The 143,886-nt window shown below is 45.3% G+C and overlaps 3 protein-coding genes across 7 annotated transcripts; 2 read left to right on the top strand and 1 right to left on the bottom strand.

The window, feature by feature from the left end:
• Positions 1 to 29,862: 29,862 nt before the first annotated feature.
• Positions 29,863 to 95,667, bottom strand: PTDSS1 (phosphatidylserine synthase 1). Of its 2 annotated transcripts, XM_065902571.1 has the most exons (13): positions 95,365 to 95,667; positions 80,963 to 81,054; positions 69,014 to 69,058; positions 66,230 to 66,354; positions 60,310 to 60,468; positions 56,385 to 56,536; positions 54,207 to 54,348; positions 51,618 to 51,730; positions 48,941 to 49,006; positions 42,317 to 42,416; positions 33,953 to 34,021; positions 32,890 to 32,959; positions 29,863 to 30,949 (listed from the first exon to the last, which is right to left on the bottom strand). In XM_065902571.1, exons 1-13 carry the CDS (start codon positions 95,541 to 95,543, stop codon positions 30,840 to 30,842), a joined length of 1,422 nt encoding a protein of 473 aa, XP_065758643.1. In that variant the 5' UTR covers positions 95,544 to 95,667; the 3' UTR covers positions 29,863 to 30,839. The 2 variants fall into 2 exon arrangements, with proteins under 2 accessions (XP_065758643.1, XP_065758644.1); XM_065902572.1 differs by lacking the exon at positions 80,963 to 81,054 and having other exon boundaries at positions 95,365 to 95,480.
• A 121-nt stretch (positions 95,668 to 95,788) lies between these two features.
• MTERF3 (mitochondrial transcription termination factor 3) lies at positions 95,789 to 116,211 on the top strand. 4 transcript variants are annotated; one of them, XM_065902575.1, is made up of 9 exons: positions 95,789 to 96,057; positions 97,672 to 97,800; positions 98,790 to 99,138; positions 100,645 to 100,797; positions 105,227 to 105,416; positions 109,645 to 109,792; positions 110,175 to 110,246; positions 111,617 to 111,778; positions 115,943 to 116,211. In XM_065902575.1, the coding sequence occupies exons 3-9, from the start codon at positions 98,805 to 98,807 to the stop codon at positions 116,135 to 116,137; spliced, it is 1,254 nt and encodes a 417-aa protein (XP_065758647.1). In that variant the 5' UTR covers positions 95,789 to 96,057; positions 97,672 to 97,800; positions 98,790 to 98,804; the 3' UTR covers positions 116,138 to 116,211. The 4 variants fall into 4 exon arrangements, with proteins under 4 accessions (XP_065758647.1, XP_065758646.1, XP_065758648.1 ...); XM_065902574.1 differs by lacking the exon at positions 97,672 to 97,800; XM_065902576.1 differs by lacking the exons at positions 95,789 to 96,057; positions 97,672 to 97,800 and adding an exon at positions 96,109 to 96,212 and having other exon boundaries at positions 116,001 to 116,211.
• A 4,834-nt stretch (positions 116,212 to 121,045) lies between these two features.
• UQCRB (ubiquinol-cytochrome c reductase binding protein) lies at positions 121,046 to 125,972 on the top strand. The gene is made up of 4 exons (XM_065902977.1): positions 121,046 to 121,106; positions 123,918 to 123,989; positions 124,827 to 124,993; positions 125,761 to 125,972. Exons 1-4 carry the CDS (start codon positions 121,088 to 121,090, stop codon positions 125,836 to 125,838), a joined length of 336 nt encoding a protein of 111 aa, XP_065759049.1. The 5' UTR covers positions 121,046 to 121,087; the 3' UTR covers positions 125,839 to 125,972.
• The last annotated feature ends 17,914 nt before the right edge of the window (positions 125,973 to 143,886 follow it).

Here is a 143,886-nt window from a genome sequence, read left to right as displayed (position 1 = left end):
ATTTGAGGGGAAAGGCATGAGGGACATTTTATTGAAGAGGATACATTTACATTTACATTTAAAGTCACTCAGTCATGTCCAGTTCTGCGACTGCGTGGACTATACAGTCCATGGTAAATTCCAGGCCAGAATACTGGAGTGGATAGCCCTTCCCTTCTCCAACTGAAGAGGATATAGAAATAGTATATAAGCCTGTAAAAAGATGCTCAACATCCTAGCCATTAGGGAAATGTAATTTAAAAGTACAATGAGTTATCACCATACATATATCAGATAATCTAAAAAGTAGTGATGACAAACTTGATCACTCATACATTGCTAGTGGGAAGGCAAAATGGTATAGCCACTTTAGAAAAGTTTGGCTGTTCCTTAAATCAGGGGTTCCCAACCCACCATGGGCCACGGGAAGCGCAGTGGTCCAAAGCCTGTTAGGAACCAGGCCACACAGCTTCATCTACCACTCCACATCACTGGCATTACCGCTTGAACCATCCCCTTCACTCATTCTGGGGAAAAATTGTCTTCCAGGAAACTGGTCCCTGGTGCCAAAAAGGTTGGACAATAAAAATGCAGTAACTGTACAACCTGAGTTTCAATCCTAGGTATTTATCACAGAGAAATGGAAACATGTTCAAACAAAAAGCTGTACATGAATGCTCAAAGCAGGTTTTCTGGTAGCAGCCCCAAATTACAAGCCACCAAAATATTCTTTAACAGGTAAATGGCTAAACACACTGTGGTACATTCATGGAATACTTTGCAGTAAAAAGGAATGAAATTGGTACACACAACAGCTTGGATGAATCTCCAAGGAATGATGCTAAGTGAAAAAAATCCAATTCCAAAATGTTGCACATTGTATTACTACACTCATATAACATTCTTGAAATGGCAAAATTACAGAACTAGAGAATGGACTAGTGACTGCAGAGAGTTAAAGATAAACCAAAGAAGGAGTTGCAGGAGGCAAGGGAGCCTGGCTGTTGCAGGAGGCGTCTTTGTGGTGATGGTGTTGCTCTGTGTCTTGACTGTCTCATTGACAGTATGCTGGTGGTGATTTTGTACTATAAGTTTTCAAGATGTTACCCTTGGGAGAAACTGGGTAAAGAGTACACAGGATCTCTCTGTGTTTTTTCTTACAACATGAATTTATAATTATCTCAAAAGAAAAAATTTAATTAAAATAATAAAGCAAAAACCACACCCCTTTGTCATGTCCCAGGTCAGAAGTTCAAGCATAGCACAACTGGATCTTCTGCTCAGGTCTCACCAGGCTGAACACAAAGTGCCAGCCGGGGCTGTGGTCTCAGCTGAGGTTTCACTGCCTTCCTGCCAGTTCCATCAGGAGTTGGCGGAACTAGTTCCTTGTGACTCCAGGATGGCGCTCCCATTTCCTGGGCTGACCTGGGACCATTCTCAGCTTTCTAGGGCCTTCCTGCTGCTTCTTGCTAGGTAAGCCTTTCCCTTATTCCCTCTCATGCTTGGAATCCCACTTCAGGAAGGGCTCAGAGGCACTTAGGGCCTCACCTGACTAGGTCAGGCCCCATCCAGATACTCTTCCTTTATAATAACTCCTAGTCAACCGATTAGCAGCCTAACCATGGGTGTGACAGTCCACCATATTCAAGCCTTCTGCCTGTACTCAAGATAAAGGACTTGCCCAAGGCATGCATGCAGCGTGCTGTGTGCTGAGTCACTTCAGTCGTGTCCAGTCCTTTGCGTCCCCATGCACTATAGCCCTACAGGCTCCTCTGTCCATGGGATTCTCCAGGCAGGAAGAATCTGGGGTAGGTTGCCACTTCCTTCTCCAGGGATCTTCCCAACCCAGGGATCGAACCCATGTCTCTTGTGTCTCCTGCACTGGCTGGCAGGTTCTTTACCACTAGCACCACCTGGAAAGCCACATGTACACCGCAGGGCAGTAATCTTTGTACTATCCTAGATTTCTGCCCACCACAGACCGTCTCAGCCCCAGTGGTCCCAGGGGGATAGGCTGAGGTCTTTGTTGGTACTGCATTGCAGTGCAATTCTCCTCTCCGCTCAGTCCTTCAGCCTTCATTCCCCATAGTCGATGATCCCTAGAGCACTTGCCTATCAATTTTCTGCCTATGGGTTTTGCTTTTTTCCCCCAAGGAACCTGACCTAAGACGGCAGTGCTGCTTCATCACTGAACTAGAGGACATGGAAGAGAGATTGATAGCATTTTTAAAAACCCTGAGCCAGCTATACGTGAGATTCTACTTAAAAAGGATGTTGGCAGAGCTGCGGGGGGTTATCCCTAGGCTGTCAAGTCAGGACCATCACATGGGTAATCATTGACAATGACGACCAAGTCACTCCACGGTCTGCCTCCAGATTCTGCTTAGTTTGAAATCAACTCCCTTTTAACATCATCACTGTGACATCATAGCTATCCTACTCTGAGGGTTCACTCTATTTCAGAAACCGTGCAAAACATTTCACTGACCATCCAGTGAACCCTTAGAGCCGAGTGGTTGAGAGTAACAGGGGTTAGATGACTCAGCGTTCAATGCCAGCTTCACCATTTGAGAGCAATAAGGCTCCAGTTAGTCAAGCTTTCTGAGCTCACTTTCCTCGTCTATGAAACAAGGATGATATCTGTTTTATAGAATCACCCTTCATGTAGATCTCTTAACACATGCTTTGTACAGAGTAAGCATTTCATAAATGTAAGCAATTTGAAAGCCTCATTTTATTCTTATGACAGCCCTGCAAGAGGGTTTGTAGCTGAATAAGCTGAGGTTCACAGAAGCCTCCTAATATCCAACAAACAGCCGACGGGGGCCACAGGTTGGGTTTAAACCAGCCTCCTTCCCTGGTGGCTCAGATGGTAAAGAATCTGCCTGCAATGCGGGAGACCTGGGTTTGATCCCTGGGTGGGGAAGATTCGCCTGGAGGAGGGCATGGCAACCCACTCCAGTATTCTTTCCTGGAAAATCCCATGGACAGAGGAGCCTGGTGGGCTACCCTCTGTGGGGTTGCAAAGAGTCAGACACTACTGAGTGACTTTCAGAGCCAAGAACACAGACACACCAGATTTTATTCACAGAATGACCTGCATTAAAAGCCCTTGTATCCAAGTGCTCCTCAAAGAAGCCCTTGCTCCCCACAAGGAAGGATAACCAGCCCCAGGACACGCATCCCTGACCAGCCCTCCACATGAATGCTGGCCCGGCTTCCTCAGTGGCTGCTGCCCAATCTCCTTCCCAGAACAGCAGTTTTTCCACTCCATATTAGAACTGTCCTGCATCGTTTTCCTGCCCAGATTGCTGATCCTGGGGTGACTCTGTGGTGTCTCAGGAAAGGGGGTTGAGGTGGGGAGAATGTCAGAGCTGTGGATAGAGAAAGTACAAGAGAAACAGGAATCGCGCCGCTCCCCAGCCTCCAGTTCCTTTCCAGAAGCCTCTGGGGACAGCACTCATTTGCTCACAGTATTTTCCTTAACATCCAAGAGTGTAAACTTGACATATTTTGAATGCACAAATTCCACATCATCCTTTCTCCTTCTTCACTATTTAAATGAGACAAAATGTCCAATGAGATGCAGGCTTGGTCTTATTTAAATTACAAATCGATAGCTGCAAAGGGAAAGAGTCCTTGGGAATAAATGGCTGTATCTAAGTATTCTGCCGAGTCTATTTTCTACCGTCGAAAACCCCACTTAGCCACTTTGATGTGGGTTGAATAGGTGGGGCATCATTTCACCACCATTTGGGTAGCTGTACTTTGGCAAATGTCAAGTCCAAGTCTGTGTATTTGGATAAAATGGGGTCATCAATCTCCTGACAGGCTTTCTGTCTGGCAGAGAACACCTCACTGACCTTCTCTCCACTAGGAATTGCAGGACTTCTAGGAAAGCATTCAGTGAATAAGACTTCTGATTGCTTTCTCTCTTCAGGATAAATATCAGAGATCAACCAGCAGAAGCTCCATAGCCCACCTTAAGAGCAAACTCTGTGAAGACTTCGAGCATTTAAAGTAAAACAAACTAAAAACGGTTCTATGTTTGGTCACTTCCAAATTATTCTCATACTTATGGTCTATCCAGGACTTGTTTCATTTATTTCCTTCTCATCAGTTATGTTTCTTTGGCCAACAAATCATCACCCTTAATTTCTTTTCCAAATGCATGGATGGGAAGCAATGAAACAGAAGAAGAAAATTGGTTTCTTGTGTGAGTTAAGTTCAATTTTACAAATTGGGCCTGTGTTAATGGCCAGGTATTCTGCTTGGTACTAGGGATAAAAGGACTGTGGATTATCAAGTGATGGGGAAAGACCAGTTGATTCTCCATGATGAAAAGTTATCCTAGATGCTACGAGAGACATGAGACTCATTCAATTCTGCCTTGGTAGGGATAGGGAAGATCAGGGAGGGCTTTGTGGAGGAGGGGACAGCTATTCTAAATCTTGAAGACTGAATAAAAGTTACCCAGGCAAATCAGTGAGAAGGTGATGAAGACATTGTACACAGTGAATACTTCTGCAAAGGTTCTGAGATGAGTATACGGCATGATTTATATTCCATACAATTTAATTTCAAATACTTCAGCCTAGACAGAGAGATGTATGTGTTATCTTTAATCTACATTCTAGGAGCAATTTATTAACATCTGAAGTACCCTTCTCAGGACTATGCATTCCAGAGTTTTTATAAGTTTTGATAGATGCTAATTGGATGTCACATTCCAGAGGTACCTTCTACCAGAGCTTCAGCCATCTTTTTTTCCCTCCCAGCTTTATTGAGATATTTATATGTAAATATAAGGTGTATAGTGTGATGATTTGATACATGTATATATTATAAAATGATCACTACAATAAAGGTAGTTAACACTTTCATCACCTCATATAATTACCATTGTGTTTTTGTGGTGATAAAATTTTAAATCTCCTCTATTAACTTTCAAATATTTAATACAAGGTCATTAATTATAGTCACCCTACTGTGCATTGTATCCCCAGAATTTATTCATCTTATTGCTGAGAGTTTTGTACCTTTGACCAACATCTCTTACCTCCCTCATCCCCAGGCCCTGGAAACCACCATTCTATTCTCTACTTTTATGAGTTTGGCTTTTTTAGATTCCCAGTATAAGGGAGAACATAAAATACGTCTTTCTGTATCTGACTTACTTCACTTAGCATAATGTCCTCAAGATCTACTCATGTTGTTGCAAAGGCAGGATTTCCCTCCTTTTTAATGGGTAAATAATATTTGTGTGTGTGTATGTACATACATGTTTGTGTGTATATAATACAAATGCTATATAATACATATTACTATAATGTATTATATTACACTATTGTTCAGTCTCTTAGATGCGTCTGACTCCTTGTGACCTCATGGACTGCAGCACACCAGGTTTCCCTGTCCTTCGCTGTCTGCCAGAGCTCACTCAAACCCATGTCCATCGAGTCAGTGATGCCATCCAACCATCTCATCCTCTATCGCCCCTTCTCCTCCTGCCCTCAATCTTTCCCAGCATCAAGGTCTTTTCCAATGAGTCGGCTCTTCACGTCAGGTGGCCAAAGTATTGGAGTTTCAGCTTCAGCATCAGTCCTTCTGATGTATATCCAGGGTTGATTTTCTTTAGGACTGACAGGTTTGAGCTCATTGCTGTCCACAGGACTCTCAAGAGTCTTTTCCAACACCACAGTTTGAAAACATCAGTTCTTCAGTGTTCAGCCTTCTTCCTGGTCCAACTTTCACCCCCTACATGACCACTGGAAAAACCATAGCTTTGACTATATGGATCTTTGTTGGCAAAGTGATATCTCTGCTTTGTAATATGCTGTCTAGGCTTCATAGCTTTTCTTCCAAGGAGCAAGTGTCTTTTAATTTCATGATTGCAGTCACCATCCACAGTGATTTTGGAGCCCAAGAAAATAAAATCTGTCACTATTTCCTGATATTTTGTTGTGGTTTGATTTCCATTTCTCTGGTGATTAGTGATGTTGAGCATTTACCCATCTATTTGCCATGAAGTGATGGGGCCAGATGCTATGATCTTAGTTTTTTGAATGTTGAGCTTTAAGCCAGCTTTTCACTCTTCTATTTCACCTTCATCAAGAAGCTCTTTAGTTCCTCTTCACTTTCTGCCATTAGGGTGGTGTCATCTGTATATCCAAGGTTACTGATATTTCTCCCAGCAGTCTTGATTCCAGCTTGTGCTTCATCCAGCCCGGCATCTTGCATGGTGTTCTGGATATAAGTTAAATAAGCAGGGTGACGATATACAGCCTTGATGCACTCCTTTCCCAATTCTGAACCACTCTGCTGTTTCATGTCTGATTCTAACTGTTGCTTCTTGACCTGCTTACAGGTTTCTCAGGAGGCAGGTAAGGTGGTCTGGTAGTCCCATTTTTAAAGAATTTTCCTCAGTTTGTCATGATCCACACAGTCAAAGGCTTTAGTGTAGTCAATATAATAACCTATATTATATATACAACATTTTCTTTATATGGTGACTTCATAGGGACACTTAGGTTTTTTCCAAGTCTTGACTGTTGTGAATAATGTTGCAATAAACATGGGTGCACAAATATCTCTTAGAGATGATGTTTTCATTTCCTTTGGATTCACACTCAGAAAGGAGTTTGCTGGATCATATGGCAGTTGTCTTTTTAATTTTTTTGAGGTATCTCTGTACTGTTTCCCATAGTGGCTGTACAAATTTGCATTCCCACCAACAGTATACAAGGGTTCCCTTTTTTCCACACCCTTACCAAAAGTTATATATTGTCTTTTAATGACAGCCGTTCTAACAGCTGTGAGGTGATACCTTGTTGTGGTTCGGTTTCCATTTCTCTGGTGACTAGTGATGTTGAGCATTTTTTCATGGACCTGTTGACCATTTGTATATCTTCTTTGGAAAAATATTTATTCAAGTCCTTTCCCCATTTTTAAATTGGAGTGTTTGGGTTTTTTTGCTATTGAGTTGTATGAATTCCTTCTATATTTTGGATATTAACCCCTTATCAGAGAGATGGCTTGCAAATATTTTCTCCTGTTCCATATTAGGCTCGCAAATATTTTCTCCTGCTCTCCTTTTTATCTTGATTCTTTCCTTTTTGTGCAAGAAGTTTTTACTTTGATGTCGTCTCACTTGGTTGTTTTTGCTTTGGTTACTTGTGCTTTTAGTGTCGTAACCAAAAAAACCTTCGCCAAGACCAATGTTAGGGGCTTTCTCCTTGTGTTTTATTCTCAGTTTCATAGTTTCATGTCTTATATTCAAGTCTCTAATCCATTTTGAGTTCACTTCTGTGAGTGGTGTAAGATAGGGATTTAATTCTTTTCTTCTGCATGTGAAGATCCAGTTTTACCATCACTATTTATTGGAGCAACTCTCCTTTCTCCATGGAGTCTTTTTAGGTTCCTTGTCAAATACTAAATGGCCATATATGCATGGGTTTATTTTTGGGTAGAGTTTCAGCAATCTTTATATTTCATTCTCACTAGAGAGTTTGTTCATTTAGAAATAATTTTCATTCATTTCATGTATGTTGAAAAAGATATGGTGGATATTTAGAAATACAATATGGGCTCCTTATGCTTACATGAGCAGGGTGAAGAATTTTGTAAATTCAAGGGCTTACAACCTTCATACTGGCTCACCAAGCCTAAGACTCCACCTAATCTGTGAGCCACACTTAACAGATGAGACTGTCGCCTGATTCCGACTAGAAGCCCAGATGAATTCTACCACTAAAATATTGTCTCATTGTACAAGGTGTGTGGCAGACAGAGAGCAAAGATTTCATTGAATTTAAGAATAAAGATTGTGCACGTTTGCAATGCCTGTTTTATGAATGGTAAATATGTGTATGTAGAGAAGAACTTGGTCTGGGTCTTGCTTTCACTGCAACCTATCCAATGCAATCAACCCCTTAGCTGGGCAGTCCTTGTAGAGATCTATCAATGTGATCCTCAGTTCCCTTTAACTATGGTAGGCTATAGATACCCTACACACACACACACACACACACACACACACACATACACACACACACACACACACACACACACACACACACACCCCAAATAACTATAAGCAGTCAAATTGGCTGGAGTCAGTTTCCTACAGGAAGATTCATTTGTTTGTTTTTAAAGTGCTAGCCATCTTTCCCCACCACTCTAGGCAGGGAGTTATCCAAGGGGGCTCAATTCAACAGAGCAGCAAGTAGAACAGAATTACATGAAAAAAAGCCCAAGTTCTATGGAAGACAATACCAGCTCTCACAAGTCTGCAGGGTGATGTGAGGACAAAAATAGAACAACTTGATGACTGAGGACTGAGAGGCGGATGGAAAGGGGTGTGTTGCACAGGTCAGGATGGATGAGTCAGGACTGAGGCTGCGACCAGCAGGGGATTGCCAGAGCACACCTTTGTCTCGGTGCCAGAACATATCACGTAGCTTAACAGAGCCACAGGCAGCTGGACACCCGTCAACTCTCCACGGCCAAGCCTGTTACCTCTGATGTCACCACTCACCTCCCCCAAGCGCACTCTGCCTCCTGTGTTTCCCTTTCAGCTAATGGCATCACCATCCCTTTCAGGATCATCTTGGGCATCTCCAATATCATCTCCCCAATTTTAACCAACCATCAAATCTAAAAACTTCTCCCAGTTAAGTATCTCTTGACCACATCCCCAGTCACCTTGATTCTGCCTCTAGTCATCTCTCGGTTGGACCACTGCTGCCGGCGTTGCAAGAAGTTCCATGTGGCCCTCCTGCTTACCGTGTGGCCCTCCGTGCACCTGCCTCTCTACCAGGCCACAGCTGCCTCTCTGCTGCCCATGTGAAAACCCTTAAGAAGCTCCTGTTGTCCACAGTAGACCAAATTCCAGAGCATGGTGTCTTAGAAGTTTTATTACAAGTGATAGAAACTTCAGTGGAACTTTACTGATTTACAGAGCTGAATTGTAGGAAATACATGGGCTGTGTCCCCAGAATTTGAATCAGAGGCTTGAATATAACTGGAATTTTCTCTCTTTATGTGTTGTCAACATTGTCTTTGCCTTTTTACACAAGCCTGGACCATGACCCCTGGGCACTTGGCGTTCATATCTACCTAGTTGTTGGTGCCACTGGAGTGAAGAAAGCACCTCTTTTCTTCAATCCCAATTTGTAAATTTCCAGGGAAGACCTCCTGCAGGTCTGGCCTGGGTGAGAAGCCCACCATCCTTGGTCTAATATACTGAGATGGAGCAGGGAAACCATGATTACAGTGCTGGTCCCTGACCAGGGATGCACCATCAGTAGTGATGAAAATGGATGTCCTTAGATACTCTACCAAAGTTCTGACCATGAAAAACATGATCCAAATAATTTTCTCTCTGGCCAGCTAACACCAAGTGGTATGGTACCGGAATTAAGCCCTTCTGCTCTGGAGCCATAGAGATGTAGGTTCAAATCCTTGCTCTTGCAGTTCCAGTCGTTGTATGGCCTTGGGCAATGTGCATAACCCCAGTGAGCCTCAGTTTCCTGATCTGTAAAATGGGGAGAGATGTACGAACAGGCATCAGCAGCACTTAGGATGGAGCCTGGCTCACAGCCCGAGCGCAGGGAGCTCTTCCTGCTTCCGGTGGCTCTGGCGTGAGCGGGCAGCCTTTGGAGGCAGCAGGGCCTCGGCTGCTGCCTGCTGCCAACAGAATGAGATCAGGGTTCCTCAGAGGAACAGACTGGCCTGATTCAGAGCACTCATGGAAGGGGCCCATCTGACACCTCAGGGAAGACAGTGCCAGGAAGGGAGTTTCTTGGCACGTGATGTTCTCAAAAGCAGGCCTGAGGGGTGTTTTGAAAGCACCCCATCTCCCTGCCAGAGGAGGACAACGTCTGAGGGGAGGCCCTCCTCCAGCGAGATGGTTATCCTGCCGCCAGCCTCACGGGTCACAGCCTGGAATCATCTCTTTATTAAATAATAATTAAGAGGCCCCTGTAAAGGGAATCTGGGTATAATTACCTGACTCATTAAGCTGCTCAGTCAAAACTGGGAGGCTGTTTTACTCCAGTGGCTGCACTCTCGGGCAATTTTCCTGTTTCTGGAAGCAGCGAGTGGAGTCTCCCTTTTGAGGGGGGTGCAGGCTCAAGATCATGTGCTAAGTGTCCTCATCCCTCAAGAAGGCTCTAGCCAAGCTTCCGATTCAGAGGATGATTCCTCCCCTTTCCTGTTCCGCCAGATCTAAATTGGTCTTGGAACAGAGAACATAAGGAAGGGCGGAGGGACCAGCTGGGCAAGGAGTCAGCTCGTTAGTAGCCTCCATGGAGGTGTTGAAATGAAGCAAGTTAAAGGCTATTAGTTTAAAGGAGACTTTTCATCAATGAGGGGAGGTGTTTAGGTAGGAAGCAAATGTAATCATTTTGTGACAGGGCATAATTTGATAATTAATGGGGAAGTTGTCAGTATAATCTTGAGGGAGTCCCAGGAAATGAAGAAATCTGTCCTTATTAAGGAAAACCCAGGAGAAAAAGTTACTGGAATGCAGACAATTCACCAGCAAGGTCTTGGGAGCAAGTCTTTATTAGATGCATGAGTTGGGACAATCTTTCTGACCCATCTGTGCTTTGTCCAGACCCCATTTGCCCAGACCCGCTACTTTTTTTTTGGTTTTCTAAATTGAAGAATAGTTGATTTACAATGTTGTGTCAGTTTCTGGAGTACAGTTGGGCTGTCCAAACTGATTTAGTTTCACATAGATATATATTTTTCATATTCTTTTCCACTGTAATTTGTTACAAGATATTAAATATAGTTTCCTGTGCTATATAGTAGGATCTTTGTTGTTTATCTTTTGTTTTCTATTTTATATACAGCAGTGTGTGTCTGTTAATTCCAAACCCCTAATTTATCCCTTCCCTCCTCTCCCTTTGGTAGTTGTTTTCTAAGCCGTAAGTTGCCTGTGTGAGTCTATTTCTGTTTTGTAAATAAGTTCATTTGTATCATATTTGAGACTCCACGTTTAAGTGATATCATATGATATTTGTCTTTCTTTGCCAGACCCACCATTTCTCTTAATGGAAATCCAGATAAGAATGAGAAGGTTGCAGGGGTCGTGAAGCAATCACAGGTTTCTGTCTGCTTCTCAGGAGGGCTGGCCCATGCCTCTGCCATCCTCGTCAGGAGTGGCCAGGAAGATGAGCCTGTCTGGTGGGCCAGCCAGGTTCCGGCTGCCCCAAGGCTGCCAGGGCAGTGTAGATGCCCCCAGGTCAGAAAAGGAGTCTGAGGGGAAAGTCCTACAACGGTGCCCACAGCACTGGTTAAGGCAGAGCTCGGGAGCCAGAATGCCTGCATTCAGCTTTCTGCTTGGGGTCATAATGGTGTGTGACCTTGGGCCAGTGACTCAAAGCTTTCTGAGCTTCAGTTTGGTCACATGTAATGAGGACAGCCATTGTGTCTGTCTCACAGAGCCGTTATAAGGATTAAATGAGTCATTCCATCTGAAGCGTTCACAGCAGTACCTGGTACTTAGAGTCTGCTCAACAAGTGTTAGCTATTATCTAGGACTTCACTGTCCGGTCTGGTAACCACTAACCACATGCGGCCATTGAGTGCCAGAAGAGTGGTCAGTCTGACTTGATAGTTGCTGTAGGAATAAAATACATGCAGATCTCAAAGACTTGGTATAAGAAAGAGAATATAAAATATCTCGTTGATAGTTGTTCTATTGATTAATTTAAGTTGATATTTCAATTGTACATTGAAATGATAGCATTTGGGGATATACTGGATTAAATACTCAAGTGGGATACTATACTGGGATATACTCAACATTCAGAAAACTAAGATCATGGCATCCGGTCCCATCACTTCATGGCAAATAGATGGGGAAACAGTGGAAACAGTGACAGACTTCATTTTGGGGGCTCCAAAATCACTGCAGATGGTGATTGCAGCCATGAAATTAAAAGACACTTGCTCCTTGGAAGAAAAGCTATGACCAACCTAGACAGCATATTAAAAAGCAGAGACATTACTTTGCCAACAAAGGTCTGTCTAGTCAAAGCTATGATTTTTCCAGTAGTCATGTATGAATGTGAGAGTTGGACTATAAAGAAAGCTGAACACCAAAGAATTGATGCTTTTGAACTGTGGTGTTAGAGAAGACTCTTGAGAGGCCCTTGGACTGCAAGGAGATCCAACCAGTCCATCCTAAAGGAAATCAGTCCTGGGTGTTCAATGGAAGGACTCATGCTGAAGCTGAAGCTCTAATACTTTGGCCACCTGCTGTGAAGAACTGACTCATCTGAAAAGACCCTGATGCTGGGAAAGATTGAAGGTGGGAGGAGAAGGGGATGACAGAGGATGAGATGGTTGGATGGCATCACCGACTCAATGGACATGAGTTTGAGTAATCTCTAGGAGTTGGTGATGGACAGGGAGGCCTGGTGTGCTGCAGTCCATGGGGTTGAAAAGAGTTGGACATGACTGAGTGACTGAACTGAATTGGGTTAAATGCATAATATAAACACTTATTTCATGTTCTTTTTTTAAATTTTGGTAAAGAATCCATAAAACATAATACACATTTATCATCTTAACTGTTTTTACGCAGACACTTCCTATACTCTCCTGAAATGAAAGTTATAGATAATGCAACTTATCTATAGGCATAATTTTAAAAAAGCAATACAATGGCCTAACTCTAATGTGAAGGATAAGAGAAAAGAATCTATTTGGGGGAAAAAATGTATTTCAACTTATGGCTGGACATGAGTACTTGAAGACAAAGTAATCAGGTGCTTGACTACATATGCAGAATCACCTTTGATGGAGTTGCTATTAATGCAGAGAACTAACTCAAATTCTAGCAACTTATTGCCATCAGAGATGTGATTTTCTGAAATGCAACAACTGTTCAGTTCCAGTAAAACAAAGTACAATGTTTTATCCACATGATTTCATTTTTGTGAAACTGAGCATCAATTTAAATGGAGCAAAATGTATACGCATATATGGAAACTAAGTTAGATTCTAAGCTCAGAGACCAAAAAATTACTCTGGGCTCCTCTTGACTTCTAAATATCCCATTGGACATTCATTTAAGTGAAAAATCTACCTGCAAGTTCATACACGTTGAGCAGAGCTGTCTGCTGCATGGTAGGACATCTCGTATCCCTGTAACACCCTGAGTGCCTGCAGAAGGGGGGTGGCCTCCTCCAACCACTGGGATAGCCCAACGTGTCCCTTCTGTTTTCCCCTCACTCCACCTCAGAGGCTGCAGAGCCCCCGCTGAGATGCAGCCATATCGGATTGTGAGAAACGCAAGGCGGTGGTCCCAAAGGTCCAGCGTTTGGTGGGCTGCCCTGCTTCCTTGTCTGGAGGTCCATCCATAGGTGTCAGCTCCTCAACTTGCAGCTAGTCCTCTGATTCAGCACTGACCACTCTCCAGAGAGGACCAGGAGCCTAGATGGCGGTTCTTCCAGAACCTCAGACACAACAGACTCAGATCCTTCCCTTCAAAGCCATGCCCTGCCTTGACATCCAGGTTTCAGGGTCACCCATGCTTTCTCAGGACCAGGAGCTTCTTTTCGTCTCCCTCCAAGATTGCTCTTTGTCCTAAGAGAAGGGTTAAGTGGTGGTCCCGGTCTTGGTTTCATGGCACATTTTTCATCAAGAGCTTTGTTCTTTCAAACACATAGCTGGAATTTCAGCATACCTCTGTCTTCCTCTGGGCACATTCTGTCACAGATTGAGACAGAGATCAAATTAGATGCAGCCTTTTCTAACAAAAATGTCAAAGACCACCTCAGAGATACAGGTGGATTTTATCTAAGGGCACCTAAGAACAGCTGAAGAGGAAACTGGCATGAAATCCCAAGCATCCATTTGGAGGCTCTCCCCCACCCCCGCCCTTAAAAAATTTAAGAGAAAGCTCATTTCTCAAATTGTTTCTTCTGAACATAGAACCTACTTGAAACAAAGTTTAACCTTTCTGGGGTTCAAGTTCATTTATTCTTTGCATGCAGAAATGCAGCAACTTCTTTATTTCTAAGAACAAAGCCTTGTTGAAAAGAAAAATGTCTCTAAAGTCTCCTTGGACATCAAATAATTCTTCAGAGGAAATGCTTTGATGAGTTAAGTGTAAATGAGTAAGAAACATACGGATTAGATTTCTCATATAGTACACATGGATTTAAGAATTAAGAGGAAAAATATTTTTGGAAAATATGGTTTGGATTTGGATTCTGCCTACTCCGTAAACACTGCTGAAGTTAAAGAAGACGAATTTTGCCCTGTGTCTTACTCTCCACCTTCAGCCTCAGGCATTACCAATCATTCTTTTTAAAGAGTAACATCAGATTTAATAAAGGCCAAGAAGGACTTTCAAACAGGCCATTCACAGATCACTATTTAAGAACCAAATATTTGTAACGGATTCTCTTCCATCAGATGGGTTCTAAAGTGTTTCTCAGAAATACCTCTTTGTTGGACAATGCAGCCCACTAACCAGAAGTGACTCCGAGTCCTGTGTTTTGGTGACTGGAAGACACCGCCTTCTGTAAACCAGACTTTGTGGCTGGCAATCGCATTTCAAGGAGGCCCCTTCCTACCCTTGGGGAGATGATTTTTACCAGTGTTGGCCTTGACGTGACCTTGTGTATAAACCACAAGTTGAGTTCAGTGGAGAATGCTTTCTTTGAGTCAGCAGAAGCTCTTTCACAGTATAGATAAGGGATTAAGTGGCATTAGGGATGTGACAGCAGTGAACACTGCATGTGGCACATGGAAGCTGTGCATTACATGCCTAGTTCTGTCTGAAAAATCTGAGAAACGTCTCCTATGACCTCCGAGGATGGGAGCTACTCATCCCACATGGCCCTGCTAAGGGGCGGACCTGCCTGTAAGTACTGGGCAGCCCTGATTCTCTGCCACCGACCCACACTAGACAATGAGTCTCCATCCAGAGGATCTTATCTGGGGCTACAGAGATTTCTATTGTCTAGTCACTGGGCTGGGTGGAACACAGAGTAAGCCCTAGATCCGCCCCCTTTTCCTTGTGCACAATTCAGTTCAGCTCAGTCACAGTTGTGTCCGACTCTTTGCAACCCCATGGACTGCAGCACGCCAGGCCTCCCTGTCCATACAACTCCTGGAGTTTACTCAAACCCATGTCCATTGAGTCGGTGATGCCATCCAGCCATCTCATCCTCTGTCATCCCCTTCTCCTCCCGCCTTCAATCTTTCCCAGCATCAGGGTCTTTTCCAATGAGTCAGTTCTTCACAGCAGGTGGCCAAAGTATTGGAGTTTCAGCTTCAGCATCAGTTCTTCCAATGAATATTCAGGACTGATCTCCTTTAGGATGAACTGGTTGGATCTCCTTGCAGTCCAAGGGACTCTCAAGAGTCTTCTCCAACACCACAGTTCAAAAGCATCTGTTCTTCAGCACTCTGTGAAAAAAGGACACATTAGCCTTGCATGGCTTGTTTATTGAACTTCTGTTAATGCCCAGTGATTAATGTGTTCTTCAGAAAGTATGGACACAGCCATCTTTAATAACCTGCTCTAGAACTTTACTGTGCTTTAATACCAAGCTTGTGCATTGACAGTTTTCAAAAGCCTCTTTCCTCCTCTCTCTTAAATGACACTTTCTTTTTTCCCCCAGGTTTAACCCACAACAGCTCTGAAATTCAGCACTATGATATTTACATGACATTTACCTAGAGATGACATTTTTAACACAGTTAGGTGCCATCTCGGGCTTCCGCTCCCTCCTACTAATGCACACTCTGTCTTTTCCAGGCTGAATATCATTCTGTTGATGGAGACTATAAAAATGAAATATAAATCACTCAGCCTCTCAGTCAAGGCAGATTCCTAACTGACCCTGCCTCAGACTTTCATGTTTCTCATTGACTTCCTGGATCTCCTCTAACTCATATCATTTCCTTCTAAACCTAGCTGGAGCATCCCTTACTTCATTCAGTTCTTTCCTGGCTGACCACATCTCTCCCTCCCTTCATTTCTTTGTCATGCTTGTATTGACTTGTCCTGTTTTCTGTATCATCTATTCAATGAAGAAGCCTTTCATCTGAAACATATTTGCTGAGTACTGTTGTGGTAAGTGTTGGGTATCTGAGAGTGGACAAACCAAAAATAATCTGTAAGTTAATAACTTGAGCAGGGAAGACAGCTCTTGAACAGGAACTAAGAATTACAAAAGGAGATGGATGGTGCCATGGAGCAGATAACCTAGGCTGGGTGTCAACAAAGGTCTTCCTGCCCAGGTGATGTCTGAGAATGTAAGGATGTGGGTGAATTTGCTAGAGGAATAGTGGGGAATTGGATGTGATAGGGAAGACACTTGATGAATATTCAAGTAACGAAAATAGGTCAGAATGACTGAATATAGAGATGGGGTGGGGGTGTGTGCAGGAGGGTCTGAACTTGACTTAGATAAATTTGATTTGACATAGTAAAGACTTAATAGACATCACAAAAGGACCTGCAGCAGAGAAGAACATCATCAGATGGAATTCTTTGTCCAAACAGGGGACACCATTCTTTTCCTTTCCCTCTTTGTCTTATATACATGACTTTCAAAAGCTCTCCCCACCTTCATTTGAAAAGCTGTTCTCAGCACTTCCCAAGCTCCTCAGATCACCCCAGGCTTTGGCCACTCTGAATACTCTGATTTTATGGGGGTTTTGCCACCTTTTCATCAGCACCCTCAGTGCACCTATGTGCACTCTATTTTTGTACATATGCTTTAAAATTCTAAACCTGTTAGTCCGTGATAGAAGGCTTCAGAGAGTGGAGTCGGATTCTGAAGGTGAGAAAATCTGAAGGTGAGAAAAGTGATGGGGCGGGGGGAAAAGAAGTTTGGTAAAAAGGACAAGTCCCTGAATGCATGAGCCTGGGCAGCTGCGCAAGCCACACACGATTCATCTTCTTGGGTGACTGGTGGGAGGATGCGGTGTACTGGGCAGGAGAGTTGCAGCAGGCTTCTGGAGGCGGCCTGAGGCCTGGCCCTGGTGCAGCCAGCTGTGTGACCCTGGCAAGTGGCTTCACTACCCTGAGCCTACGTGTCTTTTTTTTTTTTTTAATCCAATTGTTTTTCTAAATTGTGGTAAAATATATATAAAACTTACCATCTTCATCATTAAGTGTACAGATTAGTGGTTTAAAATACACTCATAATGTTGTGTTAACGTCTCTGTCATTCATTCACCCCCACAAGCCTTCATCTTGTCAAACTGAAATTCTGCTCCCATTAAACAATGATTCTCCATCTTCCCCTCCCCCAAGCCCCTGGCAACCACCATTCTCCTCTCTGTCCCTATGGTTTTGTCTACCCTAACTACCTCGGGTAAGTGGACTTGTATAGAATAATCATCCTTTAGTGACTGCCTTATTGCATTCAGCATAATGTCCTCAAGATTCACCCATGTCACAGCATATTGCAGGATACCTTCCCTTTAAAAAAAAAATGTTTACTTATTTTTTTTATTTTTGGCTGCACTGGGTCTTCATTGCTGCACGCAGGCTTTCTCTAGTTGTGGCGAGCAGGGGCTACTATTTGTTGTGGTGCGAAAGTGTCTCATTGCAGTGACTTCTCTTGTTGCAAAGCGCAGACTCCAGGTATGCGGGCTTCAGTAATTGCAGCAGGCGGGCCCGATAGCTGTGACTCCTGTGCTCTAAAGTGGAATCTTCCTGGACCAGGGATTGAACCTTTGTCCCTTGCATTGGCAGGCAGATTTTTATCTACTGAGCCACCAGGGAGGTCCAGGATTCCTTCCTTTTAGCTAAGGCTATGGTTTTTCCAGTATCATGTATGGATGTGAGAGTTGGACTATAAAGAAAGCCGAGCGCTGAAGAATTGATGCTTTTGAACTGTGATGTTGGAGAAGACTCTTGAGAGTCCCTTGGACTGCAAGGAGATCCAACCAGTCCATCCTAAAGGAAATCAGTCCTGAATATTCATTGGAAGGACTGATGCTGAAGCTGAAACTCCAACCCTTTGGCCACCTGCTGTGAAGAACTGACTCACTGCAAAAGACCCTGATGCTGGGAAAGATTGAAGGTGGGAGAAGGGGATGACAGAGGATGAGATGGTTGGATGGCATCACCAACTCAATGGATACGAGTTTGAGTAAACCCCTGGAGTTGGTGACAGACAGGGAGCCCTGGCATGCTGCAGTCCATGGGGTTGCAAAGAGTTGGACACAACTGAGTGACTGAACTGTCACTGTATGTACATACCAAGATTTTGCTGACACATTCCTCTGTCAGTGGACTCGGGTTACCTCTGTGTCTTAGCCATTGTGAATAGTGCTTCTGTGAACATGAATGTACAAGTATCTCTATGAGTCTGCCTTCAATTTCTGGATATATACCCAGAAGTGTAATGAACTGGATCATGCGGTAATTCTATTTTCACTTTTTGGAGGATCCACCATACTGTTTTCCAGCAGTTACACCATCTTACATCCCCACCAACAGTGCCCAAAAATGGTTTCCACATTCCTCACCAACACTAATTTTGTTTTGCTTTGTTTTTTGGATAGTCAGCACCCTGATGGATATGAGGGGGACCTTGGTGCCTTGACATATGAACTATAGGGGTACAACCATTGGCTGACCCTGAGCCCCTCCTCCAAATGTCTGATTCCTTGGTCTGCACATGTGTGTGTTACAACATGAAACTTACATCCTGTGAGCTCTGGGCCATCCAGCCCACCACCTCCTTCTTGAACAGTTTGCAAGTCAGAAGCTGGACTGCAGAAACAGCATCTGGGAGCAGCTCTCTTTGGATAGGAAAAGAGGTGAAAATCTGTTCTTCTGGGTCATTTCCTCATCATCTTTTAATAAAACTTGTCTACTGGCTTCAACCAGCAGAAGGGCTTGGCTGGCTGGTTACAGGGATGGTAACCTTGCAGAATGGAGGTTGACCTCTCCCTGAAGCCAAATGAGTGATTCATTTTTGGCTCAGTTAACCCTGGAGGGAAGTCAGGTTCACCTAGACGCCTGCCCACAAAAGGCGGAAGCTCCACATGGGGGCAGTTTTCTTGAGAAAACGTATATTCGAAAAACACGTAACTGTTTTCTTCAGGGGATAAAACATTCTAAATCAATAGTCTGCCATTGCATGTTTGGAAAGCTTGTGGGGAGCAGATGCGAGGGGGATGAACATTTGCGTTCAAAAGCCAAAACAGTTCCCCAAACTAAACTGGTCCCAGCAGGCTAAAGTTAGCAGGATGAAAGATAATTATTTCAACTTGGGGGAGAGTCACCAACAGAAGTGCCTTTTCGCTGCAATTCCTTCCTCATTAAAGCGGGTACCAGGCATGTCAAGATACGGAAGGAGGGACGTCTTTACTAAACACACAGCAGACGCAGTTGCTGGCAGCCCAGACTCCGTGGCTCCGGAAAGAATCCCCACGAACACCGCGGTCACCATCTGAAAACCAGAGGTGCTGTGGCTCCATCAGGAAGAAAGCAGCTTACACGGGAGCAGGAACGCCTCTGTGTCAGATCCAGGCAGCTCCTTACGGGGAGAGGACCACAGGACTGGAAATCCGGGGGCTCGCTTCTGTGACCTGGCAAGGCACCCGCTTGCAACACTGTTGTTGCCAGCAGGAGGGGCCAGGGCTGCAGACTGGGCAGGAGAGGGGCCCCAAAAGCTCCACTCTTGGCTTTGGGGGAATCTCTGGATGGGTTAGGTTGCCCCTGGTGGCGATGGATGCTGAGGCCCCAGTGAGAGAACGGGGGGTGAGGTGGGGGGGCTGGTGAACCGGGCCCCCCAGGAACAAGAGATGGATCTGGGGGAAGGCTGGATCTGAGGCTTGAACGTCCAATGGACTCCCTGGCGCTGGCCCAGCCTCCTGCTCCGGGGAAGGTATGGTGGTGCCAACTGGCTGCCCACGTGGAGACTATGGGATGGGGACTGACAAGGGGTCCTGGCCCAGCGGACAGTCGCTCACTGCTCTGTGAGGTGGAGCATCTGAGTCAGAGTGCTCCAGGACCGATGGAATCGCTCAGTTCTGACTCACAGCACGGAGCAAATCTCCGAATGTTCTTAGAGTGCCTAAGTGGGGTGGGAAAAAGCCGCAGAGGGAAAGGCTACGCTTCCTGCTGATAACGGCAGTTTGAGCAGTTAACTGGAAGGATCCAAGATGTGGTTTATTTCCCCCAGCAGATGAAGCACAAGTCGTATTGGTTCCAGTGGAGGTAGGTTTACTGCAAAGTTGGTGATGCTTCAGCTCTCCAGCCCTCTTTCACCTGGCCTCTCCCAAGCCCCCTGCCCCAAGCTCTAGGAAGTAACATAGAGCTGGGGCCATATGGCATTTGCATTTTTAGAAATGAAATACTGGGAGTAAGAGCTTTATATATTATTTTTTTCTAAAGGAGCTCTACAATTCTGGAGCACCCTATAAAATTTTCTGAGTTATATGGATGAACGAGGATCCAAGGGAGAGAATCAGACCATTTTTCTGGAGTTTACAATATCAAAACAAGCCCTTAGCAGAAGAGTGGATGCCTTCGGTACCTGTACTCTGCACCCCTCACCTGCGTGTTGAGAATCAAGAATTGGTCCCTAGTCATCACCTTCAAAGGAAGGATGTTCTAAGAAATTTGAAAATGAGGTATTTTCTGATTAACACGCCAAAGGGGCTCTACCAATTTCCACTGTTGGTGGAAGTTTAAAGGGGGGGGGGGGAAGGAAGCAAGGCAGCCCTCCAAAATGCCAGGGTGTGGGCACAAAGATAAAAACACTAGCTGAAGAAGTGGAGGCAGGTTTATCATGTCTTGAAGAAAATGAAAATTTAAACAAGATGTCACTACATATCCCTACATCAGAATGGCCAAAATCCAGAACACAGACACCACCAAATGCTGGCAAGGATGCCAACAGGAACTCTCATTCATTTCTGGTGCAAATGCAAAATGGTACAGCCCTCTTGGGAGACAGTTTGGTGGCTTCTCATAACACTAAGTACATTCTTACCATATGATCTAGCAACCGCCCTGCTGGGATTTACCCACAGGAGCTGAAAATGTATGTCTGCACAAAAACCCGCACACAAATGTTTACAGCAGCTTTACTCATCATTGCCCAAATTGAAGCAACCTAGATGTCTTCAAGTAGGTGAGTGGATAAGCAAACTTTGGCCCATCCAGATGACAGAATGGTAGTCAGCCCTAAAAATAAATGAGCGATCAAGCCATGAAGGGATCTTCAGTGCAAGTGAAAGGAGTCAATCTGAGAAGGCTATATACTGAATGATTCCAACCATACAACATTCTGGAAAAGGCAAAAACTATGGAGACAATAAGAAAAGGTTCATTGTTGCCTGAAATCCTGGAGGGAGAAATGAATGGTCAGAGCACAGAGGACAGTTGTGTCCAACTCTTGCGACCCCATAGACTGCAGCCCACCAGGCTCCTCTGTCCATGGGATTCTCCAGGCAAAAATACTGGGATGGGTTGCCATTTCCTTCTCCAGAATACTATCACTGCTGAAACAAGCTGATGAACAATTCTTACCCCATTCACACACCTGCCTGTGAGGTTCTGGGATACTAATTACGGAACTACTTGCGTTTTGGCAGATCAGACAAGTCAAGTTTTTATTTCCCTTCTATTTAACAAAACTTTAAGAAAAAGAAAGAAGGTAATTGATGCTGGCCAGAGCCCTGCCTCTTATTCTTTTGCAAGAAAGAGAATAGCAAACAGCATCAGATATTGTTTTTGATGTCCACAATCTTGACCACAGCACTAGAGAATAGAATGGGTATGCAGGAAGACAAAAACAAGAAAAAGGTATGTTCCCAGGCTTTTTTTTGTAGCAACTACACTGGCTTCGTTTGAATCACAAATTGTCCTGGAATTCTTGGCGTTGAAGCAAACACGTCAGCTCCCTGGTTACACCTTCGTCACTGCTCAAAGTACCACACACTTTAACCTTTCTGCTCTTTCCATAGGCCTGGGTTTGTCCTGTATCCAGGAAACTTTATATGTTGTCTAAACTGAGCATCCCAGCAGGCTGCAAGGCAGACTCAGAATGCTGGCCAGTTTCTACCTGGATCCACACCTCCAGGGGCAGTGGAAATATTCTGTATGATACTAAAATGGTGGGAATCTGCCAATTACACGCCTGTCTAAACCCACACAGTGTACACCACCGAGAGTGAACGTACGGTAAGGTAACCCGGACTCTGGGTGATCTTGACATGTCAGTGCAGGTTATCAGCTGTAACAAATGTCCCACTCTGGTGGGGGACGCTGGTAACGGGAGCGGCTATGCATAAGGAGGGGTGGGGGGTACCTGGGAACGCTATCTTCTGCTCAATTTTTCAGTAAGCCAAAAATTCCTCTTGAAGAAAAATTAAAGCGTGGAGGCAGCAGAACTTAACTGCAGACCCAAAGGCAGGCTGAGATGCACCTGGGCCAGAGGACTCCATACAGGATTCCCCTGAAACCAGAAAAGGAACAGTCACACACTGCGGGTCCATCCTGGAAGGGGTGGTCTGTGGCCCCTGGCCCACAAACCCACTCACTCACAGGCTCATTCACAGCATTTACTAAGCACCTCCTGTGGGCCAGGTGTTGGCGATGAACCCTGTTGGGAGCCTGGACTGAGTCCAGGAGACCAGAGAGAGCCCCCAACTCCAAGATGGACACAGCACACGGGGAAGGAGCGTGGCCACGCACATTGGGGATCGGGGGAGTTGCACAGAGCATCATGAAACCGGTCAGGCAGAGCGCCAGAGGCAGGCGTCCCAGGTGCATCACAGACGCCGTACAGCCTGAAAGCAGTGTACTGGGTGGTCCATGGGAATGGCGGGGATCCTGCGGCGCTATCAGTGGGGGCATGGGGCACTCCGGGGTGCCGGGGGTGGGTAAGAGCTGATGCTGGACACATGGCTGGGTTGCCCCATTCCGATCCCTGAGATGCCAAGGAGTGTGGGCTCCATCCCCGACTCTTTGCTCATTGGGTATTGGCCCCACTGCTTCTTTCTGGAAGGCCTCTCCCGTCTCCCGTCCCATAAGCCTGGAGGGGTGGATGAGCCATGGCAAGCACCAAGCGTGGTGTTCAGCAAATAGTTAGCATTTGTTTGTACTGTTAATTATTTTGTCATGTAGGACAAAACCACTATCTGCCAGTCACATTAGCATCTCAACAGCAGAGCAGTTGGGTGATGCCAACACGCTAAATACGAAGAAATTTATTTGGAAAAACTGAACGTTCTTTCTCCCTCTCCCAGCCTGAGCAGCTGCTCAGTAGAGGATTTTCTCAAATGAGATACAACTGTTTGCAATGATTTTTCAGACATCAGGTGTGTTCATGGTGGTGTGGCCAAGATGTTTTAACAGTCAAGGACTGGATTAGGACAAGTGGGAAACGTTGAGGCAATGAGTCCAGTGTATGATGCCGACTTTTTGTTTTTTGTTCTTGGGCCAACTCTATTACTCCACTTTGGGGAAGTTTCACAACCCTGGCCATCTTCTCAGCAGCGTACAAGAAGTTGTGTGTGCACCACTAGTCTAAACTTGAAAGGCCATTCTGCTGTTCACAGCAATGCTATCTGGAAAATCAGTTGATAATACAAGTTGATTTACATGTCAGCATTCACATTTTGGAGCATTCTTTACAACTCCAACTATCTCATTTCTCTTTTTAACTTACAAATCTTAGCCCAAATATAGGCTGGCAGTATTAGTGAGGTTCTCCAGAAAAACAGAACCAATAGGATATATATATATATATGTCTCTACATATGAGGAGAGCTATTATAGGAACTGGCTATCACAGCTACAGAGGCCTACAAGTCCCACAACCTGCTGTCTGCAAGTTGGAGAACCAGAAAAGCTGGTGCTGTGTCAGTCTAAGTTGAAAGGCTTCACTGTGCATGGGGTGGGGGGGCATAAATTCTAGCCTGAGTTTGAAAGCTGAGAACCAGGAGCAGCAATATCCAAGGGAAGAAGAGGGAGGTCTCACATCAAGCAGAGAGCAAATTCAGCCTCCCTTTGTCTTTCTGTTCTATTCAGGCTCTCAACAGATCGGGTGAGGCCCACCCACCCACATCAGGGAGAGCAATCTGCTTTACTCTGTTTACTGATTCAAATGCGAGTCTCTTTCAGAGACACCCTCACTGATAACACATCCCCAAACACCATTTTACAAGCTGTCTGGGCATCCCTTAGCCCAGTCACATTGACACATAAAATTAACCATCAGTTGACATGTACGTGTTCTTTGGTCATCACTGCTGGGCTTATCTTTGATTTCTGTTGAAATTACTTAAGAGGTACATACACAGTACCTTCTGGCAGAGACACAATTTTGAGGAATAGAACTGCAACTGAGGTTATCCTCGTGGTCAAAATGTATACAACCTCCCCTTGGACATTTCTGAGAACTCCGGCCCTCTCCTCCACACCCTATGTGTGGTCTGGCAGGTCCCATGCTGGATTTGGGCCTGGCATTTTGTGGATCAAATACGATCCAAAGCAAATGAAGAGAAGGCATGAAGGCGAGTGTGGGAGTGAAAAGGTGCGTGTGAGCCTATATATTTCTGTGGGTAGACACTCCTGTGAGCTTGAGCATCACTTTCTCACGCACCCTCCTCTGCTGTTAGCACACTTCCTGACCAAAGGAAACACAATCCCATGGACTTTAGCAGATGCTCTGGTAGACTAGGGTTCTTCTAACAGTAGTTTGGGACCCTGAGTGTTTTCACAGCTTTCACCCGTCATTTTGTACTGGGGACATGGCTGGGTTTAAGGGCAGAAATGCTGAGGACCAGCACAGCCCTCTGAGGCACTGGATTCTGCAGTCAGAGGGCAGCAGGAATTTATGCAGTGACCAGCGGCTCCGTCCTGCCTCAGCAGAGCAAGGAGCTGTTTCTGCCCTGCGTGTGAAATTTAAGCCAGGAGCTGACCCACTGCTGGAACGAAAATTCAAACCCAGCCACCAACTGGTCTTCAGGCTGAGTTTGAAGCTGTCTTTGATGATGGTACCAGCAGTGGTGCAAGTGGAAATGAGAAGTCTGTTCCCAGTGAGTAAGCAGACCTTGACTGGTAAGAGGGACAGGGAGAGGATTTCAAAATCTTACAGGAAAACTCCTCCTAGAAAGTCAAAACTGGGGGTGGGGTTTGCTAAGTGACAACACTAGGGGCTGGTGTGGAGCAGAGCGACCAGACTGTGGTGATGTCACTGTGACCCAGGGTCCCATCCCTCTCAGAGAAGAGTGGCATGTCCACCTTGGACCAGTGAGTCATCACACCGGAAAGTGCTGCTTCTCATTGTGGAAAAAACACCCTATCCCAGTGGGACATTTCATGGTTATCTTTTCTCCCTAGAAAATATGGTGATGGTGGTGATGGAGGGGTGGTGGCGAACCTAGCCCCTTAGAAAGGAAAGCCATACAGATGCCGTATTTAAAGAAAAAAACACAAAACACAAGAAGCCAGGCCATTACATTATTGCTGACCATAGGAATTCAGTATTTATAATTTACATTCTTTCCCATACTTTGCCGTTTGTCAGAAGAGCTGAGGTTTATGGCCTGGCCAGGTTGTAAATCAGATTCCTGAGGGCAGAGGGAGCCACGACAGGCAGGAAGAATTGCCTTCCAATGGTTTGCAGAATGCATCAAAACATCAGCGAAAGGGCCCACGTGGAGCGAGGACCCTGCTTCAAGGAGCACATGACTCCAGTCATTCCTTCCACCACGCACCCAACTAGCTGAAACCACACTGAGGGTCAGCGTCCGCGGTGGCCTGGAGGTTTGACCACCGCTCCGCAGCGAGTCCCGGAGCAGGGGAGGCAAAGGCGTGGGTGCCACCAGGGGCTCCTCATCATCCTTTTGCTGAGGCCGGCTGGGAGGAAGGTGGGCGGGGGGCACGGGTGCAGGCTCAGGGCCGGTGATAGGGCTTAAGACACGCACACGAGACTAAGGAGCCTGGAGTGGGAGAGGCAGCTCTAGGCTCCGGGCTGGTCTGACGCCCCCGAGTGTGCTCTTGCTCAAGTCCTTAAGCCCCGTGACTCCAGAAAACAGGGAAAACAGCAAGCTCAGAGGATGGCAGAACACACACCACTGGGGCACGAGCAGGGGAGTGGGAGGGGCGGGCGTCTCCGGCGCCCCTTTTTCCTGGAACTGCAAGGGCCGCACTGGCACTCAGCTCTCTAGAAAGCCAGCTGAGTGCTGCGGTGGCCACTCGGGAGACAGGCGGGAGGGAGGGGCGTTCCAAGAGCCCCCGTCCGGAGGTCTTTGGAAGGATCCCAGTCCCCTGCATGCCTGTGTCTGGAAGATTTGTGAGCAGTGGCCCTAGTGAACTTACCGCCCCCTCCTCCCCAGCTCCTGGCCTGGATTTCACACAGACTAAGAGAAGGGAAAGAACTCTAAGCCTTCTGAAACCTGGGGAATCTTCATAAGATTTTCCCGGGTTGTAACCATAATATCTCTAATCACGTTGTGATGGATGTTGTTGGATTGAAGAGATTGAGGAGTCAGGCGGGTGGGAACAGCAAGGTTTACGGTCCAGATTTTCCAGGATGGACTATTACACAAACCCCGCCTGCCATTCAACAACTGTAGTTAAGGCTACTGTAGGTAGACTTCAGACATGAGGATGCAGTATTTTAGGTCTTGATCTCAGGTTCATCTACCGTTCCTCTTTGAAAGGCAAATAAACCTTATTTCCTGTGGTTGTAAAGCCACACATGAGGCCCCTTGACTCAGCATCCAGGAAAGTGTGTCCACACAGGGACACTGGTACCTGAGGGCCTGGGGAGACTGTGTGCAGGGCGGGGGGTGCGGGGGAAGGGCAGAAGGCCAGGCACACAGGAGACAACCTTCCTGTCATTTGGGGCATTATCGATGTCCACAACTTGCAGGCCCTCGAGAGCAGAATTTTCAGAGCATTTGGATAACAAAACAAACAAAATACCTGGGGCCCAAGAGGTTCAAGCCTGAGCCCAGAATGGCTAAGGAGGTTGGCTGGTGGGTTGCATCAGCTGGAAAAGCAAAACCCTGAGGCAAGTTCTATTTTCTGAATGATGTCCCTGTCCTCTCTTCCCCTTATGAGAAGGGGATGGAAGAAAGGGAATGTCAAGGTGGACGGAACTGCAGATGAATTTCTGAAAGGGATTAAAGGCAGTCTTTAGTAAATATAGGAGACAGGAAAAGTTTTACATTTCAGCATTCCCACACACTGAATAAACAAACACACATCCACCCAACGATTCCCCTCTTCTTTGGTAGACATTCATGAGTCCTTTAAAATCACAGAAGAGAGCAAAATAAAAAAGCTGTATTGACTGCATCAAAGATAATAGCAGAGTTCAATTAAAAAACCTGGTAACCTTCACCTGTGATAGTCCCAGCATCAGGTTTAGAATAAACTGATAAAGCGAAATGCTATAAAGACTTATTATGGCCAAGCAACAAGAGTCTGCAGCCCTTCAGCCTCAGCCATTACTAATGCTGAAACTCGCAAAGAACCCAATAATACGACCCTCAGAATGTACACGCACAATGAAGGCAAGAGATGCACTTGGAATAAAACACTAAAGAACAGAAGTTTCAACTCTCTTCACATGTTGATTTCAATCATAAAAGTGGGCACTATACTAAGGACTGCAATCACCTAGCTGGGGCATCCCTGGGTCTCACAGCAGCAAGAACTCTGTACATGAGGCCCACCTGGTGGACATGTGGTGGGCTGCCGAGGTCACTGAGTAGAATTCAAAGGGCACAGAGCACCAGAGTTAATGCCCCTGTTTACAGTGCTCAGTTCCTTTGGTTTCTAGTGGCTAAAAATTTTCTTTTCCACCCTGCATTTAGCTTTCTTCTCTAAGGGCCTGACCAAGTGCACTATTACCAACAAATAAGACAACCCAAGGGCCCAATTCCAAAGGGAGATCCATGACAAAGGGAGGTATCACTTAAAGATGATGCAGAGTGGCTTCAGAGGGGGACCAGGAGGGCTGAGCCTGATGTCTTTGGTAAAGAACTTTATTTCCCCGAGGTGAGTACTTTTCTCATGAACTCACTACAGAAGTGATCATAGTGAAAATAAGACTGGCATTTGTAAGATGTCTTTTATCATCAAAATGCGTAAAACGGGTCAATGAAGCGTCTTAGCATTGCTGTGGGAGCAGTTTGTCCAAGGCTTTTACAAATGGTGAAAACAGACACAGGCAAAGCAGGGACAGGCCACAGAAAGACCTTTAAGAATGACAAAGAGAAAAAAGTACTAAACACCTGGGGCTTCTCTGGTGGCTCAGCGGTTAAAGAATCTACCCGAGATGCAGGGAACACGCATTCAATCCCCGGGTCGGCAAGATCCCCTGGAGGAGGAAATGGCCACACATTCCAGTATTCTTGCCTGGAGAATCCCCATGGACAGAGGAGCCTGGCAGGCTACAGTCCATGGAGTCTCAAAGAGTCAGACGTGACTTAAGCGACTGAACAAGAACAGCAAAACATTGGATGCGATGCTACTTACAGAGAAATACACATACAGTATTCTATGAGGATCACCTCCAAAACAATGGCGTCTTATAACAGGGCATTTTGTAAATGACAAAGGTGAGATCACTTGTAACTGAATCGTTTCTGATATTGTATGACAACTTGGACCTCCTTCCATCAAGGTGAAGCCTAGTTTCCTAGAAATGAGCGGAAACAGCAGACCAAGTCCAAAGTCACGGCTTCTAGGAGGAGCGGCAGTTGTGGTTCTGGCTGGTCAAGGGAAGCACTGGTTTTGGAACCACTGAAGTCAAGAGCTCTTACTGACAGGGGAAACGGAAGTTTTATGGCAAAGAAAGTGCATGGAAAGCATCTGGGAACTTTCCTGGCCGTTCTGTACAAGGCCATGGAGGAACAATGTCTCACGTGCCCTCCGTGCTTCCGGGTCACCCCATGCTGGGCAGAGCCTTCTTGAGAGCAGCCTTGGAGAAGCAACCCCCTTTCTTAGCTGGACCAGCTACTGGTAAGAAAATGAACCTGGAGATGCTCAGGGACATGGCCCAGCACGAGGAAGTGGAATTGAACACTATGTCTGGGATACATATTCTGTACCTTCAAGCTCTCAGAGAAGCCAAACAAAACACACTCACCTAACTTTTGAAGTAAGACAAATGTTACACGGTGCCTCTGTTTAAGAAAGTGATGAAAAAGCAAATGGGTCTACAGAGCGGGCACCTCTTGGCTTCTCTTTGGGACTTTAATCGAAAGGATGGGGCCGCTGTTAGGAGAGTACATGCCCACTCAGAGCTGCGGCCGGCACAATAAGCCCCACAGCCCCCCGTGCCAGCCCAGCGGCTGGCGACACTTCTCTGCAGTAAGTCTGTGTGGGCTCTCAACTGAGTGGCTGCCAGAGGCCCAGGGCACAGGAAGTGACCTGAGCTTTGCATGATTCATGTAACCCCTCCACCCTGGAATTCTCTGCAGAAAAAGAAAAATATGACGGCTATGGTTAAAGATTTCCTTAAAGGGGGAAAGACATCGAAACCTTTGCGCTCTGTGAAAGCAGGGAACAAAGCGATTGGTTTTAGCAAGTTTATGAGAAAATCAACTGGGTACTGGTCACTTGCTAGAAAAATGAATCCAACTTGGCTGATGTAACCATTCTCATAGTGCGCACACACAAAAGACAACAATGACTATCTTGTTCATTTCCTATTGATCACTTGGGAAGTTTAGAAAAAGGAACATATGTGTCTACAAGCCATCTAAAATATATATATTTTTTCTCTTTTTTTCTCACTACATAAAATACAAACATATGCACAGTATCCTAAAGCCACTTGAAAAACACAGCGATCGATTACAAATAGTGAAAAGTACCAATAAGATGCAAAGAAATGAGCACTTAACAAGGCCAAATTTGACGGGTTTTAACGCGAATCATTTTATTTAAAACAGGGATCCATCAGAGGTGGTGAACTATCAGGGTCAACGGTCCAGAGCATGGCATGGATGAAAGGGATACTCACCAGCACCTCACATGGGACTAAAAGACAGTGTCAGCAACACACCACGAAAGAAAACAAACAAAATGGAAAAGGCACCTGGCTGGGGGAGGGGTCGCCGCGAGCACTGCCTTCGGGCAGCTTCCCGCCTGTGCGCTGTGGCTAAGTCTGGACACTGGAGAGGGAACGGGAACATTCTGGTCTAACGCCCAGGATCCTATGTGGGGAGCTAACCTTTCCGCAGCCTGGTTTCTACCTGCCACATGTGGTTTTCAGGTCCTAAAAGCGGGAGGAGGTTGCTAAATGTAATACCAACGCTCCCCACTTTTTTTTCCTCTAGGAGAGAGGGGCGCTCTCCTCCAATTCAACTTTAGCAATGGCTTCTGAAGGCTTATATTAAGCATCCCGACTTAAAAAACAAGCAGTAACGAAATAAAACACAGACAAGTGGAAGGGCAGATTCAGAGAAAGAGAACGGTGGTGACCTGTGTCCATCAACTGTCCCGGTGGGATGCCCTGTCTTAGCGAAAATGTTTAAACCGCACCCACAACACGGGAAGCACAAAGCTGCTCCGGCAATTGAGTAAAGAGCTACCATCTCCTCCTCCGAGCACCGTCGTGCTACCGGTGGCCAAGTGCTGAAGTTACCAGGGACCCCCCGAGGGGCGAAGGCCCGACCCCTTCCCACAATCGTCTGCCCACCGGCCGGGTCTGTGGGAAACAAGACCCACGCTCTCAAATAACGACCCCCACCCCCTCCAGCCCCCGTTCCTTCCGAATCACGCTGTGCCTTTCGACCTCCCTCCTCCCGGCAAGTCCAGCCGATTCCGTCCCCTCCCAGTTCTAGGCACTCCCTGGAAACATCTTGGATTATTATGAACCAGGGTCTTTTCATTTCTTTCCCACTCCATTGGTGACTTTTGACTTGGAATGTCGATTCCTTCTTCTGGAAGAATGGCTCTCGCTGTTACCTGGATGCTTGGTGGGGCCGTCTTCAGAACCTGGTCAAGAGGATTCGGGACACACCGTCAGCATCATTGCGGGCTGCGGGCCCAGGCTCTGCCCCTCTGCCCTGGCTCTCCCTAACCCGGCCGCCCGCTGCTCCTCCACTGATCCTCGGGCGCCATCTAGTGGCCTTACTCATAAACCAACGCATTGACGAACAAGTGGAGTTTGAATCAGCTCGGGGCATTGGTGATACACGGCCTGCTGCAGTCTGTGGGGTCGCAGTCATACACAACTGAGCGACTGAACTGACTGACTTGACTGATAGAAGCCCCGGCCCTCGGCTAACTAGCACAGCTAAGACCTGGGTGTCCTGAGGATGTTTTATACTCCCCGCAGGGTGGATTGTGGTCCATGGGGATGGGGGCTAGAAGTGAGAGCACAGATCAATCAAAGCACAGAGAGCCTGTGAAAGCTTACACCACGTGGGTGTTGAGTCTACCTTTGCAACCAAAGGATGCATCAGGGGCGTTTCCCCCACCTTGGTCGGGGTAGTTTCTAAATCCCTAAACTGGAATGAATTCTTGACTTGATAGAAATGAAAGCTATTACACGACTTCAGGGGTCTGACCTGGAGGTCCCTCGCTACTCAGGGTGGGCAGACGGGAGTCACCCGGGAAGATGTGCGGGCCCTTGAGAGGCTCAGGGTCTACAGGGCCGGCATCCTTTGTCACGTTCCATTGCATGGGAGCTCAGAGAAAGGTGTCTACGTGGGCTGAGTGCTGAGCAATCAGCAAGTTATCAGCCAGCTGGACAGTGGGGCTGGGGCATTCCGGGCAGGGGGTGTGTAAGGTCTGGAAGGTCATCGGAACTTCCTGGCAGGAGGCTGGCTCTGCCCCAGAGTTGGGCACGTGGACAACCTCTGGCCTAGCAGCAGAGCCAGGATTCTCTGCTCCAGGGCTCAGGTTTTATTTGTTTGGTTTTTTAAAAGGTCAGCCTACCTTTCATTTAAATGTATCTGTACCATTGCTTATATCTTGTGGTCTTGTCACTGGAGATCCTGAAAGTGCCATGGACTGATCTCTGGGCAGGGGCCTGGTTCTGAATAAGGGAGCCCTGGGGAGAAACCCTGTGCCACCTCTATCCGCATTCTACAGCAGCTGGCGGATTCAGGAGAAACCACCTCCAGCAGGGTGATCAGCACTCCGCAGTGTTTTCCCAGGGTGAGCTGTGCTGTGCTGAGCTTCACCCTGAAGAACTCAGGAGAGTGACTCAGCAGAGCTGTCCCTCCCTCACCCCGGCTTTGCTGAGCCAGTCTTTGGATTGATATTCAAGGTCTCTGGTGTTCACTTCTTTCCTTTTAGTCAAGTCCCATGATCAGTTCATAATTGAAGAGGAAGTACTGTCCAGTGGAGCCTCGAGGTCATTTTTCTACAAGCCAAATTCTTTAAAAACAACCAGGTGGCCCCGAATCTTTCCAGAATGCTCCTTGGGAAGAGGCCAGTGGGAGATCCCTGACAACACTGCTGAAATCCCTCTGATGGTGGTCCGTCTCTTGAATCAATGCAATCAAGCTGATCCGCCTCGTTTTTGAAAGGCTTCTCGCCTGGCACACAACTCTTCCTAACCCCTCTCATTCACAATGAAAGCCAAGAGGAGGAACATCCCCATCAGGATGGCTGAGACAGTAGGGTCTCGCTCTGTCCTTCTATCTCAGAAGAGGCAGAACAACACGGTGCCTCTTCTTATGAAGCCAAGTTTCTTGGGCAGAACCTGTGAGCACTTTGCTTATTTCTTTTTTTTTTTTTTTTTTTGCTTGTTTCTTAATAAGTGAGAGGAGACATGCAAGTGAGTAGGTTGGAGACCATTTAAGGCAAATATTTATCAATACTCAGAGGATAAATTCTGATTTGAAATTCCTTTACTTGGGCTTTGGGAGGGAAGAGGACCTAGGGGAGCTTTTAGCAAAAAACAAGAGAAAGAGGGAGATAAATACCTTTTGAACCTTTCCCGTGAGGCCAGGAGATGTCTGGACTGTAGGTGCCATCTTCACATTCTGAGTAGGTCTAGGGAGAGAGGCAGGCTTAGTGGTGGGATGGAGTGCTCCCAGGAGGAGGGAGCCAGTGAACAAGGAAGGGTGCTCCACCCCGGCCTTTCCTGAGCTAGGGACCCCCACCAGAAAGGGCAGGACCGCCTAGTGCTGAGGCTCTCAGCTCTAAGAGCAAGACTACTCCCAAGTGATACAGAACAGATCTTCTAGAAAGTGCCTTTAGCTCCTTAAGACTAAAAGGATAAATAGAGGATGAAAGCTATTTTCACTTAAAAAAAAAAAAGATCCCAGTTGACGAGGCTGCTATAGTGTTTTAAGCCCACTCACATCAATCCTCTACCTTAATCCTCCTCTACTAGGAAAGGAGGGCTTCCCAGGTGGCTCAGTGGTAAAGAATCCGCCTGCTAAGGCGGGAAGCACTGGAGACTCAGGTTCAATCCCTAGCTCAGGAAGATCCCCTGGAGGACTAAAATGGCAACCCCCTCCAGCAGTCTTGCCTGGGAAATCCCACAGAGGAGCCTGGCGGGCTAAAGTCCATGGGGTCTCAGAGAGTAGGACACGACCCAGTGGCTGAGCACGCCCGCACACAGGCACGCACTAAGTGAGAAGGGCCAGAGCTCAGCAGGGGAGTCCCAGGCTGGGACGCAGGAGGAGGCCTGCACAGGGTGAAAGACCCAGCTTTGCAAAAACTGGTCCAGGGCTTGCCCCGCAATTAAAAACAAACAAACAAAAACATTAACAAATAATTTTAAGTTTTAACCCTCTTAAGAAATGAGGATAAAAGTACGGGACCTATTGAAGAGGGCAGTCACAAGCAAGGATGGCAATTATAGGAAGTGAATTCTGAATTGGCTGGGTTTGGGGAGGGGGGGCGGGGGCGGGACGGGGAGATGACGCCCCGCCCACGCTCTGCCGGCCACGCCCCATCCTCCGTGACTGTGCTCCGGGCTACAGTGCCAGGCTGGGCGTGATCAGACACAAAAGGCCATCTTTGCCTTCCCTTCCGTACCTTTTCTCGGTGACCGTAGTGCTCTGCGTACCAAACCATGCCGTACAGGCACAGGAAGGTGGTGAAAGCCTGGAAGAGAAAAACAAGCACAAAACGGTTTTAGAGTGAGGGTGCAACCAAAAATTCCGTTTTCCCGAACTTCAGGAGTTCGATGGGAATTCACACATGACGTCTCGAGGAGTTTCTGCCTCCTGCCCCAGGACGCCGGTTACAGCACGGGTGGGTGCGGCAGCGACGACCCCGGGAGGCAGCGGGGAAGACCGCTAGGGCTTTCTGAGAGAGGAGCTGGGAGGAGACCTCGGTTACCAGTGTCTCTGTGGTTGGTTGGGCTTCCCTGATAGCTCAGCTGGTAAAATGAAGAATCGGCCTGCAATGCGGGAGACCTGGGTTTGATCCCTGGGTTGGGAAGATCCCCTGGAGAAGGGAAAGGCTACCCACTCCAGTATTCTGGCCTGGAGAATTCCATGGACTGTATAGTCCACGGGAGTCGCAGAGTCGGACACAACTGAGTGACTTTTACTTCACTTCATTTTCCGTGGTTATCACTGTGACTCTGCCTGTCAGAATGAAGATCACTTCCAAGTGTGGGATCAGGTAGGTGCATTTTCTGAGCAGCTCTGCAGCTTCCGGCTAAGAGCACGTATAGGCCTCTATCTTGTCCCTCTTTTCTGGGTCTGATTCTCAGTCCGTCCTCTGGACCCTGCCCCCCATCACTGGAGTCAGTTAAGAGGACTTAGCTGGTCACCTTCTGAGGGGAACAGGACTTTATATATATATATATATATATATATATAATTTATTTATTTATTTTTTGGTTCCGCTGGGCCTTCCTCACTGCATGCAGATTTTCTCTAGTTGTGCCCAGCAGGGGCCCCCTCCCTTGCGGTGTGCGGGTACGGTGGCTTCTCTTGTTGTAGAGCATGAGCTCTAGGGCACGTGGGCTCCAGAGTTGGGGTGCAGGGGCTGACTGCCCCACTGCAGCTGGGATCTGCACCCGACCAGGATCGGACCAGGGTCCCCTGCGTTGCCAGGTGGATTCTTAACCACTGGAACTCCAGGGAAGCCCAGGAAAAGGATTTCTGAATGAAAAAGCAGCTTTCCTTCCGTCTGGGGACACAGTGGTATCAGAGGGCCCTGAGGACACACGTCCACGTGGAGGTGGCAGGGCCCAGCAGGACACCACTGCCCTGCGTGTGGCACTGCTGTTCAGTCTTAGCAGCCCCACTGCGATCCCAGTTCTGGCTGCTTCCGTTTTTCTATTAGGTAGATAGGAAAATAGAGAGAAGATCAAGTTGTCTTCTGAGACTGTGTGAAAAGACACAGGCATGGTCCATGGTTACCCAGAGGCTGGGATCAACTCCACTTCCCCCCTGGTATGCCCCACCAGCCCCTCTACACCCTAAATTATGCTCTAATTTAAGGGAAAAAATAGCACCTAAAAATCTAGAGTTTTAAAATGTCATAAAACTGAAAGTTGGGGGAAGTTTCTGGCTGTCTCGACTATACCACGTGACAGAACAGGAAAGGCCCCCTAGCCGGGCCTCAGTTTCCCCTCGTGACCGTGAGGGAGTTGCCAAAACCAAGCAAACGACTGTCCGTTCTGCTGTTATGTGGTGTTCAGTCCTCAGTCGGGTCCGACTCTTTGCGACCTCATGGACTGCAACACCCCAGGCCTCCCTGTCCATCACCAACTCCCGGAGTTTACTCAAACTCATGCCCATTGAGTCGGTGATGCCATCCAACCATCCCATCCTCTGTCGTCCCCTTCTCCTCCTGCCCCCAATCCCTCCCAGCATCAGGGACTTTTCCAATGAGTCAGCTCTTCGCATCAGTTGGCCACAGTATTGGAGTTTCAGCTTCATCATCAGTCCTTCCAATGAACATTCAGGACTGGTTTCCTTTAGGATGGACTAGTTGGATCTCTTGCTGTCCAGGGGACTCTCAAGAGTCTTCTCCACCACCACAGTTTGAAAGCATCAATTCCTCAGTGCTTCTGCTGTTCTGTTTCTTCAGAATTCCTTACTTTGGGACCCCACTGACAGAACATCCTCCTCAAAGTCTAACCTCCAACTCTTCCATTGCGTTTCCTGCTGGGGACCTGTCCCCTTAACTCAATCATGGAAATAGTTGTGAAATTATGCTGTAATTGTCTCTTCTTGAATAATTTCAGTTCTTTCTAAGAGTCATAACTTTAAATCTAGAAATGTTAATCTCAATCCTCATCTCACAGCAGAAGAATAAAGCTCAGAGAGGCGAATGACCTTCTTAAAGACGCATAGCTAGAGGGTGGCAAGACCGAAACCAGAACACAGGTTTCTTTACATACCTGGATCAAATTTTAGGGGTGTCTATCAAAAGAAATGCTAATTTCAGGTCTACATGTCTTTACAGCGCTATCTATTATTTATCTGTCCATTCATCCATTCCCGGGGGAAGAAAGACATCATGGGAGGAGCCAGTGTGCCCAACCCGCAGTCCAGAGGGCGGAGCCCGGACTGCAGGGGAGGAGGGGTTGCGCCTTCTCCTCAGGGGAGACCTGTAGCCTAGCCTGGGTCCAGTTCCTCTGGGTCAGCAACATTTACGGAGTGTCTGCTGGGTGCACGGAGTCACCTTACGGGCCAAAAAAGAAAGGAGTCTGAGTGCTCCCGTGGCCCTTCCATGCCAGTGAAGTGGGAATAGAGGAATGGCGGAGAGATAACATGAAATAAAAGAAGACCCACTAGTTCATTTTTTAAAATTAAATCCTCTTGAAACTGGTGTATATCAGGGTGTTTTTTTAAGAAAGCTCGTATCTCCCTATCAAAAAATTAAGCCATGAATGAATATACTAAAATTATAAAATGAAAAAACGACTTCTAATCTTTAACACAGTCCAGTACTTCTTCAGATTTCTAAATGTACCATTTTCACGGCATGGCAAGAGTGGGAAGACTAGGGTATCTGTAGCACGTAAAACGACGTATGTCAGCTCCTTGACGATAAAGCAGGACAGCCTAGTTGCACAAGGAGGGGAGAGGGGCAGGGTTCCACCTCCAGGGACCAGTGGATGACTGTGCGGCGGGGGTTGTCATTGCGCATCTCGCCCACCAGAGGGCAGGCGTGTGGGACTCCTCTTCCCCAGCTTTCTCTCCTGCCCTGGGAGGGCAGACTGGCAGCTTGGGGCTGCTCCAGGAGCAGACAGCTGGGCAGACCTTGCTTTGCAGGAGGGGCAGGCAAACACTGGCAGGTGCTGCATGGCAGATGCTTATTATCACGATCGCCATGCAAAGGACCTGCTGTGGTGGCCAAATTTACCACTTCACCTGGGTACAAGAGGCCCTTTTTCACACTTGTCCCAGGAGACAAAAACTTATTTATGGGTTTGCAATCACACCTCTGGAAATCTAGGCAAGTACCCACTTAAAATGTCAAGGCCTGGCATTTAAATTGCAATTGTGCAGATTTTGTTTAAAGATAGAGAAGAAAAAAAAAAAAAAGAAAGAAAGAAAGAACGTGAGGGCTGAGAGCCAAGGCGGCACATAGACCCAGGTGTGGCTTCCATATTATGGTTACCAGCATTCAAATCCACCCAGACTCATTAGACAACTGGTGCTGCGGCAGCTTATCAACCAGCATAAGGGGTCTTTATTTCTATATTAATCACAAATTCTGTGTATACTCTCTTCCCAATCAAGGCGAATAATTGGGGGCTTTGTTTCTCTTAGCGTGGAGACATGGCATAAACTCAGTGTTCTTTTACTGAAAAATGTTTGCCTCCCTCCTAAGACTGAGACCAATCTTGATCTTCAATTAAAAACCATGATTATAAAAATGTGCCGGGCACACACTTTTTTTTTTTTTTTTTTACTATTTATTAAACCCACACTTTATTTCCACTCTTTATCTCTGATAAATGTGCAAGGCCGTGGGGACCCCTAATCATCCCAGCCAAAGGCCTCTCTTCAGGCCAGCTCCCTTTCCATAGCACTCCTCACTGAGAGCACTAACAGGGGGATTTGGCTTCTCTGCAAAGTCCTCTTTCCTGTGGCTGTTTCCATCCCCAGCCCAGCTTCTAAAATGTGGCTGCTCCCCGGTCCCCATCCTCAGCCAGCCTCTCCTCCCCTCACTATGGCGCCCGACTCTTACCAAGCCAATGACTCCTACCATACCCCACGCGTGGACGCCTCCCGACTCCTGCGTCTCCACCACTGACCAAGTCTTTCCAGAGCTCCTGGACAGGCCAGAATTTCCAACGACACAAGACACCCTCACCTGTAAAACCTAAGGGTCCTTCACACCTTCACACACCTCCTTTCAGCGCCCTTCTCGGACACCCCTCAACCAGTCAGCAGTACCGGAAGCCACCAGTGGCCCAAACGGGAAAGCCGCGCGGCCCTCCCCAGCTCTGCCGAGGGGCGCCTGCTGGGCCGGGTTCCTGCCGCCCTTTGGCCGCACCTTCAATGCCACTGCCTGGGACAGGTCCTCACTGAGCTCCCAGCGACACCCTCCGGCTCACCCTCCTCCGTCCCCTCCCTTCCACGCTCTCCCGGCCTCCAGCTGCTCCGTGAGGCAGTCTTTCCACTGGAAAAAACCTCTGAATTCCCAGCGACACACAGAGCCGGTCCTGAGACACGTCCGAGCCCCTCCTCCTCCGCCTCGCTCTCGCCCTCGCTCCCCAGACAGGCCGCCATCTTCCTGTGACGCCGGCGCGGGGGCGCTTCGAGTCTTCACTCCTGCCTGTCTCGTCAAATATGTCTAGGCCCCCTGGTCTCCCCTCTGGACCTCACCCCCTTCGTCTCCCCGCATTGGATGAGTGCTTCTTGTGCCTCAGGCGCTGTGCTAGTCTGTGGGACTGAAGGACGATGGAGACTTACTCTGAGCAGCAGGAAGTGCCAGGATGAGGAGACCGACATAAACCACCACAGAAAACGTCACGCTGGGGCCAGAGCTTGAGGAAGTATGTACGGAGTGGGACGGTTCCCCCCGAGGAGGGAGTCCTCTCGTCTGCCTTGCACGCCGGAGTGTATTGCACGCCGGGCGCAGATGGAAGGCTGGTCTCGGCATTAAGATTCACCAGGTGGAGGAAAAAGCAGGGCAAAGCGCTCAGCGTGGACAGAGGAAACCTCTCGGGTGCAGGCAGGACAGGTCAGGAAGGACGATGCGCTGAGGTGTTCAGTAACCGGAACAGTCGAGGAGCCTGAGGACGGGGTACTGCAGGGCTGGGCGTTGTGAACCACTCAGAGTGATGACCCCGAACCGCGGGCACGACTTCGTATTTCCGCTGCTGGGCGGGCGCTGGGGACCCGTCTTCCTTCCGCCGTTTCTGCCCCCGAGAGGGAGCGCCCCCGGGGTACCCCTGCGGCTTTCCCTCACCCCTCGCCCCTTCCCCCGGGGGCGGTGTGTCTTAACTGACTGGGGAACAGGGATGAGCAAGCGGGCCATATCCTTTCTCAGCGCAGGGAAGCCGGCTTTTCTGAGGCCGGAGAGGACGTGTGTCTGCTCCTGGGCTCACGATTGGAAGGCTGTCGTTGGCATCGGCAGCGGATACTGAGAACGTGGGCTCTCAGTCATGAAGCGGCTGCTTCTGACTCCACAGCCCTCGTTCTTCCTGCCTGTCTCCTAACTGCTCTGAACCTGGTGGTTGGGGGGAAATACTCTTCTCTTGGGCCCTCTCAAGCACCAGCAATCGAGACTGATTCTAAGCGGGGAGGAAGGGATTCCGACCTGAATTCTGGAAGACCCCTTTGGCAGCAGAGTGGAGAACGGATCCCGAAGGGCAGGATGGAGAAGATGGGAGAGGACGGGGTGGAGCTGGGTGGGTCACATGGCGGGGAGCCTGACGGCTGACTTGAGGGGTGATGTCGGGAGGCGGCCGCCGCCTCGCCTCAGGGCTTAGGCTGGGTGCTGGAGAGATGGGAGATCCCGGGTGACCCCGAGCACACGTGACCGCCTGAGCTGCACCCCAACTTGTCGGCTGCTCTCTCCAGAGCTCCTCCGGCTCTGCGCACACACACCGAGATGATGTCTGAGCATCAGTAGTCAGCAGAGGTAACTCCCATGTGCCCTTGGAAGGCCTCCGAGGGGGACCCCGTGGAGGGGGGAGCAGGAAATCTCTAGCCAGACTCTCTGGGTTTGAGCCCTGGCTCTGCCATGGACGACCTGTGTGACCTTAGGTGAGTTAGGGGGACCTCTGTGTGCCTTTATCTGGGAAAGAGGGGACAACAGAGTACTTCCCCTCAAAGTGTGAAGCTCAAATACGCAATGTGTGAAAAGTGCTTGGAGCAGCACCTGGCGCGGTAAGCATGAATAAATCTCATCTTCCCCATCACCTACCTGTGCGGCTCCACAGCAGGGCAGCTCTGATGAGCACTTGGCCACATGACAAACTTACAAGGGACCACGCTAAGGGATGGAGAGACTGAGAAACGGATCATGTCCTCGATAAAGTTACCACTGCATAGACACCAAGGTGCACCAAACTCACCAACTTAAGGAGGCAGATGCTAAGTGTCTCATCAGTAAAACAGAGTGAAAGTGTCTAAAACTTAGAGACTGAAGGGGCCCGGCCAGCTGGGTGACCAGAGACAGCTCCTTGGACACGGCCGACCGTGGGGAGACTCTTCTGGCTATTGATGCCCCCCAGAGGAGGCCTGCAATAGGCTCTGATAAGAAGCACCTTCTGCCCACATCTCAGGAGCCTTGCCTGCTCTAACCTGCCTGTGGTCCCGTTGGTGCCAGGTGAGGGCTGTGCCCACCCCTGCCCGCCCTGAGTACCCGCTACAATTCACAGAGCCGGGGTGCCCATGCCAGAGAGAAACGTGAGGAGCAAAGGGTAACATTTCCTGGCCTGTCTGACACACTCCCCCCCCAACCAATCCTTACATCTAGTCTCACTGTGATGGAAAAAATACTTCTGAGCATGAATTCTGGAGTTTGAGCACAAAAGAGATCCTTCTCCCCTTTCACTGTTCAAGATAAAACAGCACAGGCTCAAAGTGCCCTGGCACAGTTAGGATTTCTAACAAGTAATCCTAAAAATAGACACCGTGAAAGGCAATAAAAACACTTTAAAAATACGAAGTTCAGCCCTGCCAAAAGGAAAGAACAGACAAAAAGACTGAATCTGATTAAGCCTCTAGATCCAGCTACCAATTTATAGACAATATAGAGGACAAAGAAATCTGGCAAATGACAGCAAGGATGGCATCAGTAAAACCAGACGAGGGGAAAACCTACAGGACAAAAGAGTTTGTTTCTTCAACAAATAAACTGCAAAGGAGAGAGCACTAGAGATGGAGGGAAACATGTAGATTAAAAAGGGCATACAAACCAACTGCAATGACTAGATGCTGATTCAAATAAACTCAGAAAATATAAACCTGAAGAAAACATGAGAAATGTGAACACTGATCAGCTACTTAACAGTATGAAAGAATGAATTCTTTTTCCAGTGTGATAATGTCATGGTGGCTGCACTAAACAAAAAAGCATTCATGTCTTTTTAGAGAGAGATCCTGAAATAGGAAAGGTGGGTCTGCTTCTGAGTAAGCTGGGCTGGGGATGGCACGTGTGGAACAGAAGGACACGAGACTGGCCATTGGTGGGTAACTGCTGAATCTGGGTGATCTTATCTACTTCCACATGTTTGAAATTTATGTGCTAATAATAAAAATTTTTTTAAAGTTCGAGTTGATTTTCTAGACCAAGTAAGTAAAAGCGAAGAATCTTAAATATAAAATAAGACTTTTCTCCAAAGCAACAAAACAAATTTAGAAGGGCAATCACAGAATTTTAAATTTTAAAAATTTTAAGGTAAGATATTGTTTCATTTGAGAGATGAGGGAAAAGTCCCAGGACAATGAAGCTGGAGGCCCCCAGGATTCTTCCCTTCAGAGAGGAAAACATGCCCAACACAGGCGTGGCCTAAATATAACATTGGCCCAGGGAAGGGGGGGAAGAAATTTTGTGGTCTGATTACCTCCAAACCCCCTCCCCCTACATGGCCTGTAAACCAGAGTCTGTCGTTTTGTACATGAATCCTTGGGCGGTAATACACACATTACAGGGCATGGTAACTATCGTCCCCTCAAGGCAAACGTGACATTCTCAGCAAATGAAGACGAATGCTCACAAGTGAAACAAATGAGAGTATAATGCACCTGCTGGGGGCATGTGATCAGACCTACAAAGGGGACCAATTTAGGCTGCCACGTGGTCCTATGTATTTGTTCTTGAACTTCATACTATGGCCAATCTTGGGCTACTACAAGTAGTATGTCTTGTCTATAAATGTCTAGGAAACCTTGGTGCACAAGAGGGTCTTGTATTGTTTTAGAAGAGACCATGGGGAGTTTAACACTTCAAGGTAGAAAAGCAATGACTTACCACACAAAGAAGCCAAAGCACAACATAGAGTATCTGGGTCTTAGAGAAGAGATCTTGTCCAAATTTTATGCAGACAATAGCTTCCAGGAAACCAATGACCCTGTGACACAGAACAAGAGGTTAAATGGTTAAATAACAAACTCACCTTATCAGAACATAACGCATTACCAGAAACATGCATAATTCCATCAGAAAGTTCAACAGGTCAAAAGATTTCTGCTCCAAACACTGGAAGCAAGTCCCCTACAAAATGACAGTGTTCTAGTCTACTGTGCTTTCTTTAGAGACAATACATATTATATGTATTATATATATATTTAATAAAAAAGGCTATTTTACTGTTACTCCTCTCTTTTTTCAGAGCAATTTTTCAGGTTCATAGTAAACTTGAGGGAAAAGTACAGATTTCCGACCATTCTCTGCCCTCACACATGCACAGCCTCCCCCACTATCAATATCCCCCACCAGAGCAGTACATCTGTCACAAATGATGAACATAGTCACCCAAAGTCCACAGGTTACCTCAGAGTTCACTCTGATGGTGTGGATTCTCTGGGTTTGGACAGATGTTCAAAGTGTAACGTATCCACCACTGGGCTTCCCGGGCGGTGCTAGTGGTAAAGAACCTGCTTGCCAAGGCAGGAGACGTAAGAGACGCAAGTTCAGTCCCTGGGTTGGGAAGACCCCCTGGAGAAGGGCATGGCAACCCACTCCAGTATTCTTGCCAGGAGAATCCCATGGACTACAGTTGCAAAGAGCTGGGCACAACTGAAGTGACTTAGTGTACACGCACCTACCGTTAGAGGGTCAGACAGAATGGTTTCACTGCCCTAAAAGCCCACTGTGTTCTGCCTATTCATCTCTTCATTCCTCCCCGGAAATGAGTTGTTTTTCACATCTTCCTTCCTCACAGACCACAATCTCAATGTGTACATTTTCATAGCCGCGGGCCACCTGATGTTACCTCAGTCAGAGCTGTCACGACGGGGGGACAGACACCCCCTTGGTTGAGACCCTGGCAGGGATAGGAAATCCACCACCTCTGTGGGCAGCTGCTTCTGCCCTCTCAGTCTCTTTAGCTTTGGGGAAGTTGTTCCTCATTTCCGGCGGGTATCTGCCTCCTCCCGCCCCAGTCCTAACTCTGCCCTCCACAGTTATACAGGGGAGCGTGAGCCTCCAGGTGAGGCTTTCAGTAACTTCAAGGCAGCAATCACGTTCCCTCCCAGCCATCTAGGAATTTCCAGATTTAATATGTCCAGTTCTGCTGACAATAAAAACCCTTTATCCTCTGCATCCATAAGGAATTTTGCTAAATAAAAAAAATGTTTTAAAAAAACTTCCATGTTTTACTCTTGAATTAAAACATCAAAGAAAAAAGCCAATCTTGTATTATAGAACTTCATTTATGAATATTAGAATCAGATCTTTACTACAGTTCAGAAATTGAAGGTAAGAACTGAGAAGGTGAGGTAACACAGCTCATCCCTTAATCCCAATGACTGTCCAGAAATAGCGATTTCTGACAAAGCCACGGTAGGAATTCCTTGCTCAGGAGGGAAGCGAGACAATCAGGGACTGGTCCTGTTACAGGCAAAATCTCTGAAAAGGCAGGAAGGGGCCTGGAAGACCCCAGGTCCCCCTCTCTACTGCAGACACAGAGGTCACTGCCATGGTCAAATGGATGGACAGCTGTAAACAACTGAACTCCTGGAGTCAGAACCACCAAAGCAGAAAGTCTGCAGTATGTGTGTATCTCTAGGGAGTCTGGGGGGTATTCTCACACACACACACACACACACACACACACACACACACGATGTCCTGTCCTGAGGTGGTCTTCACACACACACACGATGTCCTGTCCTGAGGTGGTCTACACACACACACACACGATGTCCTGTCCTGAGGTGGTCTACACACACACACACACACACACACACACACACACACGATGTCCTGTCCTGAGGTGGTCTTCACACACACACACACACACACACACACACACACACGATGTCCTGTCCTGAGGTGGTCTACACACACACACACACACACACACGATGTCCTGTCCTGAGGTGGTCTTCACACACACACACACACACACACACACACACACGATGTCCTGAGGTGGTCTTCACACACACACACACACACACGATGTCCTGTCCTGAGGTGGTCTACACACACACACACACACACACACACACACGATGCCCTGTCCTGAGGTGGTCTTCACACACACACACACACACACACACACACACACACACACACACACACACGATGTCCTGTCCTGAGGTGGCCTTCACACACACACACACACACTCACACACACACACACACGATGTCCTGTCCTGAGGTGGTCTTCTCACACACACACACACACACACACACACACGATGTCCTGTCCTGAGGTGGTCTACACACACACACACACACACACACACACACACACACACACGATGTCCTGTCCTGAGGTGGTCTTCACACACACACACACACACACACACACACACACACACACACGATGTCCTGTCCTGAGGTGGTCTTCACACACACACACACACACACACACACACACGATGTCCTGTCCTGAGGTGGTCTTCACACACACACACACACACACACACACGATGTCCTGAGGTGGTCTTCACACACACACACACACACACACACACACACACACGATGTCCTGTCCTGAGGTGGTCTTCACACACACTCACACACCGCGGCCCAATAACGCCCAGTCCTTGTGAGAAAGCAGCATTTCAGCCCCCGCATCATGGGAGGCCCTAGAGGGCGCAGGGCAGAGGTCGGCTGTCACCCTGAGGTGGAGACCACCAGCCGACACTAGGGGGCAGCAAAGCAGCTTCGGGAAGGGCACCTGTGGGCAGACAAAGAAGGCAACATAGCCGGGCTGGGACGGCCTGAGGCACTGCAACAGGAAGTCAGTCTGCCCACCTGCCCTGAGGGGACAGAACAGCGGGCTTTACCGTGACAGGCTTCTAAACAGTCAACAGACTGAGGCGCCCTTGGAGAGCTCCGTGACCAGCTGGTTAGAGCTGTGTTTCTCAGACTTCTGTGACCTGAATCCCATGGCAAGAAACACAATTTTCATTTTGTTCCCCCACCCCCACACACAACCTGCTCCAAAACACACAAAACAACTGTCCCCTTGCTCTGACATTTTCCTTCTCTATTTCATTGTCAGAAAAATGCTGGTCATGACTCACTCGGATGACTCCCTAACGACCTGAAATTTGCTCTAAAGACCAGTGTTTTTCAGTCAGGAACTTCAGGATGACTTGCTCCCACATGCTGAGGAATCTGAGCTAACCTGTTGTCCACGGAGGTGACTCAGAGTACAGACTGGGTGGGGGAGGGGTCAGGACAGAGGGGAAGGGGCAGCGTGCGGTCATGAGGTTGACTCGGGTCTTGAAGGCCACCCCAGAGCTCAGATTTCAGTCTGAGGGACCTGAGAATCCTGGGGGCATTGCAGCAGAGGGCTGAACTGGATTCATTTTGTGGAGACTCATTTTGGCGGCTGGAAGAGAGCTGCTGTGAGGAGACCATGGAGCAGGGCAAGGACCTGGAGATGTGGGATGTGGGGAGCAGCGGGAACGGGGATGCATCACCCCAGCCACCCGCGGACCCCTTACCCAGCAACGCTGGCCCTCAGAGGGAGTCCTGATACGTCACACCCTCCTGGGAGGTCAACATCACTTCCTTACGGGACTCAAATTGCTGCTGGCCTGGGGCTGGAGGCCAGAGGCCTGGGCACTGTGGGAGTCTCTATGAAGCCTGGCAGCTGAGGCAACACCAACCACCTCACCCTGGGCAGCCCCTGCGTGGTAGTGCCCTCAACTTAGGGCCAATTTCAATCTCGGATCTTGACCAGGCTGAGTAAGGCGGCCAATCTGTGGCTGGAGGGAACCCAGGACTCTCCCTCCCCTTCGTGCTTGTTGCCACCCTTATCGTGAAGGAGCATGTTCAGTTCAGTTCACTCACTCGGTCATGTCCGACTCTTTGTGACTCCATGACTGCAGCATGGAGTCATGCCTTCCTGACATTCCTGACTGCAGCACGCCAGGCTTCCCTGTCCATCACCAACTCCTGGAGCTTACTCAAACTCATGTCCATCCAGTTGGTGATGTCATCCAACCACGCCATTCTCTGTTGTCCCCTTTTCCTGCCTTCAGTCTTTCCCATCATCAGGGTCTTTTCTAATGAGTCACTTCTTTGCATCAGGAGGCAAAAATATTGGAGTTTCAGCTTCAACATCAGTCCTTCCAATGAACACCCAGGACTGATTTCCTTTAGGATAGACTGGTTGGATCTCCTTTAGTCCAAGGGACTCTCAAGAGTCTTCTCCAACACCACAGTTCAAAAGCATCAATTCTTTGACACTCAGCTTTCTTTATAGTCCAACTCTCACATTCATACATGACTACTAGAAAAACCATAGCTTTGACTAGACGGACCTTTGTTGGCAAAGTAATGTCTCTGCTTTTTAATATGCTGTCTAGGTTGGTCATAGTTTTTCTTCCAAGGAGCAAGTGTCTTTTATTTCATTCAGTCACTCTCTGCAGTGATTTTGGAGCCCCCCAAAATAAAGACTCTCACTGTTTCCATTGTTTCCCCATCTCTTTGCCACCTCTTCTTAGTATCTTCTGCTTCTGTTAGGTCCATACTGTTTCTATCCTTAATTGTGCCCATCTTTGCATGAAATGTTCCCTTGGTATCTCTAATTATCTTGAAGAGATCTCTAGTCTTTCCCATTCTTTTGTTTTCTTCTATTTCTTTGCATTGATCACTGAGGAAGGCTTTCTTATCTTTCCTTGCTATTCTTTGGAATTCTGCATTCAAATAGGTATATCTTTCCTCTTCTCCTTTGCCTTTAGCTTCTCTTCTTTTCTCAGCTATTTGTAAGGCCTCCTCAGACAACCATTTTGCCTTTTTGCATTTCTTTTTCTCCGGAATGGTCTTGATCACTGCCTCCTATACAGTATCACAAACCGCCGTCCATATTCTTCAGGCACTCTGTATATCAGATCTAATCCCTTAAATCCATTTGTCACTCCCACTGTATAATTGTAAGGGGTTTGATTTAGGTCATACCTGAAAGATCTAGTGGTATTCCCTACTTTCTTCAATTTAAGTCTGAATTTGGCTATAAGGCGTTCCTGATCTGAGTCACAATCAGCTCCCGGTCTTGTTTCCAGCAAGATACAGCTTTCTGCGTTTGCTCCCACCCTTTGGCCTAGCTCCTTTCAGCTATATCTCCCACTACAGGGAATAAACTTTCAAGATATCAGATTAGGGAGAACTACCTGTCTCTCTGATTCACCATCTTCTTTTTCCTCAACAGGTGACTAGACAGAGTTCTCCAGTCACAGCAGAATAAGACTGTGGCAAGGACTTATAAATGTGAAAAGAAAAATGCACATGGACAGAAGATGCATGAGACAGAGGAAAAGCTCAAAGGCAGAAAAGATCCCTAGTCCTTGGACAGGACAGTAAGAAGGCAGCCCACCTTCCTGCGACAAAAGTATGTAAGGAGTCTGGTAAATGTAGATTCTCTCTCCCACCAGAGCAGTGAACAATGGAAACTGAATCCATCCTATTACCCTTTAAGCTACTTTGGATAGGAAAATCAGCTTACATCACAGAGTTTGCGAGAAACAGTGACAAAGGCCTTTTGTCTTTTTGAAAAGAAGGCGGTGGGAAACTTGAGTAACCCTTCCAGAATCTGGGTGAGAGCTGGACACACACACACACACATGTTTGGAAGGAATGACAATGTAATGTAAGCAGCAAGTATCTCTAAACAGTTGATGTCTTTGGATGATCTTTAGCCTATTCTTTTCTACATTATCAATATGCATTACATGGGAAAAAAAATTCTGTTTAAAAATCAGTTGTGGTTTTCATCGGATTTTCCTTATGCTCAGTTTAAAATCTAGATTAGGTCCTGAATTTAAGCTCCTTGAGGAACAACTTCACACACAGACATGCTGGATGTCTTTGGAACGTCTATTGCTAGATGGCATGGTGAGATGTGGATGGTGTTATACAGAGGAAGCAGTTAGCTGAGATACTGAAGAGCATTTCACGTTTGATACTGGGGGTGAAACTGGATAACCTATGCTTTATTTCAAATCATTTAAGTAATTATAGATTCAGATACAGGATTTGTATCTATCATAAGATGATAAATTGTGACCATGTGGCTACGTGGTAGTTTTCTTTGGGACAATCAAACCAGACCCTTTCTGGTGTGAAAGTAACATGAAGTGTGGTCAAGCCCATCACAAGACATCCCAAACTTACCATCGATTTCAGAGGGAATTCTAACAATTCATTTCCTAATTTATTTCAGGAAACAAGGCCTCCAATTCTGTGTGGAAAATATCTTTTGATTTCCTACTGTCTTTTAAAAAAATAATTTCTACATCCTCTTTCTATAACTTGCCAGTTAACTAGTCTAAATTTAAATCAGAAAAGGAATGTTAAAAGCGAAAGACACACAAAAATAAAACTGCACTGAAAGGCACTTAATGTAGGGTCAAGAAAGAACTCAAGAAATGTACAGACGTAAGTGGTTTCAAATGATAACAGATTACTCACCCAAACACCCAGCACTGTGTTCCCACACGTTTGCACTGCGTGTCGGTGAGGTAAGCGTAGTACTGTCTGAAAGAACAAAGGTGAAATTCACTGAGCGCCCCCGGAAGACCAGCAAGCCAATACAGAACTAAATCACTCTGACGGTGTGAATATAAAAATTGTCTGCCTTATTCCACATACTCAAGCGGCCTGGTCTAGTTCTATTCAAAGGAATAGGAAGCCAGTGCCTGCTGAAACCTTCCTGTAAAAGGCTAAGAATTTGGACTGGGTTGGAGGGAGGCGGTTTAAAGAGCCAGATTATTGGCAGGGGCAGTCTTGATTCAGAGGCAGACTCCCACACTCCTGAGCCAAAGTCACCCCAGGTGGGTGCTTCAGTCTCTCTCCATGGAGGCAGTTCCAGAAGTTCACCTACACTGTTTCTGTCTCCTCTGGCTCTCTCTAAGACAAAGGCTGCTGACTGTAACCAGGAAGGAAATCTATTCATTTTGGCTCTCAGAAATATTTCAAGGTGACTGGCCACACTCCCAGTGCTCAGTAGCCACACGAGGGAGAGGCTGCCTGTAGGACAACATAGGCTGGGAGTCTTAGAGCTGCCCCTGAAACCTGACCCATCCCTGGGGAGGTGACATATGAACCAGGGGCATAAGGGCTGGGGTTACAGACTCCCCTCTTTGAGGGTTTGATGACAGCTATGATAAAGGCACATAAAACATGCACACAAAATTCTGCATTAAACTTCAGGGGATTCACGAATGCCTAAAGCTCATCGGCTCTGTACCCCAAAGTGAAGAAATCTAGCTGTAAAGAATTCAGGTTTTCCTCTAACTTCACATTTTCATTACCTAATTTGCTTTTACCAGTTCAGCTACTTTATTAATTGTATCCAAGCCCTGATACTACACATTATATTAGATTAAAAGAATGTTCACTCAAATTATCTTCTCAGAGTCATATGAAAGTCTAACCAAAAAAGAGAGACCTGGTAAGTATGTATGATTTATACTGAAGCCTGAGTTTTCACTTCTTTCTGGGCCTGGCATTTACTCATCGGAACCTAAAATCCATTAGCATTTTCATCTTTCCAAGAAGCTTGCCAACCATCTCCTTAGCCTCAAGTGATGTAGGAACAAAGGAAGTGGCTAATTTTTAAACAAAAAAAGAATCTTTTGAAAACCCATTGAGTTTGGCAAAAATTTTAAGGAGCTCTCAAAAAGTCCAAACACTGGATTTTTAGTTTCTGGTTGAGTCTCTAGTTTTTGCTGTGAAATGTTTAACAGTAAGGAAATTTCATGATAAATCACATGTGATTTGCCGTTCTGTTTTCTAAGAGATTTCTTTCCCCACTTATTTGTTGATTGCTCCTAATTTTATGAAGGAACTGCTGCTAATCTTTCCTGAAAATAACAGTAAGCCTCAAATTAAATCAAATTTTAAATAAGATGAGGTGCCAACCCACAAAAAGAAAAACTGCATTCATGAGATAACTATTTCAGCAGATCAGTGGTCCATAAAGTGCCAAAGGGCTGCAGTGTACCAACTGTTACCTTCCAGTATATATTAACATATATTTCTAATAATGAATGAGGACAATAAGAAGTGCTAGCTGGGGGTGAGGGCTATGTCTGACCAAGGAAAACACCCACTCTCCTTGGCAGATAAGACCCTCTAACTATGTAGTTCGCTCACACATTAAAAAATAATTAAATTATCCCACAGTTTCCAAAGAAGTTTACTTTGAATCAGCGGTGCAGAGACTCTGGGTGTTTCTACTGATCAATGCTGAGACTCCATACTAGTTATAAAACCCTAATCATCCTTTCCAAATAGAAACAACAGAACAAATGGAAATGTTTCACTCTGAAGTTCACTGGGATGGGTCCGTGTGGGGGACTCCAGTCTCTGAGCAGCACCTCATCTCTAGGGTCCTGCATGAATCATGACTCCAGGACAAGGATAGCTTCCCTGGAGGATGAACACCCAAGCTTGTCCCTGCTGTCCTGGAAGACCACAGGAAGGACATTTGAAAAAGGAAGTTAACTTAATTGGCTCTAAAAGAACTAATAAAGTTTCATTCTAAAAATAACAACATTTATGACTTTAATCCACCATAAAAGTGTTTTTATTTTTTGATAATTTCATGAAGAAAACCTCAGCATGTCTCTTCTTCATTTTGTTTTAAATAGGATGCTACAGGGGGGAAAAAGGGCTTCCCAGGTGGCTCAGTGGTAAAGAATCTGCCTGCCAATGCAGAAGATACAGGCTGGATCCCTGGGTCAGGCAGATTCCCTGGAGAAGGAAATGGCAACCCACTCCGGTATTCTTGCCTGGAGAATCCCCATGGACAGAGGAGCCTGGCGGGCTATAGTTCATGGAGTCACAAAGAGTTGGACACAACTTAATGACTGAGCAAAGGGGAAAAAAGGAATAGCAGTGAAGATCATAAAGGGGTCTGAATGTAATCAGGTGGTGTCAGTCTTCATGTTACTGAGGTTGGAGAAGCAAACTGTTTTCTTCATGTTCTGGATGTATAAGTCTTTTTGTTCCCTTGGAAGTATAATTGTCTAGAATGACATTCTCATGGAAAATCTGCCAGTTTATATGACTTCCTTTATGCTACACAGGAGAACATAAAGCAGGTCAACATGTTCAAATGACCGTCAGGCTAACACAGAATTACCTTACTGTGGGAGCCGTGATGCCACCAATAAAGAGAATTCGACACCAGCTTAATGGATGACTGGCTTGGAACACAAAGATATGTTTCAGGAAGAAGGTATTTAACTCGGTCAGCTGCAAAAGAAGGAGGCGTGAGTCAACCTGGTGCTTTGAGCTAAGTCATGAGCATTGAGTCCTTCAATGGACATTGTAAATAATAACTGGTATATTCAAATCATTTCCAGAAAATATATCGGGTCTCTGAAGACTTTGCTGTTTTAAGCCCAGGTACAGCCAGGACAACATGGGTACCAACCAAGCAGAGGCCCAGGGGAGGTGCCGGGTGCTGCGAGGGGCACAGGGGCATCGGCCATTCGTCGTGCTTCCAGGTTCACGCGACTGCGACGTGGCTCACACGTGTGAGCAGCTGGGACAGTCGGGAGACAGATGCTTCAAGAGCGAAATCAGGAAAACAAATCTGTGCCGAGGAACACCTTTGCTGCTGGACAGAAATCAGGCCAGGTCGAAAAGACATCTGACAGCAGGGAAGCAGGCTCTTTAATAGCCAAAAGGAGCTTGAGATGCTGTGCGTGACTGAGAGATGACTATGGGCTCATTCAGCTCGTGCCAGGACCAAGCAGATCTTGGACCAAAGGCTGAAAAGCTCTTAAAAGTGGGTGCGGGGGCTGGTCCAGGCTTCAGCCGACAGTGAGACTGCTCCCTCGAGGGCAGCACCCAGGGCCACTATCAGGTGACCCGTCCTGGCTGCACAAAATATGTCTATCAGGAAATCCGTGCTCCATGCCCAGAGGCCCCTCCTGTCCCCTCCAGATGAAGTGAGCGGCAGAGATTAGGAAAGGTCGCTGCTTTAAGAGCACATGAGTACTTCCCTGGCGGTACAGTGGATAAGAATCCGCCTGCCAATGCTGGAGACACGGGTTCGATCCCTAGTCCGGTAAGATCCGGCATGCCACAGGGCAACTCAGCCTATGCACCACAACCATTCAGCCCACGTGTTGCAACTACTGAAATCTGTGCGCCTAGACCCTGTGCTCCGCAACTAGAGAACGCCCCGCAATGAGAGGCCCGAGCACCACAATGGACAGCAGTCCCATGCAGCAAGAGACCCAGGAGAGCCAAAAATAAACACAAGTATTAAAAAAAGAAAAACGTACATCACATGGACCAGCAGGTTCATTTCAGCGCCTAAAACGTGCATCTTTCCCCACAGTGCTTTTTCTTAAAATTTATTTATTTTTAATTGGAGGATCATAGTGTTGGTTTTAAGGATATAAAATAAATAACAGTTCACTCGTCATCACCACGTATAGGAAACTGATCCCTGCATGGCGCTCATGATCCAGGGGAGAGTGGGACATGGAATTCTGCCACCCTAGGAAAATCCAAATCCTTCTGAGGCCCTCACAATCAAAGGGAACCTCTCCCTGCCCTGCCACTGCCCCAGAAGGGAAAACTTGACCGTCATCCACTTAAGTAACCCCACTCCTTTTTAAAAAGTTTTTTTGATGGGGACCATTTCTAAAGTCTTTATTAAATTCGTTACAATATTGCTACTGTTTTTTTTATGTTTTAGTTTTTTGGCCTCGAGGCATAAGGGATCTTCGCTCCCTGGCTGGGGATTGAACCTGCAACCCCCTCTGTTGGCAGGTGAAGTCCCGACCACTGGACTGCCAGGGAAGTCCCTATGTGCCCATTTTATCCACTGATTTCCCCAAACCATGGCGACTATATACCTATTCATCCACATAGATTTCCACAGCCATAAACCTCATTTACTGAGATGGGTATTATCGTTCTCCTTTTGTGGACAAAGACTGTCTTCAACTGACACATGCCAATTTTCTCCTTGTGTTGGGAGTATGTTGTTCATGTGTTCAAAGTATAATGTCGGAAGATTCTGGAAGACAATTCAGGTGAAAACTAGTTTTCCTTAGCTACTCTCCCAAAGCTGTGCAACAGTTACTCTATGAACAGGAGGGTCAATAAAAAAGGCTGCCTCCGGGAAAGAGTTGTTTGGTAATCTCTTTCTGAGACCTCAGGCTGTCTGCATCACCTCAGTCTGCTTGGAAGGAGGGCCTCTCCCCATTGCTGATACCACTCCAGAGGATCCGGGTCCCCAGGGGGCTCCAGGCCCCTCAGGGAGCTTCTTTATTTAGCACTTCACCAATTACCTACAGTGGTAACAGCTGAGGTACCATCTCAACACTCAAACACTGAGTCTGGACTATAAAAAAAAAAAGCCTTACATTTGTTACTTTGGTCCTGAAAAGACCATTCTACGAATAGAAAGCAATCCAATGCCTAACTCACTGGGTGACAGATGCTGAGCACAAGGTTTTTACAGGGAATTTTAATCTGTTTCCAATTTGCAATTCAAAGATCCATATATTAAAACATCTTCACAATGAAGCAAGACCTGAAGTGTAACAGTATCACTGTTGAATTATTCTGTATGTCAGCTGTAGAACAGTACATCTTTTGATGCACGGAGCTGATAAGCAATGTCAACTAGCATGAGCCCTAAATCAATGGATGATTTTTATGTTGGTTTTGTTTTTTTCCTACTTCTGAGCATCTGGAAAAAAATTACCTGCCAGATGATCATGAAAAGGTATATTCCAGCCACTCTCTGAAATGAAGACTTGGGGTCAAACCAGCGCACATAGGTCCAGCTGGCAGGAGTGAACTGCAGCACGGCTCTTTTGATCTTCCCGGTGGTGGTGTGGATGTCCCTGAAAGGAGAAAACAGTTCTGCTGAAAATCCAGAGAGATAAGGAGGGAAAAAAAAAAAAAAACAACTGCACTGACTATTTTACAACCAGTACTCAGAACAAAAGACCCCTTCTTGTTTGAGCATCTCTCCAACAGCGGCCTCTGTTCACAGGTGAGGTGCTGAGAGCGTCACACCTGGCGGGGAGCCTCGGCGAGGACAGGTACGATGCAAAGGCCAGGCCACTGCAGGGCCATTACAGGCCACAGTCTGTGAGCTGGTGACAAGAGACGCCGAGCGACACTGAAGACAGCGACTTGGAGCTAGGCCAGGAAGGGTGAGGACGCAGCAATGACGCGACTCCCACCCATGGCTCACTGCCCCCATGCCAACCTGGGGCGCAAGGCAAAACACAAAACATGCTCTGTATGAGGGGTGACCCACAGCGGCTCCTGGCCCTGCAGGTGCTTCAGTTAAGTTTCAGGTGATGAACCGTGACTTTTTTTAACCTTTCTTAGGTTTCATCCTAGAAATCACTCAATTAAAAATTTTGTATTCCTAGGATAGAAACAAACAGTCCCATGGGTCACAAACGAGACCACGGAGGCTCCAAGACCCGGACCGGCAGATGCCCGCGCCCCTCCTAAGCCTCAGAGCTGGGGGCAGGTTCTGGTCCTCTCGTGGGAGAGCAAGGGAGCCGAAATCCAAGGCTGCAGTGTTTAATTAATGGTAAAGATTTTTTAATTCAACAAAAACATTATGTCGAGGACCTTCAGGTCTTAGACACTGTTTCAGATGCTGAAGGCACAAGGACAAACAGGCCAGGCCTTTCATTCTCAGAGTGGGGAGGAGGATAGGAGGGGTAGTAAGGGAACCCAGGTTTGTTCCTTCACCCACTCACCCGCCCATCAACAAGCCTTCGGTGAGAAAACCTCCTGCAAGAAGTCTTGCGGGACAAGGCCAACAAAAAAATAGAGACTATTCCAAAAATCAACAAGAACAAGGAAGGGCCTGTACTAAAAAATGGTGAAACTTCATGGAAAGAGTTAGAGAAAGACAGAGATAAAGATGCGATGTGATGGAGAACTGAATATTTAATGCAGTGAAGAGGTTAATCCAACCTGATCTGTATTCCTTCATGTTTAATGTAACTTGAAACCACGGGGAGTTTTTTGTTCATTTGTTGTGCTTATGTCTTGGGAACTTGACAGAATGATTCTCAAGCTAAATTTGAGCATAAATGTATGAAATTAGGGAAGCATAATGGAGTGTTTAAGGAGCCAGGCAGCCTGATACAAATTCAGACTCAGCTTGCTAGTTGAATGTCCTCGGGCAAATTACCAAACCGAAACCATAGTACCATCATCCCTAAAATGAAGAGAATGGTGGTGTGTCTACCCCTAGGGGTGATGTAAGGCTCAAATGAGATACTGTGTATGAAGGTTGCTAACAGCAAAATAAAGGGCTGCTACAGATTTTGTTACAGTATATACTGCTCGAAATATATTAAAAAGTCCTTTGAAGTCAGTGGCCAAAGAAAGGATTACTCATGAAAGGGATGGAGTAAACTGGTTAATCAGATCCAGTGTTGTGAAATCTCTCCCTTATACCATATACCAAAATTAGTTTGACACGGAATAAATAGGTTACTTATAATTGCCAAGCCCATGGACTTTGTCCTCAGGCCCATGGGAAACCATCACAGGGGAATGACAGGATGGCTCTGACGGTGCTGAGACCATCTCTTGGGCAACAGCAGCAGGAGGCTTAGAGGGGTTAACCTGGGGACAGGGCAGTCAATCCAGCCGTGGGAGTCGGAATGCAGGCTGGGGAATAAGGATAAGAAAAGAGGGGATGGATTTGAGAAACTCGTAAATGATTCAGCATTTTCTGGATCAGTGCCCGAAACTGGGTTTAGAACCATTTTTGAGCTCCAGTGACCGATGTATAATTTACTCCTCGTCATCAGAGAACGCACTCATGCTGCGGGCTACTGAGCAGCTAGGTTCACATCGTGAGTTCACATCGTGACTCAGGGCCCGGAGGAGGACGACTCACTTGAAGCTTGCCCAGTGGTAAGTCCGCATCTCTAGAAACCGGCAGACGACCATGCCCAGCCAGATGCCGCCCCCATTGCACAGCAGGATGTCCAGGATGACTTGGTCCCACCAGCACTCGGCAAAATTGGGGAGAAGATGCATGAAGAAAAGCTGGGAAACACGAGAGATGATGGTTGTGAAAAATAAAACAAACCTGGGGTAACATCCTGAAAGATAATGTTCTTTTTAACAGTATACCTCTTTTGTTCAAACTTGTTGACATTTTAGGTTTCACTGATGTATTAAAAAAAGAAATAAAACCAAGTTCTGTAACCAGGTTCTTATTTTTTATTTCATGACGGTTTGCAAAGTACTGCTAATCCAAACAGTGCTTTTTTAAAATTTATTTTTAACACAGGGTTTTAAAGAAAGGATGACCCATCTTGAAAAATACTACCAATAAATCACCTTGGTTCATGACCATATAACATGGACCCTGGACAGGAAAGGGAGCAAAGTTTTCTGAACTGCCTACAGAGCACCGAATCCTTGAAACTAGCAGCTTGAGAATTTAAGCTGTGTATTTTAGAAATGGTCTACAGATATTTCAATAAAATAGTAAGCTGTAAATTAGCTTAACAGGAAATCTCACACTAACCGATTTGCAGTGATACTCTTTTATTAAGTGCCTACGATGAAGCAGTACAAGGTGGTGAGACAAAATGGACCAAGGTCCTTGATCTCAAGGGCAGGGGCCAGCCTTATTCAGAAGCAGACATGTATTCAGAACACCAGAATCAGGTAAGCTGTGGCAAGTGGTACAATAGTGACATAAATGGGAACCGCAGGGGCACTGAAGAGATTTATTTTGAGAGATGGCAACTGTGGCAGATTTCTGGAAGGGAGACAGGCTGGAGTGGGGTGGTTAAGGACAGGAATGATTGGTTTAAAGAGATGGAGATGAAAGTGAAGACATTCCAGAAAAGAGGGTACAGTGAGATCAAGGGTGGAACAGAAGTCTTTTACAGAAATAGTTCTGCCCAAAACAAAGGACCTGTTCGCTGTGTCCAGAGCAGCACAGTGTACTGCGTGAAGGCTCGCTTTTAAGAGGGCCTGAAATTATAAAGACAATGCCTGACAGCTCTCTGGAAAGAGGCAACCCCATAATTATAAACCTCTGAAGTAATAAAATAAATGCTCCAAACTAGAACTATTCATGAAAGCATTTTATAGACTGTGCACGCAGGTGTGCCAAGTCACTTCAGTCGTATCCAACTCTGGGTGACCCTATGGACTGTGGCCCACCAAGCTCCTCTGTCCGTGGGACTCTAGGCAAGAGGGGCATCTTCCCGACCCAGGGACCGAACCCACATCTCTTACATCTCCTACATTGGCAGGCGGGATCTTTACCACTAGTGCCACGTGGAAAGCCCTCTCAAAGGCTGCAAAACAACACAAATACAAGGATTCTGTCTTCCTGATGTGCCTGCTGCTGAGAAGATACAGAACAGCTACTGTGTGTGAGGGTGAGGGGCTGTGGGCTGACCCCTGGCAGGCGGCTCACCGCCTGGGACTGACTCTGAGGTCTGAGCCATGTCATGGAGCATTAACTCACATGAGGCAGACAGAAACTTCTGCAGAAGCCCATGACACAGACCTGCTGAAACAGGAGTGCAGGGGAGTGGATGTGGACTCACACATCTGCCTGAGGAGCCTTTCTAGAAAGTACCGGGTTTGGGGGTGAGACGGCCCAGAGAGAGGGGAGTCAGGGGAGCTGGAAAGAGTCATTTTCACTCACTCACTATGGATCTGAGGGCATCATACCGGGTTTGGGGGGGTGAGACAGCCCAGAGAGAGAGGAGTCGGGGGAGCTGGAAAGAGTCATTTTCACTCACTCACTATGGATCTGAGGGCATCATACCGGGTTTCAGGGGTGAGAGAGCCCAGAGAGAGAGGAGTCGGGGGAGCTGGAAAGAGTCATCGTCACTCACTCACTATGGATCTGGGGGCGTCTGCCCATGTGAGGCAGAGCCCTGGGGTCTGGGACTGGGCAGACACGGGCCCCGCCCTCTGGAGGCATGAGATTTAGCAGAAAAGAGACACCCGTCACGTATCTAATGTAGGCCGAGTGTTTCAGAGAAGGGCTGGGTGCTCTACTTGCAGGGGCACCAATGTGAGCCCGGCCAGCGGAGGACGCAGGGCAGAGAGGGAAGAATTCAGAGGATGGCTTCCTGGGAGGGAAGGACACAGCAACTGTGCAGGCAGGAAGCAGAGCTGACTGGAGCAGAGGGCAGGTGAGAGGTCTCGGAGAGGCTGGGGAGACAGGCTGGGGCCAGCTAGTACCCTCACACCGGCCTTCGCAGGCTGTTCAGAGTCCCCCCCACCCCAGTCCTGATTTTGCTTTAAGAGTGATGGACAAACAGGGAGGCGTTTGTAGTAGAAGCATGTGATGGGGTTGAGGTCTGTAAGGATCACTTTGAAATAGACAGTGTTGCAGGAGCAGACAGGAAATTCAGCTAAGAAGAGAGTAGATTAGATACAAGTGGGATCAGAGGGATGACCTGGAGAGGCGTCTAGAGAAGAAGTGTCAGGACGTGGGGATGACAGGATGCTGGGGAACAAAGAAAGGGAGGGTCAGGAGGCCAGGGAGGTGCGGAAGGCTGAGCGCCTCGCACAGGTCACACGGGCTGAGGCCCTGAGGACGCCTGCAAGTCGGAGAGTGAGTGTGAGGAACAGGGGCAGGGACACGGGCGTGCTCACAAGCAAGCACTCCTGGATCCACTCTCGGCTCTGAGCTCCGGTTTCCACTGTTACACTGGGATACACGCTGCCCTTCCAGGCCACGGGGAAGATTCTGGATGATGTACAAACAGTGGCAGGCACTGTTACGCGTTGAATCGTGGCCCCCTTAAAACCCATACGTTGGACGTCCTAGCCTCCAGGGCCTCCTAAGGTGAGCTTATTTAGAAATGTAGTCACTGGAGATGTAATTAGCAAGGTGGGGTCGTCCTGGAGGAGGGCGGGCCCCTAACCCAATACGACTCGTGTCCTCAAAGAAGTAACGCCACGTGAAGGCACATGGGGAGAAGGCCGCGTGAGGACAAAGGTGGAGACCGAGGCGATCTACAAGCCAAGGAACGCCGGGGGCGGCCAGCAACCCACAGGCAGCGAGGAGAAGCCCGGGACAGGATACGAAGCAGTGAACCTGGCCGACACCCTGGACTCAGGCTTCCGGCCTCTGGGGCCCTGAGAGGCACATTAATAGAAGTGACTTTCACGGCCCCGGAACACTTGCTAAGTTAGGATCAGGGCAATGATGGGCCTGTGCACAATCACTGAAGAATAATGATAATCAAGAAATAACTGTGCACACAGCCAAATTCTGTTCCCTGGGAATGATTAAGAATAATATAATAATTGAACAATAAATGAACCAGTTCCCAGAATATCATTTCACTAATAGTTTTTCAAGAATATATCTCTTAAATTCAGTAAATGAGACAAACTTTTGATTACTGAGATAGCTGAGCTCTACTGGTAATTCATTTTCAGCTACAAAGCATCCTGGATGCACTCATAAGGTCCTAAACACCACAATTCTATTTATCTCAAACTGGAAACTAGTTAGTGGGGGGAGCACCTATTAACTTCTCAGCAGATGTCCTCATTACTACTGAACTGTGTTGTTCGGGACTTTAACTCCATTCTTCAGCTTGATTCCAGTTGTTTCTCTTTAAGACTTGTGAGATAGAGCAGGCCTGAAGCTGACAGGGAGCTTCTCTGTGTTTGACAAAGGCTTAAAATATCCCTTGGGATTTAAATAGTTTCATACCACAGGAGCTGGAGAATAGATCACGTGACTGCTAACTGACGGACTGTCTTCCTCCCACGTACAAACTGTCCACGCTACAGCATCTGGATAGCAGCCCAGGCCCCCTCCTTACCTCGGTCAGCTCCCAGGTGATACTGATTGTCCAGCAGAGACCATAACTTCGGATCAGCAAGGCCTTCATGGCCCAGCCCCAAAAATGTCCGAAGGCAAATATGTCAAAGTGGCTGATAATCCTCTCCCAGGTGATGACATGGCAGTTCACAGCATACTCCTATTTAAGATAAAATGGAAATAATTAGTAATGCTCTAGAAATCAACTTGCTTCAGGGTCTGGACAATAAAATGAAAACAACTGATGTGATCTTGACAACTAATATATGTCCTACCCAATAAAAAGTTTTAGTAACTGAAGATGTTTGAGGAAAAATGGACAAGTATTAGAGTTTATACACTAGAACTGCTTTGTTCTGAATTGCAAAAGCTTAAATAAAGTGGGAAACAAAATCATTTTACAAAGGCTTAAATCCCAACCCACTCCAGTATTCTTGCCTGGAGAATCCCATGGATGGAGGAGCCTGGTGGGTTGCAAAGAGTCGGACACGACTGAGCGACTTCACTTTCACTAACCCATCTTAAAGAATTGGCATCACAGAGCCCATGTCGCTTGTCCATAGGGCAACTGTGTTAAAGTCAGTAACAAAAACACAGAATCCTAATAAATAAAGAATAGAAACCCAACAGGTTTGGAAATTTAAAACCACACCTCTAAATATCATGGAGTTAAAAAGAAGTCATAATAGAAATTTAAAATATACTCAGTATTAAATGATAATGAAAATATTACACATCAAAATGATGAGATACAATTAAGCAGAAGTTAGAGGAAAATACACACCCTTAAATGTTTTTATTAGGAAAGAAGAAAGACTGAGACATCCAACTTCAGAAATTAGAAGAAAGCAGAATTACTCCTCCACCCAACAATGTATAATATTACATAATCTAAATATTTAAACACTATAAAGCTTTCAAGAATTTAGGTTGCGTCTCTAATATCTTTTTCTTTTTAATATAGTTTAAAAAACTTTCAAATCAATTTCCTTTTATTTCTGTATTTAAACTGTATGAAAGCAGTTATCATATGACAAAATTTCTCAGAGAGTTCTACATTTCCCATTAGCTTCTTCCAAATTAATCAAATAGGAAGGAGTAAGAGTAAAGTGTAATATTTTCAAATTCAAGAAACAATACTCTCTGAAGGAGCAAAAGGAGCACTGGGGTGTGCCTCTCTCTCTTCTGAAACCCACTGCCTCAGATTTCTGAAGCTTTCTCAGAACAAATGCACTCTAATTTGCAAAGCCGAAAGGATATTTTTAAAAACTGAATTTTTTTTTCTGATATGGTATTATGATGTGTAAGTGGAAAACCTAGAAAAAAAGAGGGGAAAAAAAAAATCAATAGGGGTACGTCAAGATAAGGTTTAAAAAAAGCCAAACGGCACTGCAATGGGATGACAATTCTCTCTCCAGGCTCTGGAGCAGGTGCCTGTTGCAGGAATCATAGACAACAGAGACACCCTTGGCCTAAAGCGGTTACTCCTTAGGTTAAGGAGGGCTCACTGCTCAGTCAACTCCCATTTCCGCAGCCACCCTATCCTCTTATTTACACTGCAGCACGCTGCAGAGGGTTGGATAAGAGACGGCTGAGTTCTGCCTTCAGAAGGCTGCTCTGAGGGCAATCACGGGTTGAAGACCACTTTGGAGGCCTTTTGACTCTCTAGGAGAGTATTTTTGTGCTTCAAAAAATGGGAAGGCACCTTGAAGGCACCACACAGAGCTAAGTGTATCTGCTGGTGTAGAACTATTATATTATCAAATAATCATTAGGAACAAATTTGCCAGTGGTCACATCTGGAACATCCCGAGGTCGAGGTCCTGGTCGTGGGAGGGACTCAGGACGCCGCGGTTTAAGGCAGCTGGGGAGCCGCACACACAGGCACAGCCCTGGAAGCGGGAGGAAGGGGCGTGCAAAGAGGACTTCGAGGGCCATGCAGGGAGGAGGGAGCAGGGGGGAGCACGGAGCCCGCCCTCCCAGCCGACCTGCCGCTGGTCTGGACAGCGTCACCTCTCCGCTGCTTGCCCAACACTAGACCAAACACCAACACCTTAACCTCCCAGTGTGTTTTTCTTCCAACTCAATGCCACTGTTATTTCTTGCTTGGACAACTGTAATAGCTTTCTAAAACTATGAAACGTACAGCTGACACTCTGACTACACACCTCCAGCTGAAGACTGTAAAGATTTTAACAGGTATCTCTATAATCAGTTCTCTACAGATGAAATGATTTTGCAGATTATAAATCAGACTGTTGTGTGTGTGTTTGTGCTTGGGGGGGGGGTGTGTTTGGGGGCATGTCTGTGTTTGGGAATGTGTGTGTGTTTGGGTATATGTGTGTTTGGGGGGGTGTGCATGTTGGGGGGGGTGTGTTTGGGAGTGTGTGCATATTTAGGGATGTGTGTGTCTGGGACTTTGTGTGTTTGGAGGTGTGTGCATGTTTGGGTGTGTGTGTGCTTGGAGGTATGTGCATGTTTGGGTGTGTGTGTTTGGAGATGTGTGCATGTTTGGGGGTTGAGCATGTTTGGGTGTGTGTGTTTGGAGATGTGTGCATGTTTGGGGGTTGAGCATGTTTGGGGGTGTGTGTTTGGAGATGTGTGCATGTTTGGGGGTTGAGCATGTTTGGGGGTGTGTGCATGTATGGGGGTGTGTGTTTGGGGGTGTTTGAGGGTGTGTGTTTGGGGGTGTTTGGTGTGTGCATGTTTGGGGGTGTGTGCATACATGGGTGTATGTGTTTAGGGGTGTATATGTTTGGAGGTGTGTGTTTGGGGATGTGTGCATGTTTAGGGAGGGTGTGTGGGGGGTTGAGTGAGGGTGTGTGCTTGGGAGTGTATGTTTGGGTGTGTGTGTGCTTGGGTTGTGTGTGTTTGGGGTGTGTACTTGGTTGTGTGTGCATGTTTGGGGGTTGAGCATGTTTGAGGGTGTGTGCGTGTATGGGGGTGTGTGTTTGGGGGTGTTGGAGGGTATGCATTTGGGAGTATGTGGTGGGTGCATGTTTGGGGGTGTGTGCATGTTTGGGAGTGTGTGCGTGCATGGGTGAGTGTGTAGGGGTGTGTACTTGGGGGGTGTGCATGTTTGGGTGTGTGTGTTTAGGGGTGTGTATATTTGGGTGTGTGTGTTTGGGGATGTGTGCATGTTTAGGGAGGGTGTGTGGGGGTGTGAGCTTGGGAGTGTTGTGTGTTTGGTAGTGTGTGCGTGTTCTGGGGTTGAGTGTGTTTGGGGTGTGTGTTTAGGGGTGCGTACTTGGGGGGGGTGTGCGTGTTTGGGTGTGTGTGCGCGTGTGTTTTGGGAGGGCAGTGTGGAAGGATCTTGGGCCTCCTGCCCTGCTCTGTCGCTCACTCCTCCCTGGGGAAGCTGGTGACCATGGAAGCAGAAAGAACACACGTACCCACCCTCTTTAGGGTCCCCTCTTGGGAAATTATTCGCGTACAGACAGCACAGGCTCCCGTCAGCCCCCTCACCCTTGAAGGAATTTCTGTGAGTTAGGCCCTGCCCTGTGGGAGGAAGCCCTGTGGATGTCCAATGGGACAGGGGAGCAGAAACCTAATTTGGGGCAAGGGATCAGCACCGCCACGTGGCCCAGGTCTGAAGCCATCTGCTCCACGGAGCTTTACCCAGGAAGAAGTCAGCTGATCCTGTACACTCTTCCTTCCCCCATTTTCAAAACCCGACTGGAGACGGGGCATAATGTTCACTGACCCGCTGAACTATCAGCTGAGGTCAGGCACCTCCTCTGCTTGTACACCTTCAGGGTCTCTGACTACAGTCACAAAGTACTCCTACCTCCTGTCCACATCTCCCAGCCTCAGGAACAGCCCTTCTCTGCCTCTCATTCCTTCTCTCCTTTACTCCTGACTCACCCCAGGTCCCCAGCGGGGGACTCCATGCAGACTGATCCTCCTTCCTGAGTAACGGCCTGGCCCCCTATTCTCCCACTTTGCTTGGCTAATTCCCACTCGTCAGCTTAGATAGCATCACCAACTCAATGGACAAGAATGTGAGCAAACTCCGGGAGATGCAGAACAGAGGAGCCTGGTGTGCTGCATTCCAGGGGGTCGCAAGAGTGGGACACAGCTTAATGATTGAGCAACAACAACAATAAACATCAGCTCTTACAGAGGCATTCCTTGACCTCTCAGAGTAGACAAGTTCTAATAGCACCGTATCTTTTTCTTTATCCCACTGCACTGCATATTGAAATCATTACACTTTCTTGATTCTATGACACATCTTTTTCACATTTAGCATTTTGAGAACTGGGTGGGTATTTCAATGTATTGGCCTTCCCTAGTAGCTCAGCTGGTAAAGAATCCACCTGCAATGCAGGAGATGCTGGTTTGATTCCTGGGTCAGGAAGATCCCCTGGCAAAGGGATAGGCTACCCACTTCAGTATTACTGGGCTTCCCTGGTGGCTCAGCTGGTAAAGAATCTGCCTGCAATGCAGGAACCTAGGTTCGATCCCTGGGTTGGGAAGATCCCCTGGAGAAGGGAACAGCTAGTATTCTAGCCTGGAGAATTCTATGGACTGTATAGTCCATGGGGTCCCAAAGAGTCAGACACGACTGAGCGACTTTCACTTTCAATGTATTACAATGTTTGGTGCATATTTCGCTTTTCTCCTCCCAAGTCATACCTGTGATTTATCAGTTCAGTGAGTATTTACTAGACAATAGACCGCTGCTCCAAACGACCAGTCTATATATCAGATGGGCTTGAAAGCTTGTCTGAAGCTTAGATCACATATTTTTGAACAGAATAAATATTTAGGAACATAGCAAATTTTCAAACAACTACATAAAAGACTGTCTCTCATAGGATTTCAATGACTGCCCTCCCAACCCCGAGTTACAATATTAATTTTCAGGGGGAAGGGGTGCCTGCATTTCAACGTGTGGCACTTGCCATGGATGAGAGCCTTTACACCCCACATTAACCCCTGTGGGCATGATCACATCGTAACTGGTAGCCTAATAATCGCCCCACGTCATTTGAAAAAGAAAGTCAATAATCCTTGAGACCTTCAAATAATTTTTGGCCTTCTTATTTTTGTCTGTAACACGTCCTTTATAAAAGTTAAAGATAAAATCTGGAAATACCATTCCAAGAAGGGTCTGACCAATCTTGACTATGCTAGAATGATCACTTTTTAGACTTTTAGCTAACTCTTCTGTACCACATTCCTGCTTGATAAACAAGGACCCATCTATGGCCTAAATGCTGTTCTTCTTTTCTGATTGTCGCTAGGTATTTCTTCAACCTGTACTAAACGTCAGGCCTTTAAAAAATTGAAAAAAGAACAGTATTACAGTATAAAGTAATCTCTTCACTAAAAGCCAAAGCACATTAGTCATTTTAGCCAAGAACAAAATTATTTATTGTGGCTTCATAAAATAATGAATGAAATGGCCTCCCTCATTACAACTTGGCCCCTTCATGGCAAGCAGGTGGGAAGGATCAGAGCATCAGGGCTGGAATCGGGGGGCAGAGGGGCTTCGGGAGACACTGACAGAGCTGAGCTGCCACCACTGGAGGACCAGGCACGTGCAAAGCACCATGTTAGGCCCTCGTTTAGGTCACAGTAAATGTCCAAGAGAAGTACTATGTCACTTTACAGAAGAGGGAACAGGCTACAGGTCCACAGCCCAAGTGGACCAACTTACAAGTGTCAGGGGCAGAGTTCCCATCTATGACTGACGGTAACATTCACCTCTTCCTGCCACCCGCTTTGGGCCAAGAGAGGATTCACATCCCTGGACTGGGTCACTCGTGGATCCAGGCACCACACCAGCCCACGCAGAGACTGGTGCCGAGGTTATCTACGTAGGAAATATGGGAGAAATTTCGACGTAGGACCAATTTAAGATGTGAAGCCAACATTACCTCCTGCACCCAAGGGGTCAACGGACAAGTACGTACCATGACGTCTGCTTCCCTCGTGGCATAGCGAAGGTTCGGATCTAGCCAGTACATCAGGGATTTAACCTGCTCGAAGTTCAGGAAGAGAAGGAACACCAGGAACAGGAAGTAGAGCACGCTGAGCCCTGCCGGGAACAAGAAACACCCTCAGGCCCGGGCAGGGAGCCGGGGTCAGACGGCAAACTCCCATCGCTTATGGCCCCAAGCAGACACCAGTGCTGAAACGTGGGCTGTGGAGACCCCTCGTGTGACAGCAGTTTTCCTTTGATGAGAATTTGACACTCCGTCCTCATCTAGACCGAAGGGTGGAGTAACCCCTCTGAGAAAGGGATGCTGACATTGAGAGCTGGAGGGGGTGGATGAGAGGACGCTGCACTCGGGCCAGGAAGGCAGGCAGAGGCGAGCAGGTGGGTTCCTGGAAAGAGGGCCTGCTGTCCGCACGTGGCTGGGAGCTGGCGGAGACGGGAAGGGAGTGAGGCCGCTAGGAAGGGATGGCCAGGGCTCAGGGCTACCGCCAAGACCGCAGACTTGACCTTAAGTCAAAGGAGGAGCCCCTGTTGGGATCCAAATAGGAAAATCAGATGACCTAGAGAACACTTCAGGAGATGGACTCTGGCCACCTGCATGGAGACTGGACTGGAGGCGGGCAAGGAAGGCCTGACTTGGCCCGGTTTGAGGGGTGAGAGGTGGCCCAGGGTCGCTCATCTCCCCCCTTACACCCCACATTAACCCCTGTGAGCATGATCACATCGTAACTGGTAGCCTAATAATCGCCCCATGTCATTTGAAAAAGAAAGTCAATAATCTACTGTAAGAAGACAAAAACCTGCAAAGACATTTTAGAAAGACTTGAGAACCAGCCCCCAATGGCTTTGTGACTTTCCCTCCTTTTCAAATCTGCTGGGAAGAAAATGCTTCTGGAGGACATCTAGATGCTGTAATACAAATGACCTTGGACCGCAGAGCCCCATCCAAAGTGGGCTGGCACCAGTCCCCAGGGAGCTGCTCCAGAGGAGAGAGTGTCCCTGGCTGGAATGGAATCCTCCGGAGCGCCTGGCAGACGAGGCCTCTCCTGGTCCTCAGGGCGGGGGGATGGCTGAGAGTACACGGCTGACTCAGTCGTGTATCCCAGGGCCCAGGGCGCATGCGTTTTTAGACACGTCTATAGGATAGCCTTCTAGGTATTATTATGTACCAGTTACTTTTACAGACTTTCACTGCAAATACCTCCCACTACACCTTCTCATTATGACCCTTTTGAAATAATTATTTTGGGATACAAAGAAAGTGTGGACCAGGAGGCTCTGTGAACGAGAGTTCACAGTTGGGCTTCAATGCCAGGCTTTCTAAAATGCCTTCCCTGAAGGCCTGAATATTATAGGCAAAACTGTGTGTGCCTATGTGTGTATACTGGGAAAGGGTCTATAGTTCTCATCAGGTTATCAAAGGGTTCCAGAACTCCAAGGAAGAAATAAAACTGCTTATTACCTAGAATGGACCATACAAAACTAGAAAAACTAGATGTAGCCATCTAGCTGAAAATGACTCACAGCTTTGAAGTGGCCATATTAAGTCCATGAGCTATAAGTATAACACAACCAGAGCTATCTTGTGAGAAATGAAAATGACTCATGTACTTACCTAAAAAAAAAAAAACAAAAACACAACAAAAAAACCCCCTCCTGTTGCATCCCCCAGCCCTTCCCAAGCTCTGTGGTCCCATCTGTGCCTGGCTCTGCCTCTCCTGGCCTGGCCCACCTCCCAACATCTTTGCCTGGATCCTTCTTTGCAGGAAGGTTTCTGCTTAAGCACACTTCCTTCGAGCCTCCCATCACCCCCAAATGAAAGTGGCTACTTAGTCAATGTCTCTTCTTGTGGTTTTAATAAACTTTCTGCCACTGGGAGACATCTGCTCTGCTCAGATTACTGGTTTGTTTCCCAGGGTGCTTGCTACAGCCGCCCTCCCTTCCCGGGGGCCCCTCCGCCTGCAGGCTCAGGGCCACAGGAGCCGCCCACTCGGGACTCGGTGAACACCTGCTGGACCCACCGGGACTCCCCACTGAATTCAGAGAGACTTACTTGTGATCTCTGAAGGGTGAAAAATAAACAGACTTGGGTATAATCTCCATTTTAAGCGTCCCTTCGCGTAAGATTACACTTTCTGAACCTTGAATAATTTTTTGGATGATTACTTAGGTAAGATGAAGCCAAGTCCCAGAGCTTTGAAGATAAGATTTAAATCCACTCAGGTGGTTTTACTCTTTGGACTAGAAATCAAGTAAACGTCATAAGAGACCCAACACATATATGTGACACTCATCACTAAACCGTAGTTGAAATCAGGGCTCTTTGCTAAGAACTCTCGTTTTCTGAGTTCTTTCCCATTTGCGACACTGGGGAGATTGCTGGGGTTTCAGTCCCTCCTGGATGCTGACGAGGCAAACACGCTCATACGAGGCATGCGAGCTTCACTGGTGAAGAGCAACGTCAGGAAGAACAAGCCACATTCCCTCACATCAGATCCTGTGCGTTAATGGACAGCGGTGTTGGGAGGTTGAGGGGGTGGGAGGGATTGAAACAGTTCATGTGTATGAGAATTTCCGTTGTCACCAGCACTTTATTTTGTGGTTAAGCATTTTAATAACAAACTGACACCAGAACACCAAAAAGTAAAAAAGTATTAAGTTTTACAGTAGAGCGGTATGAAAAACTGCCCTAACATAACAGGAAAAAAGATCTGTTGAGAGTAGAATGGATTTTGAAACTGACTAATGTGTAACTTACCAAAGACCATTCGCCACAAGGCCGGATGAGGCCGGGTAAACGGACCTGCGGAGATAACATTACAAGGTCAGAACGGACTGCCTTCAAACCAAGACCAAAATAAAGACAGTGCTGCTGATTTCCACAGAGATAAAGGGTTAAAAAGCCTCTCTACTGTCAATACTTTTTCTCTAGGAAAATTCTGGGAGGTCAAAGTCTAGGTTGAAAGCTTTTATGTACATTGTAACAACTGTCCTCACAATTGTAACAGGCATGAACCATAACAGACGCTTTTTTTTTTCCTTTTTCTTAAAGCTTTGTCTTCAGAATCAGATGATAACTTCCCATGGACACAATGACAGTGAGTAGGTCACTAGACCAGCCTTTTACTGCATGTAATACTTACTGGATCTTAACAAGAAACCTCACAGCTCTGTTCTGGACATCCTGTGTGTGTGTGTGAGAGAGAAAGAGAGAGACAGATGGAATCGTGTGTGTGTCAGACAGGCAGACAAGACTGTGATGGACCGACAATAAAAGAGAGAAACGCTGTGCTTGGCAAACAAGTGAGATGGGGAGTGACACTGAGAGCAAAGCCTTGGAGCCGGGAACATGCTGGTGCGGGGCCTCTGATCATGACCTCTGGTAACAAAATACCTCTGACCAGTTCAGACACGCAGATACCAGATTTCACAAAAGGGAAGCCAAAATTTCACAGGATGAAACTTACTACATGTGATATAACAATATGTTGCCTTCTATTTTATCTCATTAAAAAGAAAAAAAAAAAAAAGTAACAGGAGATGAATGCAAGTAATCTGGGCCTTGATCCACTAAACTGAGTGACCACTAACTGCAGGGTTACAGCTGGCAAATACTGATCACTGTTCTAGAGGGCCCCTGACCTATTCTGGGGCTGCCCAGGCCTTCCTGCACTTGGAGGATTTCCAGCAGTGTGATCCCTTATCTCCAGGAGACAGGCCAGAACTTGCAGCCCAGCCTTCTTTCTAACTGGGTCCCGATCCTACAGCTGCACCCGTGCTAGGGAACATCAGGGGCTGCGGACAGTGGAGGCAAGTGTAGAGAGTGCTCCTCTCCCTCCTTGGTGCCCGAGATCCTGGCTGGCAGGGACAGTGGGGGGGGCGGCACCCCTCGCGCGGGTGACCCTGCAGGCAGGGGCAGTTCCATCTAGCAGGCACTGCAGATGTGACAGCGGGACAGACTCTGGTCAAGGCTCACTCATAGACCAGGTCTGGGTGATAGGCCAGCTCAGAGGTTAGCTGGCGGCAGGAGGGGCGGCTGGTTTCTGAGCCCTCCCAGGATTCCTCCAGCCAATTAACATCTGAGAACAGGCTCTTGCATCAGCAGAGTCAGCTTCTGTTGCTTGTGACCTGGAATCCTCCCTGAAGCGAACATTACATTGTAATTTTTATTCTGTAACTCATTCCAAATGGCCTATTTCTTCTTAAAAAAGGCTACACTGAAACATATTCTAACTGCTTTCTTTGGATGAGCCACATTCATACTGATTCAGATTCTGGGTTTACATGTTCAGAGTTCAGAAGTTAAGAATGTGGGGGACTCTGCTTTATCCAAATGAATATAGTGTCTGAGTTTTGGATGGCAAGCAGCGAGTGCTCAGATACTGAGAAATTTGAAAGTTAACCTCTGATTTCTGACAGCAAAGATTCGGACTGCAAGGGATACCTGTATTCTTTTTAATCAGCTGTTTTTTCTCTCAAAAAAGGCAAAGTGAAGCACAGAAACTAGAATCTCCTTCCAGGTAACACAACCTGGTTAACTTTCTTTGCAAATTACCAGAAAATTGATGGTTACATTTGTCATCTTTTAAGTTAATTTTCTCTTTCAAATGCTCTTCTTCACCTGTCACCAGGAATGACTTGTCTTTCAGTAGCAGTCTGGCTTGCAAGCGTTACTCCATCCAAACTACTGAATTAACCTTTCAGACAGAACAGGGGACCGCAGCTTTCTCTATGATTTCCTTTTACAAGGTGAACTCTGAAACTCAAAGATCTATTATTTGCCTTACAAAGGAATTCCATGCCTGATCGATACTTTTAAAACCACATAGTGTTATTCTCAAGAGCACTCCTGATTCTAATAGTTTCAGCAGAGCTTTCCTTTAACCCTTACTGGGTAGCAGGCTGGGGGACCAGACACACTACACCTTAGTCTTCCTGGTTGATGATGTGAGGACCACCATCTTTCCCTTTCCACAGATAAAGGCATCAGGGCATAAGGAACTCACGGCCATACCTCTCCAGGACTCCACTTCAGGTCTGAAGAACCCACGGTACTTTTCCATCAACTGCCAGAACTGGGCCAGCTCGGGAGACCGGGGCCAGGGCTCAGCGTGGAGGGTCTGAGCCAGGACTGTCTCGGGGCCGGGAGAGGGGCAGAGAGAAACAAGCTAGTGATGGAGCTTAGTGCTGCGGTGATGTGGAACTTATAAGGTCTGGAAAGATGGGAAGGATGAGAGAGGGGGCAGGGAACTGATACAAGAGCCTGCACATTGACCAGCAGAAAGGCCTCCAAAGTCATCGCCGGCCTGTGGTTACTTTAAGAGCGGCCTTCTGAAAGGAGAACTCAGCCCCTTCTTCTAGCTAACCCTCAGCAGGGCCATTTCAGAGTAAAAAGGGGATAGGGTGGTTGAGGAATGTGGGGCTGATGGGGCCTTAAGCTCTCTGCAACCCAACGTGCAACTGCTTCAGCTCAAGACTTATGTCTCTCTATCCGGCTGTCATTCCTGAGACAGACAAGTCCCAAGGCCTGGAGAGCGAATGTCCATCTTACAGCACTGTAATTTGGTTTTTTAAAGCCTTATCTTGATTTATGACTATGGAATTTTTTCCCCCTTTTCTCCAACATATACACCATAATATACATAATACACCATAATATTACATCATAAATGTTTCTCATAAAATACAATTTTTAAAACTGCCCTTTCTGCCTTGCATTTGACCTCAGGAAGACTTCAGAAATCTGATGCGGGGGGTTTCAGAAGAGACAGCGGAGCCCCAGGGAGCTCTGCCCTGAACTGGGTGGGTGGGAACAGAGCACCAGGGCCTTTTACCTACAAAAGGTAGGCTATAAGGCCAGCCTGGAATGTTAGGTGACCTTTCAGGAGCTAACTTTAAACCCAGTCCAGGCCTTATTTCAGTTGTCCAATCCCCCCTCTTCTTCCTAAGAAGAAACTGAATGCTTTCGTGTAGTATTTTCAGAAGTAGATGCCAGCACTATTACTCACAGTCTCTTCACTATCAGAGACAATAATATTGCTAAAAATACTGTTTTGCCTTCTAAAAGATGGAAGATAAGGCTGGCAGTTTCTATAGGATGAGCCTTGATACTCACACTCACTGGTGTTCATGCACACTTGGCTACGCCAATCAAGTCACCTCTAAAACCACGCCTCCTATAGCATCTACCTGCCCACACAGGCAGAGACATCCTGGACCATTTACCTCACCCCAATGCCTGCCCACAGATCTTACTCCCCTGCAAACTATTTTCTCGGTGGTCTTCCTCTGCCCAGTGTTACAGCCGGGACACCAGGAGGGGTGGTCCATCTCATGGGGTGGGGGGTGGGGGGGTTGGGCAGGACTTCTTGTCTATACTTTATTTCTGATTTCGTAAAAGCTGCCTGGAAAAGTCTGGGCCCTCAGTTCAATTATGCAGGAGAGACGGGGCAGGCATCTCAGGGTGGTGATGGAGAAACCAGTGCTGGTTTGATTTACGAAGGTGGTTTTCGCACAAGACACATTATGAAAAACTACATGTTTTACTTTCTTGTCAGTCCCTATGACTGAAATACCTCATTTTCAATCAGATATTAACAGCCAGTTTGATTTCAAAAGAAAACAGAAACCAAACGTCTTTGCTAGCAGAGAGCACGCATTTAAAACACTTCCTCGGAAATCAAAACGTAAGATCACAGCCTGAATTGCCAGCAACCTATGGTCACATCCACGAACATCTGAGCTCCAAGAACCAACCCTAGGGAGACAGACTCCTTTTAACCCAAGTCAGAAGCGGCCTCTCCGGCAGCGGCAGGACTGTGCCTCGGAGCCTCGCAGTCTGCCTCTTCCCTTTATTATCTTGTTTTCAGCTTTATCGGGTGTAATTGACAAAGGAAATTGCAAGATATTTGATTAGTACTAGATGAAAGCTGAAATTCCTCTAGGAAAAACCTAGAAAAGGCAAATAAAATGATCTCTCAGCAAATTTCAAACCTAAGAAAGAATTTTTCTATCAAAAAAAAAAAAAAATGTCGTGGGGAAGGAGACAGAATGGGGGAAGATAATATTTTTTTCTTCTTTTAATTTAGGAGACAATGAATCTTCTGGATCATCTTCATGCCTCAGGGAGATGTGATTCGCACTATCTAAGCTCAGAGAAATCAGATGAGGACAAATAGAAGGGTAAACTCGGAAAAATCAAGACATCCTAGAGATCTCACCCTCTTCAAAATACCCTGAAGACGAGCTGAACGGTGCTCTTCTTGCAGACGAGGAGAGGACAAGAGAAGGCTAATTCTGTGAACTTCTTTCCTGACAGATTCATTACTTAATGCAACATGTATTTGTTGAGAAGACCACGTGGGCTGGGTAATGGGGGCCCAGGATAAGGACGGGGTGCCTAGGGTCGGGGGGGTAGAAGCGGAGGAACCGTAAAGGAGCCCCTCCGCAGTTGGAAAGGCACACAGGAGTCACCTGTTGAAAGAAATTTCGCAGCCAGCTGGAGATGCAGCGGGTTTCTAAATTTCACTCGGGTGACCGTGACGCAGTTATAATTACACTCCAATGACACAGTGGCATAGTTAAAAATACACTTACATGGGAGGGCCAGTTGCTCTAAGGAGGTGGAGGTGGCATTTAAAATATTTTCTTCAAGGGAACCAGAAGAAAGAGAATGGGAGAGAAGGTGACAGGAAAGAAGCGGGTGTAGGTAACAGACCCTCCCCTCCCAGGTCTCCCCCTGGGGTCTCTCTCCTAGCGCGTTTATCGGAAGGAAGGAACTCTGGAACCCACCCCATCACTCACTCTGTCTAGACTGTCAAATGAAAAAGTCTGCTTGAGTCTCCTCCACTCCCCCTCCATGTAACCCAGCAGTAAATTCTAAGCTGATGGAGGCAATCCTGGTTCTCTTCCACTCTTCCAGTCAGTGGAGATCTACTGGAGATCTATGAATGTGCCTGGGAGGTCCTCCAGCCTCTAAACACCTGTCTGCAGGTCAGCCTGGAGCAGAGGTGGCGTAGGGCCTACGCCTAACCGAAAAGGAGGGAGGGCACGCATGCTGCAGTTTCTAGAAAAGGCCTCTTCACTCGTAAAAAGGTGCAGGGAAGACGGAGCCTCCTCTGCTGCTGGACACCATCCACGGCTGCACGTCAGCAGGGCTGCAGGGGTCCCAAATCCACGAGGGCAGCAGAGTTCAGTCCCGATGAAGCGGGTAGAGCAGAGACAGGTAGAGAGCCCAGGTCTTCACGTGTCACTGAGCTGCCCAATTAGCCACCCCTGAACCCCTCTCTCTCAGAACCTCTCGTGGATGCAAGAAAGCAAACGTTTTATTTATTCTTTAAAGCCACTTTGAAAGAGGTTTCCTATTATTTGTGGCCAAAAGCACACCGATTGTTACAGACCTTACGGAGAAAGTCAAGGGTCTTGCTACCTAGACTCTGTACCAAAAGAACCACAGGGCCCCCTCCTGTAGGAGCGGGCCAGTCCTAGCACGCAGAGAGCATACGTGAACGTGATCACACTCACGAGACATATGCAGAGCACCAAATGCAGGCTTCTGCGCAAACGTTCAGGGCAACCCTTACTAGGTCAAGGAGAGATGCACTTGAATCTGCCAAAGCAGAGCCATTCTGGGAATGCCATCTACTGGCGGCACTTCCCCCAAACTGTCTTTCAAGGAGAAGGCAGACGCTGGCCTCCGTTCCTCCCATTCACTCCAATACTTAATTAGAGAATCTGTGCCAAGGGTGGGGAGAGTGCAAGACAAGGTGGCCAGACTGGAATGGGAAGAGGCGTGTCCATCCCACTCAGAGAACCATCCACCCAGCGGAACAGCTCCCGCAAAGGGCGGCGTCTGAATGCCAGCTGGGGGAGGGGCCAGTCATATGCCCGGGGGGACCCTTTCCCAGGGGGCCAGCCAGGTCCCTGGCCGCATCAACTCCATGCCACCCCCTGATTCAAAAAATGATGTTCAAGGACAGCATTCTTTAATGTGGAAACTTATGGTTTCACTGATCTGATGTAGAGTAACTGGCTCCTTGGAGAACAAGGCAGACACAGTGGGCTCGCTCAGTACACGTGGCTGCGCGACAGTCCCTCCAAGCACGGCCTCTCTGACATCCTAACCCTTCCTGCACAGAAGGCTGAAGGTCTCTGTCCTTTGTGTGGGCGAAGGGTCTGATCAATCTGGGGGCTGATATCTGTGGGCACCAGAGGAGGAAAGGCACAGCCTCCCCGCTGCGGACGTGGAGTCCAAGCACCCCAGACACAGGTCAACTGAGGCCCTGAGACGGCGCTCCTGGGAGAAAGAGCCAGAGACTGGCAGAGAGACATAGAAATGCACAGGAGATAGACGAGGCACCTCACGACCGGCCTAGCCTGAGGCAAGACCAGGGCTCTGCTGAGTCCGGGCCGTGCAGGGCTGGGCCCCAACCCCAGGCGGCGGCAGCGGCTGAGGGTGGTCCAGGAGTGACTGGCCGGCCTTGGGATCAGCTGTAAACCAAGCAGGACTCTGCGGGTCCTCCCTGCTTTGCATGTTATCACAAAGTCGGGGCAGGCAGGGAAAGCATGAAAACAAACAGCTTTTATCTTTCCAAAAGGTAAAACAAAAGCCCAGTCCCACCATGAGAGACTGAGCCAGTTGCGTGCACATTGAAGATGACAGGTCTCCACGACGGAAGAGAGGAGAAATCAGCAGAAATCATGCAAAATGTCACATCCGACAGATGCAATCCCCACCGCTCAGGGCTCTGGGGATCTTAGGGGAAGCACCACAGCCCCAGTGCCTGCTGGAGTCCAGCAGGAAAGGCGGTAAAATCACAACTATGGAGGGCTGAGTCTGGGAATCCCTAAACTTCCAGCATGGCTCTTAGAATTAGCAAGCCTAATTTTTTTTTAAAAAGCAGAAAAGAAACCTTCGAAGCTGGGAAGAAACAGGCAAGAATGAACACCCAGCCAAGGAAAACAGGAGGCTGGAAGGACACACACATCTCTGGATTGATTAGTTTCCTGCGCACATACTATGTTCTCATTGACTGATCTAAAATAAAAATTAGAAAAAAAAAAAAAAAAAAAGATGGTGGGGGGACAAATGAGATAAGAAACAAGAAGACAGGGATCAACAGTGGCCCTGGCATCAAATGATGGCTGGGAAGTAGGCCACTGCCCTACACAGGACACAGCAGGCAGGGGCTGAGGGGGAGACAGGGCCCACCAGCTGAACTGTCACCTACTCCCCCTCCCTCGGGGCTCAGGCAGCCGCAGGCCTTGTGTTGGTAGCAAATCTGAGATGCAGTTTACCATCTATTCTGGGCTACATTCTTAGGCCACCTCCGTAAGGCCAGGTTCCAGAGTTCAGGGGGACCACCACTGTCTAGAAAATGCTCGATGCCCCAAGTGGTCACTTAAGCTGTGCAACGGCACAGCGCCCTTGAAAGACAGGATGGGCTCCATGAAGTCCAACCTGTCCCTAAACCTAAAATCTTGAGATGTTGTGTGCTGGGGCTCACATGCATGCTGAGTCATTTCAGTCATGTCCGACTCTTTGTGACCCTTTGGACTGCAGCCCACCAGGTTCCTCTGTCCATGGGGATTCTCCAGGCAAGAATACTGATGTGGGTTGTCAGGACCTCCTCTAGGGGATCTTCTCAACCCAGGGATCAAATCTGAGTCTCTTATGTCTCCTGCATTGCAGGCAGGTTCTTTACCACTAGCACCGCCTGTGAAGTCCTGTGTGTTGGAAGCGGGAGGAAGAAAGAAAGTAAGACAAATAACTTGAAAAGCTGTTCAACACTGGGGATGTTTCCTACAAAGTGAATATCATAGCTGGGCCAATGCCTCTTCATTCCATGACCTCTCTGTATCTTGAACATCTCTTCATATTGCAATCACTGTGTATTATAAGAACTTTCACCACCAAGGAAAGGCCAAATTATGTTTGGTCATTATCTGCATAAGGTATGTAGGTGCTGTAGACGGGAGGTTTGCGTCCCCTCAAATTCACATGTTGAAATTCTAACCCTGAAGGTGAAGACGGTTGGACTTCCTGGATCCTTCAGGCCCAAACCACAGAGCTACTTGACTGTGAACATTTGCTATCCTTTAGACCTAGGAAGAAGGACCCCACGGTGGCTCAGAGATCATCTGTCCACTTCCATGACAGGGCCATGGCGGGACAGGAGCAGGACAGCCTCACCTTAGTTTCCAAGGGCAAGACGGATGCCCAGCAGAGCCGGGGAGAAGAGTGTACTGGAGTCTCGGGGATTCAACCCCCACTGGGCAAGCTGCGGGGGCAGACCGCTGCCCCTGGGGGTCTGGAAGGCGGGGCATCAAGTCCAGGAGGCTTACTCTTAAACCCTGAGATCTCACAGAGTTTGCCTTCCTAAGTTTCGGCCTAGAATTTGTCACCCCTTCCTTCTTGCCAGTCTCTTCTTTTGGGAATAGCAATGTCTGCTCTGTGCCTGGCTGGCTCTTGTATTCCGGAAGCACAGAGCTTGCTTGGTTTCATAGGTTCACAGCTGTCATAGGATGAAATCTTCTGTTTAAGCTGCTCAGTCTATGGTATTCTATCACTGCAGCCTACACTAAGACACAGGTTTTCATATCTTGAAAGGTTTTCACTAAAAACATACAAATAAAAGTAAAAGTCTAAAAGCTTGAGGGGGGTTGGAGAACTAAACTCAGCTGCTAAATAACTTGGTCATCTAGAATAATCCACTCCCCAAAGGATTCAGAATCATGGTTTTACTGGTTGGATTATTACGCTACCAGCAGAACCCACAAAATTACAGAAGAGGGAATTCCTTGGTGGTCCAGGGGCTGAGATTCCGCGGTTCCAGTGCCGAGGGCCCAGGTCCAATCTCTGGTCAGGGAACTAGATTCCCACATGTCGAAACTAAGAGTTTGAAAGGTACAACTAAAGATGCTGCAAGCCACAACTAAGACCCAGCACAGACAAATAAATATTAAAAAAAAAAAGAAAAAGAAAAATGCTCATTAAAAAAAATAATAATACAGAACAAAATTCCACTGCCAACATTGTGGGAAAACCTGAAAGACTTGCCATGTATAATGCAGCCAGTCCCCTACATACGGACCTCCAAGTTGTAAACATTCAAAGATGTGAACGTGCATTTGCGTGTCCAATCACGTAAGTGAGTTCACATGTCTGGTGTACACCCTCATGTGCACGCATCCTCCACGGGTGTCTGTGCTTTGGTGCACTTTACCGTATAGTACTCTACGGAGTGGGCTTCCCTCACAGCTCAGCTGGTAAAGAATCCGCCTGCAATGCAGGAGACCGAGGTTCAATTCCTGACTGGGGAAGATCTGCTGCAGAAGGGATAGGCTATCCACTCCAGTATCCTTGGGCTTCCCTTGTGGCTCAGCTGGTAAAGAATCTGCCTGCAACATGGGAGACCGTGGTTCGATCCCTGGGTTGGGAAGATTCCCTGGAGACGGGATAGGCTACTCACTCCAGTCTTCTGGTCTGGAGAATTCCATTGCAAAGAGTCAAACACGACTGAGCAATTTTCACTTTCACTTTTCTTTCACTTTCACTGTACAGAGTACAGTGGTACAGTATCTTTATTTCAAGCCCAAGGTGTCCAGAAGCAAGTGTGAAAGCAGCCATGGTATAGCTGGTATGACTGTACTTTACAGGCCTCCTTGGTGGCTCAGATGATAAGGAATTTGCCTATAATGTGGGAAAACAAGGTTCAATCCCTGGGTCAGGAAGATCCCCTGGAGAAGAGCGTGGCAACCCACTCCAGAATTCTTGCCTGGAGAATTCCATGGACAGAGGAGTCTGGAGAGTTCATGCGATCACAAAGGGTTGGACATGATTGAGCAACTAAAACACTGTACTTTTCAAAGTACTGTACTCTGAGACTAACAATGCTTTTATCTTTTGGGTTTGTTTTTCCTAATATGCTATTTGTGTGAAAAGTATTATAAATCTATTATAGCAATGTACTATGTAGCCGAATGTATTAGTTGGGTACCTAACGTTGTTGAATTTATGAACAAACTGGACTTAACGAATGCACTCTGGAACAGAACTCGTGAGTATGCAGGGGACTTTCCTGAGTACTGTGATCTATAAGAAGCAAGTATTTGATCTTTGTCCCCTTTCTGGAACTGAGTTCTAAACTCCTGGAATTTCCTAAGTGATAAGAGTCTTTTGTTACATTAATGAAGCAGCTCAAGAAGGAGGCCCTGGAGCCCACAAGGTGATTAGAGATAGGAACCCTCAGCCACCCGCCCTGACCTCTGGGAATGCGGGAGGGCCTGGCGGGCAAATCAATTGTCCATGGCCAAAGATTTAATCTGTCATCAGCAAAGTGATGAAACTTCCATTGAACCTGAAAGGATAGAGCTCAGAAAGCTTCTGGGTTGGTGAGCACATGGTCTGGTGGGAATGGCGTCCCGAGAAGCATGGAAGGGTCTCCTTCCTTCCCACCAAGCATCTCTGCATCTGGCTGCTGATTAATATTCTCAGTCCTCTAGTGAGTAAACTGGTCTCCCAAGCTGTTCTAGCAAATTAGTCAAACCCAAAGAGGAGGTCACGGGAACCTCTGATCTACAGCCAGGGGACACCCTGGACTTGTGACTGGTATCTGAGTGGAGGGAGGAGCAGCCTGGTGGGACTCAACCTGTGAAATCCAATCTATCCCCAGGTAGACAGTGTCAAATTGAGTAGAACTGCAGGACGCCCAGCTGATGTTCAGCAATGCTAGGCGGCGGAGGGACACCACCCCTCCACACCCACACACACACAATGGAATTGGTATTGGAATCCTATCACCAGGGTGCAGCTCCAGGTAGCATCCCTTACGTTCATAATGAGCTCTGTATATTACAGATTATACTCTACTGAATAGATACGAGGATGGAGAAGAAGCACATCTTAAATCATCATATTTAAAACCTGAGCAGGACCCATGGAGCACAGCTCACAAAAAAAGATTGCAAGTTACAAAATACCCTAAATGTTAAAGAAACAGGATACAAAGAGTGACTATTTAGAAAATCACCTGCAGAAAATAAGAATATTCCAGGGAGGAAGTACTGAAGCAGAATAAGAAAAAATAATGTAACTTGTTAGGGACAATTCAGAGGAAAGGGGTGAATCTTAAGTGCAGCAGAATACCAAATTAGTTTTTAGACCAAGGCTTTTGCCTCACTCCGTAACGCTGAAAGAGGAAAATTTCATAGTAGTAATTTTTTAACCTGATAATGAAAATTTATATCCCAGCAAAGTTTTCAGTTAAAGACAACAAGTTATTTAACTAATATTCATTACAGCACTGACCCCATCTTTAGCAAAAAGGAATAAATGAGCAGTAATTGTGTAATTTACAATTTGGCTGATAATACCAAAAACAGCAATAAGAACAGCTGACATTCACTGAGAGCTTATGATTCGTCAGTCACTATTCAGAGTATTTTACGGTATTAATTCAGTTAACTCTTCCACTGTACTTCTCTCCATTTCAGACAGAAACGTCTTAAAGAGGGACCGAGGAAACAGAGCTAGGAATGGCGGAATGGGCAGTCTGCCTCCAGAGCCTGTTCCCCTAGTCACCACGCAACACTCAGATTCTTTTTTTATTCCACCCTCCAGTTTCATCTTCTAGATGACATGCATCTCAAAAATACCAACAAGAGCACAATGCAGAGGAGAAATGTGACAGAGCATTACGTCACTTACCATTGGGGAAAGCTAATACACTGATGATAAGAAAGAAGAAAATTACAGAGAGGATGCCCCTCCAGATGTTGTCTTCTGGGACAGAGTCATCCCTGAAAACAGAAAAGGAACACTGAGTGTTACTTTTGAATCTATAATCAGTCTAGAAGAGTACAAGTTCCATGTTCTAAAAAAACTGGGGATTGCTAACTTTATTTTGCTGAGCTAATTCATTATATTCACTATTTACTATTCACTACGGTATTTCCTAAAATAATACAGCCTCATAGTAAAGCCTAGTTCTTATGATAAAGGCACTGTCAACCTTACACCCCAACACACGTTCTACTCGGACAAGCATTTGAGAATCACCGTTCTTTTACAAAGGGGCTTCCCACGTGGCTCAGTGGTGGGAGTCACTGAGGCGCAGGAGACACGTGTTCAACCCTTGGATCAGGAAGATCCCCTCGAGAAGGAAATGGCAACCTGCTCCAGGATTCTTGCCTGGGAGATCCTATGGACAGAGGAGCCTGGTGGGTTACAGTTCATGGGGTCTCAGGGAGTCAGACATGGCTGAGCACACACACACACACACACACACACAGAGGACCGTCACTGCAGAGACTGGCAGAAAACTGTTCAGGAGTCAGAAAGGAAGCGCAGGATTATAAAGCGGAAGGGCAGGGCTTTGCTGGTGGCTCCGTGGCAAAGAATCCCTCTGCCAAGGCAGGGGACACAGGTCTGATCCACGGCCCACGGGGATCCCACATGGCACGGAGCAGCGAAGCCCATGCCCCACAACTACAGAGCCTGCTCCCTGGAGCCTGGGAGCCGCGACTGCTGAATCCTGCACGCCCTGAAGCCCATGCTCCACAACAGAAGCCACTGCAATGGGAAACCCAAGCCCCACAACTAGAGAAAGGCCCAGCAACGAAGACCCAGCACAGCCAAAAATAAATTAAATAAGAATTATCTCAAAAAATAAGGAGGAAGGACATGAGGCGATGAGATTATGCAGTCACTTGTCAAATCTGGGCAGTTGGCTATTCAAGGGATGAACAAAAACGGGGCAGTGTAACGCCATCAGAAAGTACTAGCCAAAAAAATGCTAAAGGAAAAGTGAAAACAAAATACCAGATTTAAACTTGCATTTAAATTCTAAACCTAAGAATTGTAAAGGAGACAACCTTCTCCGCCCTGCGCCTGCCTGGTCATTTCCCACATGTTCCTGTGTTTAACTCCTCCATAACCCCAGTAAACTGAAAAGATTACGTCTGTTGGTTCATATGTTATCTGTCTTCTCTGTAGAAAGTGAACACTTAAAGGCAGGGAATTATTCACACCTGTATCCACAGAGCCTGGGGACACAGTAGGCCCTCAATCTATTTCTGGACTGATTATTATGGAAGAAAATTTACTGTTTTACAATGAAGTAAAATTCTCCAAGGGCTTCCCTGGTGACTCAGTTGTAAAGAATCCATCTGCCAACAAAGGAGATACAGGTTCAATTCCTGGGTTGGAAAGATCCCTGGAGAAGGAAATGACAACCCACTCCAGTATTCCTGCCTGGGAAACCCCATGGATAGAGGAGCCTGGTGGGCTACAGTTCGGGGTTGCAAAAGAGTCCAACATGATTTAGCGACTGAACAACAAAAATCTCCGAAATGGAAATTTTCTTACCACTGATGGTGAAAAATTTAGGTTTTAATTAAGAAAGAAGATTCTAGTAACAAATCTGGGGCTCAGAGAAGCAAACAAAAGTAGGAAAACAGAAAAACAGCTGGAAGATTTTCTGAAGTATTGATAATTATCAGGAAGCTTGGTAGAGGGAAGTTCAGTGTTCCAGTTTAGAAAGAAGTAGGATAAGTAAGAGAAACTATGAGAAGAAACACAATGGAAGGACATGGTTTAGAGATGAGGAAACTAGTAGCCATACATTGAAAAATGATAAAAGAAACTGGGCTTATCTGGAGGAGGACTGTCTATAGTGAAAGTTTTCAAAAGACAAATGCTAAATTATTTAAGATTGAATATTACTAAATAAAAAGAAACAGGTCAAAGAAGAATCTTAGAAGAAAACCAAGTTTGCATAGAAAAAAGATCTTGAGAATCAGAATACACACATGAAAAGGTATGGAATGAAGCAATTATTACCTCGTTAAGGACTTGAGTCCTGGGTGGTGGTTTAAAAGTGTTAACTTACATACCAACTCCTGTTTAGGCTGCTAAGTTTCTGCACCCAGTGAAATTATTTCCAGACTTACAACAGGACTGAACATAAGGTTCTGAAATAAGATGTCATATAGGTCTTAAATGTTTCCTAGATCACCACACAGCCAAACAGCACTGAACTAATCCTGGACAAACAACACTTGGTGGTTAAATTCAGAAATCTGACTACAAAACCATTCTTTACGATCGGACAGACTTCTTCTCATAACAAAGTGCAATCTTATTTTAATGGTCATCCTAACAATTAAACATTTGCCCAGAGGTTATAAACACAACTTCAAAATGCCAGGCTGGGGCACACCTGCCATGCCCTTTGGCTTATGTAGGGAAGCCCTGTATCCAACTCCCAGGAACATTCGCTTTTACTGAAGAATGGCTACACACAGCGGGGGTGGGGACACAATGTCCTCATTCAGACCAAGTCACACTACTGACACTGCTAATGATGACAGGACCTACTGTGTTTTCAGGCATGAACAGGCAGTTTCTAGACATTATCTCTAATTGTCACAACCCATCTGCAAAATGGGCTGATATCAACCACATCTTACAGATGAGGTAACAAAGGTCAGACGGGTTCAGTAACTTGCTCAGGATTGTGGAGCTAAGAAGTTGCAGAGCCAGCTTCAAACCAGGCCCGCTAGACTCTGAAGATAATGATCTTTCCCCTTTGCCAAACTGCCTTATGAAAACTTACCTGTCATCCTAAATCCCACCTGACTCATGGAAGATGCACAGGGATGGTATACGAGAGGTGAACTGGGCATGCAATTGGTAAGTTACAAAATAAAAGCAAAGCTAAAATGAGTAACTGTGGCCAAGGCAAAGAAGATAGAGCCTCATAACTCATGCCTTAAACCAAAACACTCTAGATGATTCAAACAACTAAAAGTTGAAACAAAACAAAATTCGAGATAAAAAATGATGGGAGAACTAAAAAAAAAACCAAACCTATACACCCCCCAAAAAGACACGACAACCTCAGAGTGGGGAATGTCTTTCTAAAGCATGATACACAGAGGAGAGAGCTGACAAATTTGCACGCCAAAGAAATCAGTAGCAAAGTCCAAGGAAAAGTGATAGATAAACTTGGAAAAAAATATTTGCAACTCATATGAAGGCAAAGGGTTAACTCACCAAATCACAAAGCTCTCCCCACCAAATCAATTAACAGAAAGAACAACAAATGGACAGAGAAAAACAAATAGAAAAGTGGACAAAGGATATGAAGAGACAGTTCACTGAGTAGAAAAATCCAGCAGCTCTCAGGCAAGTAAAAAAAAAAAAGATGCTCAATCTTGTTCATGGTAAGATATGGACACACTGGAACAATACAAAGAGACCACTTTTATCTACTTTATCCCTGATGGCTCAGATGGTAAAGAATCTGCTGCAACACAGGAGACCCAGGTTCAATCCCGGGTCAGGGAGATCCCCTGGAGAAGGGAATGGCAACCCACTCCAGTATTCTTGCCTGGAGAATCCCATGGACAGAGGAGCCTAGAGGGCTTTCAGTCCATGGGGATGCAAAGAGTTGGACATGACTGAGTGACTAACATAACTCTTCCTTACCTTATGGAAAAAGGCAAAAATTTAATGACTGAGCTGGTGAGGATATGCAGAAACAGATAAACAGGTATTCTCACACACTACCTTTATGGGGCCATTTGACAACACATTAATTTATAAATGCATATACTCTGTAACTCAGCAATTCCATGTATAAGAATATATCTCACAGATACACCCTCATTTATGCAAAAATGACATATGTACAAGGCTGCTCACCACAGCACTGTATGTTTTAGCAAAACAAGGAAACAACCAAATGCCCACCCAAAAGAGACGTTAAAACATTATGGCTCTGGCTCACAAGCAAGTACTTGTTGCTGTTCAGTCGCTCAGTCGTGTCTGACTCTTTGCGACCCCGTGGACTGCAGCACATCAGGCTTCCCTGTCCATCACCAACTCCCGGAGGTTGCTCAAACTCACGTTCACAGAGTTGGTGATGCCATCCAACCATCTCACCCTCTGTCATCCCCTTCTCCTCCTGCCTTCAATCTTTCCCAGCAACAGGGTCTTTTCCAATGAGTCTGCTCTTCGTATCCGGTAGTCAAAGTATTGGAGCTTCAGTATTAGTCCTTCCAATGAATACTCAGGATTGATCTGCTTTAGGATGGACTGGTTGGATCTCCTTGCAGTCCAAGGGACTCTCAAGAGTCTTCTCCAACACCACGGTTCAAAAGCATAAATGCTTCAGTGCTCAGCTTTCTTTATAGTCCAACTCTCACATCCATACATGACTACTGGAAAAACCATAGCTCCGACTAGGCGGACCTTTGTTTACAAAGTAGGCAGCCATAAAAACAATGAAGATGCTTTTAATTAACTGGTACAGAGTAATTTAAGAGATCATGAAGTAAACAAAGCAATTTGCAGAACGGGAGTATAGTAAAAAACTTTTTGTGCAAAAAGAAGAGCACAAATCAGTATACGAAACTTGTAACTTGTGCTGAGCTCCACAGGGTCTCTGGGAATCCACCCAAGAAATGGTGACTTTGTTTTATCCCAAGAGAATTAATGAAGAGTTGGGGAGACTTCTCACCATACACTCGGTGGAATATCTTGGATTTTAAGCAATGTAGATATATTACTTTCCAAAAAAGTGGATTATACATCAACATTAAATTTGTAAGAACTTGGGATCGGTGATAAACAATGAAGCTGCAATTTTGTAAATTCTGAGCAATCTTACTAGAAAGATAGGGATCAAAGAATGGCCTAGTTTCAGGAGTTAAAAAAAGAGAAGAAAAAAAAAAAAGGCCGATTAAACCTGAATAAAATAGCAGCGAGTCTGAAAAGTTGGCCGTTTTATATTTGCCTAATTAGAAAAAAAAAGAAGTATCAAAGATGGACAGCAAGGTCTTTGGTAAAACTGAAAACACAGTACAGGAAGATCACGCTCCTGTGATCAAAGACCAAAGGGTAGGCAGGTGAGCTAAAGAAGAAATCTGAGTCAGATCAGACTAGGGGTCTCCACTAGGCCCTCTGGGTTTCCTGAGAGCAGAGAGGGCACTCACACACTGCCTACAAAAGGTGGGCACGTAGAAAGAATGGAATGGGTGACCGAGGAGGCGGCCCACTGCCCACCAGCCTCCCGACTAGCTGACCGGGGCCATTCTGTGAGACCCTCATCTCCCCGGCATCCAGAGACTTAACCACAACGCTAAGGGATACGGACATTTTCCATACTTAATCATGAAAAGCAACTTGGCTACTAAGGCTACAAAGACCACACTACAGATTCCAGAGACCTTCAATCAGAGGACGAAAAGGGTTTATCTCTTGACATCCACTGGGTCTGTGCCTCACTCAGAAGGCTAGCTATAGCTGCTCTGCATGTTAGTTCTCTTAAACTTCCTAACACCCTTGAAGGGGGAAATGATCACAATCTGCATTTTACTGACCCCAAAGGTTACGTATTTTCCCCTTTAGGAGGCTGTTCGGTGCAGTGACAAGGAGGAAAGGTTTGTGGCCAGACTGCCTGGGCCAGAATTCTGAATTCACACTATCAGCCTGTGTGACCTCGGGCAAATTATCCCTCCTCTCTGTGCCTTGGTTTCCTCAGTTTATCAAAGGAGAGTAACAGTTCCACCTCACTGGGTTGCTGTGAGGATAAAATAACTTAACACATGTGAGGGACTTAGAACAGTGCCTGGCACAGACGACCTGTCAGTAATTAATTTGTAATTTTTGCCCACTCAGCTAGCCGACACCTATCATTGTGGATAAAGATGAACAGACATAGTCCTGACTTTTTGAGAGAATCATGATGAAGAGCACAGTAAGACACAAAAATTAAATAATTATCTTAGTATAACTTCGGCCCATGAGAAAAGTTTTTAATTTGCTGGAACAGCCTCTGATTAACCTAACAAAACCCCCCTAGACCCCCAAAACCCTCTCAATTGTTCACACGAGACTGGTCCCTGTTTGTGGAGTTGGTACCATCTCCTCAGGCTTTGCCAGGGGGCAATAAGGTTCCCTCGGGCTTTCCTCATAGCTCAGTCAGTAAAGAATCTGCCTGCAGTGCAGGAGATCCGGGTTCGATTCCTGGGTTGGGAAGATCCCCTGGAGAAGGAAATGGCAACCCACCCCAGTATTCTTGCCTGGAGAATCCCATGGACGGAGGAGCCTGGCAGGCTATAGTCCATGGGGTCACAAGAGTCGGACACGACTTAGCGACTTAACTACTAACTACAACTACTAATAAGGTTCCCACTTCTGGGGAAGTTTGTGATTCGCAGTCAGGGCTGCCAGAGCCCCATCTTGACTTTTCCTGGTCTCACGATTCTTGTTCAACTAAGACATTTTGCTTTGCAGCAACAAAGAATAAGAGGACTTCAGGCTGGGAACTGCGAGGCTGGGGCAGCACCCTGGCCTCTCTGCTAGGCCCTCTGAGGCCCCTCTGAGGCACCTCGGTCTTGGAGCCGCTGAACTTTCCGAAGGCCTTTTCCAGCTGCCATTTGGTTGGACCACTCCATAGTTCTCCGGGGAAGTATCATCATTGCTTGGAGGATGAGGAAAATAAAGCTCTTGCTTTATCTTGCCCACAGTTACAACAGACAGAGGCAGAACGAAGTAGGTGCCAGGGCCTCTGGAATGCTGGCTGGAGGTCAAGATTGCTACACTGACCCATATGATACAGACGAGCCCAGGGAGGCAAAGTTCTTTTCCCCTCGCTCTGCTAAATTTAGGAGGTGTTCCAGCAGCAGCATGCTGGGGTAGCCCTGACCATACACAGAGAAAACACCAAATGGACAGATGACAGGAAAACTGTCATTTAAGATCCCTTCTCATTCACCCGCAGCAGCTCCAGGGCCCCCAGCCCAAGGCCTGGCACAGAGCAGGCCTTCTCAACGTGGTGGGTGCCAGAGAGGGGAAGAGGCCAGGCCGTGGCGGGTGCGTGACCCAGGGAACATGAGGAGGAGCCAGGGCCCAGGCCCATGCAGATAACTCCCCTGCGTCGGCGCTGACCAGCCAGGGGCTGAAACACCTCACGTCACCCTGTCTTACTTAGCACAGAGAACTACCCAAGAGAAGGCTTCCCCCGTGACTCGATGGTGAAAACCCGCCTGCAATGCAGGAGACATGGATTCAATCCCTGGGTCGGGAAGATCCCCTGGAGAAGGAAATGGCAACCCGCTCCAGCAGTCTTGCCTGGAGAATCCCATGGACGGAGGAGCCTGGCGGGCTACAGTCCATGGGGTCGCAGAAGAGTCGGGCACGACTTAGTGATTAAACAGCAACCTACCCAAGAGAGAACCCGAAAAGCAGGACAAGTGAAAGGAAAGCCCTAGCATTTTTTAACAAAGGTTTGAACACAAAAACTTTGGCTTCGGAGTTTTAAACTTGAACAGGTTACAGGCAGTGAGCAAAAAGACCAAGGAAAACAAGCAAATTCTTTCCGCTCATAGACAATCTTTAACCATGGCTGTCTCCCTGGGGCCAAGAAGGTAAGGAATCTTCAACCCTGACTCCTAAATGCAAAGTTGGCTGTCCCCTCACCCCCTGCCATCTTCTCCTTTTCATCTCTTTAAGAGGAATCTCTGAAACAGACACAAAGATAGGGTCATGTTTAGGAGGCTACACACTGTTAAGGATCCTCTCTCCCAATGGAAAACTCAGTCTTGAGTTACAAAGTGGACCAATGTTAACTAACTTTGATATCAGCTTTGAAGGCCACATTCATTTCATCTTATAAAATGTTAAAGATTCTTTTCGAGAATTAGAGCTGAAATATCAACTGGCAGAGAAGAGTGATATTTTTTGAAAGTTCATATTGAATAAATTATTTTTATATTTGACTCATTTAGCATTTTACTGGGTGTGTATTCTGCGATGATTAAGATATCTGCTCTCAATAAATTAATATAAAAACAAATATTACAATAGGAGAGAGATACTAATAAAAGATGTTTGGAAGTACAGTAAGTCCCCAACCTACGAACCTTCAAGTTGTGAACATCCAGAGATGTGAAACGTGCGTTCCTTCAACATCAGGCCTGAGGGAAACAGCCTGCCCTCCAATTGTGTTAGCTGGGTACCTCAGTGAACTCTGGACTTCCGAACAAACTGGACTTATGAATGCATCCTTGGAGGAATCCGTTCCTATGCAGGAGACTTAACTGTACATAAACACTTCTTCCTCTGAGCTTCCAGGAACAACCAAGAAAGGTGTCTGGGAGAGGACCATGAGGTGGGTTGCCAGGGATGCCATGGGCTTGTCGGTAGGCCGAAGGCGCTCTCAAGTCAGAGGGAGGTGCCAGCCTGGCACCAGGTGTGGGGCTGCCTGGGCTTGCAGCGTGTGCCATGTACAATGGAAGCAGGTGTAAGGCTCTATAATAAAGGTCCTCGGGGGCCAGCAGGCACTCCTGACAGGTGATGGAGATTAGGGAAAAATTGTAAGCGGAATGGAGGGGATCACGACCTTGACTTTGAAAGGTCATGAGGAAAGTAGTGTGGAGGATGGTCTGAAGGGAAGGGTGGTCAAGGCCTGGGCGTGTCTTATGCCAAAGAGCTGGGGTTTGTGAGCTAAAGCCTGGGCATGGGCAGTGAAGGACAGCTCTGAACGCTACTGAGGCCCGGCTGGACCTGGTGAAGATAAACTAGATGAACTCCAGGATGCCGGAGGCCCGGGCTGGGCGGAATACAGACTGCTGAACTAAACTGAGTACAATGAGGGCTCAGGAAGCAGTCCTTGCTGCCTGTGACTCCTGGGCTTTCAAATTTGTTGACCCTAAAATACTTGTGAACGTCCCTACAGAAATCTGGGGCGAGAGGGATTCTATCACAAGATAAACTGTATTGTCATTGGTAATAGAACTGTATATAAAGTGCTAAACACTAAGCAGCAATACTATGCATGCAACTCTCCAAAGTAAGCATCATCTAAACCAAATAGTTCTTTGTGTCATCCAGGTGCTTATTTACCCCAAAGAAATACACATTATATACATTACCCCATTATATACATTACCCCAAAGAAATATGACACAAAGAAATATATATATATAAAGACCCTGAAGAAATATGACTCATTTTCCCTTTCAAGAAATGAATAATCTTATTAAGGCCATGCATGCATGCATGCACGCAAAGTTGCTTCAGTCCTGTCCGACTCTGTGCGACCCTATGGACAGCAGCCCACCAGGCTCCTCTGTCCATGGGATTCTCCAGGCAAGAATACTGGAGTGGGTTGCCATTTCCTTCTCCAGTTAAGGACAAAAAACACCAGAAATAAGGACAAGAAAGGATATAAAGAGGTGCTTATTTTAATCCAATAAAAAGAAATGATTCACATAGGAAGTGAGGAAGAGGAATGTTAAGAGGGTTAACTGGACCTCTTTAGAGGGGGCCTAACACAGGACATGCCTCCACCTCCAGGGCTGGTGTCACCCCAGCACACAGCTCCCGTGGACAATCACTTAACATTGCTGGTGTCCGGGAACAAGGACAGCCAAGGCCTTCTGTTATTGGGAAAGAAAGAACACGCTGTACCTAAAGGAAACAGGCTCGAGACAACTGAATCAGCAGTATCAGGAGACAGTTTCTAATGGGAATTGATACGGTCTAAAGGGAAAAAACAGGGGAGGCTGGCGGGTTTCCAGGAGGGAAGAGACACAGAAGGTGGAATGATGGCTCCACGGTAAGATGAAGAAAAGGTGGAGCTCCAGAGCCACTAAGGGAAATGACGTGAAAACCACTATCACGAACAAGTAGAAATCAATCAATCAGAAGTCTGGCCATGTGCCTGCCCTCATCCGCCTCCTCAGTCCCACATTAAGGAGAAAAGTAGCCCAAGTCAGTGTATGATGCCTCCTGTACTGGAAGCTGCAGGAAGGCAATCTCTTCTGGGCAAGTGATGACTTTTGCTGGACAAGTATCACTGGAGAGAGTGATTTCACTGCTTTACTGCCAGGCGCCTCTTGAGGAGAGAGTGACCTGCTACCAATGGGATCTAGTAAATTTTGGCATTTTCAAATCTAAAGCCCGAGCATTTGAAACTAAGGCTAGTCAACGAGTCCAAGTTTACCAACCTATGAAAGGCCAGCTCAGAGCTTAAGACAAAGGTTATCCTTGCCCCCACGTTGACTGAACACCCTTTTATAAGACATATGCCAAGGCGTTTGATTTCTAAAACTGGTTACCCTAAAATGTGGCAAAGAGAGCTTTTTCCAATCTTAGGCGGCAGGATTCAATAGCATCTGGCTTTATTGTGAATGACAGTGATAGGGACTGCAGACTGAAACGCTATGATTCAACAGTGAGTTGGCCTAGTTGCCATTTAACAAAAGCACTGCTGGACGAATGCAAACTTGTCTTGGACTTCTGTGTAAGGCACCTAATCCTTGGCAATCCTAAATTCTTGCTGGGTCTCTCTGCATCATGTGTCATGACCCAGGTAGGGTTTCGTGCGTACTGGTAATCTGACACCGGGAAAGTATTCTACCCCCCCTCCCCCCCCCTTCAACCACTGGTTTTTGAAAAACAAACTTTAAGACATATTTTTAAAGTTTCACTGAAAGAATTGCTCTGAACAGTCACCAACTCAAACCCTGTTCTAAAATAAGGTTCTTACTGCAGAAGAGCACAAAATGAATAATCTTCATTTAAGAAGTCATTACTTTCAATCTTTATGGAAGAAGACAGAGCGATCACTGTAATGTCTCAGTTTAAAGGGTCATAAATCACTACCCAAAATGAGTAAGACAGTAAGTACTAATTGTACTAATGGTGCTTATGATTTTATACAGCATGAAACTTGTTCTGAAGTAGTTCTTTAATGTATGATTTCTGTCTCTGTGAAATTAGTGGGAGAAGTAAAATCATAACCAATTTTGGAAAAGACCATGGCCTACAGTTCAGATTATGCCTTTTCTATTACTTTTGACAAGTTGTTAAAATTCACGCTCATTTTTTATACTTTCACTGCTGTAATTTATTGAATGCTTTGGCAGTACATGTTGTAAAAGGGAACTTCCAGAAGAATGGGACTTTCTATATTAAAAAAGAGGAAGAGAAATCTGCTCTGAAAGGGCCTAGAATAATAGGGTAAAAGGTTGAAACACACTGCTCATTCTTGCTACTTATTATTTAAAGTAAAACAGCATAATTACTTTTCTAATTTCCAAAGAAACTCCTGTACTAACTCCATCCTTGCCAACCCACATGAGACAAAGTAAAACTGAAGTTGATATGAAACAGGCATATATGTTCTCCAGGCAAAGCACTGTCCAATTTTCCAAAGTCTTTATTCTTTTTCTTAATTATAGAGCACACCACATCCTCACTCAATGAAAAATCTAATGTAGGAGGCAGCGGCACACAATGAAATGATATAATAATAATAGTTAATGTTTACTGAGCACTTACTATTCATTACATATTGAGTAAAGAACCTGCCCAACAATGCAGGAGACCTGAGTCACGGGTTCAGTCCCTGAGTCGGGAAGATCCCCTGGAGCAGGCAATAGCAACCCACTCCAATACTCTTGCCTGGAGAATTCCATGGACAGAGAATACTGGCGGGCTAGTCCACAGAGTCACCAAGAGCCAGACACAACAGAAGCCACTTAGCACGCACAAGCTAAATACAGATGATCTAAAAAGATGAACTGAACACTTAAAATGAAATCCTAACAGGTATTACTAAATATTTTCACTCTACGTACTGATAAGCAATCAGGGGCTAAGCAATATTAAGTGGCCACACAGACAAAGATACCAGGTGGTAAAATCCAATGACATGATAAGTATTTGAGGATAACCATAATTAGGGACAAGACTTCTCTCCAAAGCTAGAAATATGTTCTTGGTTGGATACTCTGAAAAGATCTGTCCTTACTCCACAGCAGAGAATTAGCAGAATATTTTACCATGAAAGTAGCTGTTTCCCTCAATCATTAAGAGTAATTGTTTCATATGCTTTATGCCTTTAGATAGATTCACACAAATAGATAAACACTTACAAAATAAGAACCAAGAGTTAAATAGATTGTGGAGGAAAAGAACAAGTGTGATGTAGGAGGACATTATCAGTTTTATGAAAATCTGAAAAAGTTGCACTGATTCTCAAGAGAGACACCATTGGCACTTGCGTGTATACAAGTGTGTAGGTGCACATATGTGCCTGTGAGTCAGGGACAATTCTTTATCTTAAACACTATCCCTGGCGTTTACACATTTAGCATCCTTAACCCCCACCTGCTAAATAGCAAAAGTTCCCCCAATACTGAGGTCACCAAATATACTCCTGTACAGTTTCTATGGATGGGCTGAGAACCATTGATTGTTAGATAAATATATTAGAGAAGAAAGGTCCATCTAGTCAAAGTTTTGGTTTTGCCAGTTGTCACGTATGGATGTTAGAGTTGGACTATAAAGAAAGCTGAGCACTGAAGAACTGATGCTTTTTAACTGTGGTGTTGGAGAAGACTCGAGAGTCCCTTGAACTGCAAGGAGATCCAACCAATCCATCCTAAAGGAGATCAGTCCTGAATATTCATTGGAAGGACTGATGATGAAGCTGAAACTCCAGTATTTTGGCCACCTGATGCAAAGAACTGACTCATCTGAAAAGACCGTGATGCTGGGAATGATTGAAGGCAGGAAGAGAAGGGGATGACAGAGGATGAGATGGTTGGATGGCATCACTGACTCAATGGGCATGAGTTTGAGTAAACTCCAGGAGCTGGTGATGGACAGGGAGGCCCGGTGTGCTGCAGTCCATGGAGTCGCAAAGAGTCAGACACGACTGAGCAACTGAACTGAACTGTTCTGACATTAATTTTGTGCCAGGTACTCTGTTAAGTACATTCACACATGTTCATTTAATCCTTATAACTCCATATTAGGTAAGGACCTATTTTATCCCCATTATACAAATGAGAATCCTGAGGCTCAGAGAAAGGCTAAACAACTCAACCAAGGTCACACAAATAGTCTTGCGACCAACAGTCTGGCTCCAAAACTCCACATCTCTAAGTTAGTGCTTAAGCATGGTTGGTATAAACACACATTTTCTTTCCTTAAAGAGGTTCATTCAGAAAACATAAACCCTTAAAAGTAGGACCCAAGGTGTACCTGGTCCTTTAGGCAGGAATCAGTTCCTTGACTTGGGGCTGAGGGACCTCATGTTCAGTGAGGTAGCTATAAGCTGTGGGTCAACAAGAGTTGGGCGGGGTAGCTCCTAGGCACAAGTGCATATTAGAAGTGTTTTGAGTGTGTGTGCATGCATGTTTTCAGGCGGTAAGAGAGTTGTGCTATAGTGTGTGTGGTGTGAGTGTTTTATTTAACCCTTTCCATAGCATCTGCAACACACCGGGCATTGCTCCAGAGGCCTGACAATGTCCCATTTCAGCATGCATGCCAGGGTAAGAACGGAACAGAGCGGGCACCGTGTGATGCGTGATGGGTTGGCTCTGTGTGGCAGTACTGGAATGTTGGCTGTGATGTGTACGCATGGCTGGCAGTTTGTGTTGTGGTCGTGTTTGGGGCTGCGAGAAGGGTTATGCGAGACGACTTGCGTGCAACGCACACTGGAGTGCATTCTGTGGGCAGAGAGTGCTGAACCCTGGAGGAGTTCCGCGGGGAAGGGGTCTGGGTTGTGTCCTGGGCCTGGGCATGGCGCGTGAAAGACGCCCGTAGACTGGGGTGTTTGCAGCGGGGACATGTGCGCTGCAAGTGGTGCATACCAGATGATTCATGCGGTGAGCTAGGCAGGGACGGAGGCCGGAGAGGAGGGGGCTGGTGTCGTGATGCGGGGAGAGGGGAGCGAGGCTGTGAGCCGGGGAGGAGGAAGGGAGGGCGATCGCGCCAGCGGAGCCACGCGTGTTCCCGGGGTGGCCCGAGGCGCTGCATGGGGAGAGGCGCTATGGGGACAGGCGTGGGGGTGGGTGGAGGATGGAGGTGGGTCGCAGGGAAGGGACGAGCGCCGGTCCCCGAGGAGCGGTAGGGGAGCGAAGCTGGGTGTGCTCGGGGACAGAGCCGCCGGCGGGCGAGCCCGCGCGGGGAGCAGAACGAGCCCGCTTCCTCTCCCGGCCATGGCTCTCCCCGCCCCCCTGCGCCCCGCCGTGTCCCCAGCCAGCCCCTTCCCCTTCGCCCTCGGGCGCGCCCGGCCCGCCCCGCACCTGGTGAAGGCGAAGTACATGAGGCTGACGATGGTGAAGCTGAGCAGAGTGATGGTGTGCGGCCGGTAGAAGAAGTCGATGGTGATGTCCTCCACTTGCTGCTCGTTGATCATCCGGAAATGCATCTTGTAGTTCACATCATCTTTACTCAGGGTCCGGCTCCCCACGCAGGACGCCATGGCCCGCCTCCCGGTCCCGCGGCGCGGCCCCGGCCCGCGGAGGCTGGGAGCCTGGGGTGGGGGAGCGGGGGGCGGACGAGCCGCAGCGGGCGGGCGGGCGGCCGGGCCGACGCCGGGGCCGGGTTGGGCGAGCAGCTCAGGCGGGGCGAGCCGCGGGCGGGGCCGACGCGGGAGGGCGGGGCCGGCGCGGTCCACGCGGCCTCGGGCGGCGGGTGGACCCGGCTTGCCGGGCCCGGGCCCCCGGGAGGGGCGTCCGCAGGGACGCGCGGCGCCTTTCGGGGCCCATCGGAAGGGTCTGTGGCGCCCACGGGGGATGGAGACCGTGTGCCCCCCGCGGCCGGCTCTGTCCTCCCCGCCGGGCGCCGCCCGCTCCCCACCCGCGCAGCCGCGCCGATGGTCTGGCCCGCTCCGGCCATAGCCCACGTAGGCCGGCAGGCCGGCGAGCGCCGGCGGGCAGAGCCGCGCCGAGGGGCGGCCTGTGGGGTCCGGCTGGCTGGCGAAGGCCTGGCCGCAGGTAAAGGGGGCGCGCTCCCTGCCCGGGGGGCTCCCGGTCCGGCCCCCCCACCACCCTCCTCCTCCTCGGCTCTAGGCCGCGCCCGGAGCCGCGTGGCCCTGTAGGCCTCGCGGCCGCGCCGAGGGTCAGCGATGCTGTTTTGTTCCCTTGGGCGGGTGAGAAGGACGCGCCGCGGCGCTTGTGTGTTTAGCACGCTTTGCCCGGGCGGTGGGGGCGCGGGGTGATTGGGGGGGACACGCGGAAGGAGGTCTGGATGGCGAGGGGGGCTTCCTCCGGAAGTTGGGTTTGGGGAACCTAAAACCGACTGGGTAGAATAGCCTGAGGCGGGGGAGGGGGGTGTCAAGCCGTGCTCCCGAGGCCCCTGATTCCGAAACCGTCCTCCCCATCTTTCAATCTCCTGATCTAAGCCTCCCAGACAGAGATCGAAATCTTGCACCCTCGTCCAATGTATTTAAGCGCCAATGAAACTACTAAGGCGTTCAGTGGAGAACTAGTGTATATGTGTCAGTGGGTTTCAAAATTTACTTAAGGCCTTTTGTCTTTAGACGCAGATGCCTTTACCGGTTTTTAAGTGTTTTGTAAGCAAATGAGTTCACCGTAGTTGCGAACCGATTCATTTCCGCCCAGAAAACAGGGGAGCCTTGCGAGGCTCTGGGCCAGGGGGGGATACAGAGATCGGGAGGGTGCCTGCAGGGATGAAGACAGCCCTGCTCTTGTGAACGAACAATTAATCAATTGTCAGAAGTATACACGGCGATGAAATGATGATGTAGCAAAGACAGTGCGATTGTAAAGAAAAACAGAAGGATAAACATGAGTTGTTTACATAAAGACCTTGTAATGAATATGGATAGAATGCAAATGCGGATCGTTCTGAAGTGGGGAGTTTTGGGGTTTTTTTTTTTTTATTGAAGGATAATTGCTTTACAGAATTTTGTTGTTTTCTGTCAAACCTCAACATGAATCAGTCACAAGTATACATATATTTCCTTCCTTCTGGACCTTCCTCCCATCTCCCGCCCCATCCCACCCCTGTAGGTAGATACAGAGCCCCTGTTTGAGTTTCCTGAGCCGTACAGCCAATTCCTGTTGGCTCTGTTTTACAAATGGTAATGTAAGTTTCCATGTTACTCTTCCCATACATCTCACCCTCTCCTCCTTTGTAGTGGGGAGAGTTTTGATTTGAGCCTGGCTCTAGAAGCTTTGAAGTGAACTGGGGATTTCAGGAGTTTGAAGGAGGACAGAATGCTTGGACAAACTGAGAAGTCAGAACATTTTAGAGCTCAAGAATCGTCTTATTGTACCCATAACCTTTTAAAAACTTGTCTTTTAAAGAGTGGTTATTGAATCCCCCATCATAGGCCAGTCATGCTGAATGAACCACCTTGAGAAACTTTTATCTGCAAGTTCTGGCCTCCAACTGAATGCCCTTATGACACTACTGTGCAGAGAATGAATGTTATAACTTTGAGGAAAAACACGACAGATTTGGAGGCTCATTTCCCACCAGAGTTTAACAAAAATCACTCATAAGGCTGCTTTAAATACGTTTTTCCTTCCTAAAATCATTTCAGAATGACAGGGAGACGTTTCACTTTTATATATTACTTTCAGGAGACTTCCCTAAAGCGCAGATCTCCAAGAAGAGCTTAGACCCTGAAGCATTTATTTGGTCTAATTCCAAACATAAAACAAGCTGAAATTTAGTATGGAGAGAAACAAATCAAAAAGTTGTATACAACAGTTAAGTCCGAACTCATTTATGTTTAGTTGTGTAATCAGTGAATATAATGATTATTATATGGCTAACATGTGTTGGGCATTTTCCACATGCTGGACTCTATGCTATATTTTAAAGGATTGTCTTCCTTAATATAAAAAATGCATCGTTTACTCTTTAATTAAGCTGGCTAAATATAAAAGTCATTTGCTGATAAAAAATCTCTTTATAAGCAACCACTTTTTCAGTCAAAATATACATGTATCCATTGTTGGTTGCTTGTGATACATTTCTGCCTGTTCATTTTGCTTATTAGTTTTGAACCCCACCCCACCCCTCTGTTTTGAAAGTCTTTTTCTTTGTTCCTGCAGTCAAACAAAATTTGGTTTTTTGTTCAATTCTCTTTTGAGGAACAGCTTTACCTGTGAAATAATCAATAGTGCTCAACCCTGAGAATAAAGCAAGAAATGACCTTCTACAATGATAATATTTTGATGATTCATTTAAGACTAAGTAGAATTCTTGTTTTTGTGACTAATGTACATACATAAAATGCATCTGAATAATTCAGTGTTATTTTGATCAGCAATCTGCTTCTCAAATGTCCTTCAAATCAAATTTCAAGAGCACTTAAAAAAAAAAAAGAACACTTAATTGCATCACCTTGCTTTCTTTAAATATTAAGTTAACAGGTTCAGCTGTAATTTTAATATTTACAGATTTGTTTTAGATGTTTTTCTCATGCCACTGATTTTGCTTTCTGTTTTTAAATTGTAAAGCATATCTTTATCTTGCCAGTTCAGAAGTTCCTTTTGGTTTGTAACTGAAACTGCCTTGTTTTTTGCTTTTCCTATGCTTAAAAACATCTGACCACTTTAGTCATCTAAAGTAATAAACACCTTTTAAGCAGCAAAAATAATTTCCAGTTTATCTTTTTGTGGTTTGGATACTGTTTTAAGTGTTTAAGTGAAATAAGTTTCACTGTTTTGATGGTTATGTATTTCTTTTACAGGCAACTTTAAGAAAAATGGCCCTGTCAGCCCAACAGATATCCAGATGGCTCAACTCAAGTAAGTTGAGTAGCTTCATGACTGCTCTGCAACTCAGAAGACGTTTTCAGAGACCAGAAACAACATTGTCGTGTGGCGTTTTTGCTCAGCCCCGTGTGTCCTCTGAGGGTTGCTTTCTCCAGTGGGGTTTTAGGACTTACAGGACTTCCTCCCTGTGGAATAGTTCCAAGTCTGCCGACTCAAGTAGGCAAGAGATTAATTGTGCCCAAAGCACTTTGCTTCCTTCCGTGAATGAGCCGTCACAGAGGACACCAAAGATACCCAGCCTTGATTCTGAGCTGTCTCTAGAAGGTAATTTTCAACTTTCGGAAAACTCCCCTTTGCCTCACCTTGGTAGTTTGAACAAGCTACCTGTTTATATCTTGTTAGCTAATTTCAAGTCATACTTTGTGTCAGGAAGGAAAAAGAACAATCCACTTCTATTCATTTGCTTCTATTACACAATAATCTGCTTGCCTTTTTTTAGGCCTCTGACTTATTAACTAAGAAAAAAGTTTTTAGATTAATATGTTTAAGATTGTTTTATAGCTATGCCAATAGCACTTGCTTTCTATGTTCTTTATTTAGATATTTTAAAAAGGTTTACTAGGATCTAATTTACCCTATTCTATATACCTAATTAGGGTGTAATTTTACTCAAGTAAAAGTCATCCTTTTTGAGTATACAGTTTTATGAATCTTGACATTGTGCTTTTAGTTCTGTAGCAGCCACCACAGTCAACAAATAGAACAACAAGAACAATTAGAACACCCCAAAAAGCTCCCTCGTGTAAATTTTTTTGGTCACTCTTTTCCTGCCTGTGCTTCCCATTCTAGGAATATTCCTATGCAAGGAATACTTCACTACAGATGAGATAATGTTGGGTTAAGTAGATTATAAACACAAGGGAGCTGGGGGGTGAGGGCCGCGAGGGAAGACTGGCTCTGAGAAATGAGAAGGGGTAGTGATGAGAGACAGAAAAATAGAACAAAAAGTCAAAGCTCTGATTCCTTAGCCTCAGGTGGGTTACAGTTCCCAGGGTCTTTTATACTGTGTTTGACTTGGGTGCCTGCGTGCTAAGTCACTTCAGCGTGTCCAGCTCTTGGCGACCCCATGGACTGTAGCCCACAGGCTCCTCTGTCCATGGGATTCTCCAGGCAAGAACACTGGAGTGGGCTGCTGTGCCCTCCAGGGGGCCTTCCTGACCCAGGGATCAAACCCGTGTCTCTTGTGTCTTCTGCATTGGCAGGCGGGTTCTTTACCACTAGGGCCATAACAAAACCTGACTCAAGGCTGTTCTAGAGAGGGTCACTCTGTGGCAAAGGATTGCGGGCGATGAAAACAGAATCATAGAAATCCTCTTACAGACATATTTGAGAATAATTTGGAGGAGAAATGATCAGATCAAAATGACATTTCAGGATATGATGACTTTAACCCATACAATTCGGGCTGGTAGAGTATGTTGTACTTTTGGCCGAGTTAACAAGCTATGGTAGTAGACTCAATCTTTCTCAGAATGTACTGTAGGTCATTAAGCATTCACACCTGTTGATTACAAGTGAAGGAAAGGAATTTTGTACAGGACTTCACCAACAAATTTCTTACTTTGGAGGAATAGTAATTGTTATCTAAATAGTCTTAACCTTACCTCTTAGAAGGTAGAAAATATATGGAATTTTTAGATGTTTAATTCAGAAATGATGCCAAGATTTAAAAAGAAGCAAACTAGGCAAGAGACTGCCTTTGTAGAAAGAACGCTTACGTATACAGATGAGAAAGCTAACTAGCTTCTTTTCCACATCCTGGCTGCAAAGGACTGGACGACGTGCCTCCGTTGTCCCCACTGCAGCCGATTTCTGACGACGAGGCTGTTCAGATTATCGCAGGCCCTCCATTGCCCCCTTCTTCAGTCACACTTCGAGACTATGTGGATCATTCCGAGACTCTGAGGAAGTTAGTGCTTCTAGGTAAGTCTAACTAACCCACACTTTTTTTTTTTTGGCCTTATTTTTTAAATTAGCATTTTTATCTTTATCAAAGTACATGCACATGCCTCAAAGTCAAATAGTGTGAAAAGGCTTCCAGTGAAAAACTGTACTCCCAGCTTCATCCCTGCTGACCTGCATTCTGGACTATCTGCTTTTACTGTCTCTGCTTAGACTATCTCTAAATGCCCATGTGATCAATCGCTTGTAGCGCTCTTGGTTGTTTCGTCAGTTTTAGATATCAGTTAATCTCTTGCACACACATACTTTCCCCTTTCAATTCTCTTCAATTATCGCAATAGGCTATATTAACAATTTTTTAAATAAATCATTAGTCACTGATCCCATTATAATTCTAAATATTGCCCACTGCTCTCTAGAAAGTGTGCTATGATCTTCTTCCTGTACAACCTTCCATTTTCTTGGAGTTAGTAATTGCTTTGTTTTTTGTTTGATTCCTTTCTTTGCATTCTTTAGTTTTCTTTGAACTTTTGCACACCTTCCAGTGGCCACTCAGGACAGTTTTTCCTAACCCTCTCAAGTGATTTTCCTTCCGTTTTCCTACTCCCCTGACCTTTCTCTGGAGCCCACTGTTCTGCTTTGGATGGCGTCTCTAGGCGTGCTCCAAAACCATCTTAGCTTGTTGACTAGTAGGATGCACCTAGATCTGGATGGTTGAAGGCAGCCAAGAGATCTCCCTGCAAACTTTGATGAGTCCTCTTTTATTTTTCAATCTAGCTCCTTATTGCAACTTTGTGCTTTTCCCATTATCTCTGGATCTGGCACTTCTCTTATTCTACATTCCCAGATAATGAATTGGGGGATTGAGAGGAATAGGATAGGCTTGGGATTATCTCAGACCCATCTGTTTCTCTCATGTCTTAGTCACTGCCTTAGATTTCAGTAAAAAGTTAGGAGCTTCCTAACTTAATAGTCTCCCTTCCAGCAATGTTCCCTGGTAATCTCTCTAATATTAGTGCTCTTTCTAAAATGCGAATCTGACTAAAATACTTCAAATCCTTCTAAGCTCTTCCTGGTCTGACCCTTGCTTGCCCCTTCAGCTCCACTTGCTTGCCACTTCCCTCCTTTTTGTTTGGCCAGGTCTGACAACTGGAGAACTTAACTCAAGTTCAAGTGACTTCCCAAATGTCTTCTCTGACCCTTCAGACAGAGTGACCCTCCTCTCGGCTCTTGGCGTCCGCCCCTGCTTACCTCAGTGTAGCCACTGAGAACGCTTCTATAGTTGTTTACACATCGTCCCTGTGCGAGTTACTCAGATGTATAGAGAACGGCCTTTGCTCTTAAGAAGCTTCAGGTCTTCAGAAGCATCTAAATAATAATGGAAATCCAAAAATGAAAGGTACATAAATGTACCCACACATTTTTTTTGCCTTTTTTTTTAAATTAGCATTTCTATCTTTATCAAAGTACATGCACTTGCCTAAAAGTCAAATAGTGTGAAAAAGGTGATAAATTCCGCATAAGAGATACAAATAAAGGGTTCTTTGGGTTCTGAGGAGAAAGATGACATCTGCTACAAGCAGGGAAGCCCAGGACGTCCTCGGCCCTGGGAGAGGTCCCACGGGAAGGGCATGTGGCCCCTACCTTTGAATAATCTTCAGTATACTTAGGGTTTTGAAATATGTTTCAGCCATTCCTTCATCTGTATACTGATCCTTCAACAGTACATCCCAGCAGTAACTTAAGTGGCAATGCCCTAGTTGGGACCGTGATCCCATTGTTAAATAGTTTTTTTTTTTAAACTGAAAGAAAATTCCTTTTCCAGGGATCTTCCCAACTCGGGGATCCAGCCCGTGTCTCCTGCCTTGGCAGATGGATTCTTTACCCCCGAGCCACCCAGGGAGTCTCTGTACAGTGTTTCTGAGGACCCAAGTGTCCTGGTTCTTCTCTGCTTCTCAGATCTGCTTCCTCCCTTTCTCTGCTTGTTCTGTATCCCAGGAGGCTCACCTCTATGCTCGGGCTCCTTTGCCAGCTGGCTTCTGAGCAGCCTCAGCGGTGGGAGGAGGCAGGGGACGGCAGGTGGGAGCCTTTTTCCTCTGTCCCCTCCCTGTCTTGGGTCATGTAGCTGCCTTTCCCCACGACAACAGCTCCTACCAAGAGCAGCCCTTGCTTAATAGCTTGCAGCTCCCTCTGGGTTCACAGGAGACTCCTCCTTCCTGTCTCTTTAGCGCTAGGGGTGCCCTTGTTTATTCCCGTAACTCTGCTCACACCGCTGTACAGAGTCCCTTCATTAAAGTTGTTTCCTTTGAACTTGCTCGGGCAACTTGCCTGCCAGACACTGGCTGATACACAGAGTTTGTGTAACCAAACTGAACTGATGGGTCAAAGCCAGCTTAGGGCTGTGGTCACCTAGAGTTAGCATCATGTGTTATTCATTCTTTATATCCGCAAAAGTTGCCTGGTCCATAAAAGGCATCAGTGACTATTTTTTTTTTCAAGTTAATGAAATCGTTGAGTCAGCCCACGTGGATCTGTGCTGACAGCAGTGTGCTCTCCTGGTGAGACTCTGCCCTCCTTTTGCTGTTAAGAAGCAGCTTTTGAGGAATTCGGTTTCTGCACAGTCAGGGCCGGGCGTGACAGCTCATGCTGAGCGAGGCGCGTGAGCACATGTCAGCTGTAATACTGAGTTCAACGGTAGTCCGAACCCTTGATGTGATTTTTAAAGCGTCCTTTCCCACATTTATCACCAATTTTTGGAACTTTGTTTAAATAAGATAGTTTAGCAAGTAAATAAATAAGATAGTTTCTATCTTATTTATCCACCCACCCACTAACTTAAATTCATTTTCTGTTAGTACGATTTTTAAAATTATACTGTAGAAGAATTACATCTAGTTGTTAAAACTGCAGCTATTAAGGAGAAAGAACCCTAACCTCTCCATCTCCAGTTCCACTTTACGAAGGTAACCACCGTCACCAGTTTGTTGAGTAGTTCACCTTTTTCTAAGCAAATGCATGTATTACAGAAAGCCATGCAGCGGGTCTTATATCCTCGTGTAGTCAAACTTACTATTACTTTTTTTAAATCTGTGTTTTCTTCTAGTAACTTCAGAGTTAGTATACATTTAGAGTCTTAAACTATCTGAAATTAATTTTTGTATCAGCTATGGAAGGAATTAGTAATTATTTTTCAAATATATAGCTAGATGTCACATTGTGTTTTAATGAACAGTCCATCTTTTCCCCCACCGATTTTAAATGTTATTATTTGAACACTAGATTTTTAGTTCATCTTGGATCTGTTTTTAGTCTTCATTCTGTGTGTATGTGTGTTTGTGTAATCTGTTTTTCTGTTAATTATCATCAATGCCTGTTTAATGTCAAGAAGTTTGGGTTTAGAGTTATATTTGGAGCTAATACATGGAATTATAGACACCATTTTTAAAAGTGCTTTTATTTCATTGCATTTATATTTAAGACTGTAAAGTTACATCTAGAAAACAGTTTGAGAGTTACTTTTTAACCTGAAGAAATATTTTTAAGAATATAAAATTAAAAAAAAAGAATATAAAATTTAAGTCTAAACAAAATTATACCTTATTATCTCATGTTTAGGATAAGGAATAGGCCTTTCCTATTCATGTTTTATTTTTTTTTTAATCAGATAAAAAGGAAAAACAACAAAATGCTCAGTTTTAGTGAGAATTTTGAATCAAAAGTTACTTTGATTCCCTGCTTAATTGGGGTGGACATCTAATTATATCCATAACTAAAGTCCAATAAGTTGCTTTCTCCCCCTTCTGACTTCCTTTCCTGTCCCTTGCCTCATTTGCTTAGACTCCCTCAGATTCTGAGACCTTGTGAAGGTAGAAAGCGGTGTACTTTCTGCTTCGTTGTTACTTGAGAGCTGTGTATATTTCATGAGCTGTTTGATGAGCTCCTTCGAGGTTCTTGTTTTTATGCTAAAGGCCTGTGAAATGAATACAGTGAGTAAGACACAGGGTTTGCTTTTGTTCCTCCTATGGAGGGAATCATACGCCAATTTTTAAAATAATGCTTATAACTAAAATGATAAGTTTCAAAGAAAGTAGCAGTTCATGGGGCTTGTTACCCTGCAGAATGACCAGTGAAGCAGTTTCCGTGGAGATCAGTAACGGCTCCTAAGCACCCTGCAAACAGTATCCAAGAACCCTTAGATAAAGATGACGATGACGACGGGTGGAAATTTAGCCCCAAATGCACTGTTTTCCTTTATAGATGACTTTGAAAGAAATATTAGCTTTTAATGTAGTTTTATTTCTGCAACCAAATTAGAAGTTCTGTTGGCCCAACTCAGGTCTCCTTTGGACAGGTCATTTACCTTCATCAGTAATTTCTTGTGTTTCTGTACATGACGTTTAATGACTCAGCCAGACAGGTATCTTCACACAGGGTTTGTCATTTATTCCAGGAGTGGATTTATCCAAGATAGAAAAACATCCCGATGCAGCCAACCTCCTCCTACGACTGGATTTTGAAAGAGACATTAAGCAAATGCTCCTGTTTCTTAAAGATTTGGGCATAGAGGATACCCAACTGGGACCACTCCTGACCAAAAACTATGCTATTTTTTCTGAAGACCTTGAAAATCTGAAGACCAGGTAGGGCTGTTAGATTGATTTTCTCATAACCCAAGAAGAGGCTGTGAAGAAATAACATGTGTAAGTTATTTTTTTTAAGTCTTAGCAGCATAAGGATCTGCTGACATAATGAATGTGAATGTGACTTTGTTATGGACCTTCTTTGATCAAAATTAAGCATCTAAGGAGTTCTCTATGGTCCAGAGGCTGAGACTCCATGCTTCCAATACGTGGGACCCGGATTCGATCCCTTGGTCAGGGAACTGGACCCCAGTGATGCAACTGAAGATCCCGCATGCTGCAGTGAAGGTCAGAGATCCTGTGTGCCTCAATTAAGACCTGGTGCAGCCAAATAAATAAATACTTTAAAAAAATTAAGTATCTAAATTACTTCTTTTGTTCAACTACCCATTGTTATTTTTATGCTTTCAGTTTATTGCTAAGCCACTACTTTACTGTTTCTCTTTGGAAACTGGGATAAGTTTTTTTTTAATCCGTTAACAAATGGCTGAATTATCTGAGAGCACACTTTAAGGTATGAAAGCTGATCTTTTCTATTGTTCTTTCTGGCCAATGTTGGACTAACCTTCTTTTGGCAAATTATTTGCTTAGTAGCTTCTGTCAGTTGGCTATTTTGGTTTTTCCTTTTTTTTTTTTTAATAGCACTTTTATAAATATCTGTGTACTTCACTCAGTATTCAAGGAATTTATTAAATTTGTGAGAATTGATATAGTCAGGTACTGTTGACCTGTGAATCCCACTGGGCATTGGCAACATCACAGAGAGTAAGACAGAGTCTGGGTCTTTTAAGTTCACATCTTGGATTTATCATCACTGACCTCTTACCTAAATCAGGTTTTCCCAGACTCACTGCATGGGAGCACTCTCCACTCCGCTGCCCAAATCAGAAATACTGGTATTAACTGGGACCTCTCGTCTTTTATTATCCACATCTAAGAAATAACCAAGGTCTGTTGGTTGTATTTGTATCGCTCTCAAATCTTAATCTTTCCTGTGAACACTTGACCTTGGGTCCCCATTGTCTCACGTGAAGAATGCCACAACCTGCTCCTAACTAATCTGCCTCTCATCTTCTCACCCAGGCTGTTCTCATACTGGTTTCAGAGAGCTCCATAGTTCCTTGAAGGTCTCTGAGTTAGGAAAACAAAAAAAGAAAACAACAACAAAAAACACACATATTTCTTACATAATTATTGTTGAACAATTTGAGCCCTTACTATATAAGCAAGGCACTTAGATGTACTCTCTCCCTTCATGTGACTTACAGTCTGGTGTAATACAGACAGGCTGTTACAGTTCAGAGGATGGAAAGAGTGGCAGTGGTTCTAGGGGACTCAGTCTGATATGGCCAGCTCTGCTCCTGACTGTCTGGAACACTCCTTCTCTCCCCGTGTAAAAACCAGCTTGCCCTTCCGCTCAGGATGCAGTTCAAGGAAGGGTACATACCAAGAGGTGGAGATCACTGGGAACATTTCAGAGGCTGCCCAAGGCACCTTTATTAATTCATATCCTTGGGAGAGGCAGAGAGAGGTTAAATAATTTGCCCTAGATGCTCCAGCAAGTCTAAGTGGCAAAGCTGAGATTCAGATCCACTGAGTCTAACTTCAGAGTCCTCACTACAACACTGTACTGCCTCCCTACTTTTAATTCTATGAAGGAAGCATACATTTAAAAGGAGGTTAACTTGCTCAAGATCATACATACACACATGAGAATAACAAAGATTATTTTCATATACAGAGTATAGTCTAATGGGTCCTAAACCTGGCTGTCAAATTAAATTGGAAGATTTTTTAAAGAATTACATAGAAGTTTTTAATAGGTAATTTACCACATAAACTTAAAAGGTGATATAAGGAAAAGTAAGCTTCTCCTGGAAGAGGCAAAGGTATAATCTTTTTTTGAACTTGGCTTCTGGCTCTGGTATGTACAGATTTATTTTCTAGAATTTCTGTGATTGCACTGAGTTCATGCACTTGTTTGCTTTTCAATGAAGAGAATTTGAAACATATAAAAGAGTTGATTGATTAAGAGTTTTCAAATGAATGGTGTGCATTTAAGTTATTAGAATTTTTTTTTTTTTTGGCTGGGCCTTGTATCTTAATTTTTTATTGGAAAAGTTATCACAGTAGATAACAGTTTCAATAGTGTTTTAATCAGATATTGGTCTCTCCTGTGACCAAAGAAGAAAAAAAATCATAATTGTCCTTTCCAGCCTACTTATTCCTATTCCTCATCAGCCTTGCAAGACCTCTCTAGGTAGGCAGGTACTATTATCAAGTTTTTTGTTCAACTAGCTAAGAATGTTGTATAATACACCAGCATGTATGTGCGTCTTTATGCACTTATATACAAGAGCACACACATACATGGTTGGTAGCATTTATACAACTGTGCTGCACCTCACATTCTTAACTCTATTTAGGAGATAGTTTTTTATTGGCTCTTCCTATTCTTTTTAAACCTTTTACGGTTCATGCTACAGATCTGTCTAGTCCCCTTTTGGCAAACACAGTGGTTATTTTCTAGTCTTTATTGTCACAGAGAAGCGGCAGTGACTCCCCTTTTATAGAAATCATTTCATACATATTGGTACATATCTGTAGGACACATTTCTAGAAGTAGAATTGCTAGGTCAAAGGGTATATGCATTTATGATTTTAATAGATAGATTGCCCCTCATGTAGACTCTCCAATTTACACGCTCACCAACAGTGTACACGTGCGCCAGCTTCCTTATTATCCTCACTAATACAGTGTCATTGAGCTGTATAATGTCAGTTCATTTTATTGATAAAAACATTACCTTGTAGTTTTGGAAATGATGTTTAGAACATCAGATGTTCGAAGGATCTTTTCATATGTTGAATGTCTGTTTACATTTCCTTTTCTATAAATTATATGTGTCCTTTGCCATTTTTGATTGGGCCTTTTTCTTTTTTTTTTGGTAAGCATTTTTTAATGCATTAACAAAATTAGTTCTTTCTCTATGACATGTTGTAAATATTTTTCCTAGACTGTCACTTGTCTGAGTTGGTTGGTGATTTTTTTTTTTGCCTTGCATTTAAAGTTTTGTATAGTTTCACCAGTTTTTTTTCTCTCTCATCTTCTCTAAGGGACTGGTTTAAAGGAATAATAATCATTTAGTGTAAAATATAAGTTGTCATACATGGTATAAAAATATCATAGTCACTAGAGTTAGGCATGCCTGAGTTCAAATTTCAGCTCTGTCAGTAATTAGTTAGTGGCCTAAGACAAGTTATTTAACTTCTCTTAATCTGTGTTTCTTCGAATGCAATGTGGGAAATTTACCTGACTTACAGGGGTTTGTTTTTCCGATGAGAATCAAACAAAATAATGTCCTAGAATATTTTAGGCATTTAAACTGACTTTCTCTATGTTTATAGATTTTAAAAATCAATAATATTCCTTTATAGTCATACTTTCTGGACTTTACTGCCTTATTTTCGTTCCCAGAAACAGCAGGAAATTTCTCAGTTGTTAACAAAATACATATTGAAAGACTATAGTGAAAATTATTTATGAAAATACATTCTAAGAATTCTCTGGCAGTTTAGGACTCCATGCTTTCACTTCAGGGAACTAAGCCCCTAAAGCCATGAGACAATGAGACAGCCAAAAAACAAACTCCTCTCTCCAGTCTTAGCCACATGCTTGATGATCTTTCTTTGTAAAAAGAGTTAGCAAAAAAATTCTAAAGCAGGAGCTATCTCATTTCTTTTTTTTTTTTAACCAACCAATAAAACAAGTCATTAACTGACTGTTTGTTAGTGGATTTCAGAAATATTTTCTAATTATAAATGGAAAAGCTGAATGGGTACTTGTTTTGTTTTAAGCACGCATGCGTGCTTGCTCAGTCATGTCTGACTCTTTGCAACCCCATGGACTGCAGCCCACCAGACTCCTCTGTCCATGGAATTCTCCAGGCAAGAATACTGGACTGACTTGCCATTTCCTTCTCCAGAGGATCTTCCCGACCCAGGGATTGAACCTGTTTCTAACATCTGCATTGGCAGGCAGATTTTTTTACCAGTATGCCACTGGAAAGCCATTTATTTTAACCATATTTGGGTTGTTATTATAGAATGTTTTTGCTTAAACTTGTTTTTTTTTTGTTTGTGAATGCTTTAAAAACAGTTGTTACTTTCGAAGGTAGCAAGACACTAGTAAATGTTTACAATATGTGCATGTATTTTGTTTCTCTAGGGTGGCTTATCTACAGTCAAAAAATTTCAGTAAGGTGGATATTGCACAGATGGTCAGGAATGCACCATTTCTTCTGAGTTTTTCAGTGGAGAGATTGGATAACAGACTGGGATTTTTTCAGAAAGAACTTGAACTTAGTGTGAAGAAGGTAAACGAGAACTGGAGAATTCTTATGTTTCCATGTCAGCTACATTTAGTAAGAGTTAAAGCTCATGTTTCTAATAGATGCCTGGCCTATATGAATTCTATCAATGCCTGGTATTTTCTGTACAAGAATGGATTACCTTGCTAGGTTAATGATATTGCTATGTCATTTTATGATAATTCCATCAAGTTACTTCCTTAACTATTATTTTGAGCATTTTTTTTTTTTCCTCAAACAGTAATAAGTATTTGTATTTCTGGGCTCCTTAGCATTTCTCTCCTGGGTCATATTTTAAATTTTACTTTTATATCCTAGTTATGCCTTGTTTTTTCCAAACTACTTGAATATGCATGTATATTAATAATAGATTATTTTATAACTGTAGACTCGAGATCTGGTAATTCGTCTCCCAAGGCTACTAACTGGAAGTCTGGAGCCTGTGAAGGAAAACATGAAGGTAGGACAATAAGAAGTTTTGGAGAAACCTGCTTCTGAAGTGTTTAAGTCCTCTGAAGGGAATGGGTTTTGCTCTCATCATCTTAAAGAAAACCAGATTGTAAAAGAAGGTATTTCTAAGAAGGTGGACCTAGGAGATAATATAATAAATGTACAGCAGGTGGTTTATTTTGGTTTATAATTTTTTCACATACTGACCAGGTGTTACATGAGTTAGTTGCCTTGCAGACATTGGTACCGTAATCCTAGAGGAGCAGGTTAGGTATCCGGGTGGGACCTGGAAGCCACTTCCTTTGTCCAGGATGAGGGTCTGTGTCGGGGTCACCTGGGTGGGAGATGAGCGGCGGCGTCTGAGCTTCTTTGCAGAGGGTGGTGCCGGCACATGTCTCTCCTAGAACCTGTCCCACTTGCCAGCTCTCGTTCTAGCATAGAACACACCAGACACTCTATTCCTTGGTATAGAACCAGGGGCAGCTGACTTGTTAGTATCCCACAGCTGCCATGCGATTTGAAATTATTATATAAAGCCTATTTGCTGAGGTGCCTGAAGTGTTCGATACTCAGCTCTTGAAGACATTTGTATTGAGCACCTGCCCATGTCCTTTTCTGGGGAGACAATCCCTGCCGTTGTGTAGCATACAGTCCAGCAGAGGGGGTCGCCTGCAAACTGATGAGAGCGATGGATGGTGGGGAGCGTAGAATACTGTGAATGCACACAAAGGACCTTTCCCACATTTGAGTGTTTTTTGTTTTTTGTTTTTTTTTTTTAGTCATCTCTGTTTGGAATTTTGACAAGTAGCATTTCCAGATGACAGGATTAGGAGTGTGCTCGGGAGCAGAAGCTCAGAAAGCACTTTGATAATCTTCCTGCCACTCTATGTGGTGTAGGGCCCATGCAGATAACCTGACCAGGCCTCCTGTGGCCACTGTTCCTCTGTCTTGTAATTATGATCGCTGCTTTGGCAAGCTCCATGATGGTCATCAGGCTGTGAGTAGCTCATCCTCGAGAGAGGTTTAAAATTCAGGTTACCCCAGAAACAAGGAGTCATGAACCCTTAAGGGCATTGGCATAGCCATCTCCAGATTTTAATGTCTTTAACTTTTGAAAGAATTAATGTTAGCTGTAGCATGTTACCAAAATAACTATTTGTGTTGGTGATTCATGGGCTTCCCAGGTGGCTCAGTGGTAAAGAATCCACCTGCCAACGCAGGAGACATGGGTTTGATTCCTGGGTCAGGAAGCTCTCCAGTATTCTTGCCTGGGAAATCGTATGGACAGAGGAGCCTTTCGGGCTACAGTCCCTCAACTTAGGGACGGAAGAACAACAAACAATGACTTTCGTGATTCATCGCAACCCTACTTTCTTTTAGGTTTTTCGGCTCGAACTAGGTTTTCAGCAGAACGAAATTCAACACATGATCACCAAAATCCCAAAGATGCTGACTGCAAACAAAAGGAAACTCACCGAGACGTTCGACTACGTGCACAACGTGATGTGCGTGCCCCACCGCGTCGTCGTCAGGTCCCCGCAGGTGAGGCGCTCTCTGCCCTGCAGAGCTGCCGTCACCCCTCGGCCAGAGCTCCGGAAGCGCAGCGTGCTCTCGGCGTGCGAAAGTCCCGTGCTGTTTGTGAAGGAGTCAGACCAAACACAGGCCAGTTCTGAGAGCTGTATTAAGGCCGTATTTCTTTCTTTTTTTAATTTAATTGGAGGTTAATTACTTTACAATATTGTAGTGGTTTTTGCCATACGTTGACATGAATCAGCCGTGGGTGTACACGTGTTCCCCATCCTGACCCTCCCTCCCACCTCCCTCCCCATCCCATCCCTCAGGGTCATCCCAGTGCACCAGCCCTGAGCGCCTTGTCTCATGCATCGAACCTGGACTGGCGATCTGTCTCACATATGGTAGTATACATGTTTGAATGCTGTTCTCCCAAATCATCCCACCCTCGCCTTCTCCCACAGAATCCAACAGTCTGTTCTATACATGTGTCTCTTTTGCTGTCTCGCATATAGGGTCATCGTTACCATCTTTCTAAATTCCATATATATGCATTAATATACTGTATTGGTGTTTTCTTTTTGACTTACTTCACTCTGTATAATAGGCTCCAGTTTCATCCACCTCATTAGAACTGATTCAAATGAATTCTTTTTAATAGCTGAGTAATATTCCATGGTGTATATGTACCACAGCTTCCTTATCCATTCATCTGCGAATGGACATCTAGGCTGCTTCCATGTCCTGGCTATTATAAACAGTGCTGCGATGAACATTGGGGTGCATGCGTCTCTTTCAGTTCTGGTTTCCTTGGTGTGTATGCCCAGAAGTGGGATTGCTGGGTCATATAAGGCCATATTTCTTTTTGCCCATCTTTGTATCAAGACCACAATCTAGCAAATGTAATGGCGGGATTACTTGTGAGAGAGAAGGGCATCCATATACATCTCTGGAGGAAAAATAAGTGATGAGTCTTTCCCTGTGGTTTGCACCTAGCCCTCATTCTGCCTATTGGAATCTAACATGTTCTCTCCTGTGTGCGTCTCTATTCACATGGAAATAGGTCACTTCCCTTAAAGATTTTTTTCTATTCTAAATGTATTTTATTCACAGTCTGCCTAAACCCATTAGTTAACAAGCCATGTTGTAATGATCTCCTATTAAAGCATGTAGTTCTTAACTCCAGTTAGTCATCATGCCAAAGCCATAATTATGTTTTCTAAGCTGATCGGACTTTCCTGTTCTTTACCTGATGAGTGACATTATCTGCTTGTTCAGAAGAATGTTTCTTTGAAAGCAGGTCTTGTCTGATTTATACACTGCTAAATTCCCTGCACCTGGAATTAGAAGGGACCAATTAGTAGGTACTAGATAGATATCTGTTGAACAAATGAATGAATCTCATGAAAGTCATCCTTCTTTCCTGTTTGACATGTGAATAGACACTCAGTGAGTATTCATTGGATAAATGAAAGATTGAATTGCATTAAAGTGATTCCTTCATTTGCTTTATGTGTTCTTGATGAAAAGGTGGGCAATGAAACATGACTTTAATACAACTCTCAGAACTAGCCTGCATTAGGTACGGTTTCCTCACAAACAACAACATTTATTTACCTATCATATTTCACGGTGAATGAGCCCTTAATAGAGAATTTTTGTTTCATCAAATGCATGAGTATTCATTATAAAAAGTGTTAGAAGCCTCCAGGGTTGCAAATTTGACTTTATGGAACCATCATAAAGTAAGTAATCTTCAACTGAAAAGCAATAACAGTTTTCCACTTGGTTGATAGATAATTCCGTGACAGTAGAGCATGATAAGGGAATGTGATTTGAGGATGTAAAAATCAATGAGTCATGGTCTGTAGTCTCGTGGAACTTGAAATCTAATGTGGAAGACAGGTTTTTAGAATGTAAATTGCTTTACATTATGTTAGAGTCTTAGCCAGATACCATATACAGCTATTGATTTAATTTAGGAGCGGCAGGAAGATCTTAGAAATAATTCAGCTATTGATTGCTTATTTACTATATGCCGACTCTGTCTCTTCTGCTTTACTTGTATTAATTCATTTAATCTTCACAGCAGCCCATGTGAGATAGGTAGTATTATTGTCCCTACTTCCCAAACGAAGAAATTAAGCATGAAGAGATTCAGTAGCTTGTCCAAGGTTACCCAGGTAACGGAGCCAGAGCTAGGATTAGGACTCTGGCAGTCAGCTAAACCCATGCTCTCACCTGAGATCTACTGCTGCTCTAAGGAGTGACATTTGAGTTGTCAGTAGAATGAGTTGGGTTTAACAATGGACAGAAACTTTGCAAGTAGAGAAAAATACTAGCTTGACTAGATGCATCAAAATCAGTTGTTTAAAAACACAGAATTTTTTTAGGTACCCCAGATCCTAGCTTCTGAGAAGCCCGCTTATAGATGTGTGGCTTCCACATTGGGAGGATTCTCAAACTCCTATGTAGGATTGTTTTCTTTTTCCTTAAAAAAAAAAAAAGCTTCATTAATGGAAACATAGGCTAACTGACAGCCAGGACTGTGAGGGAACTGATGTAGCCTTAAAATTTTTGTCTGGTGCTTTAAAAACTTAGTGGTATGAAATAATTTTCTCATGCAAATAACAGTTCTGGTTGGTACATAATTTTATGATCAATTTAAAATGGAGAAACAGTTCTAACTTTAAAACTATGGTTAATTTAGTCATCTCAGAGCAGGAACCGTGGAAGGTAAAAAGTAACAAAAGCAGTGAGGGTAATAACAAGGAAGAAATCACTTTCAGGAATGAGGCTTATCTCTGTTTCTCCTCTTTCCCTATGGGTTTCTGTGAAGGCAGAGCTGAAGTCCATGTTAGGGCAGAAGGGGATCGAGAGAGAGAAAAAAACTTAATCTGAGCGGTGACTTTGGACTTGAAAGATCATACAAATCTAAATCGATGATAATGAATTCACTTTGAACCACTGGGAAACTAATATAGTTATCTAGTCATAAGCTGTGTAATTGCCTCAAAGCATTATTACATTTAGGAAATGAGTAAGTTTGGGAGCTTCGGAATGTCTGTATGTTGTGTAAGCTGAGAGTGACTGAAAGAGTCATATTTAAGAAACATCTAAATGCTTCTTATGTCTTTTGAGCAATAATAACATGATAACTGGAATGCAGTTACCACAATGAAGGCAGAGTAGTGCATAATTTGTTTCTGCAGAGAGAGAAAAAGATATTCCACAAGCAAGCCAATCTCATGTTGAGTTAGCACTCTATACTTTTTTTGGCCACTGTTCTCAAAGTTCTTTAGTTTTCAACAATCGTTTTTCACGATGTCCTTGCCAAGTGATCTATTATTATTTTGTTTCCACTTGAATATAAAGAAAGACTCTTGGAGGTTATGTGCTATGTGGAGTGTCCCCAGTGTATCTGAAATACAGTCACGGGAAGGACCTAAGACCCAGTAGTCAATGTGGTTCATTGGGCCTTGCCAGGGAGCCTCACAGATGTCTCTTTAGCTCAGGGCTCCATTCAGGTCTGGCCCGATCTTGCAATTCTCCCGTCTTCCTTGCAGCTGGCTTTACAGATTTAGCCTGCATCTGACTCCTTTTTAAAATTACTGTATTTACCCCATTCCTCAGGAGTTTTAACTCCAAAGCAGTTAAGTTGCTTCCCTGAAGTCCAGGTTCATTTCATTTTAATACCAGTCAGAGGGAGCAACAGGAATTTAAAAAGAAAGAAAGGGATGTAGGGAAGCTTCACAGATTGTGAAATCTTACACAATTTTCCATGCCATAAAGCTCCATCTCTAACTTTGGTTCTCCAGCTTGGAAAGCATCAGAATCACTTGGAGTACTTGTGGGCCCCACTCTCAAAGTTTCTGATTTAGTAGATTTGGGGTGGGACCTTCAGGTTTGCTTTTTAAACAGCTCCTCTGGTCTCTCCAAATAAGTCTGGTCTTTGCCTACAGTGCAGCCCTGTATTATTTTAGAATTGTTCTGATTGTTAGTTTTGAGTTCCTAATTTTTAATCATAATTTCTTAGTAGAAGCCAAAGGGTTTAAACCCTCTAGCATTTACCATATTTATTGAACATATGGTTAATTCTTTATATTTGTTAATCTATTAAACTGTTTAGCCAGATAAACATTTTAATAGTTATTTTAGTGTACAGTGTTTTTTAACTCTTTTTTTCTTTTCTAGGTATTTAATACAAGGTTGTTTAAAGTCAAAGAAAGACACTTGTTTCTTGCTTATTTAGGAAGAGCACAGTATGACCCGACGAAACCTAACTACATCTCTTTAGACAACCTGGTATCTGTGCCTGATGGAATATTTTGTGAAGCGATGGCCAAGGCATCAGTACGGGACTTCGAAAAATTCTTAAAAACTCTTTAGTGTTTGATGAATGGTAGAATGTAATGATGTAAAGTGAATATGTATATATGAATAAATTAACATTTTTAAATAAATGCTTCAGGCCTCTAGTATAAATTGGGATACACTTCTGACAGATGCTTCCTCCAAGTTTCTGGTGATTTAACTCAGATTTGACTCAACCATTTCCTTCCTTCTTGGGAAAGAAAACTAAAAAACAGTAAGCTTAGAGAAAGGGAGGCTGTTTACCAGGCTGGTGTGCTGTCATGGTGAAGACGGGAACAGTGGAGGATTTTCCTTCTTGTTTTCAAGGTCTTTTAAAACTGTTTCATCACAAGACAGCTATATTTTCTTTGACATATTAGGAGTTCGGAGCATGCCATATTATCCATCTAGTGTCTACTACTCCCTTAGATTTTGCTACAGAACACATTCGATTTTGGTTTATATACACTGTTATGTTCCTGAGCAAATATATTGAAAGTTGCCCACAGTTGGCTACTGAAAATCTGGAAAGAAAAGGGGATAGGAAGTCGTTTGAAGGACAGCAATGAGACGTTTACTACGTCACATAACAAGCCTTTGTCTTATGGCTGGGGTATAAAGATTTAGCATGAGATGATACTTTTTTTCCTGTTTCCCATTTAGACATGTGATCCTGGGGACAGGATCTGATTGTGAGATGAGGCATCATGGCTTCAGGGATCTGCCTTGGGACCACAAGACTGGGTAGACTGTTGGCGCTGGTGGCCCCCAGGAAGCCACACTGGGATCTGCGCTCCCGTTGTAGTCTGCTCCCACACCGTCTCAGTGGTCACAGTGGTTCATGGGACACGTGTACATCTGTGCTTGTCCACCTGGAGCCCTGAGCCAGGATGGAAAAAGTCTGATGACTCTTGTGGAGAAATGAGGTGGAATAAGAGCCCTGACCACACCTCAGTTGTGCCAGCTCTGCCCCCTGAGCGCCACAGAAGGGAGTGAAGAGGCCATGTTGGGCATCGCAACCTCAGCAGGGTCCACGTGGAGCAGAACTGCTCAGCCGAATTCAGAACTAGGAGCAACGGTGTTTTAAAACGACCAGCTTTAGGGATGGATAGTTGTGCGTTGGGGTTCTGTGTGCTGAATGTGACAAACTAAGCTCGTAATTGGTCGGGGTCTTCCTATTAATGTATTTTACTCATTCCCTCAACAGAATAGGATACAGTGGTGAGTGTGGCATAGATCCACGTCTTCATGGAGTTCTCTAACAGATGAGCTCAATAAACAGGGAACACAGGGACTTCTCTGGTGGTACAGTGGATAAGAGTCTGCCTGCTAATGCAGGGGACACAGGTTCAATCCCTGGTACGGGAAGATACATGTGGTGGAGCAATTAAGCCCACGCACCACAACTACTAAGCCCACAGTCTATAGCCTGGGAGCCGTAGAACTTGCACTCTGCAACAAGAGAAGCCCATGCTTTCCACAACTAGAGAAAGCCCACTCACAACAATGAAGACCCAGTGCAACCAATAATAAATTATTTAAAAAAAATAAAAAGGGAACGTGAAAGAAGGTTCAACCAGGAGGCATAGCATGGAACCAAACTGCCTGGTCTTTCTAAGGCTCAGAACTTCAGTTTGCCTTAATTAACTACCTACCAGAACAGGCTAGCTATGCTGCTGTAATGAACAACCCTAAAACCACGTATGATTTAGAACCAGAGATGTTTTTAATCTCACACATGTCCATCTTGGGGCCAAATAGTTTCTGTTTCACATTATCTAAGTGACGGAGGTTGGTGGAGCTTCAACCATGCCTGGAATGTAGCCCATCTATGGAAGGGGAAAGGAATGTGAAAAATTGCTTTTAAAAATTTCTCACATTTTTCTTGGTCAAAGCATCACATAGGCAAGCCTATCTTTAAGGGCAGAGAAGTGCAATCCTGCCATTTGCCAGAAAGAAAATAAAAAATGATTTTTTAATCAATTCTAATGGCTATCAGTAAATGTCCAGGCTCTCTGGGCTTAATGCCTATTGTTCAATCACTAAGTCATGTCCGACTCAGCAACCCCATGGACTGCAGTGCACCAGGCTCCTCTGTCCTCCAATGTCTCCCAGAGTTTGCTCAAATTCATGTCCATTGAGTTGCTGACGCTATCTAACCAGCTCAATCTTTCCCAGCATCAGAGCCTTTTCCAGTGAGTCGGCTCTTCCCATCAGGTGGTCAAAGTATTGGAGCTTCAGCTTCAGCAACAATCCTTCCAATGAATATTCAGGATTGATTTCCTTTAGGATTGACTGGTTTGATCTCCTTGCTGCCCAAGGGACTCTCGAGTCTTCTCCGGCACCACAGTTTGAAAGCATCAGGTTTTCAGTGCTCAGCCTTCTTTATGGTCCAGCTCTTTATGGTCCAGTATCTGCACATGACTACTGGAAAAACCAAAACTTTGACCAAATGGACCTTTATCAGCAAAGGGATGCTTTTAAATATGCTGTCTAGGTTTGTCATAACTTTCCTGACATGGAGCAGGCGTCTTAATTTCATGGCTGCAGTCATCATCTGCAGTGATTGTGGAGCCCAAGAAAATAAAATCTGCCACTGCTTCCACTTTTTCCTCTTCTATTTGCCATGAAGTGATGGGACCAGATGCCATGATCTTAGTTTTTTGAATATTGAGTTTTAAGCCAACTTTTTCACTCTCCTCTTGACCCCTATCAAGTATCAAGAGCTTCTTTAGTTTCTCTTCACTTTCTGTCATTATAGTATCATCTGCATATCTGAGGTCGTTGACATTTCTCTGGGCAATCTTGATTCCAGCTTGTGATTCGTCCTTAATACCTTTAGAGGATGGATTTTGTGACAGTCCTGGGTATGATCCCTTTAAAAGGTTTTCCTTCTCTTGCCACCTTCACCCTGTAACCAGCAAACAAACTTGAAGGATAAAGAAGAGAGAACAATTTACTGAGTTCTTGTAAGGCAATTTGCCAGCTTACAAATGTACTGCATTTCTTCCTACCTTCCAACTTCACTTTGGCTAATGTAGTCTGGGAGCAGCCATTCATCACCTTTTTAGTACTGGATATAGCGCTGAGTAATACAAGAAATTGTGGTGGCACAGAGGGGGAAAAAAAGGTAGAAGCCAACAAGATTTTAGATCTGGATTGTGACTAAGACCATTAAACTTTTCAAATTTACAATTAGATGGCATTCGACTGCCCCAAGTCTCAGCTTAGGACAGAAGAAAACAGAAATGGTTTCTGGTGGGTAGCTGCTATGAACTGAATTGTGTCCCTCCATCACCGCTCCCCCCGCCCAAACTGCAAAACTTTGGGAGATAATATATGTTTAGATGAAGCTATAAACATGGGACCTTCATGATGGTATCAGTGTTCTTGTAAGGGATACAGAAGAGCTTGCTCTCTGCCATGTGAGGACACAGTAAGAAGGGCGCCCTATACAAGCCCCAGGAAAAGAGCTCGTAACTGAAACTGACCATGCTGGCGCCTTGATCTTATGCTTCTAACTGGAGAGAACTGAGAAAGTAAATTTGGTTTTTAAGCTACTCAGTCTATGGTATTTTGTTACCATAGACTGAATGGCCCAAGATGGTAGTGGTGCAGAAATTCATCAGTAACTCAGTAAGCATCAAACATGGTAACCAAACCCGAGTGTTTTGTCTCTAAGGTATTTTGTTGTTGTTTTTTAATACTTTTAAATCTCTTTAATACACCTGGAGTTTATTTTGATAAAAGGTGTAAAGAGACAGTCTGACTTGTCCCCTCTGCCTGCCTCACCCACAAATTAACCAATTATTCTTTTCTGTGACCTTTAGTAAAATTCTTCTACCTCAACAATTTGTGATCCTGCTGTCCCTAGTTTTTTATACTTTAGACTTAAGTTGGACTGAAACCTTTAAAATGTACTTTTACCTTAAAATTGCACTAACATTCGGCTACAGTTCAAATGTAGTATTAAATTGTTTTTCTCAACAAGACTACCACTGAAATGGCTTGATGCAGAACTTCACCTGGAGAAACTGAAGGTGAGAGAGGGTTAGTTTCCCTGGATCAGTGGTTGTAGCATATGACCCTAGAATTAAAGAGTGCCAAAGTTGTATCTTTGGGGCTTCACTGGTGGCTCAGTGGTAGAGATTCTTGCTGCCAATGCAGCAGACACAGGTTTGATCCCTGGGTCGAGAAAATCCTGTGGAGAAGGAAATGGCAACTCACTCCAGTATTCTTGCCTGAGAACTTCCAGGGACAGAGGAGCCTGACTGGGCTTTAGCCCATGGGGTTGCAAAAGAGTCAGACAGGATTTAGCAACTGAACAACATTTTACCTAGAGTCTCAGATTCTGGAAGGTGAATCTGGATTCCTCCTAGTTTAAGTGCCCTTGGACAATTTATGCAACCTTTCGGAGCTTCGGTTTCCTCTTCTCTAAAATGGGTACAATCATAGTATTTATCTTATAGGTTTAGAATGAAATGAAAATAAGCCCATAAACGCTTAGCGTGCTGCTTGACACAAAGGGCGCAGTTATGACTTCCCAACCTCTCAGAGCTCGCCAGTAACAGAAGCCAGGCTAAAGATCTGGTGTTCTAATTCCTTGCCTGTGTGCGTGCTAAGTCACTTCAGTCGTATCTGACTCTGCCATCCTATGGACCGTCGGCTCCTCTGTCTATGGGATTCTCCAGGCGAGAATACTGGAGCGGGTTGCCATTTCCTTTTCCAGTTCTAATTCCTCGCCTAGTGTATTTTCCCCAGCTTGTCCCAGGGAACCTGCCGCGGTTCCACGCCTACAAGATTAGCATAATGGTGACCGACAGGTGCAGGACCTCAGAGGCCAAAGGCTGGCCTCTAGAACTGCGCCTGCGCGAGCGTCTCCCCGCCCCCTACGCGACTAGCGAAGTGACGCAACGCGCCTGCGCCCTGGACCCTGCTCGACCTCTAGGACTTACCCAGGAAGCAACGCTTCTGTGTCAGGTCAACATGGCGGGCCGGCCAGCTGGTAAGTGAGGGGCGGCCTGCCTGGCGGGCATCGCCGCGCTGAACCTTTTATACTCTCAGCAGCTTGCTCCACTTCCTGTGCTCAGTCTAAAAGGCCAGGTTTACGGCGGGAGGGAAGGAGGCGGCTCCAGCCAACCTCAGAGACGTCTTGGGCCCACCCCCTTTCAGGGTCCAGGGCCGGCTGTTGGTGAAGGTGCCCGCGGTGGCCCCCACAGCCCTGGCGGTCCGGATGCTCGAGCGCTGAGCTCTTCTCCTCTCGACCTTAGAAGAAGTTCAAGGGCACCATGAGATTATTAGTGGCTCTCAACCCAAGTGAACCGAGCGTTTAATGAGAGCCAAGTGCTGTCGTGTGCGTTAGCTAGGTCCGTTCTCTCAGCGCGAGGAGGACAGTGTCAGTTTTCCTTGTAGGCTAGTAAGATAACAGGCCAAGTAGCCGGAGGAAACAGGATTGGAAGCCTCGCTGCACCTCTCTCGCGCTTCTCAAACAGGGAATTAGAGGCTGCTGAGTGAATGAGTTACGGCGAAGCTTCAGTTTAATAACCTTGGCTTATCTGGAACATCCACTTGGTCTTTGGATTTGGAAACATTTGTATCTATTTTGGAAATTGGAACAGATGTGTTTATTATGGAATAGGACGCAGATATTTCTGGAATATTTAAACAACGTGAAAAAATACAGTCCCCTCCCCACTCCCCGCCCCCCTTTTTGTCAGTCCTTAACCTGCCTGCCAGTGCAGGAGACGCGGGTTGGAACCCCGGGTGGGGAAGATCCTGTGGAGTAGGAAATGGCAACCCGCTCCAATATTGCCTGAAAAATTCCATAGACAGTGGAACCTGGTAGGCTACAGTCCGTGAGGTCGCAAAGAGTCACAGGCGACTGAACACACACACACACACACACACTCCCAACCTCCCTCTAGCTTTTTCAGTCGCAAGCAACGGAACCCACACTGCCCCCCCCAAGGTTTTTTTTAAAAAAATGTTGGTCCCTATTTCTGTACCCCCAGCAGTTGTGAAGCTATTAGGAAACACCAGATTGCCAACCTAAATGACATTGAGCTTTGGTGGAGTGGTGGAGACATTTAAAAATTCATTATTTACTTAACTAGACAACTACTGAAGACATTGTGCTTCAGTGCTGTGTTTGGAAACTACATAGACCTGGCCTCAGCTCCATCACTGGCTGCCTCTGATCTTGGATGGGATAATTTATGTAATTCCTATTGCTCTTTAGCAAGGACGGGCGGGTTATGAGTAACTCTCGCGTGGGCATGAAACAAATAAAATAGTGCCTGCCACAAGGTAAGTGTTCAGTGAATGTCAGTCATTATTACCATCACTGATAAGTTTGTTTACAAGTAATTGTTACCTACAAGTGCGTCTGTAGATTGTTGATGCTTTGTTAATTGTTACTTTAGAAGCAACTTTATACACCTGGTGCTTAATTTCCAAAGAGAGTTACCAAAACTGTGATGTCTAAGAGGTTGAATCAAAGGAGAGTTTGTTTTCCTTCCTTGGTTAGGGGCTATCCCTAAGACAAAATTTTAAAAGAAAATTTAAACTTTCTGTACCTCCCCTCCAGTACCACATCTCTCCTGTAAACATCAGGCACTGTCATGCTGCCTTTAGCTCCTACTGGGTAATCCATCAAGCTCAGTTCTGTTCCGGAAAGAGTTTTAGCATAACCTGTTTCTCCTCATACACTTTCAAATATTCATTCCCTCCATGGAAAGTTAGCTGCTGGGGAAGAGGGAAATGTGGTTCTTTTACTAGTCCATCTGGGATCAAAACCCTCCCAGAAATACATATATTTTTTAGAGAGAGTTGCCAAGTGAAATAAAAGTAATGTAGAATAAAAGTTTTGGAAGATGGGGGTCATTTAGATCTGCTAGTGTATCCTGAAATCTCATCAGGCAAGTCCCTTGAAAAGTTTAGAGTTATTTCCTGTAACCTGTTTCTGAAATTGCAAATGATGGAGAAGTTCCCAGTTTCTTTTCCCCCACTCCTTTAATTCTAACGGCAGCAAGAGGACATAAAGGAATGGGATGCTTGACTTTGAAAAGCTGAAGTGGCAGTACAGTTAGCCCTCTGTATCCACTGGTTCCACACTGGAGGATTCAGCAACCTCCTGATGGAAAATATTTTGAAAAAAAAAATTTCACAAAGTTCAGAAAAGCAAAACTTGAACTTGCTGCTCTCAGCCATCTATTTACATAGCATTTATTTTGTATTTCACCTATTTACATTGCTCTTACATTGTATTAAGGTGGCAGTGGTAGTAAAGAATCCCTCAGGAGACTCAAAAGATTCAGGTTTGATCCCTGGGTTGGGAAGTTGGTCTGGAGGAGGAAATGGCAACTCACTCCAGTATTCTTTCCTGGAAAATCTGAGGGACAAAAGAGCCTGGCGGGCTACAATCCATATAGGGTCGCAAAGAGTCATACACGACTGAGCGACTAAGCACACCCCAGAGAAGATTTAAAGTAGGAAGATGTGCTTGGATTATATGCAAACACTCTACCATGTTATATAGGGGACCTGAGCCTCTTGGAGTTTGATATCTGAGGGAGGGCCTGAAATCAATCCCTTGCAGATAGTGAGGGACTGTAATCATACCTATAGGTCTTTCAGGTGTTTGAGTTTATCCTTTTTCCTTACTGTCCAGTTTTTACCTGCAGTCACTTTTGCTGATAGACAAAGTAAGCAGTTTTTATCTACAATATATAGAGTATATGCTTTTAAATGAAATTCCTTCATGTGTTTGCATTCTCTTAAGTGGGATTGTTAGCAATTAATAGTGTGACAATATCAGTTTCAGCATCAAGCAGGTGGCTGGAGGGTATTCGAAAATGGTATTACAACGCTGCCGGGTTCAATAAACTGGGTAAGTATTTGTGCTTTCTTCTTTTGTTTTCTTCTTTTTCTGAGTATAGTGATTTTGTAGGAGTTATTATAGATCCTCAGAATACATTCACTATTTGTACCTGTGGACGTTAAATTTTAAAATTAAGTCACATTTTATTGTTAAATCCATTTCTGTTTTATTATTGAGAAGAGAGGAATGGAACTGTCCCAAATGTATGAGGTGGACATGATTTATGTTCTTGAAATATGATAGCAGAACATTTTCCTTATTATATGTTCCCTCTCTCAGCTCCTCTCCTTAGCATTTTAAAATTTAAGTTATGTGAACTTTGAAAGTAGAGATTTTTCAAATGTTAAAATTATCTACCATCTTTACAGTTAGTTGATTTCTGAACTTTTTTTTAGAACTTTATACTTTGTGGTGAACTTCATCTTTGGTAATTGAAGCTGGATGGAAGCATCATTAAATGTTAATGGTACCTTAGTACACTGTCATTTTAAGGTTCTTTAATTCCTTGAGCTCAGAATTACAAACTATAATAAAGTAGAGACATGGATTATTGATACATGTTTAAAAACAAGGTAGACATTTTAAATGTTTTTAAAATTACTGTAGATAAAATGTGAACTTTGTGAAAATATATTTTAAAAGACTCATTGTTTCCACAGTACCATTTAAGATATAATCCATTAAATAACCCATTATTGTATATGAAATGGCATTGAGTTTCCATCATAATTATTTCTTGATATATCACCCAAGTTAATGACTTAAGTTATAAGTCAAAATTTTACTTATCTTTTAAAAAGTTATTTTCAAGATGCATATTCATTCTAACTTTGTTTTATACCATAGGCTTAATGCGAGATGACACAATACATGAGAATGACGATGTAAAAGAAGCCATAAGAAGGCTTCCCGAGAACCTTTATAACGACAGAGTGTTTCGCATTAAGAGGGCCCTGGACCTCAACATGAGGCAGCAGATCCTGCCTAAAGAGCAGTGGACGAAATATGAGGAGGTAGGACAGCTTTTGTGTGTTTGATAATGTTGGCCATCTGGGGTTCAATATTGGAAACAAAGGACACATTCATTTGTATAGTGCTTTAGGGAATGGCAACCCACTCTAGTATTCTCGCTTGGAAAATCCCATGGACGGAGGAGCCTGGTAGGCTACAGTCCGTGGGGTCACAAAGAATCAGACACAACTGAGCGACTTCACTTCACTTCACTTAGAGTTCTTAAAGTTGTGTCAGATCGATATCCTTATGATAGTCTCTTGAGGTTAGTAGAACAAATGTTAGCTCTGTTTTAGAGATAAACACATTGAGATCTAGACACGAAATGACATTCCAAATCATTAAGCACATCCCTGAGATAGAGATCCAGGAGTAGAATCCAGGTCTTCTCTCTCTGCGCTCTGCTCCCATGAAGAAAGGGTGGTGTTTCTGTGATCAGCCCATTTAGTGGCTTTCTGGCTCCTGGAAAGGACTCTGAAGTGATCCCTCACCCCTTGGGCTGCATTGAAACTAGGCCAAACCTTGTAAACTCTCATTCCTTTCTCTTTAACAGACCCTCTGATAACCTATCAGAACGGCTTATTACAGTATTTTTGTGACATTGTACATCAATAAAAAGCAGACAGTTTTTAGTCTGCTTGAGAATATATTTTCTTAAGCTGGAAATAAGTTTTGTATATTTCTTTTGTTGTTTAAGATCTGTTGAATATTTGGGATATATCAATATGTGATGGTGGCATATAATATTTTTCTTTTCTTCATTCTTTAGGATAAATTCTACCTTGAACCGTATCTGAAAGAGGTTATTCGGGAAAGAAAAGAGAGAGAAGAATGGGCAAAGAAATAATTTAGTAGTCTAAATCTGTGGGTACAGCTGTTCTCAAGTATTTTTATGAAGCTGGTTAAACCTGAAATGTACAATGTAGAACTATTTGGGCTGTAAATGTATTACTTTAAATAAATATCATAATTATTGTTGGAGTTTTGGAATTCTAAACCTTATTCTGAATAACTACTGAATTTATGTTGCTACTGTAGATTAGCAAGATACCTCGAAGCCCCAGCGGGGCCCCCTTGCACGGATGGAATGGAGCAAGAAATGAGCACCAGGGGCTTTATTTTATCTGAAGTAAATAGCGCAGGGCTTCCCGGGTGGTGCTAGTCGAAAAGAATCCTCTTGCCAGTGCAGGAGACATAAGAGATGCGGGTTCAGTCCCTGGGTTGGGAAGGTCCCCTGGAGAAGGAAATGGCAACCCACTCCATCCAGTTTTCTTGCCTGGAGAATTGCTATGGACAGAGGATCCTGGCAGACTGCAGTCCATAAGATCACAGAGTCAGACACAACTGAAACGACTTAGCGTAACATATATAAACTGTGGCGCAGACTGGCTCTCAGACTTTGAAAGTTACTGAATGAAGGGGGAGAGGATTCACCCCCTAGTTTGCCAGGATTGGGAAAGAGCCATTATCAACCACTGTTGTCCAAATAAATTTGCATCCTGTCTTTTTAAAAATATGTATATTAATCCCAGTGTGGGTCTGTATAAGTTATATATATATGTGCTCCTGTGCTAATATATATATCAGAAAATAAAAAATAGGCAATAGGCGAGACACTTTTTCCAACTCCCAGTGACTTTTCCTCTTAGGAAATGATCGTTAAAGTCTATTGTGGGACTCCCCTGGCAGTCTGGTGGTTAAGATGCCACGCTTCCATTGCAGGGGCACAGGTTCAGTCCTTGGTCAGGGAACCTAAGATTCTACATACTTAGGGGTGCAGCCAAAAAAAAAAGATCTATTGTAAGCATTGGATAGTAATGCTATTTAAAAGTAAAGCTGTAGTCCAATTTCTTTTAATACATGTTAGAACCATTCTATAATGTCATCATTCCCACCCCTAAATTCTAAAACACTTATTTTGGTGAAAGTGAGAACACAGAACCACAGCAAGTAGGGAAAGGAATTGTGGAACCTGCAGTCTACAGTCTTCCACAAGCTAGTACTGTGTGTGGTAGACCATCTCTGATTGGGATCTTACCTTGTAAAACAGAACAGTGTGAAAAACAATTTTTATATCACAAAGGCATGCCCCAGAGATACAGTGAGTTCAAATCCAGACCACCACAATAAAGCAAATACTATAATAAAGTGAGTTACACAGTTTTTGGTTTCCCAGCGCATGTAAAAATTACAACTGTGCAATTAAGTGTATGATAGCACTGTTCTTTAAAAAACCAATGTATGTACCTTAACTAAAATATACTTTCTTGCTAAAAAATCAACCATCATTTAAGCCTTCAGCAAGTTATGCTAATAACATCAGAAATCACTGATCACCATAACAAATACAGTAAGTTTGAAATAGTTCAAGAATTGCCAAAATGTCACAAAGACATGAGTTCCAAATGCTGTTGGAAATTGGTGCCAATAAACATGCTGGACACAGGGTTGCCACAAACCTCCCATTTAAAAAATATATATATATATATGTGAAGCTTAATAAAGGAGGTATGCCTGTAGTTAAAATTCCTGAGACAATCAAAAGTGGGTGTGTGCATCCGACTTATTTTTTATCAGAGTGAAATAAAATTTTGACCAACATGTTTCACTTTAAACAGGCAAAAGCTTCCTTTATTGAGTGAGGTCCTAGATACAGCCACTAGGTGGTGATGCCCTACAGCTTGACTACTTAAAAGGGACACAGCACCACCACTACTGAAGATTTATCCTCTCTGGACCCCTGACTCCCTCCCCTTCATTTTTCAGGATGACAACACCTTATGAGGTTTATGGCCATCAGGAGAATTTACTACTAAGCTATATACTGATGTAATGAAATCTAATATATGCTGTGCAATGAATTATGAGATGTTATTTAGTTGCAGGATTTTATTACTTCAATCAGTTTTGACCATATTTCCTTTTATATGATTGCTCACTCTTTAAACATACCAGATGACTGTATAAGGAACACCTAATAAAGTCTAAAGATGTTAAAATACATATATTTTAATTTATCTGCCATAATTTGTTTAAATTCTGGTTATACTGGTGTTCATATTAAAAGCCACAACATGTTATAATCTGAGATCTCAGGTCACATGGTGCCTCTCAACTATATTTTGCTAAGAAATTTCTTTGTATGTGTTAATAATTGAGCAAGGAAGAAGAACTGAATTGTTACAAGGTTGTTCATTTTTAGCATAGATTCCAGAAAGCTTGTTAGTATTTGAGTGGGTTATGTATTATGACAAACTATTTAAAGTGTAATTCTGGATTCTGACTATATCTCTCCTGCAGTTGAAAAAAATGTATTATTTGCTTAACTTTGTATTTTAATACATTTGCCTATTTTGGCATAAATGCCAAAAATGTAATTTCAAAATAAATCCCTGTGAAATTTCTGCTAACATTATTCAATTGAATCATTGTTCTATTAGTATTCTAGCTATTTTGAAGAAAATTTTTATACATGCCTATGAAATTGTATCTGTAAGTCAGAAAAGATAATTATTTGTTTTACAAGCCTCAGCTTCTAATTCCTTATGCATACATTTAAAACATGGTGTGCCAGTAAACTTGAAACTAGATGCCAGCTATTTAGGCAATCATTATCCTTTAAAGATAGACATCTCAGCTATAAAATGAAGTGGTTTATGAAATGAGCCATTATTTTAGGAACAAAACATCCTGGGTCTGTATTTTTAATTTATGCACTTAGGATGAATTAATATTGACTGATGGAATATCAATTTTGTAGCAGACACTGTTCATGTGTTGTCTCTAAATCCTCCCTGCAACTTTCTGACATGGTTACAACCATTGTATGGAAGAAGAAATTGGGCTTGTTCATTATATACATACACACATATATATAAAGAAGCAACAATTAGAACCCTGTACGAAACAACTGATTGGTTTAGGAAAGCAGTACAACAGGGCTGTCTGCTGTCACCCTGTTTATTTAACCTTTATACTGAGCACATGATGAGAAATACCACCAGGCTGGATGAGTTCCAAGCTGGAATCAAGATAGGCAGGAGGAACATCAATAACCTCAGACTAGCAGAAGATAACCACTCTAATGGCCAAAAGTGAAGAGGAACTAAAGAACCTCTTGATGAGGGTGAAGGAAGAGAGTGAAAGAGCCTGCTTAAAACTAAATATTAAAAAAATTAAGATCATGGGCATCTGGCCCCATTACTTCATGGCAAATAGAAGGGGAAATGGTGGAATTAGTGACAGATTTCCTCTTGGGTTCTAAAGTCACTGCAGATGGTAACTGCAGCCATGAAATCAGAAGACGATTACTTCTCGGCAGGAAAGCTATGACAAACCTAAACAGTGTGTTGAAAGGCAGACATTACTGTGCCAACTAAGGTCCGTATGGTAAGGCTATGGTCTTCTGGTGGTCTTGTGTAGTTGTGAGAGCTGGACTGTAAAGGAGGCAGAGCGCGAGAGAATTGATGCTGCCAAACTGTGGTGCTGGAGAAGAGTCCTGAGAGTGCCTTGGACAGCAAGGAGATCAAACCAGTCAGTCCTAAGGGAAGTCAACCCTGAATATTCATTGGTAGGACTGACAGAGAAGCTGAAGCTCCAGTATTCTGGTCACCTGATGCAAGCCACTGACTCCTTTGAAAAGTCCCTGATGCTGGTAAAGATTGAGGGCAGAAGAAGAGGGTGTCAGAGGATGAGATGGCTGGAAGGCATCACTGATGCAGTGAACATGAACTTGGGCAAACTTTGGAAGATGGTGAGGGACAGAGAGGCCTGGCATGCCGCAGTCCATGGGCTCGCAAAGAGTCAGACACGATTGGGCAACTAAACAACTATGTATATATATTTGGTGTGTGCTTTCTGTGTCTCGTGCTAGGCAGAAGCTAGGTGTAGGATAGACTTTTTGAACATTGGCGCTGTTGACATTTTGGGCTGGATAATTCTTTGTTGTGGGACTTTCCTGTACATTGTAGGGTGTTCAGTAGCATCGTCATTTTCCCCCAGTTCTGGCCACCCAAAATGTCTCTAGGCATTTGCTAAATGTTCCTCTGGGTGACAGAAGTGCCTCTACTTGAAAATCACCAGTATGGGATACAGAGGGAGAAACCAAGATGGTGGAGATTGACATGTAAATAGAGGTATGTAATATATGTAAACAAGTGTGTAAATTATTAGTAAAACTATATACACTGAGTGTTACGGATACGTGGACAAGGGAAAACTAAATCGCTTTGGCAGGTGATCTGAGAACACCCACTGACAACTTAGCGGATTCCAGAAGAGTAAGCAGAGCCAGCCAGGCTACTCGGAGGAAGGCAGACGGGAAAGTGCAGAGCAGGGCGTATCCCAAGGAAAGGAACTTCACATTGATGGAGTGGCAAGTGTCTGGGAGGTGAGGGTGACGGAACTTGGAAGGTACACGCCGTATTGAGGTGCTTGCACTTTGTGAGCAGGAGGGAGTGTTTGAGTAGATTCTAGCAAGTAAAAATTCCCAGCATTTTCAAGTGAGGTTAAGGGGGACGAGTGTTAAAAGTTTCTCAATACAGAACTGCCAATTTGCTTTTTAAGACTCTAATAACTTGTACTTTCTCTGGTGGCTCAGTGGCAAAGAATCTGCCTGGCAATGCAGGAGTTGTGTGTTCAATCCCTGGGTCGGGAAGAACCCCTGGAGAAGGAAATGGCAACCCACTCCGGTATTCTTGCCTGGGACATCCCAAAGACAGAGGCTACAGTCCATGGGGTCACAAAAGTCTGACATGACTTATCGACTAAATAACAACAAACAAGCAGTCATGAGGGTTCTTTTTAATGCACCCCTGCCTGTACCAAGTATTTCATTAAGAACAATCTTGGTGAATTTGATTGGAGAAAGGGTTTCTTGTTTAAATGTGTATTTCTTGGATTGAGTAGTTAAGCATGTTTTCCACACGCTATTATCAAGTTGTTTTTCCTCCTTTATCATGTTCATGTCATTTGCCTATGCATCTATTTTTATTTTCACAGCATTTTCTTTATTTGTTTAGTTTTCTTCTTAGCTCCCCTGCTCTCCCCCAATTTGGGTCAGTTCTTATCTATTTGTATGAGACCTTTATATATTTAGACAGTACTCCTTTTATTTAAATTTGCTAAAAAGGTACTTTCTTATTCTGTTGTTTGAATGTTGTTCTGGTTATTTTTTGGATGCCTTTTCCACTTCGTTTATGGTGGGTTTTGTTGAATGGAATTTCCTAATTTTTATGTAGTACAGTCTGTTGGTCTTCTCTGTGGTTTTGCCTTTAAGGTTATGTTTGAGAAGTCCTCCGTTTACTCCATGGTTATATAAATATCCAGTGAGGTTTTTCATCCAATACTATTAGCTGTAAGAAGTAGAACCATAAATCTTTCATCCCTATGGAATTAGGTATATGGTGTGAGCTGAGTATATTTTTGAGAGATACTAGGAGGTGCAGTTGGTAAGGCGGATGATCAATTTCGTGTGCAGGGGTGGAGGTGGGAGGCAGAGAGACAGGAGGAGGAGGCCCACTGAGGGGGATCCCTGGGGGATTGTTCTTGTTCAGCCACTAAGTCGTGTCCACTCTCTGCGACCCCCATGGACTGCAGCACTCCAGGCTTCCCTCTCCTTCAGCATCTCGGAGTTTGCTCAGACTCATATCCATTGAGTCAGTGATGCTATAACCATTTCATCCTCTGCCGCTCCCTTCTTTTGCCTTCAATCTCTCCTATCATCGGATGCCAGCGGGTAATCAGCCCCTTATGTGGGCTTGTTTTCTGTAAGATTGTTCCCCCTGCTCGATATACCAGATCCACTCTCTGCACATCTCCATCCCTGTCTGCGCCCTGGAGACTGGCGTGTACGGACTGCATCTGCGGATGCCTTGTCCTCTGGCTTCTCACTTGGGCTTGGCTAATGGGAAGCTACCTGCAGAAGAGGACCGATGAGCAGAGGGACTGGAGAGTCTGTTCCCCCAGCTCACTCCTGTGGGCTGCGGGGTGGCCATCCCTCTCAGGACTCCTGTAGCTCTCTTCCTCCCCACGTCCATCTCTTGTTGGTCCCTTAACTCTGCCTGCCCTTTTTTAGTAGATCCTTCGTTGAACGTTCCTTGGTGGCAGGAGCCTGACCTGCAAATGAGAACCTTGACTCACACAGAGCTGATCTCCCACCCCCTGAGGGTTGCTGAGGTTTCCCTTGGGAGCACCAAGGGCAGCAGAACTGGTCTGTGGTCTGTCCCTGGGAAAACTTACAAGCTTGCTTCCTTGAGGTTGGCCAATTCATGGCCCAGAGTCAGCCTCCAAGGGGTCACACAAGCTCCTGTCGAAGGCAGTGTCTCCTACCACCCCCACCTTTCTGCCTCTATGCCTGATGGATCTGCTTCCAATCAGAGACTTACTCTTCCACACAATTTAATTCAGGGAAATGCCAGTGCTAAAAAGATGCTGTATGACAGAAAACAGAAGGTTCACCCACCCTGACATGGAGCTACACTGTCTTTCTGGGCAAGCTCTTTCTTCTTGTTTAACTCTCTCTTCGCCAAATGCACTCTGCAAAGTTCTTCTTCTAACCTTTGTTGCTCCTGGGGGTGCCGCTCGCAACTCTCACCATTCTCTCCACTTGCCCAAATTCTAGCTTTACTTTAAGACAAAAGTAAAATTCCACTTACTTGGAGAAGCCCTCTCTGATCCCCAGACATTTGACATTTTCTACATTTTTAAAGTTCTGAAACATTACTGCTTCAACAAACCGTTTGTTACTTAATCATGGCTAATACGATTTACCTAGTGTTCATTATGTACCAGGTGTGGTCTTGTTATTTCTTCAAAAAACTCTTCAAGGTGGGTATGATCATCTGCTTTTCATACAGGCTCAGAGAGAGCCAGGAACAGCTATCGGATCACAGTTAGCCAGTGGGCAAACTAAATTTAAATTCCATCTGCTTTTATATTGCTCTGCTGTCTTTTCGGTGTATGCCATCTCATACTTACCATCTTTGTGTTTACAAATTTGATGTCATTTTGTACTTGTCCTTTGCTTTTAATTTTCTTTTTAAACTCTACCAGTTATCTAGCTTTAGAAGCAGTGCAATCATCTTTTCTCCCAGGAAGTGACATTTAAACTGTGCCCTGAATGTTGGAGGGGAGCCTCCAGGGGAAGTCACCCTGGTTCTCTGCGCAGGAGACCACCTGGGAAGCTTGAAAACAAATAAGCAACCCAAACCAAAACCACCTTGTTGCCTGGGTCCCACTCCCGAGAAGCTGAATTGATTGGTTTGGGATGTGGCCTGGAATGCAGATGGTTTTACTGTGTAACTAAAGCCAAGAGACATAGGTCAAGTGCAAAATGTTCCTAGCTGAGAAAGCATCAAGTGCAAAGGACCTGTGGTGGCAGGGAGCCAGGGAGCAGTAAGGGGAAGCTGGTGGAGAAGGCCATCCCGCTGAATCCCAGAGGAGAAGGGAGAGAAAACCCCGAGGTCAGAGAGGCAGGCACAGGGCCCACGTGGGCTGCTTTATCCCTGGGTGTGCGCTAAGTCACTGCAGTCGTGTCCGACTCTGTGCGACCCCATGCACTGTCACCCTCCAGGGTTCTCTCTGTGGGATTCTCCAGGAAAGAACTCTGGAGCAGATCACCACACCCTTCTCCAGGAGATCTTCCTGACCCAGGCATCAAACCCACATCTCACGTCTCCTGCATTGGCAGGCAGGTTTTTGACCACTAGCGCCTTCCCGGGGAAGAAGTTTGGATTTTACGTAAATACAACTGGAAGGCTCAGAGGGTTTTGAGCAGAGCGGTGAACTATGATTTTAAAGCAGGTACTCTGTGTATAAAACTACCTCATTCTTTTTAAGGAATGCATAGCCCTCCAGATTATGGATGTCCCGTAATTTATTCAACCACTTTCCAGGTGATTGACATTTGGGTTGCTTCCAAGGGAATGCTATTACAAATAGAGCTGCAGTGAATATCTGTGTGCACTTGGGCTTTTGCATTTTTGTAGGATAGAGTCCAAGGGCTTAAAAAATTTAGGGAACACAGTGGGGTTGGGGAGGGGAGAAAATCCTTTAAAACTCCCTGTCATGCTAGGGAGAGAGCTCTCTTAAGCCCAAGTGTCTTAAATGTGTGTTCCACACCAGCCTGGATAAAGCCAGGTTTAGCAAACCATCAAGATTTTGCAAACAGCTGCTGGAGTGTCCTAGAATAATACTGAAGTGTGAGAAACAGCCCAGTGTTCCTGAAACGGACATTTCATTTCCCCTTAGGTTTTAATAATATCATAAATTGATTACATTTGCTCTGCTTTCAGTTCTATCCAAGAGATTTCGCTAACATATTGTATGTTTAGTATTTCATGTTCACATGAAAGTCAGCTTTTTAAAACTCTTGTCATAAATCAGAGCAGAATTTTACTTTGAGATAAGTATACCATTTTAAAATAATTTCCATTGTCTATAGAAAAGGAGGGCTTCCCAGGTGGCACAGTGGTAAAGAATCTGCCTACCAATGCAGGAGACATAAGATACATGGGTTTGATCCCTAGGTTGGGAAGATCCCCTGGAGGAGGAAATGACAGCCTGCTCCAGTATTCCCGCCTGAAGAATCCCATGGACAGAGGAGCCTGGAAGGCTACAGACCATGGGATCACAAACAGCCAGACACGACTGAGCACACTCACATAGAAAAGGAACTTAATACAAAATGTTTCTCCATCTATTCAATTTTTTGTTTTTTTTTTTTAACTTCTCAGGGCTTCCCTGGTGGCTCAGTGGTAAAGAATCCACCTACCAATGCAGGAGACACAGGTTCCATCCCTGGGTGGGGACGATCCCTTGGAGAAGGAAATGGCAGCCCATTGCAGTATTCTTGCCTGGGATAATCCCATAGACAGAGGAGCCTGGCAGGCTACAGTCCATGGGGTCACAGAAGAGCTGGACGCAACTTAGCGCCTAAACAACGGGGTGCTTTCACCTTTTTGGCACATATTTAGACACAAATAAGTTCTGATCTGTTCATTTTACTAGCATTTATTCACAGGTTGTACCAGATGTCGGGATCCAAAGATGGAGCACACTCAACTTCCCTGCTTGTTGAGTTTGCAGTCGGGAGGGGGAGGTAGCCCCGCTGGTAGAATGTCACCACTCAGAGTGAGCAGGGCTTCTTCAAGGAAAGCAGGGGATGACGTGGGAGCACAGAGGATGGATCCAATCCCATGCTGAGGGCTGGAGGTGGGTGATAAGCAACTGGAATGGATTGTGGCTGAATTAAGAAGACATCTCATCTGGAGAATATCGTGAAATCAGTGGAAGGTGTATGAGTTTGCTACTGCTGCTGTAACAAATCAGGGCAAATTTAGCTTAAAACAAGCCAAATCTGTCATTTTCCCATTCTGGAGGTCAGAAGCCTCTGAGGGAGCTAAAATCAAGGGGTCAGCAAGGCTGATTCCTTCTGCAGATTCTGTGGGAGAACCTGTTCATTTATTCTTGCAGCTTGTCAAGGATGCCAGCATTGCATGGCTTGTGGCTACATCAATCCAATCCCTGCTGCCATCAGCTCATGGCCTTCTCCCATCACGAATGCCCTCCCCCTCACCTCTTCTTATAAAGAATCTTTGTTGATTACACTGGGCCCATCCAGATAGTCCAGGATAATCTCCCCATCTCAAGATTCTTAACTGAGTCACATCTGCAAAGTCCCATTTGTCATAGGAAGTAACATATTCACAGGTGTCGAGGCTTTACATGATATTTCTAGGGAGGCAGGCTGTTATTCAGCCTACCACAGAAGGCAAGAGAGAAGCCTCCAGAAAGGGATGGATGGACTCAAGGACACACAGCCCCCCTGTACTGCCCTAGGATGAAGCTGAAGCTCTGCACTGGCCACTGCAGCTGCTGGACCCCACTGCTGGCCTGATTAATTTCTAGCTCTGTGCCTGTGTTGTCCCCAAAAGACAAAATCTTGAGGTGGAACATTCAGTTGGTGGAGCCTGGATCAGGCACCCCATGCCAACTGCTAGGAGAGGGTGCATTGCTCCTAAAGCTCTGGTGACAAGAGGCAGGGCTTTGATTCCACCAGGATTCACACTTGAGGATTACCTCCTGAGACTCGCCAAGAGCATGCTCGGATGCTGGGGGCCCTGATGTGGACACGCCGCCACGTGTACAATGCAGGAATGAACCAGACACCAGGAGCATCATCCTGGAGGAAGAGGAGCCTGGGTTGGAGGCCTCAGGGAGGCGTAACACTAACTCAGTGAGTTCTTCAGTCTTTCTTCTTCAGGCAGCTCATTTAAGTACACCGGGGTCCTTTATCAGGCTGCCATTTTCCAAAAGAACTCAATTATTATAATAAAAAACTTGAAATCGAGGTCACACAATCTGTTTTAAAAGTATACCAACAAAAAACCAGAGTCACCCTCACTTCAATATACTCCTGGTGGGCATGCAGACTGGACAAGATCGTTCCCAAAGCCGGTAGATTTCAGGAGTCTTTCAAAGGGCATACCACTTGCCCCAGTGATTCTGGGTCATCTCAGGTACATCTCAGGATGGGGAGGGGGGAAGGAAAGAGACAAAAATGTAGAGATTTACATACATGGATGTTAATTCCAGGCTTGTTTATAGTAGCAAAAAGCAATGTAGGGAATGACTGTTGGAATTTTACTGACTCAGTGATATTCTCAAAGGTCACTTAAGTACATGGGATATTGAGAATATGCCAAGACTTCCCTGGTGATGCAGTGGATAAGAATCCACCTGCCGATGCAAGGGACACAGATTTGAACCCTGGTCCCGGAAGATCCCACACCCCATGGAGCAACTAAGTCTGTGAGCCACAACTACTGAGCCCACACCCCTAGAGCCTGTGCTCCGCAACAAGCGAGGCTACTGCAGTGAGAAGCCGGAGCACTGCAGTGAGGCCCGAAAAGGAATATGTCTTACTGACTGAAAAAGAGGCAATTTCAAAACAAAATATGCTACCAGTATTTTAAAAGCCATATATATGTTTGGAGTGGGGTGAAAAAGCACAGTGATTTTCCATACATTTGCAGAGGTGTAGGCCATGGACCCGGAGAAGGCAATGGCAACCCACTCCTGCCTGGAAAATCCCATGGATGGAGGAGCCTGGTAGGCTGCAGTTCATGGGGTCGCTAAGAGTCAGACATGACTGAGCGACTTCACTTTCATGCATTGGAGAAGGAAATGGCAACCCACTCCAGTGTTCTCGCCTGGAGAATCCCAGGGATGGGGGAGCCTGGTTGGCTGCCGTCTATGGAGTTGCACAGAGCTGGACACGACTGAAGTGACTTAGCAGCAGCAGCAGGCCATGAACCCTCTGAAATTTAGCCACATGTTCTACATAGAGTTCCTGGACTAAAAAGGATATCTTTGGCTAAAAGGTTTAGAGGAGATTTTAGACTTTTTATATGCACTTTTCCATGTTTTCCAAATTTTCAATGAATTGCTTTTATAATCTGAGCTTTTTTTTTTTTTTAATATAATGGCACTGGAAAAATTAAGCTGTAGTTTAGGAATAAAGGAAGAAAAATGTGTATGGAGCACAAGTTTCCTTAACCAGAAGTGTATGTCAGAACTACCCGAAGTGCTTCTTCCACAATCCATGTCTAACCCCCACCCCATCACTGCTGCAGAGACTCTGATTTAGTATGCAGAAAAAAAAAAAATCCTCAGAATCATCTGGGCACCTCTGCTTAAAGATCACCAATTTCAAACATGTATATACATGTTTCCCATACAAAAAAGTGAAATTCCAAACCTCCCCTGACAGTAATGCCTTCTCTCTCTTCATTTCTTCATAAGTAAGATATTTATGATTCTCCAATCCTTAACTTCATTTCTTCACCTCTCTTTTAGTTCTTAATAGCATACATCTCACCAGAAAGCACTATTCTAACTTAAATCTTGGAACTCCCTCACCCTTCAATATGTCTTGTGTCACTGTTATCATCTATAAAGTATTTTGGATCTCACTTGCTGGCAGAGCTCTCAGAATATAAGCCATTGTTTTTTTGCCACCATTTAATGATGTTCAATATCCAAATAGGAAAAAGTTGCTTTTGTAGTACTTCCTTGGTAGTTTGCCAACGACAGAAAGAATAAGTCCTAAATTGCCCTCCAAAGCAAGGGTCAAACCTTAACATCCTTAAACTGGAAAACTGCAAGACTCAGTGACTTAACTTGGTGAGCAGAACTTGGCATAAAAGCAACACAATCAGATGCCTTTTCTCAGAGGGAGAGCTTCCTACTGGAAATTGATTGAGAAAACAAAGAACATGCTGACTCACTGGCTGGAACTGGTCTCCGGGGTTAGAGAGAGTACCTTATGTCTTTACCTTACTCAAATATTTACAGCACAAAATGGGTGAGCCAAAAGAAGGAACAGACATTTTGGGGCAATGGTTCATTGTTCTTTTTTTCCCTCCCAGTCGCTTTTCTTTCCAATTCACATTGAAATTTTGGTATAAGATTTTGTGAGTTAACTAACTCGAGTATTAAGACCTAGAAACATAGCTTAGCTCACTGACCCCCATTTTAAACTTTTAATTGTTGAGACTGTTATCTGAAGATCAGGGAAAAAGTAAGAAAATTGATTTGCCGATGAACAACTGTTTCAAATTATGACTTGGTTGACTTAAAAAGCAAAATATCAACATTAGACCTTAACACTTCAACTTGGAACTTGGTCCTGGAGCTTGACTGAATTTATAACCTTAATTCCATAGCTTCATCATTCCTAGGAGGAAAGGATCTATGGACTTTGGTCCAGAGATTTAAGATAGGGGCTTGAGAGTAGAGAGATGGATGAAGGCAGCTGTTTAAATATTTGAAGAGATTCTTTCACTGGACACATTTGTTTTTTAAATAGAGGAGTTGTGACTGAGTTAAACAAAAATAGAGATATTAGTATTTTTCGATTTCTCTCTGATAGTCTGGAAAATCTTTACATTCTTCTTGACCCAGTATGATCTTTACTCTGGAACTTTTTCTTCCTTTCAATTATGAAAATATTGGCAATAACTGCAAGTTGTAGCCATCTCTGCTGTGAGTCAATAGAGGTGGTTTAGTGTGGTCAGAATCTAGAGACCACTGTGTGAGGTATGAACATAGAGGAAGTTTTGGGAAGAAGGTATAGATGGACCTTAATTACATGAAGAAACAGGACAGTCTGAGTAACTGAATTTAACAGTTCTAGCTGACCGAAAAAAACTGGTTTAAAATTAAATATGAAAAAACTAAGATCATGATATCCAGCCCCATTACTTCATGGCAAACAGAAGGGGAAAAGGTGGAAGTAGTGAGAGATTTCCTCTTCTTGGGCTCTAAAATCACTGCAGATGGTGACTGCAGCCATGAAATCAGAAGATGATTGCTTTTTGGCAGGAAAGCCATGACAAACCTAGACGGTGTGTTGAGAAGCAGAGACATTACTCTGCTGACAAAGGTCCATATAGTCAAGGCTGTGATCTTCCTAGTGGTCACAAACAGTTGTGAGATCTGGACCATAAAGAAGGCAGAGTGCCAAAGAACTGATGCTTCCAAACCATGGTGCTGGAGAAGACCCCTGAGAGTCCCTTGGACAGTGAGGAGATCGAACCAGTCAGTCTTAAAGGAAATCAACCCTGAATACTCATTGGAAAGACTGATGCAGAAGCTGAAGTTCCAGCATTTTGGTCACCGGATGCCAAGAGCCAATTCATTGGAAAAGACCCTGATGCTGGGAAAGACTGAGGGGAGAAGAGGGCATCAGAGGATGAGATGGCTGGATGGTGTCACTGATGCAATGAACCTGAATTTGGGCAAACTCCGGGAGAAGATGAGGGACAGGGAGGCCTGGTGCTGCAGAACATGGGGTCACAAAGAGTCGGACACGACCGGGTGACTGAACAACAGCAAGTCGAGTACTTCTATATTCCAGGCAATGGGATAGTGGGGAGACAGTAGAGTGTCCCACTGAATACAATGAGACAGTTAATTAAACTTTCTGGCTGCGTGAGGCTTGGGCGGAGGTGCTCATCAGTGAGTGAGCCAGAGGTCTCTCTGAATCAACTCAGGACTGTGCATTGTGTGTGTGTGTGTGTGTAATTTCTAACGATGCTATGTAGACTTATAGAATGGCATCTTTTACGACCGTATGTTCATGTCCCCCCTCCCCCCAAATCCATATGTTGAAACACTAATCCGCAATGTGATGGTATTTGGTATGGAGCCTTTGGAAGGTAATTAGGTCATGAGGGTGGAGCCACCATGATGCAATTAGTGCCTTTATAGAAAACATACAAGAGAGCTTCCTCTTTTTTTTGGCTCTCTGCCATGTGAGGATATGAGAAAACAGCTGCCTACAAACCAGGAAGCAATTTCTCACCAGTCGCTGCCCTGCTTGTATCTTAATCTTGGACATCCTGTCTGTGAGAGCTAAATGCTTGTTGCCTAGGCCTGTCTGTCTGTACCAGTGTATTCTATTAGAGCAGCCCAAACTGACAAAGACAACAAGCAGGAGACCTTTGGCTGTATTATGACCATCAAGATGTTTATTTTCTAGTCCACAGACTGAATCCAAGTTGCATATCTTTGGTGGGTCACTGGGTGACATACAACATGTCTATTTCATATATGCATACATGCTAGTATTAGCACATCAGTCTCCTTCACAGTGGAGGGCAGTTTATTGACTTTGCCTTCCTCCCACCAGGGTGAGCACCCATCACCAGCAAGGCCCTGCTCAGCCCTTTCTGAGTGGTTGGTTGGCATCCTGGCATGGAGGGGCGTGCGCCTGGCCCAGCACAGTGCGACCTGTAATCTTGGCTGGTCCAAGGAATCAGTGCGGCTGCTACCCTCTCCTACTGTCATTATCTTTGTCCTTCCAGACAACCCTCCTTTGCTGCCCGTTATCCATGGAAATAAGTGAGTGTGTGTGTGGTGGGGGGCGGGAGGGGAGTGTTGTCTAGGTCACTTGCCACTAGTCACATACAGGGGACAGGCCAGGTCTGTGTGGGGGGCGGTTAAAGAGCATGGGCTCTGAGGTCAGACTTGCTGGGTTCAGATTCCAACTGTGTGACCTCAGACCAGTTGCTAAGCCTCTCTGCACCTGTCTCCCTACCTATATAATATGGGATGATGATAATATTACCCATCTCATAAGATTGTGTGATAAGAAGGTAAGCATGCAGAATGGCACTTGGCACTTCAGTTCAATGCAGTCGCTCAGACATGTCCAACTCTTTGCAACCCCATGGACTGTAGCATGCCAGGCCTCCCTGTCCATCACCAACTCCCGGAGCTTACTCAAACTCACATCCATTGCGTTGGTGATGCCATCCAATCATCTCATCCTCTGTTGTCCCCTTCTCCTGCCTTCAATCTTTCCCAGCATCAGGGTCTTTTCCAGTGAGTCGTGCTTAGCACTTAGGAAGCACTTAAACCATGGCACTCATTATGATTTCTCAGGAGTTGACACAAAATTATTTACCTTGGCCTTTCAATTTCCAGCATTGAAACAGATTCCTCTTCACATTTAGAGTCTTGTTTTTATGCGAGAGCAGTTGACAATACTAGGAAGAGAAAAATGGCTAATTTTATTGACTTGGAGTAAAGTGGCTGCAGGGGCCCAGGGGAGGGGTGGAGGGGGGCACAGCACCAGAAAAACAAGTCTGGATCCCAAGAAGCCACTATTGACCTCCCAGACTGACCACCTGCCCTGCGGATACCCAGGCCCCTGTCCTCTCCCACTTCCCTCACCACCTTGCCTTTTTATGGGGTAAGACATGACTGCCTGTGAATAGCTGAGGCTAAGAAAATCAGGGAGAAGAGGCAGGGATCAATTTGGGTATTTATTTCACTAAAAAAACACATCTTGACCTATATCTATGGATTCCACCAATTCACTCTACCCACACATCCGTCCTGCCTTCCCCTCCCCAACCTGGCCTCTGGTACCAAACCTTCAACAAAGGACCGTTTGTATGTTGGGTTTTTAAAGGGGGGTTAAAAAAAGTCCTAGATTCACACGTTTGTAAAGAAAAAGTTATCTGGCCCATATCTTTGCCTCCCGTTGTCACCAGCAGTTCAGTGGCTTCCAGAGTCTCCCCGACCACAGAAAGCTGACCTTCTTCCCAGCTCCCCCCTTTTCCGAGTAAGGTGAGACTGACCTCAGAGTTTTGTATTTATCAGTGGATTTTGCCAAACAAACCAGCTTAACGAAAAACATGGAATTGAGACCGTCGTCCCAGGGCCAAAACCTGAACAGTAACAAGGACAGAAACTTGGCGTTTGGGGCTCCATTTGTTTCCGAAATCCTTCTCTTGTCCTCCCTCCCTTCCCCCAGGAGTGTTGAAGCAGTTGAATTGAATAAAGATTTCATTCAAAGGGAACTGATTGGCTCTGCCACAAAGCGGGTGGGAGGTGCGTCATCGGGCGTCAGAAGCCTCGCTGAGGGGAGGAAGGTGGTATATTGCTGGCACCCTTCACGTCGGCAGATCAGCTTTCTCTTTTGGCTGACAGTGTCTTGTTATTACAGTTTGTTTAAAACTGGAGTCCTCTGGGTCCCTTTCTGAATAGCACTATCAGCATCTTTCTCAGCAGCGGAGATGTTTCTTTCCCCACTTCAGATCTGGCCTTAAAAAACCAGACCATATCTGTTGGCTTGTTTTGGTCTTTTAGACAAAAGAGTTTTCAGACTTTTTGAAGTTTTAGAGATTTCACCTTAAAAATCAGGAGAAGCTTGATTAAAAAGATGTTTTAAAGATAGATAGCCAATATACATAAAGCAGAAAGTACAACCCTTTGTAGACAATAATCTATGCTTAAAAGGGACCTTAAGAGTGACAACTTAAAATATTAAAATAGTAAACTTGGAGATGGAGGTTAAGGGGCTGTAACAAAGTCATTTATTTATTGTGACTATATTGCTATGTTGTTGGCTCAGTGGGATGGTGAAGGATGGTGAAGAGAGGAAACAGATATGACTTTAGAGCTGTAAGGTTTAGCAGGTAGTGGGATGGTGATGTCTTTAGTTGGAAAAGGAAGAATCAATTTGGGGACAGAAGGTGGTAATAATATATTGGACCTGTTGAGTTTATGTGTCTAGACAACACCCCCCACCCAAATGTAGACTCCATGGAGACAGCAAGACACCTCAGATATGTTTGTATCTAAAACACTTATTTCCCAATAAATGTCTGATAAGTGGTTGAATTAATGAATTAAAGATGTCATGTGGAAATATTCACCACACAGGTGGGAAACTAAATCTCAGGAGGCTCTAGCGCTCCTGAGAAAATCCACACAGAGCTTATACTTGGAGCCCTAGGCACAGGTACATTGGAGAGTGAGTGTGAGTGAGGGGAGAAGGGTGCTGAGAACAGATGTGAAGGGGTTGCTTGTGTTTCCCTAGGGTCAGCCCCCTGGGCTTTTCCAAGCCGTCTCGACCACTAGGGCCACAGCTGACCTTTCACAATTTGAACAGAGGTCTGAAGACGAGAGGTTCATGAGAAGTATTATAGTCTCTCCCACAAACTGTCTTCCTCGGGAGGTACGGTACAGTGGAAACAGCAGTTCTCAGAAATGCCACACTTCTGCCAGTGCAGCAAAAGTCATGCCTTCAACCTTCTCTTTCAAGTTTGGTGGCATTCTAGATTTCCAACAATACTCTGCATGTCATGTTCGCCTCAGGGAGACGTCACAGTGGTCGTGGGACCAGCTTTAGGCTAGAGGGGTGAATCCTCCTGAAGAAGGAACACGCGGGACCAAGAAGAGCCCTGGCCCGGGGGAGCCCTGCCATCTAAAATCAAGGCCCCATATTTTTTGCTGCTTTGACAGCTCTTGTAAAATCAGGAGGGCCTTGAATGGCCTAACCGCGGGTTCCCCTTCCCACACGGCTCCTGGAGATAAGATC

The sequence above is a fragment of the Muntiacus reevesi genome, chromosome 12 (assembly GCF_963930625.1).
Source record: "Muntiacus reevesi chromosome 12, mMunRee1.1, whole genome shotgun sequence".
NCBI lineage: Eukaryota > Metazoa > Chordata > Mammalia > Artiodactyla > Cervidae > Muntiacus > Muntiacus reevesi.
Note: the sequence above shows the minus strand (reverse complement) of the source record. Positions and strands in the feature narration are given on the sequence as shown.

What these genes read in the sequence shown, in the direction of transcription:
- PTDSS1 (XM_065902571.1), bottom strand. Translation starts at nt 95,543, where the DNA reads ATGGCGTCCTGCGTGGGGAGCCGGACCCTGAGTAAAGATGATGTGAAC. An exon ending in TACCACTGGGCAAGCTTCAA is followed by an intron (nt 54,349 to 56,384) that starts GTGAGTCGTCCT and finishes TTCTCCTTTCAG; the next exon opens with GGACATCCACACCACCACCG. An exon ending in TTTTCATGATCATCTGGCAG is followed by an intron (nt 51,731 to 54,206) that starts GTAATTTTTTTC and finishes CTTCTTTTGCAG; the next exon opens with CTGACCGAGTTAAATACCTT.
- MTERF3 (XM_065902573.1), top strand. Translation starts at nt 96,189, where the DNA reads ATGCTGTTTTGTTCCCTTGGGCGG. An exon ending in TGTTTTGTTCCCTTGGGCGG is followed by an intron (nt 96,213 to 98,789) that starts GTGAGAAGGACG and finishes TTTCTTTTACAG; the next exon opens with GCAACTTTAAGAAAAATGGC. An exon ending in TCGTCGTCAGGTCCCCGCAG is followed by an intron (nt 111,779 to 115,942) that starts GTGAGGCGCTCT and finishes TTTCTTTTCTAG; the next exon opens with GTATTTAATACAAGGTTGTT.
- UQCRB (XM_065902977.1), top strand. An exon ending in TGCCGGGTTCAATAAACTGG is followed by an intron (nt 123,990 to 124,826) that starts GTAAGTATTTGT and finishes TTTATACCATAG; the next exon opens with GCTTAATGCGAGATGACACA. An exon ending in AGTGGACGAAATATGAGGAG is followed by an intron (nt 124,994 to 125,760) that starts GTAGGACAGCTT and finishes TTCATTCTTTAG; the next exon opens with GATAAATTCTACCTTGAACC.